The sequence below is a fragment of the Durio zibethinus genome, chromosome 8 (assembly GCF_047325235.1).
Source record: "Durio zibethinus cultivar Kanyao isolate XHJ-2024 chromosome 8, ASM4732523v1, whole genome shotgun sequence".
In the NCBI taxonomy this organism is placed as follows: domain Eukaryota; kingdom Viridiplantae; phylum Streptophyta; class Magnoliopsida; order Malvales; family Malvaceae; genus Durio; species Durio zibethinus.
The window spans coordinates 233,463-377,641 of NC_143169.1; the positions used below are offsets into that span (position 1 = coordinate 233,463).

The window sequence follows — 144,179 nt, forward strand, 5'->3', positions numbered from 1 at the left end:
TTCAATTATGAGATTAAATGAAAAAAACATTGATATTCCCTTTCTTTTTCAGTGGCTAAATTTTTTTTGACAATTAAGATAATGATGTGCCAAACAATTGCTTCCTTTTGGAAAAACCAAGTTATGACTCATCATATTCATTCTAGATAGTAAACATTAGTTTCTATAAGATTTGATCACATGTGTAAAATTCATTCATTTTTAGGAAGATAGTTGTGTAGGGCAATGTCCATTACTATATTTGAAAATTTTAAGAAATGTTCAAGACATATTTTTGAATGTCAATGCTCATTATGGGAAAATAGGTGAATACTTTGATGAGAGATCTTTTTGGGATAAAAAAATGCACAATGTAAGGGATCACTAATAGAAAAGACTTATAGACGAGAAAAATAGTTTTCAAGAATGAAAATGTTTTGAGAATGTTTGCTGTAGTTCTTAAAAAAACTTGTCATCCAATTCAAAGGCTATGCCATGAAAACTTAGGGAAGAAAGATGGTTTCAAGAATCATATTACCATAATTAAAGACATTCGGTATTGGTTCTATCCATTGCATGCATTTCATGCATTATAGGCATTACATTCATTCCATGTACAGCATTTATTGCTTATTTTCGACAAACAAAATAGGAAGATTCAGGCTTAAAGTTTTAATTGAAAAAGCTTTTTCAAGATAAGATTTTGTTGGAGATCAAATGAGGTTTTACTTAAAGGAACTTTTGTTAAAGCTTTCGAGTATTAGTTTTGAAATCCTTTAATATCATTTTCTAAAATTTTCGAGTGAATTTTCTTAAAACCTCCAAGTGATCTTCTTCAAAACCTTTGAATTAACTTTAAAATTTTTATATATTTTTGTCAAACTTCTAGGTACATGTTTAAAACTTTGGAATACTCTCTTCAATGACATCCAAGTATAACCTGTAAGACCTTCAAGCATGATTTTCGATATTTTTTTTGAAGTTTAATTTGTAAGACCTATAAACATACTTTCAAAGACCTTCAAGCATTATCTATAAGACCTCTAGGCATGATCTATAAGATCTTTAGGCATAATTTTTAATTTTTTTTTCAAATTTGATTTGTAAGACTTTTAGGCATAATCATTAAGACCTTCAGGCATAATGTAAAAGTAATTTGTAAGACCTCCGAGAAAATTTTCAAGTCCTTCAAGCATGTTCTATAAAACCTTCGTGTATGACCTATAAGACCTATGGGCATGATCTTTTAAAACCTCTAAATACCTTTTTAAAATTTTTAAAATTATGGAGCCTTTATTTCAAATGAGTATTTTTTTAAAGGTAAAAATGATTTGTAAGACCTCCGAGCATAATTTTCTATTTTTTAGGTATGATCTTTTAAAATCTTCAAGTACCTTTTTAAAATTTTTTAAGTTGTGAAACCTTTGTTTTAAAGAAGTATTAAAGTTAAAAATTATTTATAAAATCTTTGGGCATAATCTTCAAGTCCTCTAGCAAGATCTATAAGACCTATGAGTACCTTTTGTAAATTTTTAAAATTGTGGAGCCTTTATTTTAAATGAACATTTTTAAAAGTTAAAAATTATATGTAAAACCTCTAGGCATAATCTCAAAATCTTTTGGGCATGATCTATAAGACCTTTGAGCATGATCTTTTAAAACCTCTAGGCATTTTTTCTAAATTTTTAAATTTACGGAGCTTTTACTTTATATGAGCATTTTTCAAAGTTAAAAATGATTTGTAAGCCTTTTAAAGCCTTTGAGTACATTTTTAAAATTTTTAAAGTTGTGGAGTCTTTGTTCTAAATGTGCATTTCTCAATGTTAGAAATTATTTGTAAGACATTTGGGCATAATCTCCTAATTCTTTAGACATGATCTATGAAACTTTTGAGCATGATCATCAAAACATTTGGGTGTTATCTTTAAACTTTAAAGTTGTGTGCCTTTATATTAAAGGAGTCATTGATTTTTAAAGTTATATGCCTTCGTGTTGAAGGAGCCCTTAATTTTTAATAGTAGGGTGCCTCTGTTTCTTATAAGCTTTTCACATAAAAAAAAAGAGAAAAATGTTGAATTTGGCCCCATACATAATGGATATTTATATCTTTACACAATTACCACTTTACAGAAACTGTGTAAAGAAGAGCAGCTATAGACACCTTATTTAGTCTAAAACTTAAATTGATTGGTTTCTGGCCTTTTCGAACCTAATTGTAGATTTTTTTATTTTGATTTTGGTTGTTATTGTATTTTTTATTTATTGGATTTATGTTTTATATATATTTTTTTGTTTTTCATTTAAATTATACTTATGTTTATTGATTTTTTTTATTGATTTTATTTTTTATATAAAAAAGATAATTATTAAAAAAAAGGGAGGTTGAATGGTTGAAAATAAAATTGGAGAAAAGGTTAGTGATAATGTGGTGATAAAGCTGGTTTTATCATGATGGAACTTTAATTTAAACTTTTCAAGATAAATTTTATGTTTCTTTCATGATAATCCTTAGTTTTTGGAATTGGAACTGATATGAAATTCTCCCAGTTTTAGTCTTACACATAGATTTGCAATTGAAAGAACAGAGCATAGAGAAAACATAGAGAGAAATGGGAGAAATCAAAGGTAGTGGCATTGGGTAATAGAATCTTCAAGATCTTTCTAGATTTTTTTTTTAGTTATTTTGAAGATTAGGGTGGTGTAATGATTTAATTTGAGTGAAATTTAGTGAAAAAAAAAAAAAGACATTTAGGCTGTTTAAATATGTGGAAATTTTTTTTTATTTTTTCAATTTTTTTTTGAAAATTTCTCAAAACCTGGTGGAATTTTCAAGTGAACCATGAATTTTTCAGCAACATTTCAGCTAAAATCCCAATTTTCAATGATCGATTCCAAAATTTGACAACCACACCTATATTTTGGCAAAACTCTGACAAGATTCCAATGGTGAAACCCAGATCCCAAAAAAGTTTCCAATTTTTGGTCGCTAGCATTCTTACTTAAAAAGAGAGCGGAGAAAAAATAAAGGAAGAAAGAGAAAGCATAGAGGAAATTTAAAGGGAAAAATAAAATTTTATGTTTTTATGCTCGGAAACGACATCATTTTGGGCCTTTTTAACATCTAAGGATCTGTGTGTTTTATTGAGTCTTACCAAACTATTGAAAGATTTAATAGCTTTTGCTAAAATTTCATGAATAAATTTTCTAATAAAGAACTCCAATAAACTATTAGAGGATATGCATTGAAATAAAACATTGTCAAATTATTTGAGGATTTTATTGATTTTTTTAAAAAATAATTAACTTGGAAAGATAATATGTTAATAAATCTAATGATAGAGTCTCTTTAGAGTGAAATACTAGTCTTCATGAATACCTTTGAGGTGAGAAAATTTTTTTAAATTGCTACCAAACTATTGGAGTAATTTTAGAAACAATTTAAGATAATTAAATTATTTGGTAAATTACAAATATGCTTTTAAAGCTTGAAATAACATGAAATTAGCTAGTACCATCCTTTGGTAGGCGTTATGAGGGTACTATAACCTTCTTCAAGCATAACTATTCTATCAGACCTATTCTTAGTTTTGTAGACTATAATCTACCTTTTAAAGATACTGAAGTCAAGCTTAGTATGTCTTTTTAAATAAGATGAATTCAATTATATGACTAATCGCATCTAAACAAAAAAAATTAACAGTGATTCTTAAATTTAGGTTCAGCTATAGGTTTATAGATATATACGTTATGACATTTTTTTTTAAAATAATAAAATTTTTTAATATGATGGTAAAACCTTATTTTTAATTTTTTAAAATCACAAAACCTTTCTAGTATATTCGTAAGATTTTTATTTTTGTCTTTTTCAAAATTCTTTTCAAAATTGCTTTTTTTTTTTTTTTGTAAAATTTTAACCTTCAAATATGTTGATAAGGTTTTTTATTTTTCAAAAATTATTTTCTAAATTTCAAACTTTCCAATGTGTTGGTAATTTTTTTTTTTATGTTTTTTTAAAACTTATTTTTTAAACCTTCCAATATGTTGGTAAGATTTTTTTTTATTTTTTTAAAATTATTTTTAAAAAACCCTTTTATAAATAAATTATAAAAAAAAAAAACACCTAAATTTGGACTTGGTTAACTTGACTAAAAAACAGCTCGGCTGCAAACACAAGGCAAGGCTCAAGGCTTGGGGACTTGTGGCTTGGCTTGATGACTTGATGATTTAGCAAGGGCATGGGTTTTTAGGTCATTGGCATGGGTTGGGTTGAGACACGGGTCGACATGTAGACCTAGGACTCTCAAAATGGCATTGTCTCCCCTTAAGTATAAAAGCCATAATATTTTTATCTTTCACCTTTCCCTTCTTCCTCTCTCTCTTCTCTCTCGAATTCTTTCCCTTCTCGTATTTTTTTAGTTTTTGATCATTGAATTCTTCCAGCCATGCAAAAAAGTCTATCAAAAAAATTCATACACCATTGAAATCTTCAATGAAATTTGTGAATATTAGATGCAATCTTGGTTTTTTCATTGGAATCTGGAACTTTTCATCGAAATCTAGAAATTGTCACCGAAAACTTCAAAGATTGGTCGAAAAAATCAAAATTTTTCATAAAAATTTCAAAAAAATTTTAGCAACCTATTTTTGATAAACTTTGACTTCCTAAACTTGTCTACCTATGAATTTTCTCTAAAATCATGCTTAAAACCCTTTTAAACGTATGATTAAAACATTAAGCAAAACAACCTAAACTTAAACTCCCACTACCTAAAAATTTTATATTCTTGAATTCCCCTATTTGATTATTATGTTTGTGATTGTTGTGTCCTTGTTGCTTCAATTCATATGGTTTATATAGAGTCAAAGTCCTCACAAGGATAAGAATTTCAGATCAAATAGGATTGAACTTTAAAAGCTATGCATTATCACCAGAATTTTATATTGATCTTAAGACATTTATAAACTAAAATTTTATCCTCAAAGATTCTACCCTAAATTCAACTTATGAATTATCAAAACATTAACTGGGCCTTTCTCCCTTTTCTAATTTTTTTTTAGTTTTTGATTTCTTTTTATTTTCCCTTTTTATTATTTTTTATTATCCTATCATTAAACAAAGATAATATAAATAATAAATAATAAATAATAAAACAAATAAAAATATAATAAAATAAAATAATGGTAAAATACATATAAGTAATTAAAAAATGAAAATAACATAAAAAAATAGGATAATAAAAAATGAAGATAAAAGAAAGATAAATAAAAAATAATGATAAAAACAATGATAAAGATAAAATAAAAATAAAAATAAAAATGGGATAAAACAAAAATAAAAATACAAAAATTGGATAATCGAGCATGAAACGGAATTGTGTCTAATTGGTTTTAACCCTAGACTAAATGGGGTGTCTAGAGTTGTTTTTTTTTTTTTTTTTTTGTATAGTTTCTATGAAATAGGAATTGCGCAAAGATATAGACAACCATTACTTTCTAGTCCAAATTATTCAACTTTTTTTTTTTTTTGTAAAAGTCTCCTTAGATAAAATTTACATTTACACTTGTTTTTTAGCTCATTTTATTTGATTTCTCATTAATGTTCAAACAATTTTTGAATTTGTCTTCTCTAATATAGTTTAGCTTTTAGATCAAAACTCTATCAAATTTGCATTATTTTTGTTCAGTTTTTTTCATAGATTCCTAATCCATAAAGCTTTATCATAGTTGAAATCTAGTTTCAATTTCGCAACACATCATTCCAAATCAAAGTTGGAAGTCACAAATTGATGTAGGTAACAATGTAGGCCAAACGTGAAAAGTTAATGTTGGCATGGATTTTCTTTCATCTATGGTGATTTGTTTGTTCTCTTTTCACTTTAGATCCTTAGTTTTACTTGTTACCTTGGTTATATTCATTTGATACAATTTATTTCATGTTTTTAATTGTGGTTTGGATAATTTTCTTTGATAATGTTATGCTTTTCCAGATTTTGCTCTTGTTTTGATTTTAAAATTTTTTGTTGATTCATGTGACTTTCTTGCTGATTTAAGTAGTTAAATCATAGATCTACATTGTTTTATCTTAAATGAAATTCATTTTTAGTAAATAATTGTAGATTGAAATTTTCTTTTACAATATTCATGTGTTTCCAGCACATATCAGAATTGGAGTTAGTTTTTGTTCACTATTGATATATTTTCTTGCATGTTGTCTTCTGCAAATTTTATTCTTCATTTAGTTCTTCACTCTTTTACAAATTCAAGGTTAATTAGATGTCCATTATATCAGCTTAAGAGATAAACTATATTTCAATTTCCATTTTTTTCATGTTTGCCACATCTGCTTGCTAGATTTTTTTTTCTACATTCTGTTTATGTTTTCCTCTTTAGATCACATGTTTGTATAGGTAGTCTAATGGTTGTTTAAAATCCAGTTTAGGTTTAGGTAGATTTGCTTCTTTAACTTTGATAGATTGTTACAATTTTTAGCTTTCCTTTCATGTTCATGCATAGGTAGTTTTATACATTTCATGTCCCATAATAGATTTAGTAGTTGTAGGTCTTTTATTTTTACATAATGTACACACATTTCATGCTGACTTTCAACCATGCATTTTAGTGTAGTTATTACTTGTTCTTGCATTTTAGAACTAGTTATAATTTTTCATTTGCATTTTATTTGCTATTTTCCATGTTTTATTTTCTTATTTAGTTTTAGTTGATTACTTGTATTTTCTTAGTAGAATTTTAATTTTGATATATTAGGTTTTAAATAAATTTTGTTATTTTGCATATTAGTTTTTTTTACTAATTGTTAATTTTATATTAGTTAATTTTTCATGGATATTCTTTAATTAAGCCAACATTAGTAAAAGTAAGTTAATAACCAGTACTTAACTTAGAAATTTCTACCTAATCTCTGTGGGATCAACATTCCAACTAAAATGTCACTTTTTCTACTTGTTTGGCCTATATACTTGCAGTTCACCCTATCAAGTTTTTGGCACCATTGTTGAGAATTAAGATTTAAGAGTTCTAGGTTAATATTATCTTTCATCATACTCTTCTATAGATTGGTTTACCCTTAGTGTACATATCTTAGGCTAGATATTAGTATTGTCTTGATTTTGGGTGTATATATCTTATATTCCTTTATTGATCATTCTCATTATATGTACATACTTAGCTTTCCATTTTTAAAGTTTTCACTATGTATAGTGTTCTGATGGCCCATATATGCACTCAGTTAGGAATCATGAGTTAATTCCTTTGGATCTTGAGATTGAGGATATCCGTAAGAGGATTAGAAGGGAGAGACAAATAGATCATAACATCACTATGGCTAAGCAAGACACTAGAGCCCTTAGGGATTATGTTGTGTTTTATCTTCATGGTTTTTAACATAGCATTAAGATGCCAGCTTTACAAGTCAACAATTTTAAGATTAAACTTATAATTATCCAGATGATACAATAGTTGGTGTAATTCAATGGTGATTCAAGTGAAGATCTGAATGCTCATTTTTGAGGTTTTTAAAAGATTTGTGATATGTTTAAACATAATGGTATTACTGAAATGCCATTAAGTTTAGGTTATTTACATTTTCTTTTAGAGTAGAGCCAAGAGTTGGTTAGCTTCGATGCCACCAAATTCCATCTCCACTTGGGATGATTTAGTGCAAAAGTTTATGGCTAAATTTTTTTCTCTAGCCAAGATAGCTGAGCTTAGGAATGAGATCACTACATTTTCCTAGCTTGACTTAAAGACCTTGTATGAGGCATGAGAGAGATACAAAGAACTTCTAAGGTGGTGTCCACACCATGGACTACTGAAATGGCTAGAGATCCAGATTTTCTATAATGGGTTAATGCCTAACACTAGGACTCTTTTAGATGTTACATCAGAAAGTTCTTTAATGAATAAGACTTCTGACATAGCTTATAAGTTTATTGAGGATATGGCAACTAATAATTGTTAGTGATCTAATGAAAGACAACATCCTAGGAAAGATTTAGGGTTGTATAAGCTTGTGAGCTTATAGCGTTTAGTGCTAAGATAGATTCCCTAGCCAAATCTGTAGTCTTTACATTGTAAGGTTACACCCTCAAAGTCGAGTCTTAGTCATTTTGGGTTTACTTATGTTCATAGTTCCTTAGTTTTATGTAAGGTATGTAGGGTAGGTCACTTGGGAGAGTTATGTTTGAGCACCCACTTAAAGACACTTTAATTTGTAGGACAAAACCCTACACAACCTAATAAGCCCTATGTTTTCACATACAACCCAAGTTGGAAAAATAACCTAGTACAGTCTATCTAGCCTATGTAGGTACCATAATAGCCTCAAAACACTAGGCTACCTCACCTACTTGGCTTTCAACGGCCATTTTTTCAGCACCAACTACCTTCATAATACTATATACTTCCATATCCAATTATGCCACCTCCTGAAGAAAAAACCTTGGTTGAGGATCTTTAGGTTCTTTTATTAAGGCTCAAAACTCATTCATGCAGACTCAAAACACTATGTTTTAGAACCAGTCTGCATCCATAAAGAACTTAAATACCTAAATCGATTAATTAGCTACCCTTTTAAGTACTCAACCCCAGGGCACCTTATCGAGTAACACAAAGGTCAATCTTATGAGGGAAGGGAAGGATCGCTACAAGGTAATCACACTTAGGAGTATGTGGCAGTTAGCTAATGGCCAAGTCTTTATAGGTTCTTAAGATGTGGTAGATAAAAGGTCTGATGATGATAAGCCTGATAAAGACCTAATGTAAGATAGGAAGAAATGTAAAAAGAAAGATGAGGGTGTAGTACCTATTCAGATCAAGTTACCATAAACACCATCCCTTAGTGCTATATCGAGTTCATCTAGGTCTGCTCTTTCTAAAGTTAAGCCACCTATGTTTTATATTCCTTTCCCTCAGAGATTTAAAAAGTAAAAGGAAGAGAACCAATTCTCTAAATTTATTTAGGTGTTTAAGAAGTTGCATATTAATATCCCATTTATAGATGCAATTGAGTAGATGCCCATCTATGCCAATTTTATGAAAGACATTATCTTTCAAAAGAAGAGTTGAAAAATTATAAAATAGTTGTATTTACTAATGAGTGCATATTTGTGATTTAGAGAGGATTACCTACAAATTTAAAGATCTTGATAGCTTTACCATTCTATATACTATAGGTAGTATGTCTTTTGATAAAGCCTTGTGTGACCTACGTACTAGCATTAACCTGATGGATTAATCCATTTTTCAAAGATTAGGCATAGGAAAGGCTAAACCTACATCAATTACTTTAGAGTTGACATATATGTCACTAAAATACCCTAAAGGGATTTTGAAAGATGTTTTTGGTTAGGGTAGAGAAATTCATTTTACCTACTGATTTTGTAGTTCTAGCTATGGTGGTAGATTGTGAGATCCTGATTATTTTAGGAAGACCTTTTTTAGCCATTACTAAGGCTTTGATTGATGTGCAAAAAGGGGAATTGATCATGCGAGTTCAATATCAGGGGGTTTGATTTAATGTTTTTAAAGCTTTACCATTTTCTAATGATTTTGATGAGTGCTCAAGAGTGAAAGTATTTAGTGATGTGATTTATGATATTTTACACCTAAAGCATGCTATCTTGCACTTTAAGGAATCCTTTGTAGTTGATGAAGTAGAAGATATGAATTTGAGTGAGAATGAAGGTGAGATATTGATATTCTTTACTTTTTGATTTGCACCACCTTCAATGATGAGCCTTTAAATGATTATGATACTCTCCTTAGAGTGATTAGACCTTAGATCTAGATTCACATGATTATGCAACATTTCAATTTGATGATGCTTATTAGGTCTTAAAAAGTTTGAAGGTGATGGGTTAGTTAGATATGGCTCTGCCTACAGGTTAAGTCTGTTAAGGTTTACCATTTATAGCTTGGATTGAATTTAAAGGCTTTTAAATTACTCTTCACATCATTATCCATTATAGACTAATAAGATACCCTAGTATTCACCTATCATAAGCTACTAGCAGAAATGATGTAATTTAAATAGGAGTATTTCACTAGCCCATGGAGAGATATAAGATCTCATGAAATAGTAAACTTTACTTTCTTATAAAGGACAGAGCTTTGGTATGGAGCTCATGTCATAAAATGTAAATGAATGATATAAAAAAAATCTTTCTAAAAAAATGTCAAATTTATTAGGTTTGGATAACACAAATTTATCTACAAGCTTGACTCTCAACTTTCCCCAATGGGTCACCTTTCCTCAATGGGTCACCAAACTTTTATAACGTATAAATTTGTAAACTTAACCGCTAGACACAACTTTAAGAATTGCCACCAATCATTTTGTTTAGGTGTGATTGATCATCTAATTGAATCTATCCCCTTTTAAAGAGAGATATTAAGCTTTACTCAAGTTTCTTAAAATAGTAGATTCTAGTATAATGAAACTAGATAAGGTTTGAAAGTATAATTATATGTAGGTAAGGTTATAGCATCCCTACAATACCTATCCAAATAATGGTACCATTGATTTTGTGTCATCTAGCCTTGAAATATTTTAAAAGTTACCACATAATTTAATTTTGAAAATTATTTTTAAAATTACTGTAATAGTTTGATAGCAATTTAAGAGAATTTTTTCACTCTTGAAGAGGCTTCATCGTTGGATTCATTAAAATTTTTTTAAAGACTTACTATTTTTAAGATTAATAAAGCATTCTAATAGTTTGATAAGATATAATTTAAGATTTAAATCCTTTAATAATTTGATAAGATTCAAATTTTTATTTTAAGAAAAATGTCATAATGTATAGGTCATAGAACTAACACATTAGACACAAAACATTAAGTTGCCACCAATCTTTTTTTTAGGTGTGATTAGCCACCTAAATGAATCTATCCCTTCTAAGGTTATCCTAAGCTTAACTTGGGTTTTCTAAAAAAAATAGGTTCTGATCTTCTAAATAGAACTGGATTTGAGAGTTCAATTATATATAAAAAAGCTTGCAACACCCTTACAATGCCCATAAATTGGTACCAATTAATCTTAAATTATTTTTTAGGCCTTAATTCAATGGTCTCTTATTCCTAAAATTTATTTGTTTTTGTTAATTTAAATATTTTAATATTGGACATATTTTTTAGGTTTTCTTCAACACTTTGATCGATCCCTTAAAATTATTCTTCACCTTAAGAGTATTCAAGTAACAGGCCCATTTTCTTGAATAGGCTCTATTGTTAGATTGATTAAATATTTTATGGAAAAGAAGATACATATAAAATACACAATTCAAGAAATTACAATAATCAAATACGTAACTCAATAAAATAAAATAATCAAATAATCACAATTTAATCAATTATAAAATCATCATAATTTGTTTCCAGTTTTAATTTTTCAAATTAGAAATAAATAAAAATTCTCATATCGAGATCAATTTCTAAATCCTTTAACGCTTTGATCGAATTTAGAAAAAGTTCTCTTAAAAATTTCTAAGAAATTTACACTCGTGTAATTTTCTTAGAATTTCATCATCGGATGAAATTTTATTCATCCCTAATTATGTTATTTTAATTTACAAATTAATTAAACAAATATAAATATAACAATAAATAAATGATTTAAAATAAATTAATAAATAAACAATTAAAAATAAAAAAATCCAAATAGAAAATACAAAGAAAATGGGAAAAGGATTTTATGTGAAACAAGTTGGGTCTTACTTAGGCTGGCACAGGGGTTGAAGTCGAGACAAGCGTGAATCTTTGAAACTTTTTTTAAGCCATATACGATGTCATTTATGAGAGGTATATATGGCTTTTTTTGCAGTTTTCTTTACTTTTCCTCATTGTTTTTCTCTCTCTAGCTAGTCTCCTCTCTCATTTCTCTTTAGAATTATTTGAACACTGGCTAGAATGTTCAACATAATCTAGATCATGGCAAGAAAATGCAAAATCCAACAAGAAGTCATTAGAAAATTGAACCCAACCTAGAAAATCCTAAATTTTTCCAAAAAAATCCAGAAGAAAAAGAAACCAAAATTAAACCTTTTTTTTTTGTTTTCCCTAAATCTAAACCTCATTTAATTCCTAACCAGTCCTAAAGTCTAAATAATAGCTTTTCTAAAAAAAAACCAACAGGAACCAATATTGCCACTTTTTTTGGCTTATGATTTTTCATGCTTTTCTTCTAACGTTTTGATTTTTTTTTTTACTATTTCTTGATTGTTTCTGATTATTGTTTTTATTTTTTTCTTAATTCCCCTAAAGTCACAACACATTACTAGAATTTTTTTTTTGATTTTTTTTTATTTTTTGAACTTTTTTATTGATTTTTTATTATTTCTAATTGATCTTAATAGGGTTTTTTTTAGGCCTCTAACCCAAATTACAATAGGAAAATGTTTTCTTCGTTTAAGTCTCTTAATCAAATTTAAATTTGGATTTTTGATCCAAGTTTACCTATCAAATTACTACATTTCCTTTTTCAATTAAAACACTAGACTTCAAACTGAATCAAACTCTACTCCTTTTTTCTTTTAAAAAAACCATAAATCAATTAATTAGCAAAATAAATAATCCTAAACTAAACCAAATACTAAAATCTTAAAATTAAATAAGAAATACCCTGGACTAAATGAGGTGCCTGTAGCTACCTCTCTGTAAGCATTTTCTATGAAACAAGAATTGTGCAAAAACATAGACATCCATTACGTCCTGATAATTGACTCGACATTTTTTAAAAAAAAACTCTTTTAAATGGAAACTCAAACTTTTTGAATAACATAAAAGGCCCCTCTAAATAAAGGCTCAATAACTTTTGAAAAAAATATAAAAGGCTCCTCTCATCAAAGACTCAACAACTTTAAAAAAATATAAAAGGCACATTTCACAGAGGCTCAATAACTTTGAAAAATATAAAAGGCTCCTCTTAATAATGGCTCAATAACATTTGAAAAAAATATAAAATACTCATCTCAACAGAGGCTCAATAACTTTAAAAAAATATAAAAGGCTCATTTTAATAGGAGCATAACAACTTTTGAAAAAAAATATAAAATGCTCCATCAATAAAGGCTCAACAATTTTAAAAAATATAAAATACTCATTTCAATAGAGGCTCAAAAGAAGGTCAACACTTTTGAAGAATATAAAAGGCTCCCCCTAAATAAAGGCTCAATAACTTCTGAAAAATAGAAAAATATTTTCATTTTTGCATAACAAATTCAACTCGAAAGACTTACGAATCTTGTTCGAAGGACTTAAGATTATACTCGGAAGTCTTATAAATCTCGATAGAAAAATAGATTAAGCTCAAAAGACTTACAAATCTTATCAAAAGACTTAGAGACTATGCTCAGAGATCTTACAAATCTCAACAGGAAAATAAATTCAACTCAGAAGACTGACGAATCTTACTTGGAAGACTTAAAAACTATACTCTAAGGTCTTATAAATCCAATATGAAAAAAGATTCAGCTCAGAAGACTTATAAATCTTGCTCGAAGGACTTAGAGACTATACCTAAAACTTTTACAAATCTTAACACTTAAATACTACTCTAAACAGAGGCTCCACCACTTTAAAATTCTCATATTGAAATGTTCTTTTAAGCAAAGACTCAACAACTTTAAAAATGTTAAAGAGATTTTTATCTGAAAGAGATAAGGGGTTTATTCAAATATTCAAATCAAAGATTCGAGATTCTCACTAAAAGGTTCTCGAGATTTGCACAATTCTTTGAGCTTCGCATCAAGGATTCAAAAATTCATATTTGACAGTCTTAGAGATTCATATCCAAGAATCAAATATTCTCATTTGAAAAGTTTAAATCGAAAATTCAATGTCTCAAATATTCGTATAAGCGATTATCATCTTATGGTAAAAAAATCCTTTAAATAAAGGCTATGAAACTTTAAAACTAGATGAGCTTCTTAATTAAGACTTACTAACTCTTCTTAAAATCATTCTTTTTATCTAAAGGTTTCAAACTTTATCTTTACAAAGCTTTCCTTATACGAGGATCAAAATATCATCAAAAGGTCTTATTTTTTTCAAACTTTAGCTTTTTTTTTAGATTATGCTTACAGGTCTTAAAGATTATACTTGGTGGCCTTACAAATTATGCCTAGAGATCTTGGGAATTATGCTCGAAAATTTTAAAGATTATGCTCGGAGGTCTTATAAATCATACCCAGAGTTTTACAAGTCATTTTTTATCTTTGAAAAAAACTCTTTTTTAACAAAGGCTTTGAAACTTTAAAAATAATTTCTTTTGAAATAAAAACATGTCATCTTGGAAAAGGTTTCACCCCATAATCAAGGCTAAACACTTTTACAAATCTTATTTTGAAAATTTTTCTTAACCTAAAACTTATCACTTTTTCATGAAAATTTTTTCTCAATTGAAAATTAAAATCTCATACTCAAAAAATTCTCCTTAATCGAGGGTTAAAATCTTATATTTCCAAATTCTCCCTTTCAAAATCAAAACCCAAAGTCAAAACTGAATATGTAATGAATAAGATGAATGTCATGCATTTAATGCAAACAAAAGCCCATGTCATGCACCTTTAACTATGGTAAAGAAGTCATTAAGCTTTTCTCCAATTTCTTTCATTAAACTTTATAATTGGGTAACAATTTCTTTCAACAAGTTTTCATGAACAATCTTTTGCCACTTTCTTTTGAATCGAACCATTCCACTTTTCAAAACCATTTTTCGTATCTATGGATCTTCTTCAAACCTTATACCTTGACCATTCTCCTTATTTCAAAAAGTCATCTTATCATAATGATCTGAAAGTCACCTATCTTTTAATCACACTAATTCATTTCAATTCAAATGTAAACATTTTTACAACAAATGCCCTAATATGTTTATGAAAATAAAAGAAACTGCCCCATATAACTATTTCATGATCCAAAAATGCATATTCTTTTGAAAACATATAATTTAATCTCTTAGAAATTAGGTATTATTGCATAGAATGATGAAGTAAATCACAACTTGGTCATTCTAAAAGGATGAAATGGTTTGACACATTAAGGTCTCAAAGGAGATTTTACCACTAGATAAGAAAAAGTAATTAGTATTTCTTCATTTAGGCTCATCAATGAAAAATCATCTTTTAAAGCATAATCAATTTTTGCATTCTCTTAATTTCTTGATATGGTATTTTAACAAATGTCAGACTAAATGTAACAGCTTAAAATTTTTGAAAAAGAAATAAAGGCTTAAATTTCAAAACAAATCTTCAAATTGGGGTTCATTTTCTTAGACTTCTTAAAGGTTTTCATTGCTTATGGATTCTTTCAAAATCACTTTCTTTAATAACATTGCTAGAATTGTTTTCAATCTTGCTTTAGACTGCCCTTTCGAGTTTTCACGTTAGGGCTTCATTTAATTTTTTTTATTTCTTTCTTTTTTACTATTCCATCATGCATTTGAAAACTCAAAATTCATCCAAAATAAAAAACTAATAGTGATTTCTCAAAAACAAGCTCTTTAACTTAGATATCCACGTTTGATCAAAGTGGACTATTTAAAAGACTTAACGTAGGCCAGAGTTTAGGGTTTTGAAAGAAATGATAAATAGGCCCAAAAATGTGTTTAAGGGTAATCAAACCAAGGATCATGACATTATTCTTTTCATATTTTCCATCTTTTGTTTTCTTTTTTTTTTTTTTTCATGTTTCCACTTCTTAACAAATTAAGTCCAAAATTTTAGAACTTGCTTTTTGACTAAAGGCATTATTTGTTGTCTTTAATTTTGGATCAATGCATTCTCAAAAAGATCCATGTTCATGCTTGCCCCCTAGTGTGAAAGGAGATCCTTGATTAGGGCATTTTTAAAAAGAATTCAATGGGCTTAAAAAAGGTAACAAATGAATTTTTTTAAAAAAAGGAATATGAAAGATGGCCATTAATCATATAAAATATGGATACCTGTATTGAAAAGCAATTCTAGAAGAAGATTTTTCTTTGATTTTAGAATCATTCGAATATCTCATATGCATGATGTTACAATCAATTTTTTTTTATTTTTTATTTTTTTGCAACTCAAGCTCAAAGTATATCATCGAACTACATCAAATGAAGTCCCAATGTCACAATCTTCATTTTCACAACTCACACCAAGAAATAAAATTAATGCCATTTAAAAGAAAAGATACTAAAAAATTAGATAATTTGACTTTTTGGTAAATTTGCCCTAAGATGTAGGTAAAGAAAAATTGTAGGACAATGAATGAAAAAAAAAAGGAATCAAGGTGTCAAACTAGGATACTAAGGGGATATGATCCTTTTAGTAATTCTGCCCTAGGGAAAAAATTGAAGAGGTTAGGCTTTATGAATAAATACGGGCAATAATGTGTTTGGAACAGTTTTGACAGTTATCAAATTACCAAAATATAAAATCTTCAAAAAAAAAAAATTTGTATTGGCCTACAAAGATTTTGCAAATTTCATTGCTCATAGCTTTAATAAAGATCATTAACATTGAAACCCTTTGGGTCAAGTGAAAATCAAGGTTGTGAGGCTTAGGAAATCGGGCTTTAGAATGGTGCAATTCTTAATAAAATTAGAGTACGAACTAGTTATAACTGGATATGTTTATTCTTGACAATAATTACCAATTCTCTCAAGATTTTTTCACATGTAATGCAAGAATTCATATGCAGACAAAATTGAAAGCAAAACTTAGGCCTAAGCCTATGCATATGTCAAAGTAAAACTTAGAAAAAAAATTTAAAATTCTAAAATCTTCTTACAAATTGCTTGATACTTATATCCAAACTATTGTAAAGCAGTCTGCCATTGCTCTATAAGCTCCATAGTCAAATTATCATCATTAATGAGATCTTCAATCTTCTCTTTTAGTTGCCTATATTTTTTAGTTGAGTGTGAAATTACCTTTAAATGATAATCACATCTACCATTTGGATCATGGTTTCTTGCTGATGGATTTAGAGTTATTTTCAAATGCACATGGATAAGGAACTTGTGTTTTATTATTAAAGGCAAAAGGTCAAGAATTTGGATTGAATCCTTTTCTTAATTATTTCTTAATCTTTTCACTTGCTCCCTAATTGGGTAGCAAATTAAATGATAGAGGCATGGGCAATTATTTGGGGATGAAAGCCTAACTGTTGCATAGGTTGACAAGGATAAGGATTTTGAGTGAGGTTGTTTATAGAAGGGTAATACGGTGGGTACCTTAGATATGGCTAACATAAGGTAAAGCCTCTAGCCTGTTGCCCTTCATAATCACAACTTGCACATCTCTTTCCTTATTTTTTTTCACATCATCTTTTTTTACATCATTTGTACCACTTTTCTTAAATTTGCCATTTTTTATTGCATTTTCTATCATCTTCCCAAAAGTCACCATATCAGTAAAATTTTTAGTGACATACATTATGGAGCATTTGGTTCTTTCATATTTTTTTAATTCAAACACCTTAATCTTAGGTAAAATGATCATATCAGTAACAAAGCATAGTTTAACAACATTCATTGAACCATAAAAATTCATCCCCTTAATAGCTTGAAGCCTTTCTTCAATAAGATCTATTTTTTGTTGAGATCCAAAGCCTTTCTGAGTTTCTATTGTGTTTATCTTCAGCTTCTCTTATTTTTTGGATCATCTAGATTAGGAACTTGAGTTGGATCAAGAACAGTAACCATGTGAGTAGAAACAGTAGTTAAAAGCATTTGATGTTGGGCCCTTTAAAATGTTTATCTAGAATATGGGCCAAAACCAGGTAAATATAATGGATCATCAATCTTTTCAGCCACTGTTTTCCTTTTGTTCAGATTCTTTAACAATTCAGCCATATCTTCTAATTGCCCCTTCATCTTTTTTTACACCCTTTCCATCTTTGGAAGTGAAAAGATTATTTTTCTGTCATATTTCTAGCTTGATACCAAATGTTATAATACTTCAGATTATTCGAAGATTGAGCTATCCTTAAACCTTTTTACCATAATTAAGATGATGTGTTACTAGATGCTAAGATCATCCTACTTGTTAGAGATATGCTTTTATATGCTTGAATGAATAGATGAATGCATGTATTGGATGTGATATACAACAATTCAATGATGCACAAATGGATAAATAAATGTATGCACATAACAATTTAATGATGCATGGATTGACAAATGATTGCATGAATGCATGTATGAGTTAATGTTTGTCACATAATGATGCATGAATGAACAAATGATTGCCTAGGTTAACATGACTATTTTATGATGCATGAATGGATGAATACATGCATTAGATGCTAGATACATAAAAATTCAATGATGCATGGATGAATAAATGTGTTAATATTTGTAACACATAAACCTAAACTCTTTCAACTTCATTAAAAAACTTCACACAAATGAAATTACAAAAGTTACTTCATGTGTCTTAGTCTTGGGCTACATTCTAACAATGGGTTGATATGGCTCTAACCTAAGGTTGGCTTCTTAGTTTATTTTATATGCAATGTTAAATATGCACCCTAATTATGGTAAATCAATGTTCAAGAATAGCTCGACAAACTTACCACTAGTATAACATTCAAGCTTAAGTCAGACAAATGGAGCAAGAAAATGCAAGCTATATTAAGAAATTAGAGAAAGCTCAAGAAAAAATCAAAGGGGAGTTGAACAAAATCCTTGAAGCATTAGGTAAGTTGAATAAAGTAAAGACTGTGAAAAAGATGCTAGATCGAATGACTATCCGATGTAAGATATTATTGATCTTTTATATCTTTCTAGTCATGGCCCACTTCAAGCTAAGTCCAATCAAGGCACTTCATCACAACAATTCACATTTCTTACAGGGTTTATTTACATAAAAATGCCATATGCAGGACTTAAGGGTAATTTCAAAGTTTTGCTAATCTTATCTTCATTAAAAAGGCAGTAAAGGCAGTCTTGATCCCCAATTTAGATGACCTTAAAAAGAATGAGAAGTTGAAATTGAAGGCGATTAAAAGTTTGAAAGACTCTAAAGCTGATCATATAATAAACATGTTCAAGAAGAGACTATAAGCTATGGAAGGCATTAATTTTTATGCTTCTGTGGATGCCATTAAGCTTTTTTTGGTACTAGATATAGTGATACCCTAAAAGTTTAAGGTACTAGAGTTTGAAAAATATAACGGTTCAAAATGCCACATCACGCATATTATAATGTACTATCATAAGATGGTAATTTACTCCAGTAATGAGAAGTTACTCATACATATATTCTAGGACAATTTAACTGGTTCTACTGCAAGGTGGTATGCTCAGTTGGATAAGACCCACACTTGATCTTAAAAAGATTTGACCCCTTTATTCATCAACCAATATCATCATATTATAAATATAACTCTTGATCACTTTTTTTTTTACAAAGTATGAAGAAAAAGGTAAAGAAATCTTTTAAAGAATATGCCCAACGATTGAGAGATATGATTGCTTAAGTTCAACCTCTTCTGACTAAGAAAGAAATAACTGTCTTATTCGTAAGTATCTTAAAGGTATCCTATTATGAGAAGATGATAGGGAATGTAATAAAAAATTTTATTGATATGGTGATCTCAAGGGAGATTATTGAAAATGCTATTAAGAGTGACAAGCTAGAGAAAATAAAAGCCAGCAGTGCCAAAAAAGGTTAGATGCTTAAGAAAAAAGAAGCTGAAGCCCAAATGATAAGTTTTAAAGAGTAACAATTCAAAAGTTATGCTTTATATCCATCATATGTTCACCTTGCTTACTACCCAACAATCAATAATATTACACAAGTTCTTTAGTAGCTTCATTTTCCAACCATGAATAACATTTACACAAGCCCTTATCAACCAGCCTTTCAAGCACCTACATATGAGCCTAATCCTGTCAGTACACCAATTTCAAAACTTAACAATCAACCAAGTGATTTAAGAAGATCCAAGGGCAACTAAAAGAGACCTCATATTGATCCTATCTTTATAACATATACTAAGCTATTCCCAAAATTGGATAAGAATGAATTGGTATCTTTAGGTTTTTTTTTTTAGAACCATTGAAGCCACCCCATCCCAAATTTTACAATGTTAATATCACTTGTGATTACCATAATAGGAATGTGGGTCACTTTATAAAAACTTATCCTACTTTTAAGTATAAAGTACTAAGTTTGATCAGAGTAGGTTGGGTAAGCTTCAATGAATCAAAAAAACTGAATGTCAATAAAGGCCCATTACATGATCACCTAAAGGCATAATTGGGGGAAAGCTTATTTGAATTGCTTGTTATTTTAGGATTTCTTTGGAATAATGGACTTCTTTTATGTACTTGAATTTTATTTTATTTTTCATCATTTTAATAAAAGTGGCAAATATGATACATTTTTATGACACCTCTTTTTTTTATGTGAATCACTATCATAAGCTTTTACTTTTTTATATCTTTTTCTATATCTATTCTTAAATGCCAAATAATGACGGTTCAGACAATCATGCCAACAATTTAGGATTCAATTTTGAGAATATCACTCATGTTGATAAATTGAGATTGTTGATTCATTAGGATTGTTGAATAAAAGAAGATAAATTTGGCAAAAAAGTTTGCTCACTAAAAGATGAAGTTGATATAGAACTCAATCTTTATTTTTGGTCAATGAATGTTTTTCATTAAGAATATTCATATTTGAGATTAAAAATGATCATATTTCTTCTATCATTCATAAAAAGGACTAAAATTATCCCTTATTACCCCATTTGAGCTTGCTAAATTTTTTTTTAAGAAGTTTTAACCAAGGGTCTCCCCCACACTGAGGGTACAGTTTGAGAAGCTTGAAAAGTTGAGATCTTTAGTGATTTCAAAGGCAAAGTCTTTTTGTGTTTAAATCTTTTTTGAAAAAATAATGAAAAATAAAAAAAATAAAAGTGCTCTACATAGAAAGAAATGATCATTGGTTTGATTACCCTTCAAATATATTTTGGACATTTTGGGCCTATTTTATTAATTTCTTTTATAACCCCTCACCCTAGCCTACATTACATCCTTTAAAAATTCATTTTGATTGAATATGTATACTTGAATTGGAGAATCATGAATTAAACCAAGGCATGTTTGCCATTAGATTGTTTAAGATTTTAATCAAAATGTCACTAACGGATAAAAGAAAAAGAGAAATGAGAATAAAAGATGAGAAAAAGATATGCAAAAAAAAAAAAAAGGAAGACTTAAACTAAAAACTTGAAAGGACAGTTTAAGTAAAAATACAGATTCAAGAAAACAACTTCATTTGAAGATCCTAGGAATATGAATGATGATTGACTCAAAGATTAAAAATATCGTTAAAATGTGTTTTTGAGAAAGAATTATGAGTTAGAGTTAAGAATTATTTGAATAATCATTATTCTAGATTTTAATACTCCATTTTCATAGTATTTTACTTTTATTTATCTTTAATTTGTTCTTAACTAGACTTTCTTTAATGAATGCTTATTTTTTTTGTTCTTTACCAAGTTTGCATCCCTCGAATAAATTGAGAAAATATATCATATTTGTCATGAATTAGAATGACAATAAATAAATGAATGACAATGTTTGTAAAAGATTTTTTTTCATTCTTTTGAAAGAAATCCAAGATGAAATAAATGAAAAAAGCTTGAGAAAATGATTTGAAAAGGCAAATGAGGTAACCTAATGATGAACACAGTGATAAATTGATGGATAAAACCTATGAGTTAAGATCAGATGTGGAAAATAATATGGATCAGTTCATAGAATTTTTTCTAAAATGGTTAGTACAAAAAAGTTAAGAAGGAATGGTGAAGTCTTGAGAATCTTGTTACTACAATTGGAATTTCATGGCATTGATATAGTGACATCTACATTACATACATTGTGTTTACATTGTATTTAAATCCTTGCTAATTATATTTGCATTATGGTTGGGGCATGCATTTGCATCATTTGGGGAACATTTGAATCATTATATGACATTTGTATTGGCATTATTCAGTGAGAATATGGGTTGTTGCATTTGCATCATTTAGAAGGCATTTTCATTATTAACATGACATTTGTCTTTGTTGGGAGAAAATATTTGACTTTTGATTCCTCAAATGAGAAAGATCATTCATGTTGAGATTTTTTGATAAGGAAAACTTTCCAAACTTTTAAAGTTATAAAGCCTTTGTCTAAAAGAGCTTTTCGAATGATAATTTTTAAAATTTTGGATACGAAATCCTAAAATTTTTTCGAATGAGAATCTTTGAATGTGAAACCATAAAGTTTTTTAAAAATGACTTTTGAAACCTTAGATGTGAATCTTTAAAATTTTTTGAATGAGAATCTTTGAAATTTTGGATAGGAGTTCCTAAAATTTTTCAAATGTAAATCTTTGAAATTTTGGATGTGAAAACCTAAAATTTTTCAAATGAGAATCTTTGAATTCTGGAGGTAAGCCTTGAAAACTTTGATGCAAATTAGTAAAATTTTCAAATATGAAGTTTTGAATTTTGGATGTGAGTCACTAACAAAAATCCTTTAAATGTGAATATTTGAATCTTATATTACAGTTTACGAATCTTTACAATGACGAAGTTAAATTTCTTACAAATTTGAAAACCTTAAATTCTTGCAAACCTTATATTCTTGCAAATCTTAAATTCTTGCAAACCTAAAATTCTTACAAACTTGAAATCTTGAGAACTTGAAGCTCTTGCAAACTTGAAGTTCCTGCAAAACTTAGATCTTTCTGAATCTGAAAATATTACGAATATTTGAAGTCTTCCAAATGTGAATTCTTATGAATGTGAAAATTCTTATGAATTTTTGGATTCTTATGAAACTAAAATTCTTACAAATCTAGAACCTCTGTAAAACTTGAAATCTTTAAGAATTTGAAACCTCTGAAAATTTCAAAAATCTTATGAATCTGAAACCTCTATAAAACTTGGAATCTTTGTGAATTTGAAACCTCTGTGACTGGAATCTTTTTGAATCTGAAACCTCTGAGAATCTTGAATCATTTACAAACTTTTGAAATAATTGGGAAACTTAGAATTCTTGCAAACCTTTGCGAATCTTGACTTTTGGCAAAATTTGAAATTATTACGAATTTTTCACGAATCTTGGAGTATTGGAATTTTTCAATTTTTGTTATGGAACCTTGTGAATCTTTGCAATTTGTGACCCTTGATTTTCCAAATTGTGAATATTTGGATTTCAAGCTAAAATTTTTCTAGACCTAGGTGAATGGATTTTTTTGACATTTCTTATTTAAAGTTTTTAAAGTTGTTTAACCTTTGTATAGAGGAGCCTATTTCTTAATGTAAAATTATTTTAGCCTATGTATAAATGAGCCTATTTTTTAATTTTAAAGTTGTTTAGGCTCTATATAGAAGAGCTCATTTCTTATTTTAAAATTGTTTAACCTCTGTATAGAGAAGCTCATTTCTTACTTTAAATTTGTTTACCTCTGTATAAAGTAGTTTAATTTATTGAACCTCTGTTCAAAGGAGTTATTAAAGTTTTTAAGCTTTATGCCTCTAATTAGAGGAACCCTTTAAAATTTTTTAAAAATTGCATCTTTTTAAAATTGCTTGAGTTGAACCAGACTTAATGGTTGTTTATGTCTTTGCATCATTTCTATTTCACAAGAGTGTGCAAAAAGAGGCAACTATAGACACCCCATTTTATTAGGGGCGTGCATCTAAATTTTCGATTTCGATTTTGCTAAGATTGTTAAGCTTTGAGCCTAATGTATATTACTTTGATGTGGGCTTTGCCTAAACAAATATATTGTTTTATTTGTTTGTTTATTCTTTAATAAAAACTAAATAAATAAAAAAGAAAAGAAAAGAAAAGAAAATAGAATTTTTATTGGAAATCCTGAACAAGCATCGGGCAAAGAGAAATTTTTTAGATTTTTTCTCAACTTGCATGAAATAGGAAATCAAATCAATAAGGATCATAGAGCATTAAAGCTAGAGTTTCTGTTAAATTGAATTTACCTAAATTAAAAAGATTTTAAAAAATCTTTGAAAATCCTTGACAATCAATGGAAGCCTAAAATTTTTTATTAGAAAATCCCTATAAATTGTTCTAAGGCAGACAAAGAATGAGAATGGAGAAAAAGATTATACGGAAACTCTTGAGAAAAAAAAGAGAGGAAAATCATTACGAAAAAAACATATACGATTTTTTATGGTAGGTTTTTTTTTTTTTTTGGAATTCTTTGCAAAATCTAGAATTGTGAAGATTTATTTTAGTAAGTCGCGTAGCCCAGCCGCTTAGTCGAGTCGACTTTAACTATTTTTTATTTTATTTTATTTTTTATTTAATTGCTATATTTATTTATTTATTGGATTATCTATTATTATTTTAATGTATTTTTATAAAAACATATTTAAATAAAAACCTTACCAACAAATTGGAAGGCAATTACTTTTTTAAAAAAATAAAGTTTTACCAACATATTGAAAAATGTTATAACCTTTTTTTATTAAAAAAAAAAATCTTACCAACAAATTGGATGGTCAATATTTTATTTTTAAAATAAGGTTTTACCAATATATTGGAAAGCTTTATAATTTTTTTTAAACAATCAAGTTTTAAAACAATAATAAAACAATATTTCCAATCTTTTTGCATTAAATCCTACCAATGGATTAGACCATAATTTTGAACAGAAAGTCTTACCAATAAATTAAAGGATATTTTTTACTATAAATCTAATTTATAGGTATTTATTTCTGAAAGCAAAATTAAATGAATCCGATGATAAAGCCTCTTCAAAGTATGACAAATAGTTTCATTGAATACTCTTATGGTGGAAAATATTTTTAAATTATTACCAACATATTGGAGTAATTTAAGTAAAATTTTCAATATTAAATTTTTTGATAAATTTTAAATATGTTTTAAGGCTTGGATAACTTGAAATCAAATTGATACCATTTTTTAGATGAGTACTGTGAGTGTGCTATAATCTTTCTCATACATTACTATTCTTTTGGACTTAAATTTTGGTTTCATGGACTAAAATCTACTATTTAAAGATATCTAAGTTAATCTTAAGACTCTTCTTTAAATGAGACAGATTCTGTCAAATGACCAATCAAGTAACAAAAAAGATTTATGGTGATTCTTTTAGTTTATGTCTAACAATAGATTCACGAATTTATACATTATGACAAATAAATAAATAATTGAAAATAAAAAATCCAAACAAAAAATACAAGGAAAATGGGAAAAGGATTTTATGCGAAACAGGTCAAGTCTTATTTAGGCTGCCACATAGGTTGAAGTTAGGCTAGGTTCGGATCTTTGAAAATTTTTTTAAGCCCTATATGACGTCGTTTATGGGAGGTATGTACGACTTTTTTATGATTTTCTTCACTTTTATTCTGTCTCTCTCTCTAGCCAGTCTCCTCTCTGACTTCTTTTTAGAATTATTTGAACACTGACTAGAATGGTCAACATAATCCAGATCATGGTGAGAAAATGCAAAATCCAACAAGTTGCTAAAAAATTGAACCTAACCCAGAAAAACTCAAATTTTCTCAAAAAACCCCAAAGGAAAAAGAAACCAAAATTAAACCCTTTTTTTCTATAAATCTAAACCTCTTTAATTCCTAATTAATCCTAAAGTCTAAATAACAACTTTTTTAAAAAAAAGTCAATAGGAAACTAATGCTGCCATTATTTTTTGTGCTTTCCTTCTAACTTTCTAAGTTTTTATTATTTCTTGATTGTTTTTGACTATTGCTTCTCTTTTTTTCTTGATCCTCTAAAATCATAAGAACACATGGCATAATGTTTTTACTCTTTTATTTGATCTTTTTTTATTTCTTAATTTTTTTATTGATTCTTGATTGTTTCTAATTGATCCTAACGGGATTTTTTTATAAGCCTCTAATCCAAATTATAATAGAAAAATGTTTTCTTCGTTTGAGTCTCTTAATCAAATTCAACTTTGGATTTTTAATCTAAGTCCACCTTTCAAATCAATACATTCTCTTTTTTAACTAGAACACTAGACTTCAAACCGAATCAAACTCTTCCTTTAAAAAAAAAAACCACAAATCAATTAATTAACAAAATAAATAATCCTAAACTAAACAAAATACTAAAATCCTAAAATTAAATAAAAAATACCCCAAACTAAATGGGTTTTCTACAAAAAAAGATAATTAAACCTTCTAATAGTTTGATCGGATTTAATTTGAATTTAAATCTTTTAATAATTTGATAGGTTAATTTAAAAAATATTTTTATTTTAAGAAAAAGATAATTAAATCTCTCAATAGTTTGATAATATTTAATTTGAGGTTTAAATACTCAAGGATTAATTTTTAAAAAAATTATTAATTTTTCTTATAAAAGTCTCCAATAGTTTAATAGATTTCATAATTTTAAAAATATCATTTTTTTAATCCATGAAAATCTTCAATAATTTAGTAGGATTCATGAATTTAATTTTATATTTTATATTTTTAAAAAATATTCATTTAATTTAACTAAATAAAATAAAATGAAGTGAAATAAAATAAAAAAGAAAAAGGAGAAGGCTTGGCTTGTGACTAGTGTAGCAACTCAGTTCGGCTAGTTGCTCAATAAGTGATGGGTCTCGAGTAAAAAGTTATAGATATTGTCAAATTAGGTTGACGCTTAGAGAAATTAGAAATTGTCGTTAAAATCTTAAATTATCATCAGAATCTCTGTCGGGAGCTACAATGTTCACTAAAAAAGGTTACAGCAATTTGGAAATCTTGTCAAAGCTTGAAAATTTTATCGAAAAATTGTCAAGAATTGAAAAAACCCTAAAATTTGAACTTGAATTACCTAAAACTTTTTTACTCTCAAAATTTCTTCTGTGAATGTTGTATCCTGTGTAAATTAATGCTTGGGAGTCCTTATCACAATAAGATCCTAAAATATTAAACCTCTTATGATCTTCGTTACCAACCAAAATTCCTATATTAATCCTAAAATATTTATTTACAAATGCCAAAAATTAGCTTCAAGAATCCTAACCTAAATTCAACTTGTAAATTATCACTAATAATAAAATTCAACATTAGCCAAACCTTCTCTTTATTTTTTTATTTTCATTTATTTTACTTTTTATAAAAAAGCAATAGGTAAAGATAAAATAATAAAAATAAAGATGAATGAGCAGTGAAATAAAATAAAGATAAATAAAATAAAATAAATACAAAATAATGATACATAAAATAAATATAAAATAGAATAAAATAATAATAAATACAATGGTATAGAAAAAAATTAAAAAAATGGATATTTAGGCTTGAAATTAAATCTAATTCAATTGATTTAACCTCAAACCAAATTGGATTTCTACAATTCTCATCTTTTTTTTTTTTTTTGTGTTTTTGCTTTTGCTTTTGCTTTTTATTTTATATTTATATATGTTTATTGAGGTCACAAGTCTAACAAACATTCCATCCTAATCAAACTTGGCTGGTTCAATAACTGGAAAAGAACTTCATATATTAAATTCTACCATCAGCTTGCTAGTAATTCTCCTTATTCAAAGCCACATCCCAACAATATCTTTTATTCCAAAATGTTTTTATGTTTAGGGAAAACCCCATAATATGGCATCACAAAACTTAAGAACATTGGTTTGACAAATCAAGAAGATGATATGTTCTGAAATTATTGATTTGCCTGGAAAAAGATGCATGGTTATTTCTTGTATTCATTAAAAGATGTGAACAATATTAATTAATATAATTAAAATGAAATCCACATGCTGTCACCGGAATTCAATATTATAATATAATTTCTTTTTCAAATTTTATATAAACTAATATATTATGATCGTAACTAACACAAACTACAAAATCTAGCAAACTTTCTGTTCAGGAAACATAAAAGTTTTACTCAATTCTAATCATTACTTTATTTTCTTAGGAGATTGTTTGGTAATTTTTTTTGTTAATTTTTACCTCCTAAAATAAAAAGCAACATCCGTATTGAAAATTTGAGAAATAAAAATTAAATAATATTTTTTAAGAATCAAACATTAAAATATATCTTCTTTTTTGAACTTAAAATATATTATTTTATTTTGCATTGAACAAATATATTAGAATCCAATGTTGCATTTTAGTCATATATTCATTTTTCATTAGTTAGTTGTTTTGCTTTATGGCATTCGCTTTTATTTTATAACAAATTAGATTATAATTTGTGTAATGTACGAAATAATTTTATTTATTTAATATGAATATATATATACAAATTAATTTTTTTAAAATTATATTCAAATCTTTAAAACTCATAATATATATAAAATTTATATATATTGACTTGTCATTAAAAAAATAAAATTTTTGAAAACAGTAAAAAAAATTGTCATTACTTTGGATACTTTTAATTACAATAATATTTATACGCCTGTAAAATTATATTAAATAAAAATAAATTATGTCTTTTTTTAAAAAATAAAAATATATATTATTGAATGATAAATTAAATAAAAAAAAGTATTAACACATTTAAATTATTATACAAAATATGAAAAATATTAGAAATATGTGAAGAAAGAAAAAATAAACTGAAAAAATATTATTTTTCTTAAGAATGAAACTGTAATAATAATAAAAAATAAACTGAAAAAATATTATTTTTCTTAAGAATGAAATTGTAATAATAATAAAATATATTTCAAAAAAAATATATAAACAAAAAAATTGCAATAGTAATAGAATATACCTTAAAAAAAGTTATTGAAAAAATAAAAAAATTTATGTATAACATATTACATTTATAGTTTTAAATTTGTAAAAAAATTCTTCAGTAACAATTAAGATTAAATAGATAATCTTTAAATTAATTTTTTAAAATTTAAAATTGATATAATAAGTGATAAAGATAATATTAAATTTTTTGCATTTATTTGAAATATAAATTTAATAATTAGAATTCAAATGGATATAATCATTTTGATAATCTTATTATTTCAAGATTTAAGATGAAAATTTTTTGAATTTTCAAAATCTTACATAAAATTACTTGAATTTTTAATATCTTACATAAATTTTTTTAAAAGGATAATTTTTAAAATCAAGATAAAAAAGATTATTGAAAGATTTGGATAAACTTAATCTTTGTAATTTTTAAACATATTTGAAAGGTTTTGATAATTAAATAATTTTTTAAATAAGGTTATTTGGTATACAACTAAAATTATTTATTAAAAAAATAAAATCCATATTTTATATTTTTAATTTTAAAATATATATTTCTAAATTGATTTGATTTTTAATTATAATTTGAAAATTATCTAATTTGTAATTAAAAAAATTATCTTATTTTTTAAAAAACTATCAAAAAATTATCTTATTTTTTTAAAAACTATCCTATGTGTCATTTAAGAGAGTTGTCCACATATATGTCTATGTAAAAAACTTATTTGTGTATGTTGTTATATAATATATATATATATATATATAAGATTTTAAAGGAAATAAAGAAGCAATATCAAAATTTATAATTTATAACTCTCTATTAAACGAATCCTCAAAAGGGTTAGAGAGTGATTCATGTCCAATATTGTAAATTGACTATTTTACTTTTTTTAACATTATAAAATAATTATTTTATCCTTTAATCAAAATAATATAATTAAAATGTTAATAATAATATAATTAAAATGTCAATTCTATCCAATATTTTATTTTCTTAGGAGATTGATTGGTAATTATTTTTGTTACTTTTTACCTCCCAAAATAAAAAAGCAACATGCGTATTGAAAATTTGAGATAAAAAAAGCAAATAATATTTTTTAAGAATCAAACATTAAAATGTATTTTCTTCCCGAACTTAAAATATATTATTTTTTTTATTGAACAAATATATTAGAATCCTATGTTGCATTTTAGTCATATATTCATTTTTCATTAGATATTAATTCTAGCATTCGTTTTTATTTTACAGCAAATTTTAAAGGAAATAAAAAAGCAATATCAAAATTTATAATTTATAACCCTCTATCAAAAGAATCCTAGAAGGGGTTAGAGAGTGATTCATGTCCAACATTGTAAATTGACTATTTTATTCTTTTTAACATTATAAAATAATTATTTTATCTGTTAATCAAAATAATATAACTAAAATGTTAATAATAAATCTATAACTCTTTATTAACATAATATGTGAAGGGATTAGGAGTAAAACATGTCCATCATTGTACCCTTTCTACCCCTTTTTTTAATATTATTTAAATGACTCTATTAAAGATTCCCAAAGGGGTTAGAAAGTAATATATGTTTAACATTATAAAATAATCACTTTATCCTTTTCAACATTATAAAATAGCTATTTTCTCCTTTAATCAAAATAATATAATTAAAATGTTAATAATAAAAAATTAAAATATATTAAAAGTATCTCCAAAATGGATTATATTTTGACATCTGTCCAAATTGCAAAATAACCTTTTTATCTTTTCTAATATTATAAAATAACCAATTTTCCTTTAATAAAAATAAAATAACCTAAAACGTTAATAATACAAATTTAAATGACAAGTTTTTCTCTTTTCAACATTATAAAATGACTAAAATAACCTAAATTGTTACTAATAAAAATTTAAAATGATCATTTTACTCTTTTCAGTATTATAAAATAATTATTTTATCCTTTAACCAAATGATCATTTAATTATTTAAAAAAGCACCAAATGGTGCATTCGAAGAAAATAATAATAGAATAAAAAGTTATCCTACAATGAAGTGCAAGGATAAATAGTAATTAACAAACAAACAAAGCCGTAGTCATCAAGAATGCTACCACTTGTAGAAAGTCTACCGACTAAACTAATTTCACTTCAAATCAAATCTAATTAAACTTAACTTCATTCAAGTAACGCTAATTTATTACTACAATAAATTTTTTGCAAACTAATCAAATGCAACAGATTAAATCCCTATAAAAACTTAATAATCATAATATCCAAAGATTAAGTAAGCCTTCAGCCACATTATTTACCTCGGGCCGATAAGATGAAGAAACAAAAGGCAAGAGACAAAGCGATTGAGTGGTTCGTAGGGACCTGAGGATTTCACCTTCGACAAATCCATTCCACCTCATTGGAATAACAAAAAAAAAAAAAAAACTACAGAGAAAAACCCCAGAGCTCCATTCAAAAAATATTAAGTTCCAAAACTACTGTGAATGAAAAATGATTTCGCTACAGCATTTCATTTCAACTTTAGATAAAAAAAACAAACATTTTTATCTTAAAATGCCCTTTTTGTTTTTTTTTTTTTTTTTTTCTAGAGATATGCTTTTGGCTTTTAAACGTTATGGATTTTACTTCTTCCTCTTTTATTTATGAGTTAAATATTATAAATAATCAATTCACACCATGTTGATATTTCATGAATTTTTTTTAAACCATAAATTGATAGATAAAATATTTTAATAAGATAACAATTATATTAATAATGATACCAAACTATTATAATTTTTAAGTATTTGAAGTTCTAAAAATCCAACAACATAAATAAGAAAAATTCTTATTACTTCATGCTTCAAAAAATGGTTTCAATAAACTAAAATGATATATCATTTATGAAATTTTTATTTTCTTTTTGTAAATAACAAAATTTATCAATGTGAAAATTCAATGTATTTTAATATGGGTTAAATATAAAAATAGCCTTTATACTATACATTTTTTGTCAATTTGATACTTAAAAAACTAAAATTATTAGTTTGGTATTCGAACTTTTTTAAAGAAAAAAATTATCAATTTGGTACTCAAATTTTCATTTTGCCATTCATTTTAGTATTTGGAACTAATGCTATTATTTAACTAGCTCACATAGTATGAAAATCTAATAAAATACTAGCACATACCAAAAAATTCAATTGGCACCACATCATTAATTGCCATGTCAATTTAAAAAAAATTTGAAATTTTAAAAATTAAAAAAAATCTAAAAATTTTTAAATTTTGAAATATTTTAAAAATTATAAAATGAACTATTTTTAAAAATTAGAAAAAAAATTATGAAAACTTTAAAAATTTTAAAAATCTCAAAATTTACATAAAAAATCCAAAAGAATTCAAAAATTTTCTGAAAATTTCAAAAAAAAAATCACAAAACTTAAAAATTGATAATAAAAGAATCCAAAATTTTTTGAAAAATTTTCAAATTTTAAAAAATAAATTTTTTTAAAAAAATCTGATAATTTATAAGAAAAATTCTTAAAAGTTTTAAAACATTATGAAAAATTAAAAATTTTAAAAATCTAAAATATTTTTAAAAATTAAAAAATTTTCTTAAAAAATAAAAATAAATAAAAATTGTAATAAAAATCCTAAAAATTTAAAAAAAAATTGAAATTTTCATAAAATATATATATAAAAAATAAGATTATAAGATTCAAATGAAAATTTTTCATAATTTAAAAAAAAAAAGATTTTACAATTTTTTAAAATTATTATATTTTTTCAAAAAATTTTAAATTTTTTAATTTCTATTTTTTAAGTTTTAGTGAATCTTTTTTTGAATTTTAAGAAAATTTTATTTTAATTAAAATTTTCATTTTTGGATTTTTAGATTTTTTTTATTTTTATTAAAATTTTGAGTTTTTTTTGAATTTTTAAGTTTTCATATATTTTTTAAATATTTTATATTTTATATTTTTTAAAATATTCAAAAATTTTAAAAATTCTTAATTTTTTTAAATTTTTTTAGAAATTTTTTTAAATGTTGACGTGACAATTAATGATATAGTATTGATTGAATTTTTTGACACGTATTAATATCTTATTGGATATTCATATCACGTCAAAAAATTAATTGAAAGCGTTAATTTCAGTTACTAAAATAGATGAAGGAAAAGATAAACTTCAAGAGCCAAAAGATGAATTTAAATATTCACATATCAAGACCACAAAGAAAATACTTTTACAATTTTTATCCGTTCAAAACTACATCTGGTGAAAGTATAAAGGATATGATAAATGGTTACTAAGAATGCCAAATGCACAGAGGAAATTTCCATTTCACACTAAATATGTTAAATATATGAAAATGAAGTGATTATTTATTTATTTATTTATTTTTGAATAAAATTGAATTGGTCATTTTCAATTTGTCATTGTCACTAATAACATTTGCTAGACACTACGTTGAAACTTCACTAAATACAAATTGCGAGTCCCTTACATGTTGAATTTTCCTTCTTTTTCCATTTGGTTTCACATGCCTAGAAACATTTACCTAAAGCCTATTTTAGCTAACTTGATAACTACATTAACATGCATTTAAGCTTATAAATGTTTGAGATGTAGTTTGTCATGGTAGTCATCCAAAGTTAAATGAAATAAACATGTTTCTGGTGAAGTGTGTAGCAACAAAATATATGTAAGTAATTTTACATGTCTTCTATTATCAAGAAGTAGGAATTTCTAAATAAACAAATCCAAAAATGGCAGATGAGCAAAAGAAATTGGTTTGAGATACTGAGCATTTTTCATTAATCACAAGCGACGGTCGTCGATGGCAACAGCAACTACTCTTGGCTATGGAGGGTTTTGGGAAATCTAAATCAATTAAACGAAGAAAAAGGAAAAGATGCAGTAAAGTCAAATTTCATGCGGTTTGAGGCGGTGGAAATGGAGTTTTTCGAGTTTGAAGCCATGGCTTTTAGGTTTAAGTCTAGACTTTTTTGGGTTGATTTTAAAAAATTAACCTGATAAATGTGAATAATGTAAGAAAAATAATATAATATAAGATTATAAGAGACAACTTGCCGATTCTTGAATGTCTTGATAACTTGTGAAGTTCTTGTAGCCTCCTTGTTGAATAGTTGGAGTTGGGTAATTATGAGCTTTTAAACAAAAACAAAATGATTTCAAAGAGTGTTGCAAATATCATTTTTTTTAAGGTTATATTTCACCTCAACTAAATATAATATGCAAAAGAGGTGAATCAAAAGCTTCAAGATATAATAAAGTCTTATTTATTTATATTTTGCATTAGTATAAAAACCAGTAAGCTCTCATTGGTAAAAACAAAAATAATTTATTTTCAACAAGGATTTCTCCAACAAACAATACTAAATTAACTTGACTTTAATTGAGAAAGGATTGGGAAAAAGAAAAGTGTAATTATAAATTGAATTGTATGTCAAATTGTCGTAACGGTTTTAGGATCGTCAGACATAAAGTAAGTTTTAAAATAAAAAAAAAATAAAAGGGAGGAGTCACCACCAATCTTTGTTAGGGTGTGATTGATCACCCAAAAGTTTATCATTTTAATAAAACTATAAAAGTGGGTTTAAAGTTTATCAAAAAGATAAATTTCGATCTATGAAAAACCAGGTTGGGTCCGAGAGTCGGTTACATGTGGGAAGGATTAGTACCCCCACAACGCCCATAAATTGGTACCATTTGATTACGCGTTATTTTCGATGTTGGATAAAAATGGTTTTAATTTGAAATTTAACACTAATTCCCTTCATTTGAAAAAATAAAATTTTGCTAAAAAATTTTTATTTAAAAATATTGAGAAAATCTTTAAGCTAAAGAATTATCTTAAAATTCTTCAACATCTAGGCAGAATTTAAAATAACTCTTTTTGCTTAAGATTTAATACAATAATCCTTAAAATGAAATAACAATCTTTATAGAAATAATTGTTAGTGACTCTCCAACGTCTAAGCAGAGTACCAAAAATTATTTCTTTTGGAATGTTATTTTTATTTTATTTTATAATATCACAAAAAAAAAAATTTTAATATTATTTTTTTTATTATAAAATATTTTATCACCAAATAGTAAATAAAATTAAAGACAGAATAGTGTAAATAAATACTGATAATAATATACTAACGTATGTATGCTAATGAATGTCATGTAAGATGAGATGCAATTTAAAAGTTGGATTCTTAAGTATAATGAGGTCACTCCAACTCTCTAACATCTAGGCAGAGCTTAGGTATGACTTTTTATATTTAAGATCTCAATTTACTGTTATACTTTTTATTTATTAATCTTATTATTAATGCGAATTAAAAAATCATGTGAAAAGACTTAACAACGTAAAATTTCCTAAATACCCCATCATCTAGACGGCATTCGGGAACAAATTGCTTCAAATGAAATTTTCACACGTGTCATTAGGATTTTTAGGAGGTTTTGAGTAAGGGCTTGAGTAGAGGGTTTGAAGGTTTGGTTTTAAGGTTTAAAGGGTTTTAAAGTTTGAATTTTAGGATATGGAAGGTTTAGGGTTTTAATTTTAGAGTTTGAAGATTTTAGGGTTTGGGTTTTGAGGTTTGGGGTTTTGATTTAAGGGTTTGAATTTTAGGGTTTTGGATTTTAGGGTTTGGATTTTAGGGGTTTCGAATTTTAAGGGGTTTGGATTTTAAGGGGTTTCGGATTTTAGGGATTTTGGATTTTTAAGGGTTTCAGATTTTAGGATTTTGGATTTTAGGATTTTGGATTTTAGGAGATTTTGGATTTTAGGGGTTTTAAAAACCTAGGATTTTGAAAATTAAAAATTAGTGTTTAAAGTTTCATTTTTAAGAAAATATGAACATCTTAAAAATCTCTAGCATCTAGGCGGATTTTTGAAGCAAGTTCAATTTTAATGATTTTTGAAAATTAATTAAAATTTTCTTATATTTTTTTTATGAAAATTTATTAATAATAATTCCCCAACATCTAGGCGAAATTATTTTTTAAAAAAAATATTTTTATTCCTTCCAACATCTAGGCAAGAAAAATAATAAAAATTATTATTAATTTTTTAAACATTTTTAATATATATTTTTAATTATTACTTGTTTTCAATTTTATTATTATTAAAATAATTAAAAAAGTTATCCTTACAAATTTAAAACTTATCATGCATAAATATACAAAATATACTTAAAATAACAAAAATAATAATATATAAAAAAATAGAAAATTTAAAAAAAAAAAATTTTTTTTACCTGAATCGGACCGGTCAACGACGGTTCGGTTGGACCGAAAAAGATTCGATTCGACGCGAGGTTCGATTAAACCGGTTCAAACGGATTCACTGACGGTTCGTCTGAACCGATTGGAGGTTGGCTAAAGCGGGTCGACGAGTCGGTTTGTGCGGATCTCGAGTCGGGTTCGATCCATGCGCGGATCCTCTTACACTTGAAACGGCGTCGTTTTGACCTTATGCTCAAAATGACGTCGTTTTACTTTTAATGTTTTCTATAAAAGTCAATTTTTTTTCAGCTCATTTCTGTTTCAGAAGGGAAAAAAAAAGGGAGAGAGGTCCGACCGCCGAAGCACCACGTCAGCCGCCGCTTGGTCCACCGTTGCCAGTGGTCGGAAACTTCAAAAAATGACTAGGAAGCCGCTTTTGATGCAATCTTTCCAGATCCAGTCTCCTCTTCGTCGAAAACGACCCCAATTGATGTAAATCGAGGTTCAAAGTTTTATGTTCTTCTCTTTTTTTTTTGTTTGTTTTTTTGAAACAAGACTGACGTGATTTTTTTTGCTTTTGCAGAAAGCTTTGGCACTGGGTTCCTCCGTACAGGGACGACTATGTGTGTTTTTTTGTTTGTGTTTTTTTGGTTGGTATGAGTTCTGTTTGAAGTTGTTAAAAAGAGAGGTTTGGCTTGGTGTTTGAGCTTGAAACGAGAGGGTGCTGAGGGCAGTATGTCTGGAGGTTTTAAAGATCTTTCAAAGGTTTTCCAAAGGGGTTTCGAGAGAGTGTTGAAGGGAAAGAGGTTTGGCTTTTAAAAGCTTCAAATAAGGGATAAAATGGTGGTCGTAGGGGTGGTAGGGTGGCTGTCTGGTCTGGTGGCTGAACAGAGGGCTGGTAGGGTTGTAGGGTGGCTGGTTGTGGGTTGGTCAGAGGGCTGTAAGGTGGTTGGTCGGGGGCGACAGCAACGCCAGCCACCCTACTTTCTATTTTTTTCCTATTTTCTCTTTCTCTTTTTTTTAATAATTATATATTTTTAAAATTATTATTATTATTATTATTATTATTATTATTAAAATTAATAGTAGACTCGGACAAAATCGGTATCTACACAAATGAACTCATATTAATTTCTATTTATAAAGATTGAATCTTAAGGTTATGACTCTTTGATTATATTATTTTGATCAAAGATCATTTTTTTAAAATTATAAATATCTCTTTGAAAGATTATATATATATATTTATTTAAATAATCAAACTTTTCACATAAAAAAATAATTTTTCATTTTTTTAGAAATTATAACTTTTCATACAAAGGGATCAATAATAACTCTAGATAGTTTCGATTTCCAAAATGCTTTCCATAAGAGGGTAATGGACTCCTCTAAAAAGCATTTGACTCCTTTCTTCATATAGAATGTAATCAACACGTGAGCAATTGACTGCTTCATGTAGCCGTCGACTTTTTTTGAATTTTCAAGAATGTTTTACATTCGGCTTCTTATAGGGCAGTTGACTCCTCTTCAATGGCAATCAATTGCTTATAGCATAAATCAATTTTAAAAAGAGTATTAACCAATGACAATCGATTCCATTAAGGTTTAGAATTGATTCCATCCACTTTCTAAATAGAAGAGTCAATTGCTTTAGGCTTGCAATCGGCTGCTATTTATATAGAACCTATACTTAGTTTATGTTTGACAAAGCAGTCAACTCAATATCCTTAATAATAATCAATTACTCTGTTTGGAAGCTTATGGTAGTCAATTGCTCTAAGCATGATAATCGATTACTTTTTTTATAATCTTTTTATATAATTTTTTTAAGTTTAGAATCACATCTTTGATATTTAGAACTTTATCTTAAGTTATCTTATAGCTTAAGATTTCTCTTTGATTAAGTTATTTATTTAATTATATTTTCATATTTCGAAAATATTTTTAATAAATAAGAAATCCAATAAAGGCTGACAATAATTTTTGATGAAAATCTGTCATCAAAGAGTGGCAATTAGCGACGGTAGAGGTAATGAAAAAGAAGTTATTGATTTTTCTTTTGAAAGGGTAACGCTCGAGTAAAATAGTTTAGAGAAAAAAAAATTAAGTTTTTAATTTACACTCAAATGATTAGTTTGGAGAAGGAAAAAGAAAAATTCAAAGAAAAGAAAAAAAAAAAGTTAAATGAGATGACAGGTGAACATATATGTTTAACTAAAAAACTTGCAAAATTTATTATATGATGATAATGACCATTGACTAGAAAGTATTAGGGTTAGCCACTTTATACCACCTTAACTCAGTGCCTAAAATTTTAGGATCTTAAAAATAATTTCTCTTTTAAAATCTTTAATAATTGGTCTCTACTGGTAATGAAAAAGAATATATCTTTTTTAATTGAATTTTGAGATGATTATAATTAATTAAAATTTTTCATTTTTCGTCTGAGGTAGAGTCACGTGTACATACTACCTCAATTTGATAATTAAGTTTAAAACAATTCTAACTTAATAAATAAGGTTAATAAGTGCCTTAATTGAGGGAAAAACTCGTATATGAATGTAGCTTGACCAAGTGGGAACATAGGCGGTTATTATGCGCAAGATAATATTTAAAGTTCAATATATTGGATATATATTAAAAGATTTAAACATTTCTCACGATTAGTTCAAAAATTGTGCAATTTAGTCGCAAAGAGATTGGCGTTGGAAATTCAGGTAAGGATGAGGGCAGGAGGAAGCTATACGAATAATAAGGCTCCTTTTCTAACGCCTTTTACTCCTACACCTACTTGCTCACAATCAAAGGCAAAGGACCGAATCCCAATCAACTCACCCTCATGGCCTGCTCTCCGACTTTCTACTTTTCCAGGTCACTTTTAATTCAACTACTAATTGCTATAGTAAATGATAGTATTGTTTTTGTCATGTAATGTTGTGGTTTGTCAGTTTCCGGTCCAAGATTGTCTAGTGGGAGGATTGCCCTTGCTGCAGCAGAAGCTAGAGCAGGGGTATGTTGTGAAATCAGATCGGTTAATGGAGCTTCGGAGATGGCGTCAGCTTGGGATGACAAGCCCCTCGAAATACCTCGCAATGGGAAAAAGCCCTACTTCTACTTGGACGAAATGGATATCCTCACATTTCTTGATCCTCCCAACCACTTGATTCCTTTGGACCCTACCTCTTATAATCCAGCTGCTTATCTATGGTCTGCTCTGTTCTCTCTTCATTTTTTATATTTCTAATTTATTATATCTTATCTTTCGGGAATAGCTTTTCCCTTTTTTAGATAGAATTTACAATTTAGGGCTGGGCTGTTTCTTTCCTTCTTTATTACTATAATAATAATACTGAAATTTTGTTTTTGAAATCATATTCTCTTCTTCAGGAAAAAAATTGGAGACATTCCAGAGGAAAGGCGTCATCGATTGCTGCAATTGCTCAATCCCAGGTTATTTGTTATTTATTCCTCTCAACTTTTTGTAGCTTATTGATTGATTTATCTTCTAGAAAAGCAGCATTGAAAGATAGAATAGGAGAAATAGAGAAAACTGTACAAATAGTTTGAAGTGCTTCCGCTGAAATTTTTTTATTTTTTTAATTTTAGGTATGGGTTGAATTAGGAAATGTTTGATGAACTTGATGCAGGCTTATATCAAAAGCTTGGGAGATAGCTGGCGCACGATACCATGATCCTAAATTTCTGAAGGAAAGTGCTTCAAACTTTCTCTCTAATAAAGACGGGGAAATTCCCCCTCAAGTTTATAGCTGCAGAACCAGTGGAGGTAATTCGTTTGAGTTATTGCCAACAGCTTGGTATCCCTTAGTATTTTTAGTTTTAAAATATAGAAAATGCCAAGTTCCTGTTGGAGATTTGGATTCCCAAGAGACCATAGGGATCTTTCTTTATATGTAGATATAAAAAGATTTCTTTTCCAGTGCATATTGTATTTTCTGAGATCAATGCTTATTATTTTTCAATAATAACAATCAATATTCTACGTGCGACTAAAATTTTCATTTTCATATGGCACGGTATGTTTAAAACATGACTGTTACGACTTAATGTAATAATATGATCGGCATTGTGCAAGTTCCTGCATTGTCACCATCAAGTTTTTGTTGATGGTGATAAGGTAGTTAGTTTATATAGCCTAGATGAGAGCAATGGGGTGAAGGATATGTATGGAGTTTCAGGTTCTTGTGTGCCTTTTACTTGAGCTTATCCCTGTGAATGGAAGCTGATTTGTCTTATTTGCCAAAGTAGACTGTTAGAATAGAATGGAGGAATATGAGAGCTACCTAGACCTATTGTAGCCTCTCGTATTTATGCTAAGAGTTATAAGGTACAAAAGATGACATATCTTACAACATAATGCACATTACAACACTATTCATATGGAAGCAGTGTTAATTTCCAAGTCTTATTTTGCATTTCTTAATGGAGCATGCTTCAAGAGCAGCTGCAAGGTCGGAACACTTTCTAGAGAAGTCTTAATAAGCATCACTCACTGATTTTCATCCTAAAATATATAGTCTGCTTATTTATTTAATTTTATTATTTTTTAGGAGAACTTTCTTGAAGCATATTGTCTGACTTTCCAACATTTTTTTAACCTAATGAGAGTAATCTAGCAGTGAACTCCTTTTGTTCTGTGTTACCTTCTTAAGCAAACTTCTTGGTGATTAAATGGGTTTTCTGCTTCCTAAAGTGAATTCAATTACTATAAGGCTTTGAATTAACTCCACCCTTTGGTCAAGCTTTATAAGATGTCCTTTTGGGTTGCATCAGCCATAATTTAGCACTTGTTGATTTTATATTTCTTTCTTGTACTTGCAAGATATGGAGTTTATTGATTAGAAACAACCAAGATGCATGTTGCCAACTTGTCACTTTAGGGTTTTCTACAAGTGCTTAACAGTCTTCAATCATATATGAACTCTCCCATTAAGATATTAAGTAAGTCCATAGTGGAGACCAACATCCACTATTCAACCTAATGCAAGGTGCAACTGTCAATTCTATTTTCAATTCAGATTTTACCTTTCTTTTAGAAGACTACCAGAGCATTGCTTCCTTTTTCCCTTACCCTTTCTTCATTTTTCTCATATGCAAGTTTCTTTGAGAAGTTCCTTTTTTTCTCTTCTACCCTTTTTATTTCACAGTTTTACTTTCGTTTCAATTTCATGAAGTGCTATCCTCGATTCATGCATATATGCTGTTTCTGTTATATGCTAGAATGATAGCATTTTTTGTCCCCTTTTGACTTTTATATGTGTTTACTTGAAGTTCTCTTCTTTCGTATCTGTTAAAAAATAATAAAAAATGTTAATTGTAGGCTAATTTTGAAAGATTTAATAATATGATCCTCTCATCTAGGTCCATTACCTATTGCTTGGATCAATTTCTTCAAGAAGGTTAGTTCTACACTTGTATGATGAAAATCTTAAATTCGTACTAATCTTTCTTCCTTCCTCATATTTTTATACTCTCTCTGCAATTTAACTGTCTGAATTGACTGATTCTCTTCTCAGACTATATTTTGTGACAGTAATGGAAAGACATGTGGACGTTTTATTGGTAAATATGTTTATCTCAAATGAAATATCTCCCGTTATCTGAAATTCTTTTTATTCTTTTAACTTGGATGTTAAAAGGAAGTATTTGTGTCAAATCTTTAGTATTCAGAAGCTCTCATGTGGTAATTAGGAAGATATAATTAATTTAATTATTTTGGTCATCTATATATCAAGATTCATTCTCAATTGCAAATGAGGTTTTTCTTCTTTTCTAGCAAATGATCCCTCATGGGTTAATTAGGAAGGTTGAAATTTAGTATTTAACTGATTCATATTAGTAATTTCACTCTCAACTACAAAGGTTTTTGTAATGGTTTATTTTAATCAGGGTGAAGAAGATAAGTTTAGATTCTTTTCTTGATTCCTGCATTGATGGTTGAATGCTATGGTTGAACAAATAAGGCGGAACTGACCGCCAAGCCTCGCATGTGATTTTATCTCCTACCTAACATGCCAGATGTAGTCAGAAGATTTCAAATGAGAGTAAAGGATTTTTCCATTTGCCCTTTTTGCTGGGAGAAACACATTGGATAGCGGCAATATAGAAAGGGTGTTTTTAAAGAATAATTTATGTGATGGTCATTTCAAGAAACAATAGTTTGGGAGAATAGGATTCTAGAATAAACTATTTCAAGCTAAGCAAATAAAGTTTTCAAGTAGATGACATTATTTTTTTTTACTTTTGTGAAATATGTTAAATAGTTAATAAGATGTGGACTAAAGTTACTCTTAGCTACATTACCTAGCACATGGGATTGTTAAATACTTACATGCTCTGGGTCTTGTCTTCCTTTTTATGATATTTGTTACCATAATTTATGGTGAGCTTGGCTTTTCCTAATATTAGTTATGTACTTGAGGATATTGCAGCAATATAACCTAATACAATTCCTCTATGCTCTAATAATTAGGTATATCTAAAAAGTTACATTGATTTTGAATAAATAGTACTGTCAAACTAATGTATTCAAGACCTACTCATTCCCTTTTAAAAAAGTGTGCATATAGGGGTTGGATAGGCTGGTATGCAGGATAAATTTACTGAATTTATTAGATAAGCATGAGATCATGAGAATTCTAGGTGAAAGTGTAATTTCATCATAACTTCACAGTGGTTTTTGTAGCTTAAAATATCAAGGAATAATGTGAAAATATTCTTCTTGTTTGGTTGTAGTCTGTTGTTTCAATTGCCTAGTATTCATGTACAGAAATTTCTAGCAATGCATCTTTAAAATTGGGCTTCATGCATGTCAAGCAATAATTCATATATAATATAAAAGTTTACTCTACTTTTTTTTTGTGGAGGGGGGGGGGGGTGGTGGTCCGTGTAGAGGTTATTGATGTAATAATGAAAACATTGCACTTTCTTAGGTGCATCATTTGTGGCTCAGTTTGCAAATCGCTTGAGTCCCTTGTATTTTGAGGTGACTCAGCTTAAGGAAGTAATGCCAACTGAACAGCCCTGTGATTTGTCGTATGAATTCGGGGATGGGCTCTTGGATCTCCATGAATATCCAGCTGGCTTCCCAAAACCAGGTAAAGATTATTTGTTATTGCTAATTACAAGATCAATTTCAGGGTTGAATTTTGTCCTATCTTGCTAAACCATCTCCTTTGTTTGATGAAAATTTTATTTTATTTTATTTTTATTTCCCACTTGATGAGTCACTGTACATTCTGCAGTTTGTCTCAAGTGTGGAATTCATAAATGAGTATCTGATGCTCAAAAATTTTCATTCTCTGGTTTCAACATTTGATCTCTTAGACCTTTAAACATCAGTTGAGAAAATTTCTCAGACAAATGAGATTCCATTTATTTTAGAGGTGCAGATTTAATTCATATTAGTATTTGTATTTTTCCTCATAAATAGAAGCTATGAAAACACTGTATATCATCTTTTGGCATCTATATTTTTATTTTTGTGTTATGAAGGGTGACATGATCAACTGATTAATTTTATTATTATGTCTCTACTTTTGCAGTGAAACACCCATATCCTTTCAGTGATCAGGTTGTGATATACATTCGTCTTATCGGACCTGGTGTTTTGGTGGGGCAAGCGTGGCAGGAAGGAAAAAAATTAGACCAAGTGCCTAAGAAGTTATGTCGCGAGATTTTGATGGTAAAAGAATATGCTGCATCTGGAGAAAATCACTAGAGAATCCTTTTTCTTTTCCCCTCCTATTCTTGCTAGAACCGCTTAATCATGACGAGCATGTAGTTTGTTTAGGTTTTAATGAATCCATAGTAGTAGTTTCCTTGGTGATTAATGTCATCATCCAAACAACCATTGGGAAAATATTAAGCGTAGCCATCGGTCATTGTAGTTGTCTTTGCTCTTTCTTTCTTCTTCTTAGACTTCGTTGAGGTCATTTGTACTTTTAGTGTTTATAGGACTGCTTCCCTTCAAATAAAATTTTATTGCATGCCTTTTGTGTACACTCAATAATTTAAAATATAATATAGTATTACGATACGAATATGAGATGAAAATAAGATACAATTGTGATATAACTTAAAATTTTAATAATAATTATATATAACTTCAATAAAATTAAAAAATATATTTTATGACTTTGTGTGGATACAAATTGTAGTACATAATTTTTGTGTAAAATATGATATTAATACATGAATTTTAATATTTATATTATACAAATATATAAATCATAATATCTATCTTTGTATTAAAATTAAGGTTTTGGAGGATAACATACTAATTCCTTAAATTAGTCTTTTATTATTTAGATAATATTAAGAAAAAATCAATTACAAATTACAAATTATAAATTAATGCACCCAAAAGTGGCGGTGAGAGCCATAGCCTTTTCAAAATTTTTGAAAATTATTTACATATATAAGGTGTTATGTGAAATTTTTTAAAATATTTCAAAATAAATAAATGATACCTTAAAATATAATCATTTTCAATTAATTTTTATTTATAACTTATTAACTCATTGAATTTAAAAAAAAATAAAAGTATCACAAATTTTTTGAAGTTTTAACATTTAAACTTTGTATGATTTAAAAATAAAAAATTATATGAATAATGGGAAGGATCAATTTATTTCAATGTAAAACTTTAAAAAAATTTATATTTTTTGAACCACTAATTTTAGTAGATCCTAGGGGTATAAAAAAAGAAAAAAAATAGTTTAATCTTATCACTTAGATTTATTAAAATCAATATTACAAAAAATATAAAATATTTTTGTGTAAGTTGATCCCTTCTCCATGAATAATAGCTTTCAAATTTAATATTTTTGTAAGCTGTGAAATTTTTTTGTATATAAAATGAGTTACTACTTTTTTATAGTATCAATAAATAGGCTAAACATTTTTTATTTGGTATAAAATAATTCAAATTTTGCTTGGTGAAAAATTATGCACTAATCATTAAGTTAAATATTTGAGTGTAAATAAATTAAACACTTTAATAATAAAAAATAAAATAACAGAACATATAAAATTTTAAATAAAATTTGTGAAGTTCATGACTAAAAATGAGTGACATGAAGATTATGAATGAAAATCAAAACTAATACTTATACTATAATTTAAGAGTTTTGATTAAATTATTTACTTGAAAATTTTAAAAGCTTTAAAGTTACAATGTATTAAACTATTTATTAAGTACCATTAATCTAATCTATTTTAATCTTTAAAGTTTTTTACATTATTTTTATTAGAAACATCCAATATTTCATGAAAAGCTATATCTAATTAATTTGTCATATAAAAGATATTTATTTTTATTAAAAAATTCCAATATTTCATGAAAAGCTATATCTAATTGATTTGTCTTAAAAAAAATACTTAATATTAATTGAAAAGTCGACTTAACTAGTTATTTCGAATTGATAGAAAAACAAAAAACAAAGACAAATAACATTAATTGATAAAATAGACTTTTAATTAAATATTTGCTTTCACTATAATTTTATTTTTAATTATATATATAAAATATATTCACATGTGTATGTAAATGATTGTGAACTCGTATATGTACTTAGCCTCCTTTAAATAAAAATCCTAGCTCCATGACTGGCTCCTATTTAATCCCTATTTCTTCAATTGTTTTTCCTATGGAATATTTTCATAATACTCCAACTTTCACACATACACTAACATTCCCTTTCAAGTTAGAGCATATATATTAGTCGTGCACAACTTATTGCATATATAGTCAACTCGAATTCTTTAAAGTGATTTCATAAGAATATTAGTTAGTTGTTCCCCTATGTGCACATGTTTTAATGATGTTGTTCCATTTTATAGTTTTTTCTTGATGAAATGACAATCAATTTTTATATACTTGATTCTTTCATGAAATATTGGATTGGAAGCAATATGAATTGCCATCTGATTATCACACCATAATTTTGTATAAGTCCCAAATCGAAAGCCTAATCTCATCTTAAAACTAAACTATCCATAATACCTCTATTGTAGCCAAAGCCATAACTCTATACTTTACTTCTGTGCTAACTACTTGTTGCTTCTTGCTCTTGCAAGACACCAAATTACTCTCAAGAAAGATAGCATAATCAGATGTAGACTTTCTATCTATGGGAGAGCTTGACCAATCTGCATCTGTATAGGCTTGAATACCCTCATCACTAGTAGAATTGTAGCATACCCCATTTTCAGGATTTTTCAACAAATATCAAGGATGCACATCATTGTTCTCGAGTGAATATCTCTAAAAGCTACCATGAGCTGACTAACACATTCATTGGAAAAGATATATCAAGTTTTGTCATGGTCAGGTAATCTAATTTTTCCACTAGTTTCCTATAAGGTGTGGGATTGTCAAGTAAAGTGTCATCTTTTAGAGAAAGCTTGATACCTGGATCCATTAGTGTGTCACTTGGCTTGGCAGGGAACAAGCCTGCATCTCTCACAATATTTGCACATACTTTCTCTTATATACAAAGATTTCTTTTCTACACCTTACCTCTTTAATACCCAAAAAATATTTCAAATGATCAAGATCTTTGGTTTCAAACTGATACTTAAGATACATCTTAAATTTGTTAATCCTTACATTATCACTGCTAGTGATGATGATATCATCTACATATACACCTGACAATATAAAGCCAACACTCCTAGATATATAAAATATTGAATAATCCTTCTCACTTTGCCATATGTCATATTAAACAAGAGTTGCACTAAATTTACTAAACCACGCACTTGGAGATTGTTTAAAGCCATACAGAGATCTATGCAAATGGGCATACTTTCTCAAACTCCTTTTGAGCAACAAACCTTGGTGGTTGCTCCATATATACCTCATCAGCTAAGTCACTATGTGGGAAGGTATTCTTCACATCCAATTGATTAATACCTATTTATGTGTAGCAACAAAACTGAGAAATAGACAAATAAATATCGTCTTCATCACTAGTGAAAAGATATCAAAGTAATCTACTTTATATGTCTATGTATATCCATTCGCTACTAGCCTTGCCTTCAATCTAGCCAATGAATCATCAAAATTCAATTTTGTTGTGTAAACCCACTTACACCCAATAACTTGCTTCCCTTCTAGCATGGAAACCAAGTCCCATGTATGGTTGGCCTTTAGGGCCATCATCTCATTATCCATAGTTTTATGCCATTTTGAATGTACAAAAGCATCATGAAAAGTATGTGACGTAGTCATAGCATCAATTATGGCAATACAAGTCTGAATATGAGCAAAAAGTTCTTTGTACAAAGCCGTGTATAAAGGAAAATTTTTTCAAGTTGATGTACCTTTCTGTAATGCAACTAGTACATTTTTAGCATAGTGTTTTGAGGTGGATCCATCAATAGAGAGACCATTTCGATAGGAGAAGTCTCTGCAAGTGGATCTATGCAAGTTCATCGAGTATACATACAACCAAATTAAGTATTGAGGCATGCCTTGAAAAAGATGTACTGACCAACGTACTATGTATTTAATAGAGGAAAAAGTTATCTTCTTATGATGGGATAGGTGATGGATAAGATTATAAAATAGAATGAAAAGGAAATTGACTCATGAAATGCAATATCTGTTGAAATAATAAAGTGACTAGGTTTGGAAAGTAATATCGGTACCATTTCCAAACATGTGCATAACTTAGGAAGATACATTTAAGAAAACGTAAGTCTAATATAGTGCAACCCGAAAAAATGTCACGAACAAAACATGTGCACCAAACACATTAAGAAAGACTAGAAACAAGGGATAATCGAGACATAATACTTGAAGTGAAACTTTTCATTTAAAAACCGAGGATGGCAAATGATTTATAAGATAGCATGTCATGAGCATAGCTTCATTGCAGAACACCTTAGGGAATTTTATTTGAAACAAAAGAGCTCTAACCACTTCTAATAAATAATGATTCTTTCTTTCAGCAATCTTATTTTACTATGGGACATTTGAACATGAGCATGGAGGAATAATACCTTATGTATTTAGGAATTGAACTAACTTTATAGAAAAATACTCTTCCCCATTATAACTTTGAAAAATTTTAATAAACTTACCAAATTAAATCTTTATTTTTGCATGAAAGATGGTGAAGACAAAGAATAATTAAGAAATGGCTCTACAAGAAATACAACCAACAAACTTGTGAATAATCATCAACAATTGTCACAAAGTATTTATAATCAAATTTCAAAACAATAAGGCAAGGCCCATATATGTCAATGTGAATTACAGCAAAAGAAAACTTTTCTCTTTTATTAAATCAAGGTTGATAAGACACTTTATGCATTTTGACAAACTTGCACGATTTACAATCAAAACTAAAAGAAGATAAATGAGGAAACATAGCTAGTAAAATTGACATTGATGAATGGCCAAAACGATAGTGAGACTTATAAGCTAATGACGATTCTTTTTTGTATGTCATTAGTCTAGACTGTATATTATGTATGTTTTCAAGCACATAAAGGCCCTATTCAATCATTTTCCTACCAATATTTTGCTTTGTCATCAGATCTTAAAAAACACAATAAGTAAGAAAAAAAAGAGACGTTACAATTCAAATTCCTTGTAATTTGACTAACTGAAAGTAAGTTAAAAAGAGAATAAGGGACGTGATACAAAATGTAAAGGTAACATAGATATAAGCCAAACCTTGTCACTTTCCACAACCTCTATAGAGTTTCCATTAACAAAAAAAATAAATTGTTTCCCTATCATAGGAATATATGAATAAATAGTACATGTAATACCTGTAATGTGATTTGAAGCTCTTGAATCAATCACCTAAGTCTTGAAAGAGGCAATTAAGCATGCAATGGATTAACTTTGCATAAAAGTTACTATAACAATTGTGAGCCTATGATAATTTACTAAGTCATCACTTTCGATACGTTTGCTTTTTCCTTGGTCATGGCTACTTAACTTTCTTTCTTTAAAACACAACTAGTAATTTTTCAACTAAGGAACACATCCCCTAACCAACAACCAAGAACTTCATCCCTAATTCTGCAACTATAACTTATACCAGAAAGTACTTGTCTCTTTTAATCTATCATTTATGAAAAGGTCATAACCCCTTCTTTTTGTCACCTTTAAAAATAAAAGGGGTAGCCCCCTTTCAATTGATAAATGATTGAGGAAAAGGAAGGAAAGGCTTTAAGTAACCAACTTTAGGGCTAGAAAATCAAAGTTTGCAGTAACGACAGCTTGGGCGATGGTACAAGGCTTATCATAGAAGTGTGTGTAGAGAGAGAGGGACAACAATGGCTAGGGTTACATTATTGGCTTTGATATTATGTTAGAATTAGAGTTTTAGAAAAAAAATACTAATCCCTTGGATTAGCCTTCATTATATAGATAATATTAAAAAAAATGAATCAATTACAAATTAATGCCAATTAATCCTTCGTTCCTAAACTGTTTCTCCCATGGAATAATTCCATAATAATTTAATTCACACACAAACATACACTAACACTTTGATATGAAGCCTTTAAAATCCTTTTTAGCTTTTGAAAAAATTGGGTGGTTAAAATCCTTGGCATATTCATAAATTATGATCTTGGCATTAGTTGGATAAGTGCTTATTATCTAACTTTTCATCATCGAATCAAACATTGACCTTTTTGTTAATGTTGATTTTTCATAATATATCTCATCGTAGGTCATGTTAAAAACTTTCATCCTTACCTACCATTAAGTATATTTTGAATTATCAAACATAAAGGTTGTGATGTAATAATTTTCTCTATTTAAAGTTCCAACCATTTAAGTCGTCCATATGTATTACTTTGTATGGTTGAACATATGAAAATGAAAGTAAAAATAAAAAGGAAGAACAGCATTACAGTTTTAAGGTAATTTGCTTCTAAACCTCAGATACATCCATTAATTATCAAGGATTATGAAGCAATTTATTCTTTATTCTTTATTCTTTCTTTTTAAGGATTAACTATAATATTTTCATCATAATGTTCCTTAGATCAAATATTGCTTTTACAAGATTAAGCTTTTCAAGCTTTACGCCATAAACCTATCTTACTATATTCTGTAAGGGAGTTGAAACACTTTTTACTACCTTTAGCTTCTTATTTAGTTTGGAATAGATTTGAAGTACAATACATGATTGTTGGAGATGTTGTTGGGCCTTCGCTCTTCTAGATAGTTGAGCTGACAATACATTATGCAAACGTTATTCTTTATATGTTGATTGTGTAGAAAGGTATTGTTTATTCTATATAGCTTTGTGCATTTGAAGATAATAATAAATGTGATTGTGATCTTGATGCTCATATTTTTTAGCCTTAACTTCAATTAATCATGTCCCCTTCCTTGTATAAGTTGTATTTAGCTACACTTAAAGTTAATTATTAGAAAATTATACATTTTTTTAAATATCAATCTTAATGTATTTAGAAAGTTATGGATAGAGAAGTTACTTTGAGCTACTTTATCTGACTTCATGCATATTCAAGCTTAATTTGTTTATTATTGAGTTGAGTTCAAGCTTGAGTAACGAGTTAAGATGATTTCAATTATTTTATAACTAGAAAGGCTTGAAAATTTAATTAAACTTTTGTTTTAGGTCAAATTACACAATTTGCATTTGCCTTCTATTCAAAATAATAATGTAGTCTTTGTAAACTTTTTCAATCAAATTAAGTTATTACATTTTTAGTGATCTGAAATTTCAAGTTAAATATTAACTATGATAAAATTCCATTGATATGTTGGCTAACGTGTGTAAATACCATATTTAGTTCGAGGACCAAACTAGTTAGGCTTGAATTAGCTTCAAGCCAATTGTTAAATTTGAGATTTTTATTTGTACTTCTTTAATCATTTTATTATTTTTAATTTTCTATTCTATCTTTCTATTTATCTTTCATTTTCTTGTTATATATCTTTACTATTAATCTTTTTTTTATCATTATTTGTTTATTTTTTGTTTTCTTATCTTATATTTACTTTTAATTATCTAATTATCTCAAAAAAAAAATTTGAAATTAAAAGAAGAAGTTTGGTGATAGAAAAAATTTGGGTGATAATTCAAGTTGTAATAGAGTTGGAATTGGGTTGGGACTCCTAAGGATAATTTTTTTACAATAATTCAGAGTTTCAAAATTTAAGTCTTAAATGATTAGAAGTTCTTTTAATTTTCCCTATAAATAATGCTACAAGCACCACAATAGGACACATAACAATCCCAAACGAGAATTTGAGAGTAAAAAAATTTTAGGCAGTTCAAGTTCAATTTTAGGCTTTTTTCAGTTCTCGACTATTTCTCGATGAGGTTTCCAGGTTTCAGTGACATTTTCCAACAAGCATTAAAGTTCTTGATAAAGATTTTGACAATATTTCCAGATTCCAACAATGATTCTCAATTTCTCCAAGCATCAACCCGATTCGACTTGACCCAAGCATCAACCTGATTACAGCCCCAACCCGTAGCTCAAAGATCTAGCAACCTATAATTCACAAGTCTCAAGAAGAGCTATGTATCAAGTCGCTAGGCCATTATTTGTTTCTATAGCCGATGCACTATCAAGTTTGAACCGAGCCATTTATCCCTTTTTTGGGTAATTTTTATTTTTTAAAAAAATTATTTCATGTAAATTTTATTTATTCATGTTGTTTAAATTAATTTTTGTTAAAAATAATTTAATAAATCTATAAATCCTATCAAACTGTTGGAGGACTTTTGTGGGTTTAAAATGTTTTTCAAATTATGAATCCTACCAAACTATTGGAGGATTTCATAAAAAATTTAAATAAAAAATATTTTCAAGTTAATCATACCAAATTATTAGAGAATTTAAATCTCTAAATTAAGCCTTACCAAGCTATTAGAGGACTTAATGAATTTTTATGAAAACTAAAATTTTTCAATCCTATCAAATTATTGGAGGATTTAAATCTTGAATTAAATATTACTAAATTATTAAAAGATTTAATGATTGTTTTTAATATTTCATGAATAAATTTTGAATAAAAATCCCACCAAACTATTTGGGATATGCATAAAAAAAAATCTTGCCAAACTATTAAAGAATTTTATTGATTATTTTTTAAAAATAATTAATAAAATACATTAATAAATTTGATGATTGAGCCTCTTTAAAGTGAAAAACTAGTCTTCATGAATACTTTTGAGATAAGAAAATTATCTTAAATTGCTATCAAATTATTGGAGTAATTTTAAAATCAATTTTCAAAAATTAAATTATTTGGTAAAATACAAATATGTTTTAAGGTTTGGATAACACAAAATCAAGCTAGTACCATAATCTAAATGCATATTGTAAGGGTGTTACAACTTTTTTCTCGTATAACCGAACTCTTAAACCTAATTTTGATTTTATAGACTATAATCTACCTTTTAAAGATACCCGAGTCAAACTTGTGATATCTTTTTAACATTAGATAGATTCAATTAGGTGGAGAATCACACCTAAACAAAAAAGATTTGTGGTAACTTTTAAATTTAATGTCAGCAATAGGCCTATAGATTTATACGTTATGATAGTTTGATGACTCTGCTGAAAAAAAAGTTAAGAGTCACGCCAGTAAATGAATTTGTGTTATCTAAGCCTAATAATTTTTTTTTTGTTAAAAAGATTTTTTCTTTCTTTATTTATTTTTCAAACATTTATTATTTTGTCATTTATATGTATAACATGAGTTTTACATCCAAGCTCTGTCCCTTAGAAGTGAGTGAAGCACCTATACTTTGTGAAATTTCAAAGTTTTCGCATGGGCTAATGAAATATTCCTACTTAAATTAAACCATTTTCACTTATAGCTTCTAATTGGTGAAGATTTGTGTGCCTTACTAACTTATAACGGATAATGATATGAGGAGCAATTTTGAAACTTTTAAATTATGAATCCAAACCACACGTAGTAAAATATAAAAGCTAATATTAGGCTTCATCCACCGTCAACGGCCTCTACCACTTTCATTTTCTTATTTTTGTTCTTTTCTTCACCTTTTGATAGGGCTTTACTTTCTCTAAATCTTCCTATCATCGTAAGCTACCGCCATCATTCTGTCATCTTGTTCTTTTTCTCTAATTTTCCTTTTCCTCATTTATTCTTCCTTGTTTCTCACCCCAAAACCTACTTAACTCTCCCAGACCGAAACCTTATACTTACTCTTTATTTTATTTGACAAATTCTATATGTTGCCATCTTATCGCTCTTTACAAGAAAAGAAATTAAGGGTACCTCTAAATGTAACCCAGATTTTGCTCTTTATATTCAAAAATTTTTATAACTAAAATTACTTAATAATCATTTTTCTAAGTTTTCGGATATTCATATTCGATAAATTTTATAATTTATCAAAAATAGATTTTCAAAAAATTATATGACTTACCGAAAATGAATTTTTAAAAAGTTATATAATTTTCTAAAAATTGATTTTCAGAGAATGGGAGAAGGAAACTTTAAGAAAAATAACAAAAAATATTATTAGAAATTTTTATTAGTTAGTGTAAAAAAATTATAAAATATAAAGTTAATAAAAAAAGTTAATTTTATTGTTTGATCTTAGAAAAATAATAAAATCTTATAAAATCTTAATTAAGCTAAGGATAAAATAGTAAATACAATTTCTTTTTACAAATTTAAAATTCATTATTTTTTTAATAAATATTTTTCTTGATATCAATTATTAAAAATTTATAATAGCTCTAATTAAATTGAACTCTTTGATAAGTCTCTTTGTCTATTTATCACGATAATTTTTTTTAACTAGCATATTAAGTTTGATAGTTTCTTCATTATCTCTTATAACATCCAAAAATGAAATGTTTAATTAGAACCTCATGAAATTTTTTTCTTTTAATGTCAAAATAGTAAAATCAACGTCTTTTTTATTAATTTTAAAATTTATGATTTTTCAATAATAACTTTTTAAATTATACCTATTAATAAAAATTTTTAATAAATTCCTTTTTGTAAATCTTTTGAAACTTTTTGAAAATTTATATAATTTTTCGAAAAATGCATTTTCGGTAAATTATAAAATTTACTAGTCATATATATCAAAAAACTTGTGAAAAATAATAATTAAATAATTTCATTTAAAAAAATAAAAAAAATTGTAGATAGAAAAAAATTAGAGTGTATTTAAAATACCTCAAAAATTAAAATTTTTTGACAAAATTATTCCTAAAATAAGTTACCTAATTATTTCTAATAAAATTACATTTGAATCTTTTAGCTACACATTTAAACTTTTCACGATTTCAGAAAAAAATTGCACGTTCTAGATATATATTTTTGGATACTTAAGTAACTTATGAAATTGAATATATATATATATATATATATTTTTTCAAAAATACACAATCTTAAGTGTTGTTTATTTGGCATTTGCAAATGAATATTTAAAAAGTTTTAACCTTTCCAAAAATGTATATCTAAAAAGTTTTTAATTCATCAGATTTGTTTAATTGCCAAAAAGTTTTAACCGCATTTTTTAAAAGATTAAAAATATGTTGTGTATGCATTCCAAATTAGAAATGTAAATTCGATTGAGTACCTTGAGTAATTATCTTTTAAGTGTGTTTGAAATTTGGTTGTAAAGAGAAAAAAAAAAAGTGGTTGCAAATAGAATTTTCCATTTTCCATTTTTTTCCTCTCTTTTTCTTTCCTTTTTTTTTTTTAAATTTCTTCTTCCCTAAACCTTAAACTCGAAATCCCTCCCCCACACTCAAACTCAAGCTTCTATTTTACTCGAACTCAAGGCTTTTCTTTAAATTTTTTTCTGCTTTTTTGCTCACTCTGTTTTTTCTTCTCCATCTCATTTTTTTTTCTTTTTCTTTTTGCCTCTTCTGCTGGAGGCGGCTGATATGGCATTAAGAGTATTAAGCTTTTTTCAGGTTTCAAAATGTTTTTGCTTTTGGGTTATGATCTGATTTTTTTTTTTTTTTGCATGTTATATTTCTTGAAATTGAAATTTCAGAAATGGTAATTTTTTTTTGAAAAGGTGGTTTATGGTTGATGAAACTGTTCCGGCAATGCTAATTTTTAAATGGTTATGTTTAGGGTTTATGAAATTCATTGAATTGTAAGTTAAAGCTTTGTAGTTAAGTTGCTAAGTGGTGAAGCTTGGTTCCATCAATTTAACTCCAGAAGAGAGCATAATATTGTGGAAGTGGATTGTAATAAACTTTATGATAATTCTTCTAATACATGTGGAAGTAATGATGGCAAAGCAAAGTTGTTTCTACAATTGATTGTTGGAGGTTGAATGCTCAAGCGGTAATATTTGGTTTGGAACAAAGCAACCTAAGAAATTTTTGGATTATTTTTTCTTTTTGAAATCCAAAGAAGAAATAAAATAAAAAAACATATGCCCTGCATGATAAAAAATTTTGCATCATCAATTGTAATTTCTCAAATTTTCAAACAATGTTACATTATTATCTTACATCAATGTCATACACATATAGTCAACTTTCAAGTCAACGAAATTAACGGTGAAAAATAAACTTTGTTAACAATTGGATTGAAATTTGATATCTCAAGAAGGACAGAGATAAGATTTCTTTAATAAGATTTTTTAAAATTGTTGAATAGGAATTAAATTCAAAATTTCACACAAATATAATAATTAATAGCATATTTTTACATTTATTTTTTAAGATATATATATATAAACACACACGAGTGAATGATTAAAATATAGTATTTAATATTTATATTTACAATCTGATCAATCATAATGAACTTATAAGTTAGTTTTGTTTTGTTGGAATAAGAAATAAAAGAAAGAAGGCGATTTAGCCCAGGGCCAATAAACTAGGAAGCTGGGCAGTTTCAATAGCCAACAAATTCCCTTGGTCCAGGTTTAATGCTTCAAACTTCCTTTTAGCCCAAAACTATTATGTTCTTTTTATTATTTATTTATATGGCTTGAATCCACTTTATTCGCCCTGAAAGTAGGCTTGATATTTCTCTTCGAGTATATTTGATTTCACTTGGTAATTTTTATTTTTTTGTTTGTATATCTATTTCGTTGTTTCTCTTTCTTTTCTTTTATATATATATAAAATAAATTTTTATAATAATTTTGAGATTTATTATTAGAAAATTTAAATAAATTGGATTAAAATAATTTTAAAAAATTTAAAATAATAATAAAATTTTTAATTCTATCAAACAATTGAAGAATTTAAATTTTTAGTTAAATCTTATCAAATTATTAAAAAAATTTAATGACTTTTTTAAAATTTTATTAAAAGATTTTTTAAATAAAAATCTCACAAAATGATTGAGAGATATATATTAAAATAAAATTTTACCAAATGATTGAAGTATTTTGTTGATTGTTTTCAAATAATTAATTTTTTGAAAATTACATTAACGAATCTGATGATGGAAGCTCTTTTAAGTAGGACACGAGTTTTCATGAATACTCTTGAGGTGAGAAAATGATCTTAAATTATTACTAAATAATTTGAGTAATTTTAAAATTAATTTTTATTATTAAATTTATTTGGTAAGATTTCAAACATATTTTAAGACTTGGATAACACAAAATCAAACATGTATCATCTTTCTATGGACGTTATGAAAGTACTATTATTACGTGCCAAGACTTAAGCTCTAGGCTCGTGCGGTTTCAGGACCTAAGCGTACACTCATCCGACGTTCCAGATCAGTTTACCTGTCACGGTTCATACCCTTGTGAAGTATTGTTCGCTCTGGTCCTCCTAACCTCAAGGTTTTACTTTACAAAAAGCACCTCTCAAGGAAGGAGTAGTGTAAACCTTTATATCCCAAGACCAACTTTAGTATTCAACTGATGTGAGATTATTGGCTTCACTTCAGGACCGTGACATTCTCTCCCACTTCAACGAGGGCCCATTGTCCTCGATGGCACATCGCTAGTACCCTCAAAGCTGGCTCTGATACTACTTGTCACGTGTCGAGATTTAAGCTCCAGGCTTGTGTGGCTCCAAGACGCGAGCGTGCACTCATTCAATATTTCAGATCAACCTACCTGTCACAATTCACATCCTTGTGAAGTATTATCCGCTCTAGTCTCTCTAGACCCACGAATTTATCATACAAAAAATCTCACAATGAGGGAGTGGTGTAAACCCTTATATCCTAAGATCAACTTTAATACTTAATCAATGTGAGATTCTTGACTTCACTTCAGGACCGTAATACCATAACTTTCCTCACACATAATCATACTTTCAGATTTAATTTTAGTTTTATAAACTAAAATCTACATTTTAAAGATATCTAAATTTGATAAATAGACATCCATAAAAATTAACTCATCGATTGCCCGAATAGTACTATAAGAATCAGTATTGAACATCCCTTTTGTAATTGTACACGTGCCTATAATAATAACATATTTAGGTTTGACATTTGTTCATATAATCTCACTAAAAAAGAAGCCATTTTCATTGTTACTATTCCACCTATTAAAATTAGGTTCGTTTGTCTGGGACTTGATCTTGAGATCAGCCCATAATGATCAAAGTCGAATCATAAGCCTTTATTAAGATTTCTTTTTAAAATAAAATAAATTTAATTAAGTAATTAATCATATCTAAATAAAAAAAATTAATAACGATTTTTTTAAGTCATATCTAACGATAGACTCAATGATATATATGCTATGACAACTAGCATTTGATCCAATTTCGATTTTTGAAAAAACTTGATTCAATATTAAATTAAAAAAATACACTTATTGGATTGCAACGAATTGAAATCCTTCAAATATAAGATTGCTTTATGATACATCCCTCCATTGACATTTTTCTTTAAAAATTTATTTATCAATCTTTTGATATAAAATTTATCTAATTAAAAAAATAAAAAACAAAAAAAATGAAAGGTAAAAAAAAAAATGCTAAGTATGCACATTTGCTGATTTTTTAAAAAATAATTTAATTTAAAAAACAGAACAAAAACAAAAGAAGAAAAAAAAAACGAAAAGTTAAAAATATGAAAGAAACTAAGTTGTCATGCTACACTTACAATGATTAACATTTTAAATAAAAAAATTTTAATCACGAATTCTGAAAAGCAAAAATTTTAAAAACTAAAAACAAAATAAAATCAAATCCAAATGTAATACGTCCACTAATGTTCTATTCTTTAAAAATTAAAAAAATTAAAAAAAAAGAAAAATATATGTTTTTAATAATAATATAAAATAGATCGCATTTTAAAAATATTTTAAAATATATAAAAGAATTTTGTTAAATATAAAAAAATAAAAAATAAAAAAAATCAAATGACTTACAAATAAAATTCACTTCATATGAAGTGGATTTCAAAAAAATTATTATTATATATTTAAAAAATAAAAAAATAATGTACCCTTAAAATCATGTGAATTTCACACAATTTTAAATTTCAAAAGAAAATTTATTAATTTAAAAAAAAAAAGAAAAAAGAGAAAAACAAAATAAAGGTTAAAAAGAAAAATAATAAAATTTGATATAAATAGATCTGAAAAAATAATTATTTTGTAAAATATTTAATGATATTTCGGTAATTTTTTTTAAAAAAAAAAAATAAATAAAATAAAGCTAAAGCGCGAGTTGAGCAAAAATTTAATTATAGGGGAGGTCTCGACGTGGCTAACACATTTCACCTTTAAAATTATATAAAAAATATATATATAGTAGGGCTTTTCTCTGATTTACTTTTCCTACAGGATTGTCGCACGTTGGAATGGAAATAACAAAATATGGAATGAATGTAAATTGATAAATAAAAGTAAATAAATAAATAAATGTTTAATTTAGCGAATGAGTTAAGAGCATAGGTTTCAAAACCAAAAATAATAATAATAAAAAAAAAATTCAAGATAGATCATATGAATTTAAGAAAATCCGAAGACCATTTGTTTGTTGAGTTTCTCACAGAAATTAAAATTACAAATATAAAAATCCCTGCCTCCGAACCGAAAAAAAAAAAAAAAAAAGGGGTACCCGTCTCTCCAAAGGCATTTCTATCTTTATTTTATTTTGCAGATAGCTAGCTGATGGAGCTTTGCTTTTGCCTATCGTATTTGATACCAATCAATTTAATCAATCTTCATATTCATATTGTTGTTGTTTTGGTCGTGAACCCACATTAACCTTGGATGCGCCTCCAAACTCTTCCATGAGGCGCTCGATAGTCTTCCTTGATGTAACCTTATCAATCTCAAACGCTCTCATCTCTTCCCCCAGTCCTGCATCACCCTCAAGGAAGGTTAAAAATATATACCAAAAAATATTACTAAATCCAGAATGATTTAATTCTTTCTAGGTTATGCCTGAAGAAACAATTATCGCTCAATTATATAATCAAATATTAAAAAACAAAAAAAAAAAAATGAAGATTGGCAGTGGAAAGAAAAGCAACTGATTATTGCATCAGAGTAATTGCTTATCCAGGCAGATAATGAATTATCCATCCTAGAATTATCAACCCCAAATTTTGAAAAAATAGATTTGACTGTTTGAATACATCTTGCAGTGGACAAAAGACAAAATTCTAGTGTACCAATGCTAGAAACTCACTTAAAAGAGTTGAATTTTCAAATAAAACTGTAGGAGGAAGCCTCCCAAAAGAATATCAATAGAGAATAAATGAAAATGAATTAGAATGACTATCATAGCAACACACGATCAAATAAGATCTAGAACTTAACATTCATATTTTCTTCTAAAAGAAAAAATAAATACTTGGACATGCAAGATGAGCTTTGAGAGATCTTTATACACTCATTTCTTTCTTGTAATCTTCTTTTGACGTGGGGAATCATCTAAAGGTTTTAAGATTAGTTTTGAGTTTAGGGAATTGCTCGCGTGCACGGTCTGCGCAAAGCCCAGTTAACCTAGTGGAGTTTTAGCCAAATCGCTGACTACGGTTAAGGGAAGATCAAACTACCATACATGGACCGTTTACTTCTTGCTTCACTCATTTGTTCTATTTTAGCTATGTCCATTACCATACTCAACTTAAGCTTTGATGTTTCAGTCTTAATTTATAATCTCATTAAGTGTTGTTATTCACCCCTATAGCATTGCCACATTGGAACCAACACTCTAAAAGTTTAAAAATTTATAATCTCATTAAGTGTTATTCACCCCTACAGCATTGCCACGTTGGAAACAACACTCTAAAAGTTTAAATCAAACTAGTCAAGTACAAGAACATTAAGATCAACAATCATCTGAATTCACTTGATAATCTAGCATCTACTATGTGTTAAGGTGTTGCAGAATGCTAACATAGCTAATTGAGGGATTAGCTCAAGATTTTATTTTGATACTGTGTTGTAATGGAGCTTAATTGTAATATTTTATAGATCTAGGATTACACTTGGAATTCTAAATTTACATTAGGGAGGGTTTTAGTCCAGTTTTCCTTATCCTACTAATTTTTTTTAGGTCAAGTTTATTAGTTTTCTATTAAGAGTCTTTTCTTTAGAGTCCTACTTGAGATAGAAATTCTAGTTCTTTTAGAATTAGGGTTGGTAGTATCCTATATAAAATAAATGTACTCTTTATTTTGAAGACAGATTATGATAAGAGATTTTTCATCATTGTTGCTATTGCGATTGAGTGATGCAATCAAACTTAGGTGTGAAGACAAGATGTAATTCTTAGCTTTTCTTTCTTTTTGCTTGTGTGATGCAATTAAGTAACCCTAGGTGTGTCAACGAGAAAAGGCAAACCACCCAACTGACACCAGGTTATTACTTTTAATACCCAACCTCAACCCCAACCACAACCCTATATATACATATATCTTGATAACCTGCATTTGACCCAACCTATTTTAATATTCTTTTAGTATAATTTTCATGAAAATTTATTTTTTTAATATAAATCACAACTTAATAACATAAAAATTCATTATATCAGTAAATTAATCTCTTAAATAGCACAATAAATACAAATTTATTGATATAATACAAATATATATAGAAGATTAAATAATAAAATATATTATTTTTATCTAGCTTGAGATGAGGTGGGGCATCCTAAATCCATACCTAGCCCGACTTTTTTAATCATAAAACCCGAACCCCCCATCTGACCCCTAAATTTTTAACAAAAAACCATCCCCTATTGGGTTGGTTTGTGATGGAAACCATTCAAACTTTTTTGCCATCCCTAGACATGAAGCTTGGGATTTATCTTTTTGATTTTCTATTTTTTATTTAATTTTCCCTATTTTCCTAAGAATTTCAGATTACTATTATTATAAATCCTCTCCTCCAAGCTGGTCAATGTGAGGTCATGTTACTGTGTCGTCTAAAATGATTGAAGCATCATTTTGAAGATATTTCAACTGTTTTATCTGCAAGTAGGTTGCTAGTCCACATATTAGACTTCTTAAGGAGATAGAACTAAGAATACACCAATCAATAATTCATTCCACAGTGATCAATAAAAAAGTGAATTTATTTATATGTGAGTTGTTATGCTAATAGTGTTGTGAAAGTTCATTTGAATATGTAATTATTTTGCAGTAAAACTGACCTGGCTGATGAAGAACTTTGAGAGGCAGTTGAGAAGCATTCGAATTGAAGAAGAAAAGTAAATTCTTCATGAGCTCCACAGATTCAGTTGAGACTAGTATCTCTCTCTAAATAACATAAGCTACAGTAAGTAATGCCACTTTCCTCAAAACTAAACATGGAGAGTTCCGTGAATGAATTTTCAGATCAAGATTTAAAGGGCAAAAAGAGTAGGCATGAAACCCAAAATTTTTACATGTTATTATCATCATAAATATTGTTTCTGCATGCAAACACAAATTTGCACCATCTAATCTGAAAAGAATTCCCAACTACCAGAAGATCTTTATCAAATGCCGGATGAAGGATAAATTTGTGAAGTTAGCAACTGTATCTGATTACTTTTCAAAGATAAACTGACAATGACATGGCCTAAAATGAAAAAGCTAAAATACTAAAAGAGCCACTGAATTTTTCCACTTTATTTAGGTAAGCCCCTATACTTACCCAAATAAGCCCTTATTCTTTAATTTGTATCCAAATATGCCCTTATTTCAAACAAAAGATTGAGTTATGTAAGAGCTTATTTGGATACAAATTATAGTTTAAGGGTTTATTTGGGTGCAATGTAAAGGCTAAGGGCTTATTTAGGGGCAATAAAGCACAAGGGCTTCTCTAAATAAAGAGATAAAGTCCATGACTTTTTTATTATTTTAGCCAAATGAAAAAGGTGATTCATAAACATAGTAGGTGATTTTTTTTTTTTTTAATTTTGCTAATGGTAGTGTTTAGGTCTCTTTGAGCAATCCATTAATTTCCAAAGTAAGCCTAACCTCTCCCCCTCCACCCAAAATGAGTATTCTCACAAATCAAGATAAATCCTAGGAATCCCCAAAGAAAACTGCATGGAAAACAATGAAACCTCTATTCTGATATGACTTACTATACTTTGAAAATTATAAGTTGACAAGTCCTTAACAAATGAACAATAAGGAAGCTACACTTATATTATTTAGAAATAGAAGATTAGAACAACAATTCAGTCAGGCATTACCTGACCTGATGAAAATACTACCTGGCCAATATAATTAATTAAATATATTATGCATATGAATCACTCCAGAACTTTGAACTTCTCCGATAGATCATAATACTCAGAAACATCACTCTCAAATTCATAACTATAGGTTAAAATTTCCCAATTTCAAATCATATAATGATAGCTAGTCTATACAACAACTCTCTAGAAAAAAATAATAAATAAAATATTTTACAAGAATCCAAACCTTGAAATTCTTCTGATGATCATAATATCCTGAAACAATCATGAGCAGACGAAGTTTCTCCATTTCTGATAAATCATGGCAAAAAATTAGAAAAAGAAAACGAAGGGAAAATATAGATGCTTAAATAATTTTGTCAAAAGGAGTCTGAGAAAGAATCAACAATGATGAGTGTGCTCAGAGGTTTAGTTAGGAGCATGCTATTAAACCAAGAATCCTTGAATTAAAGATCCTTGAGTTCCCACACAGTCAGCAAAGCAGTAAAGATTGTATCACAAAATCTATCGTGTACCCTATGTGAATAGAAAATGTAAATTAATATTGAATTCATATTTAATAACTCACGCTGAAAATGTTTTATTTCCCGAGTTGAGGCATCACCATGTGCAAGAAGCTGCTCCACTGAAATACCAATAGAACTCATTCCAACTTGTGAAACCACTAACCTTGAACCAGCATTGTCTAGCTTACCTGGTTTACTAACTCTAAGTTAGTGGAATGCAATTGAATGGGCAACACAGGACAAATGTCCATGTATCCACATGGAATGTATTCTCAAGAAACATTATATATAACTAGGAAAAGCCAATCATAGAACTAAATTCACTTGTATAACTGCATGTGCACTGTAAAAACAGATATACTTGCATCATGGAAGTTAGTATCTTAAAAACAGATAATCACTTAAATACTCCTTGCATATAGGGTTAGCGGACCTACCACATAGCATGTACTTCGCGTGTATGGATAACAGCCCTATAGCATGGCTTGGACATCATACTTACTGTATAACAAGCCTGTCAAGGAGGAGACCACAAACAGGGGCAATGCCTGCTCTGATGCCTTGTTATGGGAGGGAATAAAGGGGAGAAAACTAGGGAATCTACCAACATGGTAGTCTTCTATGTATTTACATTAAAATATATATTTTTGAAATAATTTACATTAAAATAATAAGTACAAAAGGACCTAAAAAATACATAAGAGACTAACACATTGGTAGATTCCCTTGTTTTTTCCAATCTCTTCTCTCCCACAACAGATTCTTCACCAAAAAAGATGTCTTTTTGGCTCAAGGGAAAGTGTCATTGGTGGTTACTAGGTCATTAGTACAATACTTAATTAGTTTAATTCAGTTTCGGAGTATTGAGGTATTTTGACAATTTTGTTAACTGGAATTAGTGGGCCATAGTAGTGGTCTAGCAGTCCCTTAGGTCTTATTTTCAGGTTCACTGAAGTTTTTGTGTCCAAATTTGAAATCTAATGATCTTAGGAATCCTAATCCAAGTAGAAGAAATTAGCTTTTCTTTGTTTTTATCTCCGTGAATTGTCATACATAATGTAGTTGATTTTCATAAAGACTTAAGTTATTAAGAATTAATGGGATTTTGTGATTGAGTGTTTGCTCTCCTCTTTTTTCATCTTTCTCTCTCTACTCTTACAATGCCAGAGTCAGCATTAATCGCATCACAGGTCCAAACATCTATAATCTTGTTTTCTTCTACTTTTGCTGCTACCTAAAATTTAGAGCAACCTTTCTCTTTGATTCAAGCCCTCCTTTTAGATTAATTCTCAGTTGAATCAAACACTACTTTATTCCTAAACCCTATCCAAATCCGAAGTAGTTAGACTTCCTTAAATTTGTATACATCATATAATACTTCTTGATAACTTGATGTAGTTATTTTATCCAATGGTCCAAAAGGGTACCAACATTAACAAAGATAAAAGTTCCAGATAGTTTTGATATTTAAATTTCTCTCAATCTTTTGATTGTCTTTATCATTCTTATTTCCAAATTCATGAGAGTGTAATATAGGATTATTTCATTTTTACTTTTAAATATAGGCTTAACAGCTTACAGAAACGCCTGCTTTTTGTCAGTGGGCATTTTCCAAGCTAGATAGATAGATAGATAGATAGATAAATAGATAGATAGATAGATAGATAGAGTATTTTTAGGTTTGATCACATAGGCAAAACTCATTTGAAGAACACTTGATAAAATCAAACCTAAACTTTAACCAAACAGAAATAAAGCTGACCTACTTATTTTTTCAATCCTACCAGAGTCCTATAAATCAATAAATCTTCTAATTCTGGTAGCCTGGCTATTAAATAGTCCTAGTATACCTCATAAAATAAAAGTCCCAATACATGATATCTTCTTCTTCACTGAGGTAAAAACTGTTCAGAAACTTAAGCTTTAGGATGACTCCATTAGTGTACCCTTAGAAGATTAGCTCTCTGTATTATTGGTACTAGAAACTGATGACGAATATTTAGAGTCCACAAGAAAACTTCATGGAATTCAAATAACTATATTCAAGTGCAAGCGCATACCTACTCTTGTCCACTTCTTGAAATCTCTTCCCAAAATATCAGATACTCTCAGCTCAGAAATATCATATAGTTTATATCGCACTGCAAATCATGAAGTGTAGATCCAAAGATTAGCCTACAAGAGTAAAGAGAACCTTAATTGGGAGGGAGAGTGGAACATTTTTATTTTTTTGTTGAGAGAGAGAGAGAAAGAGTACATGGACAAACTGAGGAGAGAAGAACTTACATATCTGGTACAGGCCATTGCATCCAAAACGACCAGCGCCATTGACCAACAATGTAGCCATGTATTTATCCTTGGTGGTAGAATGAGGACTTGATAGATTTCCAGTGTCTAACAGGATGCCAGCTAACTGCACATAGGGTTGAAAGGTAATATAATTGAATTTTCAGCTTCTCATAATTTGATTTTGTTTGATGACATTTTCATTTTCAGCCCTTAATGTCATTTCATTGAATCACCTGTAACAACTAGACACCAAATTAAGAAAATCACTTAGGCTTCATTTATTTTTTGCTACTTGGGTTTTGATTTTGGAAGCAAAAAAGTAAAATTGTGTTTGGACTTTGGACACAGAAGCAAACAACATTTTTTGAGCATCAAAAACTAAAAGTTCCATTTTCAGGGATAACACAGTGCATAGTTTTTTTCTCGTAAGGAACAACCATTCACTCATTTAACTGCTAAGAAGAATTTTTTCTCTTTCAACTGGGAACTGCTTATCTTTGTTGCTCTATATAAGTAGCAGTTGGTCCCAGAAAAGGATCAGATAGGCTTGATGCCAGATTTGATTTTAGGGTTGATTCAGCATAAAGATTAATTACTTTGACTAGCTGTTCTCTCTTTCCTTAGTAGAAAGTGGGAATGAGCAGCAAAGCGAACCGAGTCAGGCCCACTTGGGCCAAACCCTTCCTTTCTCTTTTAAGGGGATATTTTCTCTTGGACACAGGCCTTAGAGCGAAAATTTATCACACTCGAGCTTACCCCTGCTCTAAATCCTCATTGAGAGAACATGCTTTAAACTTTGCTAATGTACAAACATACCTAAACTAGATTTAGTCGACAAGGCCTGATCATGAATGAAGATTTTGCTTTTCATTATTTGCTTTTATTTTATCGCAACTTTGAAGGGAGTAAAAGAAAAAAAAAAACAAAAAATAGCAAAAGAAATAATCAAATGGGGCCTTAGTTTATCCAATAACATCTATTCTAGTATCACTGCATACACTAGTATCCCCAGCCATCGTCAAAAAGACCACTAGTGCCTGAAGCGAACATATCATCACCACCAATTTTGGAATAAAATCATATCCCCATAATATTAACACTGCCACTATCCTTCACAGATATAACCATCACTATTGCAGGAACACAATTATCAAGATAATCACTTTGCCTCCAGCACTGCAATTATTGTATATATAAACATTGCAAAGATGTTTTCTCCATCATCTTTTTTTAAGCTCTTATACAAGAATTTCAACTCAATGTATGATTACTTATATTGTAAATTATATTTGTTATTCATACTTAAGCTGCTATAGTGATCAAATCATTTAATTGCATTTTAGCTCAATAATCTCAGGGTTCATCAAGAAATTTCAGTTCTAGCAATTTAGCTCTTAAAATTTTGACTTATTATTTTAACTTTCAAGTTTTAGTTTTATCAAAAGTAATCAGAAATTAAATATTTATGGCTAAATATGTTAACCACAAATAATAGGCAACCTTTTATTTAATTGCTTGCAAAATGCAAGTGAATGCTCCGTTTGTATGTGCTAGTTGTTATAGTGATCAAATAATTTAGTTGCATTTTAGCTCAATAATCTCAGAGTTCATCAAGAAATTTCAGTAGGTCTTAAAATTTTGATTTACTATTTTAACTTTCCAGTTTTTGTTTTATCAAAAAGCAACTCAGAAATTAAATATTTACTACTAAATATGTTAACCATAAATAATAGGCAATCTTTTATTTAATTGCTTGCAAAGTGCAAGTGAATGCTCTATTTGTATTTGCTCGTTGCTTTAACAGTAGTATCACTCTTGACTAATTTAAAAGATAAATAGGAAAATATTAGTTAATACTAGAATATAGCAAACCATAAAGACAAAGAGAGGAAAATAGAGTAAAAATTTAGAAAATTCATGAGCAATAGTAATATGTACCAAAAGTCGGCTGAATCCTTGCCCTGCCAAAATCTCAGGCGAGGTCATTGCATACTTTTCAGCAATAAGTGTACAAGATGAGCACTCCTGCATACATGCATGCATGAAACAACAAGATCCCCATATTATTTTATAACAACAAAATAGTTTTAAAAGTAAAAACAAAGAAACTTTAAATGAATACAAACATGACAAATTACAAAAACCAACTTCTTAGGTGTAGTTCTGAAAAGTTTATGTTCTTAATTAATGTTTTTCTAACCGCAACGAATGTGTTTGATAGCATGTTTTTGCTTTAAAAGGAAAAACGAAATTGAATCAAGACCTTCTACTCTTCTGTTTTGGAAAATGAAATGTCCACTCTTGAACCATTCGAAAGAGACTAAACAATGATTGAATATGAACAGTGTTGTTCTTATCGATACATTTCTTGTATAACACTAAATACTTATGTTAAATAAAGTATACAATTATATAATAATACATAAATATAAGAGAATAGAAAATATGCAAAATACATTTTTTAACCAATATAATTATGTAAATTTAAATACAGCATAAAAATAAAAAATGGATATATATTAACTAATATAATATAAAATTATTTAAAAATAAATAACTAAATACATAATGGCTACTTATAAAGTTTCTAAAATTGAAAAATCAAAATAATGTTATAAGCTATAGCTGATTCATTACAAATACATGAATGAACAATACATAATATTTTTTAAAAATTACATTAAACTATTTCATTTATCTTTACAATTATTTTATTGCTAATTGCTATGCTCTGTTATAACACAATTTTTGTTCCAAAAAAATAAAATGATTTCCTAGATATATTTCTTTAGTTTTCTAATTTATAAATTTATGAAAAACTTTCAATAACAACTTTGTTCTTTACTAATGATATTAAACAAAGCAAAAAAGGGGAAAAAGAAAGTTGAACATAGAAAACTGGTGACCTATTAAAAGATCCTTTTTTTGTCCTTATTTATATCTAATTCTCTTTTAGCATGATGCCACATGTGCCGATGATGCATGTTGAACATTGGTGATTGAATAAAAGTGCATTTTTTACAGGATGCATTTGGATGACAATATTTTAGCCAGGACAGTAAACTGCAAAATTTATTGACAAATCTCTCATGAAGAGAGTTAACCAAGCAAACTATTGGAAACTTGGGTCGAACGATTGGATAAATAAGCTCCAATGGCACCATGCTTTCTGTGACATAAAATAAGCACAATAGAATAGCATTCAAGTATAGAAGAATCTTCCTAACACTAATTTCAAGATGAAAGGGAAAGAAAAAGAAAATAGAATCCTTCTCACTTAAAAACACAATGGACTCAAATGGTAACACTATGCCAGGTGCAGGTTTAAATAAACATTGACAACATGATGAAACAACAAAAACAAGATCATAACAAATAACAGGTGATATTAACAATATTTTTAATTGGATTTACGTGCAAAAGATAGCTTTATAAACATCGGCTTTAAGGCCTCCTGTGAATAAAATATTGTTTGAATGCATGCTACCTCAATGACACTAGAGTAACTATACTAGATATTCGATAAATCTAGTAGCACATAGGAGCTCTTGACGCTAGGTTTTAAAAAATATATATATCATTGTCATCAGCTTTAAATTTCTAGAATTGTTACTTCTAAAAAAACCTCAATAACTCTATTCATGGAAAAATCATACAACACCATTTAAGAATTTCAATTAAATAATAATGCAAAAAATAAAACAATGCACAACAATCTAAACGTATCCAGCCAACTCCCTATTCAGAGAAATGATTAATGCACCGGCATCACTCTTTGCAATTGCTCCACATGTCTTAGAAATATTATTTATTTTCGTTCCTTTTTGCTTTTGCTTTTTCTTTCTCTTTTTATTTTTCATTTTATATTTATATCTGTTTCTTAAGATCACAGGTCACAATTCCATCCTAATCAAACTTGGCTGGTTTGATAACCAGAAAAGAACTTTGTATATTATCAGCTTGCTAGTAATTCTTCTTATTCAAAGCCACATCCCAGGAATATCTTTTATTCCAAAATGTTTTTATGTTTAGGGGAAACCCCCATAGAATGACATCACGAAACTCGAGAACATTGGCATGACAAATCAAGCAAATGAAAGAGCATCAGTACTTGTTCCATGAAAGTGATCCTGATGAAAATATGAATAGAAAATAATTAAATAAATCAAATAACACAATGTAAAGTCTCATGTCATACCTGCCCCACAGTAACTTTCTTAACCCAAGGGTACACACGTTCACTCTGTAAATAAAAGTGAATCTCTGTTATGCTTTTTTTCATATTCACAAAAGAAAGGCATGAAATGTTAGCTATAATGAGTTGTCTATGTACCTGTCTGCAATTAAAGATTTCGATTACTGATTCTTTTAGTGCCTGTACAAGGAAGCTAATACATCATTTCTGATGGTCAACAGGTAAAAGTGAGTTCTTGGTAGAAATATTACCTCCTGTTTTGCTGGGAGCTTGGGACCATTTAACAGAACTAGCTTAAGACTCCCAAACAAGTCATAATATGATAGATCAATCTACCAATAATTTCACCGTCAAGAAACAGAAATGCTCAGTCAAATCTCAGAATTGAACTTTAATCATAGTTGAAAATTTCTACAAAATATGGTAGTTATGACATGATCCATAGATGAATGAATAGAACCATATACTCAGATTTTTGAACCTATGTATTTAATAGCTGTTAGCACTTGTAACAAATGTTTTATGTATTTTTGGGCCAGTCATAGGATTTACGTACACCAAATATTATATAAGATATTTTATTCAACTGAGTAGATTAAATGTTAAGAATTGATCAAGTTTAATAAGATCTTCTAAAAGCCAATTGCATACATCAAAAAAGTAACTCTTACAAAATTCAAAGCATATCAAGGTTAATGTAGGAGTTTCATAAGTCGAATTGAACATACTTCATCAATAAAGATTAAGAATGACTGATCGATTTGACAAGAATCCAACAACCATTTTAATTCAGCATGTGAATTCAGCTCTGTCCTCTTCATGTTGATGACAGGAACAGTGCATAATTCGTGACTTTCAAGCATTTCATTCAAGTAGAAGGCATACATGATTGTCGAAGCAACAGATCCAACATCTGAAAATTGAAAAATATGATATTAGAATTGTGAGCTCATTACAAATCATTCGCATCTTGGTTGCCAAACATATTCAGAACCCAAACATCTTTATCATAATAATATCTGACTTTTCCATTTCTTTACTTCGACAAAGATTTTATTCTTAGACTTGTAAGATAAATTTATCTGTTTTAGTTTTTAAGAGAATTAAATGGTATCAAGACTAAAGGATTGTCATGTATCATGGAGTCCCAGTTGAGTGTGATTTCCTAAATTCTATGAACATAAAATAAGTACCTAAATGGGAATGAAAAGAAGTGTATTCATAACGGATGCTTTACATATTTGGCAAATTATAAGGTTTAGGTTAAATCTATAATAGTGGTTGTATAATCTTGAAAAGTTTGCATTATTTATGAATTAAATGCTGCTAGCAAATCTGCACCAAAAAAAAAAAAACAAAAACTGGCAAACTGAAAAGAATTTCAGGATATTCATGGCAAGAAGCAGAATAGGATTGTGCGGTCAACTTTTCTTCTCATTCCAAAGATTTTGAAGTTCTTGATACTGAAAATATTAAGCCTCCTTATGAATTTGAAAAAATATTTTTGCAACATTAATACTAATAAAAGTAATTCATTAATTAATTCTCAAAGAAACTTGAGACCTACAAATACGGGTAAAGAATAGAAACCGCGTGAAATGCAGTTGCAAGAACAATTACGCAAAAAAAAAAGTTTGGGCCTAAGCTTATATTACATGATCACTTATTGCTTCATGCACATAATCGAGCATTAGGCTTAGGCTTCACAAAATCAAACAAGCAGTAAAATTGCTTCAATCTAGAAATTGGTTAGAAGCAAATGAAGTGGAAAAAGTTATAGGCATAGATAAAAGAAATGAGACATTAAGACTTGAGGACTCTTTTAATTATTGTGATAAGAGAAGACCAAGGAGAATTACCAGAGATATCTTGCCCAATAACAGTATGAAGGAATCTTCCTGGAACACCAGCATCGACCTCATCCCTTTTTGATTTGAGAAATAAATTAAGACTGTTAATGCTTTCACAGGATTCTACAATTTCCATTCGTGGTGAATGTCCATTGTAAAATGAAGCTGCAGACTGAGGAAGTGGAATTTTTGACAAGCTTGTTTTTATTTTGTTAACCTTATATGATTTTTCACGTGCAGTTCTCATCAGAGAAGGAACAGAATGATGAAGTGGGTCTTTGATTGAATCACTTGAATTACCCAAATGAAAGCTTGACTCTGACTGAATGTTTGGGAAGACATTTGACCAACTCTCATATGATGCTGGGTTAAATGGTTCAAGAATGAGATCTAAGACTGAATCATCTGATGGTGATTCCATGAACTTCTCAAATATATCCAAATCAAGGTTTTTGTGCCTTGAGTCACCAATATCTGATTTAGACCAAGAAATCTTCTGGATGCCAGAAATACCTCCCAAGTCAAAGTTAGAAGATTCAACCACCAAAGCACCATCTTTTACTAGCGGACCATTGAAGTAAGGATTCTCTCGGGTACGAATATATAGTTCCTGTAACATAGAAGAAATAATTAGGATTTGGAACATGGAAGAAATCTACAAGGGAAAAAGAAAACAGCAGTTAAGGAGAAGTTTGAATCTTTAATGTCATAAACATTGAAGGCGTGAGACTCATGACATGAAAGCTAAGAAACTAGTCTAAGATCTCACTTTGACATAATCTACATTAAATTTCTAGTTTTAATGTGTTACCAAAGATAATAATCTAAGATGAGAGTCAACCAAAGGTTCTAGTGCAGGACTTTATCTAAGAGTCTATTGTAAAGTTTTGAGCAACATAATTACCTTCTTGACTAACATTTTCAAGTAGAAGAGAAGGAAGAAGTAATAACCACTCTGGATCGTACTAAAAGCAAAAGACCATCACCATTATCCTCATTATTAATCCAATGCCACACCTAATAGCAATTTTACTAATCTGCATGTGAAGGAAATTTTGGAAAGAGGCCTGTATCAAAAGGTGGATGTAAGGAAAAAAAAAAAAAGGAAGAGGAGATAGGAGGTTGGAATGAGTGGCAAACAAGATCAAAAGGGTTAGATGGTTAGTTACTTTTCATTGTTGTAGTTTTCTCGCTATAATGAAGAACTATCTTTTGTATTACTTAACTGTTAAGGATACTTAAGGAGGTACTCAAGCAATCATGCGTAGAACCTTCTAAGTTGTCAACATATTACTAGCAGTACACAGAATACCAAATTGAGTTACAGATCAACTTGCACAGAGTTTCAACAAATGGTTATGATGGATGTCGAAACTGATATTCTGGTAATAAGGGTTCTACCATGGCAAGACATCCAACAGGAGAAGAACCATAAATACATGTATCAACCAAGACAGAAAGGATTAAAAATCAACATATTACCAACAGTATACAGAATGCCACATGGAATTATAGATTAACTTGCACTGAGGTGCAACAAATGGATTAGGAGTTATGATGGATGTTGAAACCAATTTTCCAAAATGAATTATAAAGAGATAATGCCATTCAGAGGAGCTCCCAGGTTTAATTTAAGATTGGAGAAAAAAAGGTTTAAAATTTACCATTTTACACATGACACCAGAAAAGTTTTAAATTAAAATGCTGAATCTAAAGACCTAAAACTGACACAATGGAGAAAGTGCAGCTCATATGCTTAATTGTCATAGAAGAGAATAAGTGTTTGAAATTAACATGCCTTAAAAAAGCAACAATCGGATCTGATGTAATAAAATGATAAAACCAAATGATCTGTTAGAAATATGTATTGCCATGTATCTAGATGAGAAACAGACAGGTTGTTAATGATTAAATCACCAATGCTTTGTTTCTTTCTAACCCCATGTGCATCTTGCATTCATGGATGTATACAATTTCTCATTTTCTATAATAGTAATTTTGTGGGCGAACATCCCATCCCCTAATCTGCTCAGTTCCATGCTAATCCTTCTAAACTCTACACTTTTACACTTTGAAATGATAGTAATGCTAGGCAAGAAAGACGTTTCTTAAATCCATGTAAATGATAGTAGCCAACTGCTCGTAATAGCAGAAGGAAATGTGAAAAGTGAAACATGGAAGGGCTTGAACCGAAGATCTTGAAAGTGGGTTTATATATTTATATATATATATATACACACTCTCACACACACATATATATATGCTCCTCCTACTCCCTTCAAGTCCCTTTTCCATCCTTCTCCATGTTAAGATTAATCATGTACCTTACTCTGTAAATAATAATTGATTAACATAGCCTGCTTGTCATCACTCATCATTTTCGTTATAATCTTAGCATGACTACTTCAGTAACCCCTGTGCCATTGCCTGAACAATAACGTGATCCAAGGTATGTATAGACTAATTCACCTCAGTCAAAAACTACAGTGTTAGTTTTCTTCAACATATGGAACTCCAAGGCATGCCCATTTAGAGAATGGGTTTCCTTCTGACTGAAACATGTATAATAAAATACATAGAGTGTAACTAAAACTACATTTGTTTAGGCTCTTCAAATGGAGATTATCTCTAATAAATTGAAATTGCACCATCTCTAATCCTTTGATTAAGAGAGTTGTAAATCATAAGGTGTATAAATCTGTATATCATGTCAGTAAAAACCCCACAACTTTTTGCAATCACTAGGTTACACTTACACCATCATATTATATTACGATTATTCTTATCCAAAAATGCTAAAAACCCAAAATAAAAACAAAGAGAACAAACCTGAGAAAGTGGTTGGGGAGAGCTCATGTTGAAGAAGAATATGAAGCGTAGAAATGGAGGAGGGGAAGGGGCATGAAGCGTAGAAATGGAGGAGGGGAAGGGGCCTTGCGATTTGAGCAAGGACTGAAAGGGCGGCAGATTCGGAGAGACAAACATATTGAGACGACGACATTTTCAGATTCTTTGTGGTCTCCGCCATGCCCATTACGTTTACACACCCACACCAACTCAAATATTGTTTAAAAACCATCGCCTATTCGCTCCTTCTGCATGCGTCAAACAGAGTCAGCCCTTCACCTTGTTAAATTCAAAATAATAAAAATACTCAGTTATTGGTCTTCAGTTTTCAGCCGGATGACCTGGTGGGCGACACTCTACAGATTAACCCCAATTCAAAGATGGGCTTTTATGTTTTAAGTCCTAAAAGACATGACCACCCACTCAAAAACGCTTCGAGAAATATCCGGCTCCATCTTCAAACCCCTGCTACTTTAGCTATAGGAGGTTTCATCTATAATTATTATAATAATTAATTAATTAATTAAAATTTAAAATTATATATAAAATCTACATTTAAAAATAATACACTATTATATAATTCTTTATTATAATAAAAAATTATAAATAATATACTCCCTTTCACTTGTTTTGCCTTCTTGATTTATCCTCAAAGCTATAGTTTGGATGTCTTTGCTTTGTTGTATTTTTTATGGTTAAATACTTAATTAAAAATTTAATATTTTTATATTTTTTTAATTAAAGATATCACGTTCAATTTGATTCAATTTAGAATCAAAAAATTTTTAAATATGTTCAATTAAGGATTTAATTACCACTAAGTTATACACGCTGTTAAATCCACTATCTGTTAAATTTGCCGTTAAATCCAACCTGATAAAAACACAAAATACCGAAATCAAATTAAAAACAAGAGAAAAACACGTAATATCTAAAACCAAATTAGTTTAAAACAAAAAGTCTAAAACCAAATGAGTTCTTCAACCATTTTGTTTCTTCGTTGTCGTTGCTTTCGTCATGGAGGAAGGATTTGATGGGGCATTTGCCATTATTATCCTTGTTTTGGTTCTTAGTGGCTTTACCAATGTCAACTCTTAGCCAATGGAAAGTGCATAAAATGTAGTTCCTGAAGTCCAAGTGGGGTGAAACCTTTCCACGCCAAACTCTATATCTATTTCCCAGGATAATCACCCATAGCTGGCAAATGTATCACCATTATTGTAGTAGTTGTTTATCCATAGTACATTTCCTATGTTGGTGTCGACTGCATAAATGGATCCATTAGGGGTTATGGACCCTACGGTAAGAATGCTATTGGCCACTGTAACGGGCGCCTGGGCAGTGCCATTACTGGGATTTGCTGTGGACCACACAATTTCTCCTGTTTTTGCATTCAAAGCTCCTTGCTCCTGCAGCCGTTGTTTGGTTAGATGGTGCGAGCATGAAGCTTTGGCGGTCGTTGTTAGCGATGTTGGTGTAAATTATTCTCCCATCTGTGGATGCACCCCATTATTGTCTAAGAGGAAAGAAAGAAATTACTCATCAAGGAGGCTATGAAAAAAGAAGAAAGGCCTAGCTAATTGGACGGCTGAAATTGATTTGAACTCAAAATGGACTGACGAAATTGCTATGCTTTCCATGCTGTTAGGGCAGCCTAAAAAGAGGAATTTGGAGGTTGGGTTGATGAGTTTGAACTCATCTACTATCGCTATAGCTAGAAAGATGTGTCCCCCTGTGCCACCAGCAGCAAATGCCACGTGAAGGCTCTCCAGGGCCTTGTTGGCGGTGCTGCTGCTAGTGGTTTGATCATCTCTTGATTGGCTAGTGAGAAGCAGTAGAGCCGACAACTAGCGGTTGAGGGAAAGACCCCTATTCCGCTAGAAAGAGGGAGAAAAGAAGAAAAAAGAAAGAAAAGAAAGGAAGGAGAAGGAGAGAGAGAGAAGAAAGAAGTAAGAAAACCAAAAGTCTTAATAATTTTGTGGCAAAAGTATAATTTTGCCTTTATTTTTATGCTAATTAATATCGGAACTGAAGTCGTCAGTTATCAGAACTTTGGCACTACTATCTGTTATTGTCTAAAAATGGTATTAGAGCTAAAGCTTGCCAAGATAGCGAGAAGAAAATATGTTTCTAATTCTTGATTATTGAAGTTGGATAGGAAAAACTAAAAGAGAGTCTTACTTTCATGGATTTATCAACTATCAGTAATTTTAGTTCTCAATCATCTTTTTTTTAGATCTTCTTTTAGTTTGTCTTCTCTTCATTCTCCTGTATTTAAAGAGTCTTTCTCTTCTAAGTTAAAGTTCTTATATGAAGTAGATTATATCCTAGAAGAAAAGAAAACCCAACAAACAGTTTTTTTCCTTGTAAATCCTTATACAGTTTTCTCAAACTCTTCCCCTTCTTTTACTAGATTTTTAAAAATTCTTTTAAAACCAAAATACCAAACTCCAAAAGATTATGTTCAAGTCACAAACTTTGATCAATGTATTCTTCTAACAGGACCTCAAGAGTACTTTGTTACTTTTCAGATCCCTGAAGAATTTCTTCAAAAGTGGTCAGAACAAGGATACACTCATATCTACTTTGATGCTATCAGAATAGCCTTAACCTTTCACGGCAGAAATGATATTCTTGTATGTACCAGAATGACCTTATTAGACACAAGATTCAAATAATACAAGCATTCAGTCCTTGGTATAGTTTAAACGACATTCAATGCAGAAACTGTATTCTTCACAGTCTTTCCAAATTATAATATGTCTCTTCATGATCCAACACTGTTAGATGCTTTAAAAGTTCAAGTTCAAATCGTAGGCCCAGAGATGAAAGGACTCCAGGCAACCCTTCACTACCAGATGGCATATAGAGTTCAAGATCATGCCATTAACTTGCCTTTTTCACACTCTGGTAATGTTATCTTTATCAAAACGGAAGCAGTAGACAGGACTCCTAGACATGTTCACATTCTAAAGCAGATCTCAAATAAAGAACTTGCCACCATTTTCCCAAAAACATGGACGACAAGTTATCAAAATATTAGAAAGCAAGATGAATCAATTCAACACTTTGATCCAAACTACAAGACAAATCAGGATGGTACTATCACAATTAAGTTTGATCATAGCAAAGGAAAGGATGTTCCTCCTCAATAATCTTTTCAACACAATTCATGATGCAAAATGTCAAGCTAATCTCCTTGATATTCCAATCATACACTTTCAATCTAATGGAACTCCTGTATATGCATACAGATCTCTACAAAGACATTGTTATTGGGACATAAATTGTAAATGTAAAAAATGTCAGATAGACGCATATAGAAGCTTCCTAGATAATGATGATGATATTTCAAAGAAGCAAAAGAAGAAAAAATCTTCTCAGCAAAAGCTCAAAGAAAGATATGGGAATGGAAACCCTAAAGTTGATCTCCTTAGTGAACTTTCAGGAAAGTTTGACTACTATGTCATCTATCCTAAGAAAAAAAAACTACTCCCTCAAACTTGCCTAAACCAAACCACATAAAAATCAGATTCCACCTAACCTTTACCTTAAAATTCCATGATGCAACCAAACTACCCAAGTTCAGATTTCAATCATTTCTAAGAGTTTCATAAAAACCAATACAAACACATTCCAAAAATCTCAACCCCTACTGACAGAGATGAATATGGGAACCAAAAATGTGTTTCTCATGCTGAAGCAGTTTTAAACTGACAGACTAAAAATTATCTCCAGCAAAATGCATACCTGTATAGAATTGAACATAAGTTGGATCAAGTCAGTCATCACTTTGATCAGAGCCTTGTTAATCTTCAAAATATTATTCTTGAAATTCAATCAAAGATAATAATTTTAGATAAAAAAAAACTCAGATATATGGCTGAAACCAACACTGGATTACTTATGCTTTTACTGAACGAGAGAAAGAAATGAAGAGCTTAAAGATTTAATTTGCAGACCTTCAAAATCAGTTTTGACAGAAACAACAACAACAACAACGCCTCTAGCTACAACATCTTCACACAACTCAACATTGACACGCATGACACCCCTTACCAAGCCTATACCCTTTCTTCTTTTCAACTATACAATCTTTCAACCTCACTTCCAAAACTTTTCTTCACACCATTTCAGTATAAACCTCCCTCAACATCCATACCAACATCCTCACAACCAACACAATACTTTACCCTTATATGACCAAGCAAAATAACCTCCCTTTGGCACAAGTAAAAAATGGATTCACAGATTTCGAGAAAAATAACTAGTTAATCTGAAACCAAAAAGAGTTATAGAATAACCACCTTCTTAACCTCTAAAACTAAAACCAAGCTCAAGTTCTACACCTTAAAACCCTACACCCCAACCAGACCAATAACTTGTACAACTCATGATCTCTCATACATAAACCCTTCCAGAAATACTTCATCAAATGGCACAAGACAATCTCTTTCAATTTTTCGTTGAAGATATTTTTTCTTTTACTTTTGAGATTGAATCCCATATGGAAACTATCAAATCAGATGATTCAAATAAGGAAACATTCTCCCAGATTTTAATGACAAAACTAACAATTGAAGTTTCAGATGATACTCCAAAAGTCCACAACCCTAATGCAATGGACACTGAACAACACCCTCTTCCACAATAATCACAAGTTCCTCCTTCGACATCAAAATTTTCAATCTTTTTCATTGATGATATTCCTTCTTCAAAATAGCCCTCAAGGTTCCAAGAGTTCTTAGCATGGGGACTAGTTGAATTAAACTCCCATCTCAATGTTACAATGAACACAGTATTGATCAGATTTGTTTTCAAGCTAGTTGGAACTCTGAAAAATTTTTGGGACAACATCGGTGAATATAAACAACTCTAGTTTCTTTAATGCCCAACCATCATAGAAGCTGTATCTCAATCTACAGTAATCTTTTGTGACAAAAAAACTCACAGATTGGAAAAGATCAGAGAATAATTCTTCAAGCTAAAATGCTATTCCCTCCATCGAAAAGACCTTGACAGACACTATCAATAATTCTCTCAGTATTTCTAGATACTTAGTGGATTTGATGATGTTAACTTAAAGTAAGCTTTTTTTAACTCTGTTCCAAAAGAACTTGCACAACAAATAAAGACACAGTTAAACCTCAGATCTCTTGATGTTAAAAACATGACCCTTAGAGATATTTACAAGATGATGTTGAAAGCATTTGATAAAATTTACAAAAAGCACAGATACATCAAAACCTTGGTTAACAATTCTAAGAAGTTAGAGAAATCATGCTCTTACTCCTCCTCAGGCCTTCAGATCAAATATTCTTTCAAAGATCCCATATGTTTTTGCAACAACAAAAAAAAAAACACTTTAGAAGATTCAGACCTTCAATTTTCTCCAGATCCAGAAATAAAAAGTTGTTCAGATATGTCGATAAGCCCAAAAGATTCTAAAGATTCAAGTTTACAAAAAAAAGAAAGATCCAAAGATCAAAAGTTTAAAATATTTTTTTTGTGAAAAATTAAGATATTTCGTAAAAAATTACCCAAAATCAAACAAAAAATCAATCAAGATAATCCAAGACATTGCTAATATCTCTAGTATCAATCTCTCATATGATGATTTAGAATCAATCTTCATTCTTGATGATGAGCAGAATGAAAGATCCTTCATATAGCAGGTCTATTCAGAGAAGCATTGGTTCTCTTATGGTATTTTTGTCAACTCTACACCATTGACATTGAGTTTAACTCTTTTGAACTCAATTTTTCCACTGTCACTTTTGCCAATAATGATTCTTTTTATGAAGCTGATATCCATTTAAAATTTTCTTGAAGTGGTTTAAACCCTTTCACACTTGGTATTCTACCACCAAACACCTTCCTCAACATTATCATGTTATCTTCCTTTTTCACTACCCTTGTGAACTCTATGATAAATTTGCCCTCTTCTAACCCCATTCTGACCTGTATGTGTATAATCCATACTCTTTGTATAAATTTATTTTCTTATATGCTTATGAGTACAAGCTTCTGTTAAAAAAAACTTTATAAAATCAACAACATCCAAATCCCTGTAGAACTTCCCCCTTTTAAGAAAAAACCATAGTGGTGGTACCTTTCAAAATACATCTACGAATGACACAATCACCAGGCACATTAGACCCCTAAACCATCCTACAACACTTGGTGGAGTGATTTATCCCAAAGACTTGTTAATTTTGATCTTCACATTCTTTCAGAACTAGTTAAACTTTCAACAAACCCTTACTGACAGAATGAAGAAGATCTCTCTAGACTTCGAGCAAGATTTGAACACAGGGTCTACAATCACCTATTTCAATGTTGTGATTCCAATCTTAATGATTTTGAACAAAAATTATTCCAGTGGGTAGATGATTGTCTCGTTCTTCAGTATCTTAAAAATTTTTCAGAATAATGATGATGCTCACTCATGGTGCTTAAAGATAAAAAATTCTCTGTTTCAGTCCAATTATGTATAATTACATGTGATAATTTTCAGTTTCTCTAAAAGACTCTAAAAGTTGATAATGATGCCTCCACATCAAGATAACTTTATGTCAAGTCAAGTCATCTTTATGTCTAGTCTACCTTTAGTCGAGTCATGATAACTTTATGTCATGAGTCATCTTTACTTTATGTCAAAATAGTGATAAGTCATGGTGATAAGTCATCTTACTTTAGTTTTATGTCAAGTCATTTGTAAAGTTATAATCATGCTTTGTCCTAGCTTTATCCTATTAGATTGCTATTTTTTTTACTTTTTCCACGTATAAATTGTAAGGTCCTTCTTTAGGAAGGAACAAGTCTTAAAGTCTTGAACAAGTTAACTTTCCTTAAGTTTTCTCTTGTAAGAAATCCTCTTTTATAAAAATATGTTTGGCTAAAAACCTCTCTTCTCTTTTGGTAAATCTTTCTCCCTTCTTCCATAGTTAAAGTTTTTAGTTTCATGTTCTCTTCAAGCTATTCTATAGTTTACAGTGATTCAAGTTGAGTATGCTCTATAGTTGCTATAATATTATAGATCCTTTACATCAAAAATTCTTGTTAAGCTGTTAAACAAATCATTGATCCTTTCTCTTAGCCAAAGAAAAGTTATATTGAACCAAGATCATACTAATAGTAAGTTAGTATAGTAAAAGACATATCTCCATAAAAGTTAAGCCACCAGTTCGACATTAAGCCAAGAGAGTGCCAGAGTCTTAAACACCGACTAGAATACCTTGATTATATGTCTGATCTATGGAATGCTTATGTATGGTATTATCTTGATAAGTTAATCGATCTGTACACTGTTAAAAATATTATCGAATAGTATTGTCATGACTCTATCACCCGGAGAGCCCGAAACTGGAGCTGTCAGTTACTAGAGCCTTGGCACTACTACCTGTCACTGTCTCAGAAATAGTATCACACTTTCATTATGAAAATTTGTTTTTAACTAAATCAAAACGTTTAATTTTATATTGAATCAAATTAAAAATAATATTTTTAATTGAGAAAACTTTCAAACATTAAATCTTAAACTAAATATTTAGCTTATTTTTCGTTATTGAGTATAATTCTTGATACTTAGAAGAAGAAAAAGTCCACTATATTACAAATTTTTATTAATTGTTACTATAGGAATAAATTATTATATTAAAGGAAATGACAAGTTTTAAATTTATAAAAAAATGAAGTTATTTTTACTTTTTGACATTAATAACTAAGGTTGTGTTAAAAAAAAAAAGGAAATAAGTTTTCTTTTTCTCCCAGTTAGCGACAAGCAACTTCCCACTCACATTCCCAACTTTTCTCATATTTTTTTATTTTTAATTTCCACAAAGAAAAATACTGTCTCAACACAAATCAAATAAACAAAAAAAATAATTCTCTTTAATTTCTATCTTTGTCTAAAATGTTTGTTTTCTTTCCAAAATGTTGGAATCTAAAAGTAAGTTCGAATCCATAAGGGAATGGGTTGTTGTATATATATATATATTGAAAAAATTGTGTGTTTCTTTTGTTAGAATCTTAGTTTTTTTTTTGTTTGTTCCGAACAAAATGGTATTTGGCTTAGTGGTATTATGGGTTTATTGCTTACAATTGACTAAACCTAACATGAAAACCAGTATTAAAATCTTTCACACTAGGTAAATCATTTATCGTTTTCATTTTTTCTTCTTCTGTTGCTTTATTTGTGTTATTAAAAATATTGTATTCATTTATATCATTATAATAAATTATAAATATTTTGTTTTGATTCTTACAAAAAGGTATTCAAAAGTAATGAAATTTGTCCGTTGTTAATTTGGTTGCTAAAAGCTTGAAAATGAGAAAATAATGAGAAATTTTTAATAATTCTATTAGAATTTTGCTTTTGTCTTGTGTGTTTGATAAATTTATAGGGCTTCAAAGAATCATTCTATTACTATTGGTTTTGGATCGTAAATGATTTGATTATTTGTGTTTTTAGCTGTTGTTTTCTATTAGATAAGGCAAATACCTCCACCACTTGTGTTGAGGAATAAAAGACAAGGGTAGCGCTAATGAGAGCATATGGTCAAGAACTACTAGATTTCTTTAATGAAGTGCAAAGGCAATATCGACAAATTAGGAATTTATTTCTCCAATAAACTCTAGACTTTTAATGGATGTAATATTGGATTTGATTAGGAATAACTTTTAGTTCAATAAATATTTTTTTGTTAACAATTGTTATTTTGTAAATAATCTTTATTACATTCATGCATTCCTACGTTCATTCTCATGCATAATTAGATGGTTTCATAGACATCACTTTAAATATGTACCCCAATTATGATAAATCAAGGTTTAAAGATAGCTTGTATAACTTACCACTAGTATAACACCTAAGCTCGTGTCAGATGAATGAAGCAAGAAAATGTAAGCCGTATTGAGAAGTTAAAGAAGGTTCAAGAAGAAATCAAAGGAGAGTTGAGCAAAATCCTCAAAACACTAAGCAAGTTGAATAAAGAGAAAGCTATAAAAGAATATGCTAGCCCTAATGACCATCTATTGTAAGATGTTATTAACCCTCTATATCCTCTTGGTTATGGCTCATATTAGGCCCAGTCCACTCAAGGCACTTCACCATAACAATTCATATTCTTTGTAGGGAATACTTACTTAAAAATGCCATCTACACCAAATGAAAGAAATGTTTAAAGCTATATTCCATCTTGTATTCATTGAAAATGTAGTAGAATCAGTCCAAATCTCTAACTTAGATGACCTAAAAAAGAAGGAAAAGCTAAAATTGAAAGCAATTGAAAGTTTAAAGGACTCAACAGTCGAATAGAAAATGAATTTGTTAAAAGAGAATGATAAAAAATGTAAAAAAAAATGCAAAAAAAAAAAGAAAAAAGTGAAATGAAATGAAATGAAAAAAAAGAATAAAAAATAAATTAATGGGGTAAAATATCAAGGTAATCTACATAGAAAAAATGATCATTGGTTTGATTAGCCTTCAAATATATTTTAGGCCTATTTTATCCATTGATGGATCGATGGAAAAGGAAATAAAAAAAAAAAAGATAAGAGATGAAATATGAGAGATGTGAAAAAAAAAGTAAAAAAAAAGGAAAAAAAAAGAGAAAAAAGAAAAAATTAAACTGAAAATCCAAAAAGGTGGTTTAAGTAAAAATGGAGACTTAAAAAAATGGCCTCATTTAAGGATCACAATGATATGGATAATATTTGGTTCAAAGATAAAAAAAATCAATGGAATATTATTTTTAGAAAGAATTCTAAATTAGAGTTAAAAATTATCTGAATCATCATTATTCAAAATGTTGATATCCTATTTGAGTAGTTACATCATTTTGCTTTCTTTCATCATCGATTTGTTCTTAACCAAATTTCCTTTTGATAATGAATACCCATTTTTCTTGTTCTTTACCAAGTGTGCATCCCCTAAATGAATTGAAAAAATGTATCATATTTGTCATAAATTAACATGATGATAAATAAGTGAATGATAATGCTCATAAAAGATTCTTTAATTCCTTTGAAAGAAATCCAAGATGATTAAAGTGAAAGAAACCATAAAAGATGATTTGAAAAGGGTAAATAATATGACCAAATGATGAATATAGTGATAGATTAGTCAACATAACCTAAGAGTTGTGACTAGATGAGAAAAATAATATGCATCAGTTGACAGAATTTGTTCTGAGATTGTTAGTACTGAAAAGCTAAAAAAAAATATATGAGATGATGAAATCTTGAGAACCTTATTACCATAATTGAAATGGCATTGATTTAGTGACATCTGCATTACATGGATTGTTGTTTGAATAAGTAAATGTACATAATCTGGAGAATATTTGAATATTTGATAATTGCATTTGTATCATGGTTGGGGCATGCATTTACATCATGTAGAGTACATATGAATCATAGTATAGCATTTGCATTATTATTTAGGACATGCATTTACATCATTTAGTGAGAATCTGAATTGTTGCATTTGCGTAATTTATGAGGCATTTGCATTATTATCATGACATTTATCGCATACAAGAATTTGACTTTAGCAGGAGAAAATGTTTTACTTTTGAATCCTCAAATGAAGATCTTTCATAATGAGATTTTTTTTTAGATGAGGAAAACATTCCAAATGTTTAAAGTTATAGAGCCTTTATTTAAAAGAGCATTTTTTTTTCAAAAATAATCACGATTTATAAGACTTCTAAGCATAATCAATAAAGTTATTCAAATCAGAGGCTTTGAAAATTTGGATGTGAAATCCTAAAATTTTTTTAATGAGAATTTTTGAAATTTTGGATGTCAAATACTAAAATTTTTTTTAATGTGAATCCCTAAGTTTTCGAATGAAAATCTTTAACTTTTGGTTGTAAATCTCTAAAATTTTCGAACGAGAATCTTTGAATTTTGGCTGTATGCTTTGAAATCTTTGATATGAATCCATATGAAAATTTAAATTTTAGATGTGAATCACTAACAAAAATCTTTTGAATGCGAATCTTTGAATCTGGTATGTGAATTTTGAAATTTTGGATATAAATCCCTAAATTTTTCAAATGAAAATCTTTAACTTTTTTGGTGTGAATCTCTAAAATTTTGAATGAGAATATTTGAATTCTAGTTGTAAGCCTTGAAATCTTTTATGTGAATTCCTGAATTTTTTGAATATGAAACTTTAAATTTTGGATGTGAATCACTAATAAAATTTTTTTGAATGTGAATATTTGAATCTTGTATGTGAATTATAGTCTATGAATATTTACAATAACGAAGATAAAATTCTTGTGAACCTGAAATTCTTACGAATCTGAAAGTCTTACAAATCTTTAAATTCTTGTGAATTTTAAATTCTTATGAATCTTTGAATTATGGTGAATCTAAAAATTTTTGTGAATCTGAAACTTGTGCAAATCAAAATCTGTGTGAAACTTGAAATTTTTGTGGATCTAAAACCTTTGAAAATCTTGAAATTTTTTCAAATCTTGGAACTTTTTGCGAATATTGAAATCTTGCAAAATTTTAAAATTTTGTGAACATTTAAATTTAATGACAATTTGTTGAATTTTCAAATTATGAATCTTTAGATTTCAAGTTTAAAATTTTCAGTTTTTCTGGACCTAAATAAAATGGATGTCTTTTGATCTTTGTACAATTCGTGTTTCACTGAAAATACACAAAGAAGGGCAGCTATAAACACCCTATTTTGTCTAGAAAAATTGTCTGAAATTGAATTAGGCCAAATTGGGAAGTTTTAGGCCCAATAGGATAAAAGCCCAAAATTTTTAATTTTGAGTTGTAATTTGATTTCAATCTTGATTTTGATTTTGATTTTAATTTAGATATAGATTTTTTTAATTTAGTTTTTATTTTAATTTTGTGATCTATTGTGGTAAAAAAAAAAGTTAAAGTCAAGGTAAAAAAAAGAGAAAAAGTCAGAAAACCCAAAAATGAAAAACTGTGAGATTTTGTTTGAGATTCAATCTTAGATTCAATTGTGAGTTTAATGGTTTAGTAAATGTCTTAGGGCTTAATTCATGCAAAATAAAATCACATTGAAATCATAGATTTGGTGGTATTGATATTTTGCAAATTGAGAAAGCATGAATCCTTATATAAACAATTCAAATCTGTGATTAAAAAAAAGGACAGTAAGCACACATAGAAAAAAATTGAGCAAGTCTCACTAACCAGTAACCAATTCCTAGCTAGCTTATTATTTGCCTGAAACCACTCATTAGCCATTCCGAACAAATTCCTCAAATGTCAATGAGCCATACCAACACAAGTCCAAAAAAGAAACAAACCAATAGTCAAAAAATTCACAAGCCAACAATTATAATCTCACAACCCACAGAAGCCATACATAAACAGCTGACTCCACAATGACTCAATTGCCAATAACATACAGATAAAAAAAAAACCACCATTGATCCAGTAGAAATCAACAGGTGACAAAGCACGAAAAACAATAACCCATAATTCATTTAATGGAGTAAATTTCAAAAGTAAAGATACACAGAAAAAAAAATGGTGAAAAAGTCACCATTATCGATGATAGGAGCATTTATGACTTCGGTGTTCGATGACGATTGGTGTGATTCTGGGAGATCGGAACTCATGAGTAGGAAAAGCATAATGAGTGCAACAACATACTAAAAATTTACAAAGATCAAATGATGGGAGATAGGCTGAAACGGTGGTGGAAAGTCATGGTTTCAACTTCAGATCTAGGCCATTAGAGGAGGATTTTCAACAATCTAACCCAAATCCAATATGATGAGGCCAAAAAAAAGGTTTGTGGGAAGTTTTGGCTTGAATGATGGCTAATGGATGGCTGATAAACTATGGTGTGTGACGGTAATGAAGCCATGTCGATTTCTATGTTGGTTTAAAAATTCAACTAGATTCATTCATTGCTAAAGAAAGGTTAGATATTGTGTTTCTAGAGAGAGAAATTACAAATTGAAAAATGAATGAAAAACTAAATAGGGGATATTTAAGCTAAAGATAACATGACATAATTTAGGGCACTAAGGAATCAGGTTCATTTAACCCATTTTGAGACCCACTTTTTGGTGGCCCTGTTTAGGTTCGGCTTAATTGTGATAATACATCCTAACCTATGTGAAGAAAACTTAAGCCCAAATCATCCACCCTTCATTTTAAACCCGAATCAAAATTTAGATTAGGCCATTTCAAGCTTTAATTTTTTGGACTACAACTTGGAGTTAGTTTAATAATCGGTACAATTTTTTTTTTGTTTTCAGCTCTTATTTATTTTATGTTATTATGTATTATTTATTTTGATTATAGATGTTTTAAAATATAAAAATAATAATTTTTTTTGAAAATTAATCTATGATGTCCTATCAAATTATTAAAGGATTTTTATGAATTTCTTAAAAAATATTTTTGATTATGAATCTTACCAAACTATTGGAGGATGTTATTCAATTAAAAAATAATTTTTTAATCTTACCAAATTATTGGATGATTTAAATCTTGAATTAAGTCTTATCAAATTATTGAAAGATTTGATGAATTTTTATAAAAAATAATAATAAAATTTTCAATCTTACCAAACTATTAGAGGATTTAAATCTTAAATTAAATCTTATCAAATTATTAGAAGACTTAGTGAGTATCTTAAAGTAAATTTAATAAATTATTTTTCAAATAAAATCTCACCTAACTATTAGGAAATCTGCATTGAAGTAAAGTCTTACTAAGCTATTGAAAGATTTTACTGATTGTTTCCTAAATATGTTAATAAATCCAATGACAAAACCTCTTCAAAGTTGGACACAAGTCTCCATGAATACTTCTAAGGTGAAAAAATTATCTTAAATTACTACCAAACTATTTGAGTAATTTTGAGGTCAATTTTCAATAATTAAATTATTTAGTAAACTATAAAGATGTTTTAAGACTTGGATAACTCGAAATCAAACTGGTATCATCCTTTTAAGTAGGTGTTGTGAAGGTACTATAACATTCCTTATGCATAACCACACTCCCGAACCTGATTTGGTTTCGTGTACTAGAATCTATCATTTAAAAATACTTAAGGCAAGCTTAGGACTCATTTTTAAAATGGGACAAATTTAGTTAAGTGGTCAATCACACCTACACAAAAAAAAGATTGGTAACGACTCCTTAAAATTGATGTCTAGCATAGATTCATGGATCTATATGTTATGACAAGTCTTTTAAAGTTCTGAAGTGATCTAGGTGGTCCTCTGGACCAGCGGCCCAATCATAGGTTCTTTTAGGAAGTTTTATGGAAGCTAGGATATTGGCTTATTTGATAAACGGAGTTAGAAAATTATGGTTGTTTTCTAGCCATTGGAAGTATTTGTTCTTTTTCTTTTTTTAAGGTAGCAAGCTCTTTACGCACGTCAGCCACTTGTAAGACCAGTTCATTCTCAAGGTTATGGTTGGTAGGAGTTTAGTTTTGTGTGGTGAGGTTGTTAAGGTATATACTGTCTTGGATGTGTTGGGGGGTAGCTTTCTTTGGGTTAAGTAGAGTTTTGTGGTGGTTTTCAAAAAGAAGAAAAACTTTCTCCTTGGTGGGTTTTTCCTGTGGGGGTTATTGGGTAGTCTACTGATATTATTGAAGTGCCTTTGCTGGGTGGCAACTTGGGCATTCAGTAGTTGGATTTGGTTCATCGGTGTTTGGTAAAATTCTAATGGGGGTTGTTGCATGTTGGTTTGGTACATAGGGATTTGTAGGGGTGGTAATGTAACTTGCATATTTGATGTTGCAAGAGGAATATTTTGCTAATTAATGGCATTAATGGGTTGTGAAGACTAGACTTGTACATGAGGTGGTTGGAAAGATGGGTTTGAGGTTCTAATAGCATTGGTGTGGACCAATGCTAAGGCTAATGTCATATTTAAAGATAAAACTGCAATTAGGTTTTCATAGTATCCTAGAGGTTGTGCAATCCATGCATTTAATGATAGTGATTAGTGGGGAATGGAGAAATGGGGTCATACCTTGGATTCCATAACAAAATGTTTGGTGATAGGATCTGTAAAGGGTTGGTAGCATGGTTGTTGCATCAAAAACAGCTACAAGTTAGGTAGTTGGATTTATGGTAGGTGTTGCTGTTCTAAAACAGTAGGGATGGTGAAACATGGTTGTCGTTTCCCATAGACGATGCCAATTATTAATGGTGTTTTTGGGTGTCTTAGCTGGATAAAAGCTTATTCAAGGTCAAAGGTTATGGAACCTGCGCCTTAGATAGAAAGCATAATCAAAGGGCACTAGAGTTGGTTTTCATAATGCGTTTTGACGTTCAAGTCAGTGACGTGTTTAGAGTTTTAGAAGGAAGAAGGTAAAGTGTGCTAAAAAAGCTATGATGGAGGGAAAATGTTTAAGCTTTAAGTCTTATGCTCCTAGACATCCTCCTTACCTTATATATAAGATGAAAGACGACGATTTGATCGAAATAGTTGATAGTAAGTTTATGTGAAGCTCGAGAAAGGTCCACGTGAGTGGTTGCAAACTACATTTAATGATTCTAGACAAGTGTAGGTTGTTTTTAATAATGCTAAACAAGTTGGAGGCCAGGAAACTGCATTTAATAATCCCAAGTAAACGTGGACTGCATTTAATTATCCTAGACAAGTTGAAGGCCAAGTGTTTAACTTTAAAGTGATGCCTTGATAAGACGACAATGGAGCTATTGGGCAAGTCATTCTTTCGCAAACGGTGAGCCAGTTCTATGGTAAGTGACGTAGGAACTGAATGTGTACTGACCGGATGTCCAAGAGAACTAAACTTGTTGACCATGCAAATAGGTATAACAATTAGTAAAAATCAAAGCGCTTTGATGGCTGGAAGAAATGCAGTTGACAATGTCATGATGGCTCAAGAGTCGGTCGAAAGGTATCATACGAAAACACTTTCCCCCATTTGTGCTCTAAAAATCGATATTTGTAACGCTTTTGATTCCCTAAATTGGAACTTCTTGTTCTTTATGCTTGAAGCTTTGGGATTTCCTAACCTATTTCTTAATTGGATCAAAGTGTGCGTTACTACACCTAAATTTTCCTTAGCTATTAATAGAAGGCTATTTGGTTATTTTTCTGGCACTAAAGGAGTACTTCAAGAAGATCCTTTATAACCATATCTCTTTGTGATTGCTATGGAGGTACTATATTCTTTATTAAACAAAGCTGCTTCCAAGGGAGTATTCTCTTATCACCCTCGATGGCTTACCCATTTATGTTTTGCTGATGGTCTCATTGTCTTCACCAAAAGTAATCCTGCTTCTATTGCAATTTATAGCATTTTGGAAAATTTCTGTAATGTATCTGGATTGCAACTCAATAGTTCAAAGAACGAAATCTGTTGTTCCAGAATATTTAATAATGATCTCCGTCTCATTCATCTCTCCACTGAGTTTAAAATTGGTGTTTTACCAATAACGTACCTGAGTGTTCCACTTACTTCACGTAAGCTATCTACAAAGGATTGTGCACCTTTCATAGACAAAATCACTTGTAGAATCAAAAGCTAGGCCGCTAAAAATTTATCATATGCTGGTAGACTGCAATTGATCAAATCTGTGCTTTTCAGTATATAGAACTTTTGGTGTATGAATTTTATCCTTCCCTAAAAGGTCATTAAGAAAGTAACTCAGCTCTGTACCGTTTTCTCTTTCTAGAGAGGTAAGGTAGCTAAAGCTGAAGGAGCTCTAGTAAACTAGCATTGCATATGTCATCCCAATTCTGAGGGTGGCCTTGGAATAAAGGATTTAAAATCTCGGAACCAAGCTTGCATTTTAAGGGATTTATGGGTCTCCTCTCCTAATCCGACTCTTTATGGATATAGCCTTGGTGAAAAAATATCTATTAAAAGGTAACGGTATTTGGCAAGTTTCTCCTTCATAGAGCAGCAGTTGGAGTTGGAAGAAATTACTAAAATTGTGAAGTATTGCATTAACTTTCATGCAAGATGGAAGGCAGATATGGTTGAACTCAGTTGATACATATTTTGTTAAAAAAAAAAAAAATTAAGAGAATAAAAATAATATAATAAAATTTTGGCTTTGAGATGTAAAAAATTTTTTATTAAAAATAATTATGTTTCTAAAATACAATAAAGTATTAAACTCTTCAGTAAAAAGTAATAAAATAGTTATATTAAAATATCTATTTATAATGAATGAATATATATAAATTTTTATTTAAATGGTTATGATCTTTTGTATAATTATGACATTTATAAATAATAATTTATTTATATTTAAATAGTTATAACAATTTATCATATGATAATTATTTTTATTCAAATAAAATTATTTAAAATATAAATAAAATTAATATAAAAATTAATTTTATTTATCAATAATTAAATCTTTTTATCTAATGTATGATGCAACACATTTTAAACTGCTAACATATTTTACTGCAAGTACATGAATGAAATTAGACACAAACAAGAGAAGGATGATTGGCAGGGGATTCTTTGGTTTAAATACCATATCCCCAGACATGCTCTTATTTCAAACATGGCCATCCTCGACAAACTACGTACCGAACAAAGATTACGCAATTGGGGCATCCATATTAATCCAACTGCTTGTTTTGACACCAGGAAGTTGAATCCAAATCACTAACCGAATTTCGTTACAAGTGTTACAGCTATGAGGGATCCAAAGGAAGTGATTAACTGACATTATGATTTTTTTTTTTTTGGATCAAAACTAGATCAAAAGGTAAATCTTTTTTGGTTACTATTTTTAAACTTGCTTGGAAAGCCGTTATTTATGGAGTCTGGATGGATAAAAATAAGAGTATTAATTTGTAAAGCAAATTGATAGTATTACAACCATCTTATAATTCATCAAGGATGTTGTCCGCTGCAGGCTTCACAGAATTCAACACCTAGTTGATAATTCTGTTAATCAATCTCTTTCTAGTAATTGGAATCTTGACGAGTCGATGCATGATTGACTCATCTCATCTTCATTTTTTCTTAGAAGCTATGTTTGTATAAACTAAATTCTTTGTACTGCTTTTGGATGAATAAAATCACATTCATTTATCTAAAAAACTAGCAAGATGTAGAAATTATACTTAAATTTTATCATTCTAATATGTAATTTGATTTTGACATAAACAAGGTAAAAGAATATATTATAAAAAGTTTATTTCTATGTATGTACTATATGATTGTAAAAATTTAAATGAATCGAGAAGAACAAGAAAATAATCTTATTAAAGATGTAGTTTATTTACAATAAAATGTTAAGTTTTTAAAAGAAAATTTTGATAAATTTGATAATTTATTTATAAAAAAATGTGTGTTTTCCTCATAGATTGATTGAATAACAAATGTTACTCACAAGAAATTGTATTTTTTGAAGAAAATAATTATACATGATATATGTTATTTATACTTGTAAAACTTATTATTTTTTAGTCAATTAATCTTTGTAAATTTATTTATTTATGGTAAAAAAATTTTTCTTTTTCCCATAGATATAGGTATTTAAAGCTAAATCATGTACAATAAATTATTTTTAAAATTATTTTTAAAATTTTTTTCATAATTATAACACAAATAAAAATACTTAAAAAAACTTAAAAATTAGAAAATAATATAAAAAAATAAAAATACTATTAAGTCATGAACTAACACAGTTCAACTTTTCATGGGTGATGCCAAGTACCGACTCGTATTAGTGTCTATCATGAATCATGCTAAGCCAAAATTTTGAAAATATGAATACCACGGCTCATAGTTAAATCGTGTTTGACACGGCCTACTACCATGCCGTACCAAATATTAAGCCCGGCCCCATCCATGCAAATGGCAAATGCAATTGCAAAGCTGGTTCTTGAAACTGCCAGGCTGGCAACCGTTAGAAATTGAGAATCCAACGTCAGGATCCGCTGGCCTTTATTCTTTGATACCCAATATCTCTCTTTTCTTTCTCAGTCTGCTCTTTGGTCACTGAAAAAAAAAAAAAAAAAAAAAAAGCTTCCAAAAACACCCCGTGTAACACTCTTGCTCTTGTCTTGTGGTGTTCATTGCATTGAGAAGCTTCGTGAGTTTGGCTTAGATTCAACCCACATTGTCTTCGGTTGGTACTTTATGCTTTGTTTCTGCTTTCTTTTTTTTCTTTTTTTTTTTAACTTGCTTATTTGGGTTTTTGGTTTTCTCATCTCTAGATCTGGGGTAAGTTGTTTTCTTTTTTTTTTTTTTTTTTTTCTGAATTGTGGGTTTTCATCGATGGTTCTGTTACGTACATTGTGTGTTCTGCTGTTTGGGTGCTGAGAAAATCTGGATACTAGGAATATAATTGAATCTAGGATTCATTCATGGTCTGGAAGAGATTGGTTTACTACATTTTGAGTGGCTCTTTTCTTCTACGCCGCAATTTTCTGTTTGATGGCTAAGAAAGAATGTAAACAAAAAACAATGACTCTTGAAAGAAAATTTCTATTAGTAATTCTTTATTTAGTATTTTAGAATTTTGAGCATTTTCATTAATTAGTGGATCCTCCCTATGGAATCTGATTCCTACGTTTATTCACGAAACGTGTTTGGAAATTGGATTTGGGTAAATGTGAATTTTAACTTGCCTATAACTTATGGGAAGAATATATTCCATAGAATGAACTTTTGATAGACTGAGATATATAGAATTTTGTGTCATCCTCTTTCTTTTTGTTGATTCTTTGAACAAAATTCAATCATTTATTAACCCTTTGCTAAACCGTGGTTTCTTTATGCAGTTGCCGAGATGGTTGCAAAGGAATTCACTGTTGATTTGAATAAACCCCTTGTCTTCCAGGTACCAAAATCATAAGTTTAATTTTGGTTTTATCTTTTGGGACAAGCATGTGTAGTTGACAGCTATGTTGTAATTGGTTTTTGCTTCATGTATTTAGTTTCTTACAAGATTAAAAGGGTGTGAGATTCTGATCTTTTTGAATATTTTATTGTTTACCAGATCCTGTATTTCTGTTATTTATTTCCTTGAGTTGATTTCTTGGTGGTGTCAATTATGCTAACTTCTTTACAACTTCTTGTTCTGTTTCACTCCTTGACTTTCCTTGGCTACTCGCTTTTGCTTCCTTGTTCCATTTTAAATCCTCTTTAGCAATCTTAGGCATCACGGAGATCCTATTGAGAAAATTAGGGGTCGGTATATCTAACTTCAATCATAGATTATATAATTTGACTGTGTAAGGATCTATGACAGGTTGGTCACCTTGGAGAAACTTATCAGGAGTGGGTTCACCAGCCTATTGCGAGCAAGGAAGGTCCTCGATTTTTTGAGAGTGATTTTTGGGAGGTATTTACAAACATTTTGAAATATTTTAATTAGGCATTACTCAGGCAGTTTGTCATAAGAACATGCTAATGCTTCTTGGACTTGTTTTACTGAAACAGTTCTTTACCCGCACTGTCTGGTGGGCAATTCCAACCATATGGCTGCCAGTCATATGCTGGTGCATCACAATGTCTCTACATATGGGGCACACACTTCCCCAAATAGCTTTAATGGTTGGTTTTGGTATTTTTGTGTGGACATTTCTGGAATACACTTTGCACCGTTTCCTTTTCCACATTGAAACAAAGAGTTATTGGTTAGTTTTTTCTCTTCTGTGCTCATGCCTCTTATACACACACATACATACACGCACACACTCTACCAATATTTTGCTTTTGTATTAGGACTTTTAATCAGTTTTCTGTGTATGTTAGCTTTCAGAGTGTGCTAGATGTAATAATTCATTGAGAACTTTGGTATAGGGGAAACACTATACACTATCTTCTTCATGGCTGCCACCACAAGCACCCTATGGATGGCCTACGACTTGTTTTTCCACCTGCTGCAACTGCTGTACTATGCATACCAGTATGTATATTTTGCTTCAATTCTTAGTCCTTCATATATTACATGATGCTTGCCAGGTCTCCATTCAAATAGATGACTTCAGGGCTGCGACAATAGTTTATGTGTATAATGACCTTTTGCAGTTGGTAATTTCATTTCCTGTTATTCCTGATACTGTCATCTAAAATCCTTTGAAACCTCAAACTCTGAACTGTGAAAGTTCAGATCAAAAGCATTTTTGTTGCGTGTCTAAAGTCAAGTATTTTTGAATTATTCTAATTCCTTACTTTCCACTTACTGTTTATTTTCACTGTCTCTTTACCAGTTTTGGAACCTGGTTAAACTTTTAGCCACTCCCTCTACTACTCCTGCTTTGTTCGGAGGTGGTTTGCTTGGGTATGTTATGTACGATGTCACCCACTACTACCTACACCATGGTCAGCCCACCAAACAAGTTCCTAAATGCCTTAAGGTAAGATACTTGTGCTTTAACTAGTTGCAGGTAACACCAGTTTAACACTTCTCATCATCTAGAGTAGATTCTCATTATAAATTTTCAGTTCCACTGACTTAGTAAAAGCAGAATTTAAGCCTCATCGATAATAATAGCAAGATATCTAAACCTCAAAAGTTCATTGTCTTTAGCAAAGCAGCATTGTGTGAGTGTTCTGTGGCTTGATTTGACCATTTTTATTGCAGAAATATCACTTGAACCATCACTTTAGGATTCAAAATAAGGGCTTTGGGATCACTTCAGCGTTTTGGGACAGAGTTTTTGGAACCCTTCCTCAAACGAAAGCAGCTGAGAAGACCAGATAATTTAGTTGGCAAGAACAGCAAACATTGATTGGTTACAACCTGTGAGGTCCAGGTCCGGATTGAGGGTTTAAACAATTTTTTCTTGTGCTTCCATTTATTCTGTAGCATGTTGCTCTAGTCTGGATGAAGTCTTGTGGGGTTGGCATCTCATCTCATGGATGGTATCCTATCTCTATACATTGAGTTGTTTGTGTAAATGAATTAATTGAGTAGTGTTCCCATTGTATTCAATTGTTTATGGACCGTAGCTTCAACAAAACAAAACCTCTTTCTTTATTTCACTTTGAATTTTCCAATTATTTTGTAGGAAAATGATTGTGCTTTTAAAAAATCATTGCTATTACACTTCTTATAGGGTACTGGTCGCTGCGAAATGATTTGGCAAGAGGTTTTTTAGTTTTTTTTTTTTTTGGGTTATATTCATGATTGACCAAAAGAGGCATGTATGGTTTGGTCGAACAGATTTTACCGGTGGAGTGGCCTTTTTAATTAAAATAGTGAAGTAAGACTGTAAGATTGACACTTTAATTAAATAGTTAGAGGAGGGTTTTTTTTTTTTTTTCGATTATTATCTAATAAATTGGCTTTCGAATGAAAAGGCTATATAAGCTTTGATACCTTTTTCATGTCTCTAACTATCTAATTGTTAAATATGTCGGCTTTGTAATTTAATGATAGTTTTTATTTAACAATTAAATGGAAAAAGTGTTTTTTTTAATTAATATGATAATTTTTTCATATTTTGTCTTTTTATTTAAGCTAATTTATAAAAAGGAAAAAATATTTTATATTTATTGTGCACAAACTTAATTATATATATAATAAATATGTTAATTTTTCATATTTTACTTTTTATTTAATATCAATTTATTAAAAAATAATTAATATTTACATATTTACATTGAAATTAATATAAATAGAAAACATTTGATATTTAATGAGTACTAACAGACATTTATTGTTCAATATTCAATTATATACTATATTATTTTTTGGCCAAACAATACTATTAAATTCTCTTTAGCCTTATTGGTACGGGCACTAAAGCTATGTATGGTCCATGGTGGATTCTTAATGGATTAAGGAAGGTAATATAATCTGAATTCGGTGGATTCTGGCTCAACTTGATTTTTTAGAGTAGTTTTTTTTTTTTTTTTTTAAATCGAGTATCGGGTCGGATCGAATTCGATAATATAAGAAAAAAATTTGGGTCGGATTTTAGGCAAACTTGATCCTATTCAATCCGATACATATAAAAAATTATTTTTTAATTATTTATATAATTTTATATTTATATATATTTATATATATTTATATTTATATTAAAAAATAATATTTTATTAATTTTGGGTTGGGTCGGGTATAGTTTTATTCAATAACAAGTCGGGTTGAGTTTAGGTATAAAAAAATAAAAAATTATCGAATTGGGTTAGGTTCGAGTTTTATATATATATAATCGGATCGGGTTTGGGGCGAGCAAAACCCACCCCGACCCGACCCGTTGCCATCACTAGACATTGCAAAATGGTCAAACAGTCGCTACTCAAGTCAAGTAACTAAAAAGCTAAGAGCATGTTTGGTCAGGCAAATGGCATGGTTTATGAAACATGAAAATGACATAGTAACATGGAAAATTTTGTCTAATCTGTTTGATGCATTTGAGCCATTGATGAAGGGGCTTAAGCCATTCAAAGAAAATCTTGAGTTGTAGTTCACTTAGGATGTTAAGGGTGATTTTTTTACTCAAATGGAGGATTTTACAATGGAGTTCTGATTGACACATTAAATTTAATGGCAATGGTGTAAACTTGACAAAGGTCCCACAAAAGGATAAAGACATTGTATAGGCAATCAAGGTGAAATATTTGAAACAAGTGGAGAAAATGGTGTTATGAGTATAGGCAAATTGGTTTAAGTTTATGGTCAACATGAGCTTTTATGAAAATAGATTAAAATTTGTAAATGAGTTCTTTTACTCTGTTGTCAATGGTCTTTTTTACAATTTTTTGCTAGATATCTAGAGGGAGATTTCTTACCTGAAAGTCTGAGATGAAAGATGAATGATGAAAAGAGGATGAGGGATTTATCATTGCAATGATTGGAATGATCTTCAAAGTATAAGGAGGAGAATGTATGGATAACATGTCTGGAAGAACATTATCTTTTCCTTTTATATGTTTTGTACTGAATGAGTACTTTAAAAACCATTGCGAAAGTCTTAGCAACTATGCATTTGGCATATATTTTTCCTTAAAATTTTATCATTTGATAGAATGCTTCAGTTTATGAGATTCTCTGTGATATTTTCTGCCATATGGGAAAATCTTCTATCTCTTTGAAAGATTTTCATCTGGGAAGTCTTCAAGTGCCTATGCAATATGAGGCTACACAATGTACTGGCCATCTTTTAAATGCTTGTTTAGAAAATCAATTTCTATTGCATCAATAATCATTTTTTTTAAGCATTATTTCATACTATTGCATAATTTTTTGGAACTTGTCTAGTAATTGTGCATAAGTTATCACATTTAGAGAAAAAATGAGGATATCATCAACGTAAATAGTGCACTTTTAAGGATTGGAGAAAATATTTTTTTGTCATCGCTTTTTGAAATAATGATGGAGTTATTTTCAAACCAAAGAGTAAAACTGTCCATTGAAAATATTATGATGGATGTAAAACATTGTTTTGTATTTGTCTTGTAGATGTATACCTAATTGCCAAAATCTTTTCTTGAGATCAAACTTTGATAATACTTTTTTACCTATGCCAATTTGTGAACAATAATTTCTTGTTGGGAAGAGGAAACTTATCATTTATAAAAAAAAAAAATTAAGAGGCTTGTAATTGATAACTAGTTTTAATTTTGCTTGAATTTGTTATGATATTTTGTTCACATAGAATGCTTCACTTGCCCATGGTGAAAAAGTTAGTTCAATCAAGCCTTGAGCTTGGAGTTGCAAACATTCATCAATAGCTAACTTGAGGTGATCTGTATTCATGCCTAAATGATTAGCTTTTGTAGGATTGACATCTTCATTCTTTTTTAAAGGAAAAGTAATGAAGAATTCAGGTTTTTGCCACAATGGATTCTTACATTTTTGAAGAAATTTTGAGTAAGAGTTTGCACATGAGATTTGGACTATTTTTTGCTTGATTTCTAGAATAAATCTATTTGGATTGTCATGGTGAAAAGGTTGGGAATGTGTTTCCAAAACTAAAAATAACTTTCAAACTTGCTATCTTTTCACTAAGCTTTAAACTTAGAATACTGGTAATAACATCAAAACTAATAACTAAGTCTTTTTGTGAAAGTGGTGATCCTAAAATTCTTTGGATGATTTGACAACCTGAAAAAATTTCAAAGGTGACAGGTTTGTTGATAAAATCTATGGATAAAACATTTTCATCAATAGTTTTGAAGAAAGTTTTTTATTTTTTCTAAAAGGATTTGGGTAGGACAATGGGATTAGCAATAGTTTGAGCTACACCAGTGTCAAAGAAAGTAGTAACTCTTATGGGATAAGAGTGTTTATGAGTTAAGATCTGGACTAAGGCTAAAGGTGTTTTTGGAGGCTGAATAGTTTGGATTCTTTGAAGTTCTTGGATGGACATATACTCAAAGTATTGATCATCATCATTTGAGTAATTATTTGAGTTTATGTCTGAACTATTATCAATATATTGCTTGATCATAAATAATGACTAAGGAGTATGTTTATCATCAATAGAGAATACTGATTCGAGATCATCATTCGAAAGATTAATATTTGAGATATTTGCAATATCCTGTATCATCTTCACAGACTTCTTTTCAAACTTTGGGTAGTTTTTTGCAAAATGGCTTAGTTTTTCATAAAAAAACATTGGTTGTATTTTTTCATCGGGTCTTTTTTCTTTCTGTTGAACTTGAATCTTTGAATTCTTTTAAACTTTATGAAGAGTTTCTTATATCTAGAAATATGAGAGTTTTTAAGGTGTCTGGACATATTGAACTTTCTGAAATGTTTCTTTTTCTTCTGGTGGCAAATACATAGGGAGTCTTTTGAAGAACATTTGATATGTAAACCAGTTGAAGAATAAGAACATGGTCTATAAATTTTCTAGAGTTGTTCACCAAGTATGCAATGTACTTATGCTTTTTACAAATCTTGTCAAGGGCTCTCATTATAACCTTGTAGATATCACCAAGGTTCATGTTTTTTAAATCAAGAGACTTGAGATTAACCTGAGTCCTTATCTATTGGGCAAGTTATTCTAGAATTGAATTGAAAAAACGTTGCTTCAATTAACATCATCGAATCCCCTAAGTAGATAGAAATACTAAGAAAACTATTGTTAGTGTTTTTTAAGATCATTTGGATGGAATGAACAACATTTTAACTTTAAAAATTGCTTTATGATCTTATCCATTCGATGAGCTTTTTACTCATAAAATATTATTGAAAATTGATATACAGCTTCTGTAATTGTAAGGCATTAGAGAAATTGTAATTGCCTGTATTTACCAATATTATTTTAAAAGTTTTTGAGGGTTCCAACCAATTTGGAAACAAATCTTATTAAAATTATTTGCATTGTGATGTTAGGATTGGAGTTCAATTTAACTAATCTCCATGCTAGGAATTTTTGGAATCTTGAGTGCCATTTGATAGGAAGAATGCCATTAATTATGAACATTGAGAATCTCGATAAGAATAAGAAGTTATAAGCTTGAGGAGGAGTTTGTTGTTAATCACTCTTCATTGGTTTTGTGTTGTGAACTTTTGGATTATCATATGAAACTTTAATTTTTGATTTTGTCATAAAGATCTATGGGAAAATACTTTCAGTATTTGCCTCAACTGATGCAATTGAAAATATTTCATCAAAATCTACCATTGAAGGGTTTGATACATTTTTAGTAGGAAAGATATCTTTAATTGAAAATTGAGGAAAATTTTCTTATGCCATCTACTTAAGCATGTCAAGGAAGATGTTTGGAGTGGAAGAAATCATTAGTTGTGAAGGGGATTTGGAGGAATCACTGGGTGTGGTTTTAGAAGTGAGGGTAAAGGAGGTTGCAATAATGGTTATTGTTGATTTTGGTTTTGGGGGTTGAGGAAGTGGTGTTCTGCTATCCTTTAAGTTTCTATTCCATTGGCTATTTTTATTTGAATCTATTTATCTATTTTTTAATAGTGCCAAAGGGAAGTTGTTCTAAAGGAAGAGTGTAGAATGATTGTTCTAAGAAGGGTGTGAAGAATGGTTTTATCTGAGAGTATGAGGTTTGAGAGTATGAAGTTATGGTTATGGATGCAGGTGTGAATATTGGTGTGGTTGGATTAGGTTAATATTGGAATGAGGTGAAGAATGGTTTTAAAGGTGAATGTGGGGTGTATGCTTGGTAAAAAGTATCATACATTCTGGTTTTGATTCTAGAGATTTGCAAGTTGAATCTTGAGACTTTTCATTTCTTTTTGTCTTTCAACAAAAGTATAAGTGTAACCATTATTACTTTTAACTAGTTGTCTAATTTCTTAATCTACAGTAATCATTCCTACCTAGATGTCAAGAATAATATTATGGAGATTGATGAGATTCTAGTGAAAATGTTGGTTCACTTAGTCTAACGTGTTCTCTATCTCGTGTAAGGCTACATTCTGGAGAATAAAAATTTTTATTTGCCAATTCAAGGCTCTTTTGCTAAAAAGATTCTTTTTTGGTTTCCATATTCATCTCTATTAGTGGGGTTTGGGATTTTTAGAATGTGTCTATACTATTTTTTTGTAAATTCTTGGAGAGGATGAAATTTTACATCATAATAATAATCTACTAGTTGCATCATGCAAATCTGAAAGAAAAGTTGACTATTCTCTGGCTGAGTTTTCTTTAGTTAGGGAGTAGCATACCAAGGTAAGGGTTTTCTTAGTTTAGGTTTTGGTTTTTTAGGTTTTTGGTTTGAACAATTTGGCTAATAGATGTTTGGCTTCTTGTGTTTGGGATAAATTACATAATAATCAAATTTTCTCAACGGTTCTCCAAGGAAATCTACTTCAGGGTCTTTATTTTCAAATCTTTTTTTCAATTTTTGTTGGGAAGATTTACGTCTTAGTTTCATTTCATCATTATTATACAAACTTCTATGTTTTTCATTCAAGCATTTTTTGTAACTACGATCAATGTCTTAATTGCAATGTCTTTTTGGAGATTTGTATGTATATATAAGTAATCCATCAAGCTTAAATTGCATAATAGCTACATTTGGCTCCAGTTGACATGGTTGCATCATGAATTGTATAGGGAAGACAAAGATTGGAGTAAGGGTTTCTTTTTACTTGTTGTGGTCAAATCTTATTGTAATTATGCCATTTGGGTTTGTGGTGTAGGAATGATCAAAGTGTTAGATTGGTTCATTATGGTTCAAAAGCTTTTGGTAACTTATTGTCCATCGCTGAGAAAGTAAGGCAACAAGTTTTTCATTTGAGATCTGTTTTAGAATGTGAATGCATCTGGGATTCTTATTAGTAGCTTCTAGCTTTACAAACATTGCATCATTAGTGTTAGGCAAAGGGGAGTTTATGGCGTGATCTTAGATTCTGTAAGCCATCTAATAGTGAATAGTTACCTAAAATCCTTTCATCTGAGTTCCAATAATCTGAACTTGAACTTTTAAAGCATCAATAAGAGTTGGATCATGTAGAGACATGTTGTAGTTAGGAAACATTATGAAAAAAATAGTTCCATCATTGAGAGTCATCTCAACTATGTCAAGTATTACATATTTGTAGTCTTTGAACCTTGTATCCAATAAAGCCATTCTATTACAAACATGAATACCATTACACCTATGAAAGCTTATTGCTATTTTGATAACCCCAAAGTGAATGTGTATGTATCCTTGTTCTATCCACTATTTTGAAAATTTTGAAAAAATCTAAAGAGTAAGAAAGTGCTCTTAAGATCCTATTGGGACAATATAGTAATCAAACTTGGAAGCTTGAATATATTCTGTTAGAGCTTGGGATTTTTGTTTGAAAAGAGTTTTTAGTAATCTAACTAAGGGAGTATGAGATCTAAAAAAAAAGCATTATAGGGATTTACAATGGAAAGTTCTGTTTCTTGGACTTTTTTATTTTTTTGGGATATAATTAATTTCATAAAAAAAATCTAATTTAGAAGAAAAAGATTTTATAAGTACAAAAAAAGGTGAAGAAAAAAAAGATTTAGAGGTTGAAGGTTGAAAATGACTAGAATTTGACATATTCATGATAAATAAGTCATTGGCTATCCAATTCCACCCAATCTAGTAATAGATTAGTTACTTAACTCTATATGCTTCTAGAGATGTTGAAGTTTTGATACCATTCATGAGGATTTCAGAGCTATCAACGAACAATAAGGTGTTAAGCTTAAAATAAAATGGTAATTACAAGAAATAATCATTAAATGTCGATTTCCTTTAATGAAGGAATCGCCGTTCCATCATTACACAATTTTAAAAATAAAATATCCAAACACATTATCACTTTTTATAATTAAGTGTGATTGATCATTTAAAAATACTTATCATTTTAATTAAATCTCAAAATTAATTAAATTTGTAAATAAAATAAATTTATTATGTGAAAACTAAAATTTGAATTTGAAACTAAAGTTATGTATAAAAAGGTGTTAATACCTTCAGGCTTGAGAGGATGTTGGGTTTACGTTTTCTTAAATTTCGAGAGCAAAAGAAATTTAGGAAAGAGTAATATTGAAAGAAAATGTATGATTTATGGATTTTGTTGACTTAGAAAATATAAAATTTTTATATTTCATTCGTAGAAATGTAAAATTAACTAATAAAATCTTTACCATTTTATTCTTAATAATAAGTGATATTCATAATACTGATATATGAATAACATGTGACATGTGAATAACAAATTATCTTTGTTGAAACTAAATAATTTTGAAAAATAATTTTTTATATTTTTAACAAAAAAAATCTTACAATTTTAATTACTATCCTAAATTTATTGTTCCTATGAAAACAAAATACATGGATCGACCTTAAAAAGATATGAAGTAACTATATTTTAGATTCTACATGTAATAATATTAAATAAAGAAATTTTATGTTTTATTTTTTTTCATATTTTCAACAAATAGTGGATTTTTTATTTTAAAAAAAATCACTTTTTCAAAAAATCACTTTTTTATCTTAGAAACATTGTTTTTATTTAATTTTGAAAACTATGTTTTTCATATTTTTAATATTTTTAGCAAAAATTGTATTTTTATTCTAGAAAGGTTGTTTATTGAATTCTAAAAACTATATTTTTTTATGTTTTCAACAAAGATTACTTTTTTTGTTTTAGAAACGTTATTTTTATTAAATGCTAAAAAATATAATTTTTCATATTTTCAATACAAATTACGTTTTTATCTTATAAATATCGTCTTTTCAATAAAAATTACATTTTCTATCTTAGAAAAGTCGTTGTTGTTGAATTTTGAAAAATAATTTTTTTATGTTTACAACAAATATTGTATTTTTTATCTTAAAAATGTTGTCTTTGTCAAAATTTGAAAATTTTTAAATATTTTTAACAAAAATCACATTTTTTATATTAAAAATATCTTTTTTGTTAAATTATAAAAAATAATTTTTTTCATCTTTTCAACAAAAATCTTATTTTTAATCATAATTTTTGTGAAGATTTCAATAATATTGTGTTAAAAACGTAATTTTTGTTTAAAATATATTAAGAGAAAATTTATTTCATAATATTTTATAAAAAATCACGACATTTTAAAGGTAAAAACGTTGTTGCTATAATCTCAAAATACAATCAAGTAAAGGTAAATAGAGAAAATTTTCACTTTCGTTCCAAAATTTAAAAAAACTTATGGGAAATGAAAGTATTTTATTCTCCTACTTTCCCACTTTTTGACACTATTGGTAATTTTAAAAAATCTCAATAATTACATTTCCGTAAACAAAACAAAAGAATCAAATTACAAAACATAAGATTTTGGGAAGAAAAATTAGTTTCTCTAGAACCAAACGTGCTTTCATAGTGTAAGGTAAAAACAATAAGAATTAAACACGTATGATCTTTTCAATCTTATAAAATGATCTTAATTTTGACATCTAAAAATAATCTCCTTAATTCATTGTATTGTTATAAAATCTCTTTTTTTCATTTTTTAATAAATCATTTTGTTAAATAATAGATATATAAAGTTTTTTTTAATTAAAACTAAAGTTAAACAACAATTAGATTCAACCTCTTGATTAAACTGGCAATTGTTCATTCTCCTTATTATCTTTCATGCTTTTACAAGTTTTTTTCTCTCATGACGACTCACTATTTACTTTTCATGCCTAGTAAAATAGCCCCATTTTTCATATAGCTTTGATGTTTTATTTCTCAATTAAAGACAAAAGGCCCATGGCTTTTAATTGGTAAAAACTGCATGGGGCTAAATCTCATGTTCTCAACAATCTCCCCCTCCAGCCCTATTAAGAGGAGATCCATCACCATAAGAGTCTCATTTGGAACTTACCTTGCCAAGGAATCCATTTTGATGAAGTTATTACAGAGCTCAAGTTTTTTCTTGAAAAGTGTCTTAGTCAACATATTTACTGCATTCTTATTAGTATGGATTTTCTTCAACTGCATATGTTACTCCTTAATCATCAAATATAGCCAGTGATATCTAATATTAATGTGCTTTATTCTAGCATGGTACATGGCATTCTTACTTAAATCTACAGCACTCCAAATATTACAAAACACCACATACTCTTTGTGATTTAACCCTAATTAAAAAAAAAAACGTTTCATTCAAAGCATTTTTTTAATCTACTTCAATTATTACAATATATTTAGCCTCTATAGTTGACAAGGTAACATTCTTCTGTAACTTAAACTGCTAAGATATAGCTCTTTCAATAAAAGTGAACACATACCCATCAGATTTTCTACCATCTAGATTACTTCCATATCAAAATCAATAAATCCTTCTAAAACTAGTTGTGTAGTTCAATAACTTAAGCACATTTTTGAAATACCTCTCAAATATTTGAAAATCCATTTCATTGCTTCCTTGTGAACTTTCCCCATATAAAAAGAAATTTGCTCACTACATCAATTGTATGAGTAATGTTAGGTCATGTGTAAACCAGAAGATACATCAAAGAGCTAACTACAAAAGAATAAAAAATAGTAGACATAGCTAATTGGTTTTTCTTAGTCACTGGATAAGATTTCTTACTTAAATGAAAATGGTTGACAAGTGGAGTGCTAACTGATTTAGCATGCTGTATGTTGAATCTACTAAGCACTCGTTTAACATACCTTTTTTAGTGACAACCATAGCTTTCCAGCTCTTCTATCCCATGTAATATCTATACCAAAAATCTGCTTTGTTAGACCTAAATCCTTTATGTTAAATAACTTAGATAATTGTTCATTCAACTTGTGAACCATATTAACATTTTATCACGTAATCAACATATCATTAACATATAATAAAAGAATAATGAAATTACCATAAGGGAATTTTTTGACTTATACATAAGGATCCATTGCTTTTCTTTTGTAGCTATAACTTACCATAAAAAAATAAACTTTTTGTACTATTGCCACAGAGCTTGTTTCAAACTTTTTATACAGAGATTGTTATGCTTTTAAAGTCTCTTCCAAGTACAATCATGCTTGTTTCTTTAAAGCTCCAAGCTTTGTTTTTTATTTCCATACCCTTATTTAGCTAGTTTCTTTTTCTTTCTTTATTTTTTGTGTTATACCTTTTCATTATCAAAGTTAATTTGCAAATTTGTGATCAAGTTGAGTAAACAGTAGCTATTAAATCTTTTACAATCCTAACTTTCATTTTCCACGTTGGGATTGGTACATGCTCTAAAAGATCTTAAGCCATAAGGAATAATGGGAAAGCAAAATCTTTAACAATTACATAATTTGATAATTATAGAAATGAAGAAAATGAGAGAATGAAATAGGTAGAAACCTCATACCCTAGTCCCTACCTAGTTTTCTATGATAAATTTCAATTTTAATGATGCAAACATCATTATTTTTTTATCTATCCTTTTCTTTATGTTTACTTATATTCTTTTTCAATTTATAACTGTCTACAGTACTTTGTCAAACTGTCTAAAAAAAAAAAAAAAGAAATATGTGTAAACGCCTAATGTAACAAAGATTTAGATGGAAACCAAAGAATTCAAGTGGAAAATAGAGTCAATGTAATAAAGTAAAAAGGGATTAAAAAGACCATAAAAAGTGTTAGGCCTGAAGTGACAAACACAACAATGCAAAAGTAATATATTGTAATAAACTCATAATAACATATAACAATCAATAATCCAAAATGCAAGAAAAATAAAGCATACCAAGATTTATATGCAAAATCCTCCAGTGTAAAGAATAAAAATTACGGACCATCAAAAAAATCTCCATTATCAAATAATAGATATACAAAGTTTTCCTCTAACTAAAACTAAAGCTAATCAACAACTAAAGAGATAATTGGAGAAATCTCACCAAATAGGTGACTTAACAAAGATATCATAGATTTGTTCCTAAGGAGTTTCAAACCTGATCTTCATTGTTCAAAATGTAGAATATTGAATCATAAACCTACAAACAAAATTTTAGCTTAATTGGATCAAAGATCGACATCCGTTCAACCAACTCTCCATTCTTATTTTTTCTCTATATTTTTTTAGCTTTTTTTCTTTTTTCTTTTTTGGTTTGTGGTGCACTCCAATTTTTCACACAAAAAACATAGCCCTTTTTTCTTTTATTACATACGGCTCTCTTAAGGTAGCCTAAAACATAAGGTCCATGGCCTTTGAATGGTCAAATAACACATAAAATGGGGTTAGACCCCATATTCCTAACAATCTTCTTCTAAGCCTTATTAGAAGGAAATTTATCACCATAGTAGTTTCTTTTGGACTTTACCTTGGTCAAGGAACCCATTCTAGCCAAGTTACTATAAAGTTCAAGCTTTTCCTTTGAAAGTGTCTTAGTTAACATATCTGCTGCATTCTCATTAGTATGGATTTTTTTCAACTGCATTTATTGTTTCTCAATCAATATATCATCAATATATAGTAACAGAATAATGAAGTTACCATTAAAAAATTTTTTGACATACACACAAGGATCTGTTATTGTTCATTTATAGCTATGACTTATCATAAAAGAATCAAACTTTTATACCATTGTTGCGAAGCTTATTTCAAGCTATACAATCTTTTTTTTTTTTAGTTTGCAAACTAAGTGTTCTTTCTCTTTCACTTTAAAACCTTTAGGTTGATCTATATAAATATTTTTCTACAAGTCATCATGCAATAATGCAGTTTTAACATCAAGTTACTCAAGCTCAAGATTTAAAGTAGCTATTAATCCTAGTATCACTTGAATGAAACTCATCTTTATAATTGGAAAAAAGAGCTTATCAAAATCGATGCCAGATTTATGAGAAAAACCTTTTACCACTAATCGAGCTTTATATATCACTAGCTTATCACCATCTTTTTTCAACTTGAACACTCATTTATTTTTCAACACCTTCTTTCCTTTCGAAAGTTTAATAAGATCATATGTACCATTTTTTTGTAATGACTCAATCTTTTCTTTCATTACTTTTAACTAGTGCTCTTTATCCGAAATAATTTGCATATCTTAAAAGCTCTTTAGCTCCTCCTTACTAGTAACAAAAATAAAATCTCAACTTAAATATATAGTGGATGGCCTATACTTCTAGTAGATCTCTCAGGCTAAGACTCTACATTGCTTGATTTCAAAGATAACTTCCCCTACTCAGCATTCTTAGATAAAAAAGATTGCTTTCCTATTTAAAACTAATTGTATTTGGCTCATCATTAATTGTGGCTAGCTCATTTATATCCCCAAGTTCTATCTTTTGTTCATTTTCACTATCTATGGCTCTTTCTTGTAGAGCCCTTATCGGTGTTGAAATATCACACTTAACAATAACTCATGTAGCCTTTTCATTTTTTTCAAGTTTTTTATGGTTTTTTTTTTTATAAAAAATCACATCTCTATTTCTGACTTTTTTTATTGGATCTCATACCCTATAGCCAAAATTTTCATCATCATATCCTACAAACACATACTGTGTGGCTTTACTATTAAGTTTTAACCTTTGTTTTTTTAGCACATGCATGAATACTTTACACCCAAAAACTTTCAAGTGAGAGTATGAAACATCTTTCTCTGTCTACACTCTTTTTGAAATGTCAAAGCCTAAAGGAACTGATGGTGATCTATTAAGTAAATAACAAGCTGTGTTGACTGCTTCACCCTAGAATGGCTTTAGTAATTTTGTCATCCCTGATATACATCTGACTTTTTCTATAATGGCGCAGTTCATCCTTTCAGCTACACCATTATGGTGCGATGTTCCAAGTTCTGTCATCTCATGCATGATCCCATGTTTTGAATAATATTCTTCAAAGTCTTTGGATGTGTATTCTCCATCATTATTAGTATGAAAACACTTCAAGGGCAACCTTGTCATCCTTTCCACCATAACATAAAATTTTTGAAAATACTGTAGTATTTAGCTTTTATTTTTTAACATATACACCCAAATCTTATGTAAAGCATCATTAATAAATGTAACAAAATATCTACTACCACCTATTAACCTAACCTCACTAGGACTACATATGTCAGAGTGAATCAATTCCAATATGTTTTCTTTTTTCTAAGCATGCTTGCAAAAAAAAAAAAAAAAACTTTATGATGATTGCTAACCAAACAATGATCACATTAATCAAGAGACATACTTTTGGTCAAGGTAATGAAAAACTGTCTTACCAAAGCTTGTAATCCCTTCTTGCTAATGCGTGTCAGCCTCTTATGCCATAAGTTTGTTAAAACATCATCTTCAACGGCATTTATATGGTGGCTATTCAATTGCATCCATGTCTTGTACATTGTGAAGCATAGTTTTCTTCTTGTAACTATCATAGATCCTTTAAAAAGCTTTCACTACTCATTCTTTTATCGACTCTCATATCTCTCTTTATCAAAGATATTATTAGCAAGCAAGTTCATTTTCATATCCAGAATGTGTCTAACATCCTTCAAAGTTAACATGTTGCTCGTACTAGTTTGTACAACAATATCACCAATCCCAACAATATGTGATACATTCTTATTTTTTGTCTTGGTGTAATTAAAGTCTTCTACTTTGTAAATTATAAACTTTCTCTTAGGAACACAATAATATACCGCTTCTATGTCAACTATCCACTCAATATTGGGATCACCAATATGATTATAATTATCATGTGTATAAATCAAAGTAACTGAATTACTATTTGAATTCACTATTGCAATATTGTCATCATCTAAACTCTTGTCTTTCTTCTCTTTCCACTATTGCTTCAAGATTTTACAGTATTACTTTATATGACCTGTTTTACCATAATGAAAGCACTTTACTTTATCTTTGGACTTGGATTTATGTTTAGACTTTTTACGAGCTTTTGATTTTTGACCTCTGTTAATGTTTCTACCCCTATTATCTGTGATAAGAGTTTGATTCCCAAGGTATAAATCTTTTCACCTTTTTTTTTCATTAAGCATACTATCACTTGTCATCTTCAAGTCACATTGTAATAAAAAACTAAATTAAGAACAGTCATAACTGAAGTATTCTAGCTATTTGGCAATAACAATGCCTTTATTTCATCATCTATCTTAAGCTCTATAATAGTCATCTGATTAAATATATTTTAAAAATCACTTAAGTGCTTTGTAATCAATCGTCCATCTCTGTACGGTAAAGTTACCAGTATATATTTTTCTCTCATATAATGCTGCCAATTGTTCTCAAACAATATGGCTATCTATCTCTTGCGTTATATGATGGAACACGTTGATACCAACCCATTTTCTAATTGTAGCCAACATCTTTCTACCTAACTTCTTCTAGCTTTCATCTTTCATACCCACTGGTTTAGCTGAATCACCCAATATCAGCTCATATAAATCTTTGTAGTATAAATGATCTTTCACCATTAGCTTTTAAATTGAATAATTTAATACTGTTAATTTTATCATGAAACTTGTATACCTTTCATGATCTCAAATAGAATTTACTTCTATCTTGAGTTGCTTTTGTATTAATGTCTCAAAATAACTCTTGCTCTTATACCACTTGTTAGGCTGAAAGTGACAAATACAATAACATAGAAGCAATATATCGTAATAAACCTATAGCAATAGACAACAATCAATAATCCAAAACGTAGAAAAAATAAAAGCACACTAAGATTTATGTGAATTACCTTTCAGTGTAGAGGAAAAAAACCATGGACCAGTAGAAAAATCTTTACTATCAAATAATAGATATACAAAGTTCTCATCTAACTAAAACTAAAGCTAATCCATAACTAGAGAGACAATTGAAGAAATCTCATAACTCAACAAATACACCTTAGATTTGTTTCTAAAGAGTTTCAAACCCGATCTTCACCATTCAAAATGTAGAATACTAAATCATGAACTTGCTAACAAAATTTTAACTCAATCGAACGATAGATCGACTCTGTTAAACCAACTTTCCCTTCTCTTTTTTTATTTTTTTTAGCTTTTTTTTTTTTAAGTTTGCAGTGCACTCCAATTTTTCATGCCAAAAACACAGTATTTTTTTCTTTTATTACATAGGGCTCTCCTAAAGTAACCTAAAACATAAGGCTTATAGCCTTTGAATGATCAAATAACACATGGAATAAAGTTGGATCCCACATTCCTAACAAAAGGATCATAAAAGATTATAGCTTAAGGATAAAGAATATCATAAAGTTAGACAAGTCATTAATTTTTTTTTATTCTCTCATAAAGAATCAATTATTCTACACATTGTAGATGTAAATTGAGATTCATCACCATAGCAGTTAGTACAAAGCTCAAGTTTTTCCTTGAAAAATGGCTTAGTCAACATATCTGCTACATTCTTATCAGTATAGATTTTTTTCAACTGCATATGCTGCTCCTCAATCACCAAATGTAACCAGTGATATCTAACATTATGTACTTTATTCTAGCATGATACATGACATTCTTAATTAAATCTAAAAGCACTCTAACTATTACAAAATACCATATACTCTTTCTGATTTAACTCTAATTCAAAAAGAAAACGTTTATCCCAAAGTATTTTTTTATCTACTGTAGTTATTACAATATATTTAGCCTTTATAGTTGATAAGGTAACATTCTTCTATAACTTAGATTGTTAAGATATAGCTCTTTTAACAAAAGTGAACAAATACCCAACATATTTTCTATCATCAAGATCACTTGCGATATCAACATCAGTAAATCCTTTTAAAACTAGTTGTGTAGTTTAATAACTCAAGCATATTTTTGAAGTACTTTTCAAATATTTGAAATTCCATTTCATTGCTTCGTTGTGAACTTTTCCCATATAGAAAGAAATTTGCTTATTACACCAATTGCATGAGCAATGTTAGGTCATGTGTAAACCATATGATACATCAAAGAGCTAACTATAAAAGAATAAAAATTACTAAACATAGCTAGCTGATTTTTCTTAGTCACTAGATAAGATTTCTTACTTAAAAGAAAATAGTTGGCAAGTGGAGTGCTAACTAATTTAGCATGTTGTTTGTTGAATCTACTAAGCATTTGTTCAACATACTTTTTTGTGATAACTATAGCTTTCTAGCTTTTTTATCCCATGTGATATCCATACCAAGAATCTGCTTTGCTAGACCTAAATCTTTTATGTTAAATGAATTAGATAATTGTTCTTTCAACTTGTGAACCATATCAGCGTCTTATCACATAATCAAAATATCATCAACATATAATAAAAGAATAATGAAGTTATCATAAGGAAATTTTTTGACATATACATAAGGATCCATTGTTTTTCTTTTGTAACTATGGCTCATCATAAAAAAATAAATTTTTTGTACTATTGCCACAAAGTTTATTTTAAGCCATGCAAGCTTTTCTTCAATTTGTAAACTAGATGCTTTTTCTCTTTGATGATATAAATCTCCTCTTACAAGTCACCATGCAAAAATGCAATCTTGACATCAAGTTATTCAAGCTTAAGATTCAAATTAACTGCTAATCTTAGTACCACTTGAATCGAGGTCATTTTTACAACTAGATAGAAGATCTCATCAAAATCGATGCTAAGTTTTTGAAAAAAATCTTTTAACACCAATTGAGCTTTATACTTCACTAGCTTGTCACCATCATTTTTTAACTTAAGAACCATTTATTTTTCAACCTATTTTTCCATTTTAGAAGACTATAAGGTCATATTTGCTATTTTTTTTCAATAACTTAATTTCTTCTTTCATTTCATTTAACCAATGTTCTCTAGCTAAAGTAGTCTGCATATTTTGGAAGCTCTCTAGCTTTCTCTCATTGTTAATTAAAAAAAAAATGAACTTGGATACCTAGTGAACGGTCAATGTTTTTTGGTATATCTTCTACGCTGAGACTTTACATTACCTAATGTCAAAGGTAGGTCCTTTTGCCCAACACTTTTTAGTGGAAAAGACTGCTCACATTGCTTAACATTTTTTGGTGAAGAGAACTGCTCACTATTCAAAACTAGTTGTATTTAGTCTATCACTAATTGTAGCTAGCTCATTCATATCCCCAAGTTTTTTTTTTTTACTCATTTCCACTATTTGTGGCTCTTTAAGCTGAAACCCCTGTTGGTGTTAAAAAATCACACTCAATAATAACTCATGTAGTCTTCTCATTTTTCTTAAGGTCCGTCATGATTTCTTTTTTATAGAAAACAATATCTCTGCTTTTGATTTTTTTTCACTAGATCTCATACCTTATAGCCAAATTCCCTATCATCATATCTTACAAACACACATTGTGTGGCAATACTGTCAAGCTTTAACCTCTATTTTTTTGTTATATGCATAAATGCTTGACACCCGAAAACCTTCAAGTAAGAGTATTAAGCATCTTTTTTTGTCTACACTATTTCTGAAATCTTAAAACCTAAAAGAATTAATTGTGATCTATTAAGCAAATAACAAGCTATGTTGATTGCTTCACTCTAAAATGGCTTTGATAATTTTGCCATCCTTAACATACATTTGACTTTCTCTATAATGCTACAGTTAATCTTTTCAGCTATACCATTATGCTGCTGTGTTTCAGGTTCTATCATCTCATACCTAATCTCATGTTTTAGACAGTATTTTTCAAAGTTTTTAAAAGTGTATTCTCTACCATTATCAATCCAAATACACTTTAAGGACAACCCTATCATTTTTTTCACCATGGCATAAAATTTTTGAAAATAGTATAGTACCTGACTTTTGTTTTTCAATATATACACCTAAATCTTATATAAAGTATCATCAATAAAAGTACCGAAATACTTGCTACCCCCTAGTGCTCAAATTAATGGGACCATATACATTAGAATGAATCAATTTTAATTTTTTTTCCTCCGAGAACATTGATGAAAGAAAACTCTATGATGCTTACTATGCAAACAATGATCACATGAATCAAGAGACATACTTTTAGTTAAGAAAATGAAAGATTGCATTGCCAAAACCTATAACCCTTTCTTGCTTATGTGTGCTAGCCTTTTGTGCCACAAATTTGTTGAAACATCATCCTCAATGACATTTATCTAATTGTCATTCAATTTGTAGACACCGATTTTATCCGGGTCTACTTTAATAATAATATTAATAATAATATATATAAATAATTATTAATTATATAAAATATAAAAATATAAAAAAATAAAAAGATAAAAAAAGACACATAAAAGTCAAACAAGAAAATAAAAAACAGGCTGTAGGGTGGCTGGCACCCGACCAGCCACCCGACCAGCCACCCTACAACCATATCTACTAGTCCTATCTACCAGCCCTATCTACCAGCCCCGACCAGCCATCTAACAGCCCTATCTACCACCCCTACACTCACCAACCTACAATCACCTCACTAGATCCCCTTTTAAATTTGAAAAAAAAACTGGCTAAAAAAAAACTCTCGAATCCCTTCAACCTCTCCGAAAACCTCCCTCAAAACACCCAAAAAATACCCAAAAACAGAAACAGAAACGCAAAAAAAGAAACACAGAAACAGAAACAAAAAAAAAGTCAAACAGTCCTCATCGTAGGGAGGAACCTTAGCGCCAAAAAGCCCTATAAACAAGCAAAGAAATCATCAGTTTAAGCCGTCTAAAAAAAAAAAAAGAGAAAGAGAAAGGAAACAGAAAGCTTCAAGCCCCGATCTACGTCGATCGGGGCTGTTTTTGGTAAAATGGATGCCGGATCTGGAAAAAGGGCGTCGAGAGGAAGTTCTGGTGACTTTCTGGCATTTTTAGTTTATCGAAAACCACTAACAGCGACGGTTGACGGCGAACCGCATGACGGTCGATGCAGTGGTCCGACAACCGGACGGTGGCCGGCCGAACTCTCCCTCCAAGCTCTCTCCGTTTTTTTTTCTGGAAACAGAACCAAATGAGCAAAAAAAAAATTTTCAGTTATTTATAGAAGACATTAAGAGCAAAACGACGTCGTTTTGGGCATAGGACCAAAACGACGCCGTTTCAAGAGTAGAAGATCCACGCATGGACTGAACCCGACCTGAGATCCGCGCGACCCGAACCGTCTACCCGCATCAGTCAACCTCTAACCGGTTCAGACGAACCGCCAGCCAATCGGTCAAACCGTTCTTGAACCGAACCCAGCGCCGGTTCGAACCATTCCTGAACCGAACCGTGGTCCAGCCGAACCGGTCATTCAACGGTCCGGTTCAGGTAAAAAATTTTTTTTTTGAATTTTTGAATTTTTTTTATATATTATTTTATTGTTATTTTAAGTATATTTTTATATTTATGCATGATAAATTTTTAAATTTGTTAGAATAAATGTTTAATTGTTTTAATAATAAAAAAATAATAATATAAAATATATTAAAATGCTTTAAAAAATAATAATAATAATTTTCCCTACCTATATGTTGGAGGGAATAAAAAATATTTTTCTAAAACAATAATTTCGCCTAGATGTTGGGGAATTATTATTAATAAATTTTCATAAAAAAAATAAATATAAGAAAATTTTAAATTAATTTTCAAAAATCATTAAAATTGAACTTGCTTCGAAAATCCGCTTAGATGTGGGGATTTTTAAAGATGTTCGTATTTTCTTAAAAATGAAACCTTAAACACTAATTCTTAATTTTCAAAATCATAGGTTTCTAAAACCCCTAAAAATCCAAAATCTCCCAAAATCCAAAATCCGTGAAATCCAAAGTCCTAAAAAAATCCTAAGGACACGTATGAAAATTTTATTTGAAGCAATTTGTTCCCGAGTACTGCCTAGATGATGGGGTATTTAGGAAATTTGACTTCGTGAAGTCTTTTCACACGATTTCTTAAATCGCATTAATGATAAGATTAATAAATAAAAAGCATAACGGTAAATTGGGATCCTAAATATAAACAGTCGCACCTAAGCTCTACCTAGATGTTGGAGAGTCGGGGGGGTCTCATTATATTTAAGAATCCAACTCTTAAATTGCATCTCATTTTACATGACACTTATTAGCATGATATACGTTAGCATGTTATTATCAGTGTTTACTTGTACTATTCTGTCTTTAATTTTTTTTATTTACTACTTAGTGATAAAATATCTTATAATAAAAAAAGAATAATACTAAAAAAAAATCTTTTTGTGATATTACGAAATAAAATAAAAATAACATTCCAAAAAAAAAATTCTTGGTACTCTGCCTAGATGTTGGAGAGTCACCAACGATTTTCTATAAAGAGCGTTATTTCATCTTAAGGATTATTGTGTTAAATCTTAAGCGAAAAGAATTATTTCAAATTCTGCCTAGATGTTGGAGAATTTCAGGATAATTCTTTAACTTAAAGATTTTCTCAATATTCCTAAATAAAAATTTTAGCAATAAATATTTTTTTAATGAAGGGAATTAATGTTAAATTTCAAATTAAAATCATTTTTATCTAACGTCGAAAATAGCGCATAATTAAATGGTACCAATTTATGGGCGTTGTGGGGGTGCTAATCCTTCCCCACGCGTAACCTACTCCCAGACCCAACCTGATTTTTCGCAGACCGAAATTTATCTTTTTGATAGACTTTAAACTCGTTTTTATAGTTTCATTAAAAAGATAAAATTTTGGGTGGCCAATCACACCCTAACAAAGCTTGATGGCGACTCTCTCTTTTTTTTTTATTTTTTTCAATTTTAAAACAACTCGTTTTTATGTCTGGCGGTCCCAAAACCGTTATGACAGCTTGGCGACTCCACTAGGGACGTATTCGAGAGTCAGGCCAAAATTTTAATTATGCGCTATTGATGATGGTTGGATTTAATTGATTTTATTTAGTATTTAATTTAATTTCTTTTATTTTATTTGTCGAAAACATTCGAGTTAATAAACAAAATAAATTGTATGATAGTTATTAATTTATTTTGATTTTGTGGTTATGATTTATTCATATTATTTTAATTAATACATTATCTTGCACACACTTTGCATATTCACTCGCATGCATGAGTTCTATACCCGGGCTCCATCCCTTTTAAGAGGAAGTGAAATAGCTACGCTCTCGTGAGGTGATAACCTCCGTATTTGCTAGCAAAACACTTCCACTCAGATTGAATCCTTTCCGTTAATAACCCACAATGGGCGAGGATTGGGGAACCTTATTAGTCTGTAATGGACGATGATGTAAGGAATAGTCTGGGAACCTTTAGACATATAAATCCTAACCTAGCATATCGTGAGCCATAGGAAGCCTGCCTAGGATAAAGCTATGCCGCCTTTTAGAAAATTACCAAAAATTAGGACATTATACGGTTATTTCTCTTACTTGTTTGTTTTGAATTCTTGAGTCATTTTATTTTATTAATTTTTTTTCTTTCTTTCTTTGTGTGTATTATATTTGAATATGTGGTATTTATTTTAGGTCAATCATTAAAAAAAAAGGGCAAAAGAACATTTTTAAGGATTAAAATTTTTTCTTAAATTTTTTGTTTATTGGCCCAATCAAAAAATCAATTTTCATGTCTTAGTTATTTTGTTTTTCCTTTTTTTATTTTTTTTATTTTGTTTCATCTTTTGCATTTCATACATCATAAAAAAATAATATATGTATCACATCCCATATACATCATAAAAGGTAGTATCAGTTTCACTAGGTTGGCATAATACAAGCATTGCATTCTATGTAACATACACTTGATAGGTTCATGCATTCCATACAAGTATGTTGTATTAGTCATAAGAATACATCTCACCATTCATGTAAATATGTCATTGCATTTCATGCATATAGATTCATAAGGTCGTATGGAACATACATTGCATTTCATATCCCACCATTCTTGTAACATAACATTGCATTTTTTGCACACGTATTCATGGTTGACGAAAATTTTTATTTGGGTCTTTGTACATATAAAAATTCATTGTCATAAGTATAAATGCATTTCATGACATTCTCATATTCATGTATTCATAAACATACTTTGTGTGTCTTTGTTTTTTTGTGATATTCATTCAATAAGGGTAATAGTCTAGAATTTTTTTATCTAAGTTCTGGATAAAATGTCTGTCTTGGTGGGGTTCAGAGTGACGAGAATGGAAGATCAATTGAAAGCAAAGATTAGTGCTTTGGAGTTGAATCAAGAGGAATTATGGCTTGAGCTTCGAGAGATGAAACAACAGATGGCTCAATTGATAGAAATGATTAGAGGAAGTGATGGAGTTGAGTTTGTTCCTCCTCAAAGACCATTGTCGTTACCGTCAAGTCAAGGTCAATTAGCTCCCGTTAGTTCCAACACTCTGCCAAAGTATGCTAAAGCATTGGGTGATTTGAATAGTGATCAAAGTTTGGGCTAACTTAAGAGAAGAATTGGTGAATTAGCCACGCAAATAACTGAGCTCAAAAGTTTGATTTCCAATAAGGAGTCACCTGGCTTCAAACAACCATCTATCTCTAGTCTTAACCCATACCTAAATCCTCCTTATGACCATTTTCAACCTCATTTCCAAGCACCTAGGATTAGACCCTCAATTTTCATGCAACCACCAAGAATTTCACACCTGAACCGATATCCACCATCTCATGTTTCACAATCGTTTGCTCAGCATGCTATCCCGTCACTACCTTTTAAACCTAATCTTCGATCCAGAGTTTCTCAATTTACCTCGAGACCAACTATACCAACACCTTTTCAACAAAATAAACCAACTATAGGACAGAAAAACTCTAGTAACACCAAAGGAAAAGCCCCTATTAATCTAATACCCATGTCTTACACAGAGTTATACTCGCTACTCTTAGAGAACTACCTCATTGCCCCTATCCCTACTGAACCTCGTAAACCACCTTTCCCTAAATGGTATAACTCTAATGCCCAATGTGAATACCATTTTGGTGTTGTGGGTCATTTTCTGAAAGATTGCACAGCTTTGAAACATAGGATGCAAGGATTGATGAAAGCCGGATATCTGAGTTTTGATGCCAAAATGAAGCCAGTTATTCACAAGAACCCTTCTTTGATCCATGTCAAAATGGTAGGCAGTGCTGAAGATAACAGTAAAGTTGGTCAGAATGATGAATAAAAAGCTTTTTAAGCAAAGAGTTATCCTCCCTAGTAATCATAGTCAACTATTTTTTAGGAAAGATAAAGAGAAATGGGAATATGTTTGGCACTTTTTGGCTCCAGTCCTAGAATGGTTCATGATGTGTAAACTTGATGCTTTTGAAAATGAATGAAAACTTCTTTTAACTTAGATTTTCTATGAATTGATGCATCTGTTTATTTTATTAAAGAATGATGGTTGCAAGTATGTTTTCACCAATTTTTAAGATAGAAGGGATATATCTAGACGACCTATTTTGAATATAGGATGAAATTCAAATTTCCCCTCACCAAAATAACAAAATTTGACTTGTATATCATGCATCATTTGCTTGAATTCGTTGTTTTTCATGCCAGCTAAGGATAAGGAATGATAATTGTAAATATACTTGTCATAACCTTCGAAGTAATTTTTTTTTTTTTTTTAGAATTCATGCCATGCATTTCTGACTTCTGGTAATTAATAAAAGGTTCAAGGATAACTATTTTAGGAAACAAGGTCAGTTGAGTCTGCACACTTATAGCACTCGAGCCAGTACCATAATCATGGAAAATGAAGGTGCCAGTCAAATGGACAGAGTAGAAAAGGCCCAAGGAGAGATTGGTGAAATAGTTACGAGAATGCAACAAAACCTGAATAGACAACTGGCAGAATTAAAATAGATGATAGTGGAATTGACAAAAGAAAAAGAAGTTGTTGAGACGTAGAGGATAAGGGAGGAAATAGCTATTGAGACACTATTGTATCCATCTGGGTTCACATATGTTCAAGACCTTCATGTGTCACAAGCGCCTCTAACAACTGATCAACCTTATGTTGGCCATTTTGCCAAGTTACCATCAGTTCAGACAAATGTCAATCCTGGGCATACTCCTCACGACTTCACTACTATGCCCAATGTGGATGATCATAAAGAATTGAAGAAATTAAAAAAGGGTGTCAGATCTATCAGAAGATATAGTGACAAAAGATAGGTATGATCTATTGGAAGATAGATTGAAAGCAATTGAAAGCCATGATGTGTACGGAAATGTTGGCGCCAGTGAACTTAGTCTAGTACCTGATCTTGTTATTCCATCAAAATTCAAAGCCCCAAGTTTTGAGAAGTATGATGGAACGAAATGCCCTTTAATACACATTACCATGTACTGTCAAAAGATGACAGGTTACACTCATGATGATAAATTGTTGATCCATTACTTTCAAGATAGTCTTACTGGACCTGCAGCAAAGTGGTATACTCAGTTAGATCGAAATAAGATTCACTCTTTGAATGAATTGGCTAGGACTTTCCTAGCACAATACAAGCATGTTGAAGATATGATGCCAGATAGGTTGTCCTTGCAGAACATGAATAAGAGATCAACTGAAACATTCAAAGAATATGCACATAGATGGAGAGATATAGCAGCTCAAGTACAACCACCCTTATCAGAGAAAGAAATTACTGTTCTGTTTGTCAATTCTTTGGACACTCCTTATTATGAAAGAATGATTGGAAATCTCTCCAAAAATTTTTCGAACATGGTGATTTCTGGTGAAATTATAGAAAATACAATTAAGAGTGGCAAGATTAAGTTAAAAGATGTGACAGATGTTGAAAAAAAAAGTACATCAAAACAAAATAAAAAGGAGGTGCAAGCAGTCACACTAGAGGGACATCTACCTAATAGCTTTATCCCGTACAATCCTTATCTTACTTATCAACCCCATCACCTTACCATAAGCCATATCTCTCAAAACCCATATCTTTGCCAACCAAGCCAGCATTTGAGCTTTCCAGCAAACTCTCATCCTTAAATGGTCATTCATGATCTTGTTCCCACATTTGAATCCACCACTCGACCAATAAAAAATCGAAAGAGACCAAGGAATGATCAAGAGAAATTACCCATCCCTATTTCTCACCTTTTGCCTTTGCTAATAGAAGGTCGATATCTCACTCTTGTGCCTTTGAAAATAACACCAAATCCATCAGCAATGAGTTACAATCCCAATGATAAATGTGATTACCATATGGGGGCAATTGGTCACTCAACTAAAAAATACAGACAGTTGGAAGAAAAGGTTGAAGATCTTATCAAGAATGGTATTTTGACTCCGGAGGTAATAGAACAATGAAAGTTGTTGACTCCATTCAATTGTTAAATGTGAGAAGTTGAGATGAAGAGAGAGGTGTCAAGTTTTGAAAATCAGGATATGATGATTTTTTTTTACTATGTATGTCGGACATGTGCATTGTGTCTCTAGGAGTTATTTAACTTATTTTGGAAAAATTGAATACTTTGGATCTTTTTCATGAAATTTTCTCTTTATGCATTTGTTTGGATAAAAGTCCCACATAAGTAATTTTCAAAAAAAAAAAAAAAACAAAAAAAAACAAAAAAAAAAAGTTTTATTTTGTAATAAAGATGGAAGAACTCTTAAAGGAAATGGTGATTACTGTTAGGAAAAAGCTCATCAAATACCTCCACACCTTTTCAAATACTTTCATGTCCTTAATCACTTAAATGATTAGACTCATCAACCACAACTTTTCAGGAAATGTGAGTTTGAGTTCAGACCTTAAAGGGTCGATAATCTTTTTCTTGGCAAAAAACAAAAAAGATTAATTTTGAAAGATTGTTTTGAATTTCAAAAATCAGATATTCTTTCAAATTTTCCAATTGATAGTCCAATGTGTGTCAAAATTTTACTATGACCATAGATACAAAAACACTTGAGCCTTTTTCCTAAATAACCTTTGTTCCATGTCTTAAGGCACATAAAAAAAAAATCATTTTTTGCCTAAGACAATTTATTTCATACCTTTATACCTTTTCTCTTCTTTTTCACCAAAAAAATGTGAAAAAAATTTTAGAGCCCAAAGAGCCTTTTTGAGCTATGCGATCAATCCTATACGACTTAATTGTCGTTAGAACCTTGAGTAAAAAAGGATGGGGCATAAAAAATAAAAAAAATAAAAAAAGAAAAAAAAACAAAAGGGACATATTCAATGATTTGCTCTTCTACCCAAGTGATCATGTTTGAAATGATGAATGGTCATCTTTCTCTATCCTTCTCGTACATAAAAATTATCCATTTGCTACCCATTTGAGCCTATTAAATTTTTTGTTCCAAAATAAACCTTAGCCAAGGATCATTTTCTACATTAGGGGGCAAAGCTGGGATACATTCAAGATTAATTTCAAGAAAAATATCCGATATTGAAAGCGTCTAACATGCCCTTCGGAGGTGAAAGTCTGGGATAAAAAGTGAACAAGGCTTCGATTGAAATTTCAAGATTCAAGAAAGTGAATAGCCAAAGATAAAGTTAAGTATTTCTAAGGCAAAACAAAAAAAAAAACCTTAGAGATAAGAATATGAAGCTTCACTTAGAATTCAAAAAATAAAAATAAAAAAAAGAAGAAAAAATATATATACCTTGAAAATGAGAATTCAAGGCAAAAAAAAAGGGTGCGTGAAGTTGCTGAAATTAAAGCCAAATGTTTCAAAAAAAAAGGGGGCAAAAGAAGAAAGTCAGAGAGTGCTCATCAGGATCCTTGGCCTAATCACCCTGAATAATATATTTGAGCCTATTTATCCATTTTTTTCAGAACCCTTAACCTTGGCCTATATTACACACCTTGAAAAGCCCATTTTGATCAAATATGGATACTTAGACTGAAAAGCAATATCCTTAAATTTGTATATACTTGTTGAATTCTTCATTGATAAAAAATATATATATATAACTCTAAGGTGAAAACCCCAAAAGGGCAGTTTAGAGCTAAATTTATTTTTTGAGGCCCTAAAATGAATTTCAGAGTTTCAAGGTTCTATCCGAAATAAAAAGTTTCGATATAAAACCTTTTGAAAGACCAGTACCCATTAAAGACCTTTCTTAAAAACAAAAAAAAGCCTTATCTTCTTCTCAAATCTTGTTTGAAGAGTAATGACTAGTTTTGACTCACATTGGAGTATCACATTTTCAATAAAAAAAAGTGTTTTTTTTTTTAAATTATCTCTTTTGGGAACCCGAGAGAAATCCTTGCAACCTTCGCCGAGCTTTACATGAGATATGCCACTAGTGAAAAAATTGAATTGTCAATTACCTCACCTATGAGCCTTTTAAATAGTAATCATCAATTTTCAAGAGTTTCAAAAGTCTTGAGTTTTAAAACTTTTCATTCAACTGTAAAGATACTTTTTGTGGGGTAATTTTTGATCACTTTTGAAAAATTTCAAGATTATTGGAGCATTTTGCACATAATACTGAGATCATTTTTTGGGTGAAAGAAAAACAATGAAAATTTAAACAAATTTTTTTTTTTTTAAAAAGACAAACAAAATTTTTCACAAAAAAAAGTGGGGCAAGAAGAGTTTTTGCATTTGCATCATGGTATCTGCATCACAAGAAAGACATTCGTATTTGCATCACTTGTATAAGACATTTGCATTCACGTCATAAGAAGAATTTGCATTTGCATCATGGCATCTGCATCTTAAGAAAAGGTATTTGTAGGGGCATCTACATGAAAAGACATTGTCATTTGCATTGTGAAAAAGTCAAATGTATCAAGCATTTGCATTCTTACGTTGGCATTAACATTTGCATCAGCATCATTTGATGAGAATAGACATTTGTATCATGTTTACATTTATCAACTTTGTAAATATTAAAAAACAAAAAAAGGGGGCATGTTTTTAAAATTTTAAAGTATCTGTTTAAGAGAAACCATTCTCAATCAAAATTTTAAAGCCTCTGTTTAAGAGGAACCAATTTCAATCAAGATTTTAAAGCCTCTGTTTAAAGGGAACCTTTCTCAGAAAAGACCTTTAGAGTTTCAAAAATATCTGATCAGTGCAAAAGTCATGTTCCAAAAGATTATCAAATTTTAAAGTTTCATTACCTCTGATTATGAGGAACATTCAAAGATTTTTAGATTTGTAAGACCTCCGAGCATAATCTCTAGAAGCTTTTGTGCACGATTTTCAAGATTAAAAGATTTTCAAATTTTAAAGTTTTTATTGACTCTGATTATAAGGAGCATTCAAAGATTTTAAGATTCTGTAAGACCTCCGGGCATGATTTTTAAGACCTCCAGGCATAAATTCGATTCGTGATGTTATCCTGATCAATTCTATAATTTTGACTTGTGGTGTTATCCCAGTCAATTCTGTAAGACCTACGAGCATGATTTTTAAAACCTTCGAGCATGATTTCTAAGACCTCCGAGCATAAATTTGATTCGCGGTGTTATCTCGATCAATTCTATGATTTTAACTTGTTATCCCAGTCAATTCTGTAAGACCTCCGGACATGATTTTTAAGACCTCCGAATAATTCTGTAAGACCTCCGGGTATGATTTTAAGACCTTCGGACAATTCTGTAAGACCTCTGGGTATGATTTTTAAGACCTCCGGATAATTCTGTAAGACCTCCGGGTATGATTTTAAGACCTCCGGATAATTTTGTAAGACCTTCGGGTATGATTTTTAAGACCTTCAGGTAATTCTATAAGATCTTTGGGTATGATTTTAAGACCTCCGAGCATGATTCTGTAAGACCTTCGGGCATTATTTTTAAGACCTCCGGGCATAAATTTGATTCGCGATGTTATCCCGATCGATTCTTTATCTTTTAACTTGAGGTGTTATTCCAATCGATTCTGTAAGACCTTCGGGCATGATTTCTAAGACCTCCGGACATAATTTCGATTCGTGATGTTATCCCGATTGATTCTTTATTTTTGACTTGTGGTGTTATCCCAGTCAATTCTATAAGACCTCCGAGCATGATTTCTAAGACCTCCGAGCATAAATTTGATTCGCGGTGTTATCTCGATCAATTTTATGATTTTAACTTGTTATCCCAGTCAATTTTGTAAGACCTTCGGACATGATTTTTAAGACCTCCGGATAATTCTGTAAGACCTCCGGGTATGATTTTAAGACCTCCGAACAATTCTGTAAGACCTCCGGGTATGATTTTTAAGACCTCTGAATAATTCTGTAAGACCTCCGGGTATGATTTTAAGACCTTCGGATAATTTTGTAAGACCTCCGGGCATGATTTTTACGACCTTCAGATAATTCTGTAAGATTTTCGGATATGATTTTAAGACCTTCGGGTATGATTTCTAAGACCTCCGGGCATAAATTTGATTCACGGTGTTATCCCGATCGATTCTTTATCTTTTGACTTGAGGTGTTATTCCAATCGATTCTGTAAGACCTCCGAGCATGATTCTGTAAGACCTCCGGACATGATTCTGTAAGACCTCCGGGCATGATTTTTAAGACCTCCGGGCATAATTTTGATTCACGATGTTATCCCGATCGATTCTTTATTTTTGACTTGTGGTGTTATCTCAATCAATTCTGTAAGATCTCTGGGCATGATTTATAAGACCTCCGGGCATAAAATTGATTCGCGATGTTATCTTGATTGATTCATTATTTTTTGACTTGCGACGTCAAGCTTTTCCAAGATGAGAATTTTAAAGTTGTGGAGCCTCTGTTGAGAGGAGCTTTTCCAAGAAAAAATTTTAAAGTTGTTGAGCTTCTGTTGAGAGGAGCTTTTCCTAGATGAGAATTTTAAAGTTGTGGAGCCTCTGTTGAGAGGAGCTTTTTCAGATGAGATTTTAAAGTTGTTGAGTCTCTGCTGAGAGGAGCTTTTCCAAGAAAAAAATGATTCATACAAAATCGTTGTCTTTATCTTTGCACTATTTCTTATTCTTAGTAATGTACAAAGAGGGGCAGCCGTAGACACCGATTTTGTCCGAGTCTACTTTAATAATAATATATAAAAATAATTATTAGTTATATAAAATATAAAAAAATAAAAAGATAAAAAAAAACACAAAAATGTCAAACAAGAAAATAAAAAACAGGCTGTAGGGTGGCTGGCACTCAACCAGCCACCCTACAACCATATCTACCAGTCCTATCTACCAGCCCTATCTACCAGGCCCGACCAGCCATCTACCAGCCTTATCTACCACCCCCACACTCACCAACCTATAATCACCCTACTAGATCCCCTTTTAAATTTGAAAAAAAAGCTGGCTAAAAAAAAACTCTTGAATCCCTTCAACCTCTTCGAAAACCTCCTTCAAAACACCCCAAAAATACCCAAAAACAGAAACCCAAAAAATAGAAACAGAAACGCAAAAAAAAAAACACAGAAACAGAAACAAAAAAAAAAGTCAAATAGTCCTCCCTGTAGGGAGGAACCTCAATGCCAGAAAGCCCTGTAAACAAGCAAAGAAATCATCAGTTTAAGCCGTCTAAAAAAAAAAAAGAGAAAGAGAAAGGAAACCGAAAGCTTCAAGCCCCGATCTACACCGATCGGGGTTATTTTTGGTAAAACGGACGTCGGATCTAAAAAAAGGGCATCGAGAGGAAGTTCTGATGACTTTCTGGCATTTTTAGCTTACCGAAAACCACCAACAGCGACGGCCGACGGCGAGCTGCATGGCGCCCGACGCGGTGGTCCGACAACCGGACGGTGGCTAGCCGAACTCTCCCTCCAAGCTCTCTCTCTCTCTCTCTCCACTTTTTTTTTTCTGGAAACAGAACCAAATGAGCAAAAAAAAATTTTCAGTTATTTATAGAAGACATTAAGAGCAAAATGACGTCGTTTTGGGCATAGGACCAAAACAACGCCGTTTCAAGAGTAGAGGATCCGCGCATGGACCGAACCCGACTTGAGATCCGCGCGACCCGAACCGTCTACCCGCCTCAGTCAACCTCCAGTCGATTCAGACGAACCGCCAGCCAACCGGTCGAACCGTTCCTAAACCGAATCGAGCGCCGGTTCGAACCATTCCTGAACCGAAACGTGGTCCAGTCGAACCGGTCGTTGACCGAACCGTTGACCGGTCTGGTTCAGGTAAAAAATTTTTTTTGAATTTTTGAATTTTTTTTATATATTATTTTATTGTTATTTTAAGTATATTTTTATATTTATGCATGATAAATTTTTAAATTTGTTAGAATAAATGTTTAATTGTTTCAATAATAATAAAATAATAATATAAAATATATTTAAATGCTTTAAAAAATAATAATAATAATTTTTCTTGCCTATATGTTGGAGGGAATAAAAAATATTTTTCTAAAACAATAATTCCGCCTAGATGTTGGGGAATTATTATTAATAAATTTTCATTAAAAAAATAAATATAAGAAATTTTTAAATTAATTTTCAAAAATCATTAAAATTGAACTTGCTTCGAAAATCCGCTTAGATGTTGGGGATTTTTAAAGATGTTCGTATTTTCTTAAAAATGAAACCTTAAACACTAATTCTTAATTTTCAAAATCATAGGTTTCTAAAACCCCTAAAAATCCAAAATCTCCCAAAATCCAAAATCCTTGAAATCCAAAGTCCTAAAAAAATCCTAAGGACATGTATGAAAATTTTATTTGAAGCAATTTGTTCCCGAGTACTGCCTAGATGATGGGATATTTAGGAAATTTTACTTCGTGAAGTCTTTTCACACGATTTCTTAAATCGCATTAATGATAAGATTAATAAATAAAAAGCATAACGGTAAATTGGAATCCTAAATATAAACAGTCGCAGCTAAGCTCTACCTAGATGTTGGAGAGTCGGGGTGGTCTCATTATATTTAAGAATCCAACTCTTAAATTGCATCTCATTTTACATGACACTTATTAGCATGATATACGTTAGCATGTTATTATTAGTATTTACTTGTACTATTCTATCTTTAATTTTTTTATTTACTACTTAGTGATAAAATATCTTATAATAAAAAAAGAATAATACTAAAAAAAAAAATCTTTTTGTGATATTACGAAATAAAATAAAAATAACATTCCAAAAAAAATAATTTTTGGTACTCTGCCTAGATGTTGGAGAGTCACCAACGATTTTTTATAAAGAGCGTTATTTCATCTTAAGGATTATTGTGTTAAATTTTAAGCGAAAAGAGTTATTTCAAATTCTGCCTAGATGTTGGAGAATTTCAGGATAATTCTTTAACTTAAAGATTTTCTTAATATTCCTAAATAAAAATTTTAGCAATAAATATTTTTTTAATGAAGGGAATTAATGTTAAATTTCAAATTAAAACCATTTTTATCTAACGTCGAAAATAGCGCATAATTAAATGGTACCAATTTATGGGCATTGTGGGGGTGCTAATCCTTCCCCACGCGTAACCGACTTCCGGACCCAACCTGATTTTTCGCAGACCGAAATTTATCTTTTTGATAGACTTTAAACTCGTTTTTATAGTTTTATTAAAAAGATAAACTTTTGGGTGGCCAATCACACCTTAACAAAGCTTGGTGGCGACTCCCTCTTTTTTTTATTTTTCTCAATTTTAAAACAACTCGTTTTTATGTCTGGCGGTCCCAAAACCGTTACGATACAATTGCATCCATATCTTGTACATATGTAGCATAGTTTTTCTCTTGCAACTATCATAGATCCTTTGAGAAGCTTTCACTATGATTATTTTGTCGACTCTAATATCCTTTCTTATCAAGGACATTAATCGTAAGTAAGTTCATTCTCATGTTTGAAATGTGTTTAACATCCTTTAAAGTCAACATATAACATGTATTAGTTCGTACGATAATATCACCAATCCTAATGATTTATGACATATTTTTGTTTCCTATCTTGCTGCATCCAAAGTCTTTTACTTTAGAAGTTGTAAATAACTCAATCTTATGAACATAATGATATGCTGCTCTTATGTCAACTACCACTTAATATTAGAATCACCAACATGATTACAATCATTATGTGTACAAATTAAAGTAATTGAATCATTATATGAATTTACCACTCTAACATTGCCCTCATTTAAACTCTTGTCTTTTTTATCTTTTCATTATTGCTTTAAAATTTTATAGTTTTTCTTTATATGACTGGGTTTACCACAATGTTTAGACTTACTAGGGCCTTTTGAATTTTAACCTTTGTTGATGTTTCTACCCCTATTATCTATAACAAGAGCTTGATTCTTAAAGTCTGAATTTTTTACCTTGCTTTTTTATTAAGCATATTGTCTTTTACTATCTCCAACGTCACATTGTAGTCATGAACTGAATTAAGAACAACCATAACTAAAAGTATTCAATTGTTTGGCAATGAACTCAAAAGAAACAACGCCTTCATTTCATCATTCATTTTAAGTTTCATAGTGGTCATCCGATTGAATATATCTTGAATTACTCAAATGCTTAAGCTTTTTAATAAGCATAACTTTATTCATGCATGTCTTCTTTTCACACAATGCTGCTAATTTTTTTCTAAATAATATGGGTATTTATCTTCTATACTACATGATGGAACATGCTAATGTGAACTTATTTTCTAATTGTGGTCATCGTCTTTTTATTTAGTTTCTTTCAGTTTTTATCTTTCATATCTGTTAATTTAACTAAATCATTCAATACTAGCTTATACAAATTTTAAAATATAAATGATCCTTTATTATTGGCTTTTAAATTAAATAATTTGATACTATTAATTTTATTATAAAACCTGTATCACCCTTCATGATCTCAAACATAATTTACTTTTTTCTTGGGTTGCTACTATAATAATGTCTAAAAAATAACTAGTGCTTTGATAGCTCTTGTTGGGCCTGAAACAACAAACATAATAATGCAGAAGCAATATATTGCAATAAACTCACAACAAATAGATAACCATCAATAATCAACGACGTAGGAAAAGTAAAGCAAACTAAGATTTACATGAAAAACCTTCTAGTGTAGAGAGATAAACCACAAACCACTAAAAAAATCTTTACTATCAAATAATGGGTATACAATGCTCTCTTTTAGTTAGAACTAGAGTTAAACAACAATTAGAGAGATAATTAGATGATCTCACTAAATAGGTAACTTAATAAATACATTTTGAATTTATTTCTAAGTAGCTTCAAACTCGATCTCCATCATTCAAAATATAGAGCACTAAATTATGAACGTGTGGACAAAATTTCAACTCAATCAAACTATAGATTAACCTCCATCCAACCTCTTAATCAAACTAATAGCTTTCTTTTATCTTTATTATCTCTCAGGCTTTGGTAATTTTTTTCTCCTGATACCTCATTCTCTACTTTTTACACCTAATAGAATAGCCCCACTTTTCATAGGACTTTGGGGGGAGGGGGGTTTATTTCTCAATTAAATACAAAAGGCCCATAGCCTTTAATTGGTAAAAATCGTATGGAGTTAGACCCATGTTTTCAACATTAATTTGGAAAATTTTCAACACTTTTCTAAAATTATTTAGTAATTTTCTAATGATCCGGCTAGGTAGTCATAGATTGTTATGCTTTTAAAGTCTCTTCCAAGTAGAATCATGCTTGTTTCTTTAAAGCTCCAAGCTCTGTTTTTTATTTCCTTACCCCCACTTAGCTAGTTTTTTTTTTTTCTTTATTTTTCATGTTAGACCTTTTCATTATCAAAGTTAATTTGTAAATTTGTGATCAAGTTGAGTAAACAATAGCTATTAAAACTTCTACAATCCTGACTTTCATTTTCCACGTTGGGATTGATACATGCTCTAAAAGATCTTGAGCTATAAGGAATAATGGGAAAGCAAAATCTCTAATAATTGCAAAATTTAATAATCATAGAAATGAAGAAAATGAGAGAATGAAATAGATAAAAACCCCTTACCCTAGTCTTTGCCTGGTTTTCTCTGATAAATTTCAATTTTGATGATGTAAACATCACTATTTTTTTATCTATCCTTTTCGTTATGTTTACCTATATTCTTTTTCAATTTATACTTGTCTAAAGTACTCTATCAAATTATCCAAAAAAAATGTGTAAACGCCTGATGTAACAAAGATTTAGATGGGAACCAAAGAATATAAGTGGAAAACAGAATCAATGTAATAAAGTAAAAAAGGGATTAAAAAGACCATAAAAAGTGTTGGGCCTAAAGTGACAAACACAACAATGCAAAAATAGTATATATTGCTATAAAATCACAGTAATAGAAAAATCAATAATCCAAAATACAAGAAAAATAAAACACACCAAGATTTATATGCAAAACCATCTAGTGTAAAGGAAAAAATCACAAACCACAAAAAAAAACTCAATTATCAAATAATAGATGTACAAAGTTCTCTTTTAACAAAAACTAGAGATAATCAACAATTAGAGAGACAATTAGAGAAATATCACCAAATAGGTGACTCAACAAATACACCATAGATTTTTTTCTAAAGAGTTTCAAACCCGATCTTTACTGTTCAAAATATAGAATACTGAATTATAAACCTGCTGATAAAACTTCAGCTTAATCGGATCAAAAATCGATATCCGTTCAACCAACTCTTCCTTCTTATTTTTTCTCTATATTTTTCTAGCTTTTTTCTTTTTTAGTTTGCAACACACTCCAATTTTTGACACAAAAAATGCAGCCCTTTTTTTTTTTATTACATACAACTCTCTTGAGGTAGCCTAAAATACAAGGCTTATGGCCTCTGAATGGTCAAATAACACATGGAATGGGGCTAGAACCCACTTCCTCATAATCTCCTATTTCAGCCCTATTATTAGGAGATTCATCACCATAGCAGTCTCATTTGGACCTTACCTTGACCAAGAAACCCATTATAGTTAAGTTACTATAGAGCTCAAGCTTTTTCTTGATAAGTGTCTTAGTTAACATATCTGTTGCATTCCTATCAGTATAAATTTTTTTCAACTGCATCTGTTGTTCCTCAATCAATATATCATCAATATATAGTAACAGAATAATGAAGTTACTATTAGAAAAATTTCTGACATATACACAAAGATTCGTTGTTGTTCATTTATAGCTGTGGCTCATCATAAAAGAATTAAATTTTTTATACCACTATCACAAAGCTTGGTTCAAGCCATACAAGCTTTTTTTTTTAGTTTGCAAACTAAGTGTTCTTTTCTTTTTACTTTAAAACCCTTAGGCTAATCCATCAAGTTTTTCTACAAGTCATCATGCAAAAATGTAGTCTTAACATCAAGTTGCTCAAGCTCAAGATTCAAACTAGCTGTTAATCCTAGTACCACTAGAATGAAACTCATCTTTATAACTGAAAAGAATATCTTATCAAAATCGATGCCAGATTTATGAGAGAAACTTTTCACCATCAATCGAGCTTTATATCTCACTAATTTGTCACCATTTTTTTTTAAATTGAACACCTATTTATTTTTCAACGACCTTTTTCTTTTCGAAAGTTTAACAAGATCATATGTATCATTTTTTTATAATGACTCAACCTCTTTTTTTTATTACTTTTAACTAATGCTCTTTATCCGAAATAGTATGTACATCTTAAAAGCTCTTTAGCTCCTTTCACTATTAACTAAAATAAAATATGAACTTAGATATATGATGGATGGCCTATGCTCTCGAGTAAGTCTCTTAGGTTGAGACTCTATACTACCTAATTCCAAAGGTAGCTTTCTCTGTTCAATATTTTCGGGTAAAGAAGATTACTCCCCTACTCAAAACTAATTGCATCTGACTCATCACTAACTGTGGTTAGCTCATTTGTATCCTCAAATCTTGTCTCTTGTTCATTTTCACCATCTATGGCTCTTTCTTATGAAACCCTTGTCGGTGTTAAAACATCATACTTTATAGTAACCCATGTAGTCTTTTCATTTTTTAAAGTTTTTTTATGGTTTTTTTTTATGGAAAATCACATCTCTACTTCTGATTGTTTTTTCTTTATTGGGTCTTATACCTTATAGCCAAAATTTTCATCATCATATCCTATAAACATACACTGTGTGACTTTATTGTCAAGTTTTGACCTTTGCTTTTTTGGCACATGCATGAATGCTTTACACCTGAAAACTTTCAAATGAGAGTATGAAACATCTTTCCCTGTCTATACTCTTTCTGAAATATCAAAGCCCAAAGAAACTGATGGTGATCTATTAAGCAAATAACTAGTTGTGTTGACTGCTTCACCTTATAATGGCTTTGGTAATTTTGTTGTCTTCAACATACATCTAATTTTTTTCATAATGGTGCGGTTCATCCTTTCAGCTATACCATTATGGTGCAACGTTCTAGGTTCTGTTATCTCATACATGATCTCATACTTTGAACAATATTTTTTTAAGTTTTTGGATGTGTATTCTCCATCATTATTAGTACAAATACATTTCAAGGGTAACCCTATCATCATTTCCATCATAGTATAAAATTTTTGAAAATACTGTAGTACTTAGCTTTTATTTTTCAGCATATACACCCAAGTATTGCATAAAGCATCATTAATTAAAGTAACAAAATATCGACTGCCACCTATTGGCCTAACTTCAATGGGACTACATATGTCAAAGTGAATCAATTCCAATATGTTTTTTTTTTCTAAGAATGCTTGTAAAAAAAAACTCTATAATGCTTGCCAAACAAACAAAATTCACAAGAATCGAGAGACATACCTTTGGTCAAGGTAATAAAAGACTATCTTGCCAAAACTTGTAACCCCTTCTTACTCATGTGTGTTAGTCTCTTATGCCATAAATTTGCAAAAGCATCATCTTTAACAGCATTTATCTGGTTGCTGTTCAATTACATCCATGTCTTGTACATTGTGGAGCATAGTTTTGTTTTTACAACTACCATAAATCCTTTGAGAAGCTTCCACTACCAATTCTTTTGTTGAATCTCATATCCCTCTTTATCAAGGACATTAATAGCAAGCAAATTCATTCTCATATCCAGAATGTGTCTAACATCTTTCAAAGTTAACATGTAGCCTATATTAGTTTGTACAACAATATCACCAATACCAACAATCTACGATACATTATTATTTTCCATCTTGATGTAACCAAAGTGTTCTACTTTGTAAGTTGTAAACAACTTTATTTTAAGAACACAATAATATACCGCTCCTATGTCAACTATCCACTCAATACCGGGATCATCAATATGATTACAATTACCATATGTACAAATCAAAGTAACTGAATTACTATTTGAATTCACTATTGCAACATTGTCATCATCTAAAACTCCTGTCTTTCTCTTTTTTTCACTCTTGCTTCAAGATTTTACAGTATCATTTTATATGACCTGCTTTACCACAATGAACGCACTTTACTTTATCTCTGGACTTGGATTTATATTTAGACTTTTTACGACCTTTTGAGTTCTGACCTTTGTCAATGTTTTTACCCCTATTATCTGCGATAAGAGTTTGATTCCCAAGGTCTAAATTTTTTCGTCTTGCTTTTTCATTAAGTATACTGTCATTTACTATCTCCAATATCATCTTGTAATCAAGAACTGAATTAAGAACAGTCATAACTGAAGTATTCTAGCTATTTGGCAATAACAATGCCTTCATTTCATCATCTATTTTAAGCTCCATAATAGTCATATGATTAAATATATCTTAAAAATCACTCAAGTGCTTTGTAATTGATTGTCCATCCATGTATGATAAAGTTGCAAGCTTTTTAACAAACATAACTTTATTCATGCATGTTTTTCTCTCATACATTGTTGCCAATTTTTTTCAAACAGTGTGACCATCTATCTCTTGTGCTACATGATGGAACATATTGATATCAATTCATTTTCTAATTGTAGCCAGCGTTTTTGTACCTAACTTCTTTCAATTTTCATCTTTTGTACCTATTGGTTTAGTCGAATCACCTAATATCGGCTCATATAAATCTTTGCAGTATAAATGATCTTTCATCATTAGTTTCCAAATTGAATAATTTGATACTGTCAATTTTATCATGGAACTTATATACCATTCATGATCTCAAATAGAATTTACTTATGTCTTGGGTTGCTTCTATATCAATGTCTCAAAATAACTCTTGCTCTGATATCACTTGTTGGGCTAAAAGTGACAAACACAACAACACATAAGCAATATATCGCAATAAACTTACAATAATAGACAACAATCAATAATCGAAAACGTAGAAAAAATAAAGCACATTAAGATTTACGTGAAAAATCTTCTAGTGTAGAGAAAAAAGACTACGGACAAACAAAAAAATCTTTACTATCAAATAATAGATATATAAAGTTCTCCTCTAGCTAAAACTAGAGCTAATCAACAATTAGAAAAATAATTGAAGAAATCTCATCAATAAATAAATATACCATAGATTTGTTCCTAGAAAGTCTTAAACCCAATCTCCATCGTTCAGAATGTAAATACTTAATGATAAACCTGGTAACAAAATTTTAGCTCAATCGAACCACAAATCGACTCTGTTCAACCAAATTTTTCTTTTTTTTTTTTTTTTGCTTTTTTCAACTTTTTTTCTTTTTTCTTTTTTCTTTTTCAGTTTGTAGTGCACTCCAACTTTTCATGCCAAAAACATAGTCTTTTTTTCTTTTATTACATAGGACTCTCTTAAAGCAGCCTAAAACACAAGGCCCGTAACCTTTGAATGATCAAATAACACATGGAATAAAGTTGGATCTCACATTCCTAACAAGAAAATCATACAAGATCATAGCTTGAGGATAAAGAATATCATAAAGTTAGACAAGTCATTAATTTTTTCTTTTTTTTTTTTTTTTATTCTCTCCTAACGAATCAATTATTCTACACATTGTAGATGTAAATCGGGTTTCAATGGAATCAAAATCCGAAGTCAATGTCCTAATCGGTGAAGCTGGATGAAAATTTTCAAAATTATACTATTTTATGTTATTTTCTTTCTCAACTAATCAAAGCGCTAACCAAGACAACATGGAAACAATTTTAAATTGAAAAGACAAGACGTCACAGTTCTAGTGTAGCTACAAGCCTTAAAGACGATACATATGTATATATATAAATATATATATATATAGATATATGTATGTATGCATGTATGTATTATATATATCATTATATATCCGACAAAAGCAAATCAATATTGGAGTAGAAATATTTAAGGATAAAAGTGAAAACAAGCTATCTGGTATTAATTAATTAATTTGTCTAAAATCCAGCTTCAACCGGAAGAGGTGGAATGCTCTGCTCATGCCTGAAGAAGTTATCAGGGTCAACTTTGGTTTTCACCTTCACCAATCTGTTGAAGTTATCCTTGAAGTATCTGACTCCCCAACCGCTGGCCTCGATGAAACTTGTGTTGATATTCTTGTTCAAGCCCAAATCAAGGTCCCTGTAATTCACGTATGCGGCTCTTGGAAACATTGAAACGTAAGGGGCCATGTAACTGTATAGCCTTCGAATCCAATCGATATGCTTCGTTGCATTGTTATCCCCATCTTGCCATAGAGTTAAGTACTGGATTTTGAATTTGGTACCTTTTCGGTGAGGAAAAGGAATTTCGGATTCAGAAATCTTGCTCATCATTCCACCATAAGGATTCCAAATCATCAGTGGACTGTCTTCCTGAAGTAGTCTTTCCCACAGCCCCTCCAGCGCTGTTTCTGGTATAGCTTCTTTCACAAAGTCTGATTTGGCTTTAAAATAGTTCTTGAAAGAAGACTTACCCTGAAGTAGAATCTCAGGAGGTGTGTTACTCGGGTACCCTGCAATGTAAAGCACGGACTTGATCCAGCTAGTTTCAGTACAGTCTTTTCGTGTCAAACCCAATTCAGGGAAGCTTTGTTCCATTACTTGGAGGAGCCTTTCAGCATCACCAAGAAACAGAGCATTGTAGGATGTTGTCACTGTTTTCTCAACCTTTTTTCCAGCGTTTGCCACTTGAATGATGACTCTAATGAAAAGATCCTCATCGATCTTGTCTGCAACCTTTTGCCATCTATAAAGGGTCTTTGTAGCATCCTGTTCTAGAGACTTGGTGACAGTGAAAACTGTCACAGTAACTGGGACTGGAACCAGCTTTATCTTCCATTGAAGGATAATGCCAAAGCTTGCACCTCCACCTCCTCTAATTGCCCAGAAAAGATCTTCTCCCATGGCTTCTCGGTCAAGAACTCTTCCATTAACATCGACAATTCGAGCATCAATGACATTATCAGCACCAAGGCCATATTTTCTCATCATGGAACCATATGCACCTCCTGTGATATGCCCACCAATGCCTAGGCTAGTGCAAAGACCTGCAGGGAAGCCATGAGTCTTGCTTTTTTCAGCAATTCTATAATAAACTTCACCAATAGTGGCACCAGCTTCAATCCAAGCACTGTTGTCCTCGATGTCAACTTTGATTGAACGCAGCCTGGAAAGGTCAACAATAATGAAAGGTGATTCAATTCCGGATACATAGGAGAGTCCTTCGTAGTCATGGCCTCCACTGCGGACTCTGAGGTGAATTCCAAGCTCCTTGGAACAAATGACAGCAGCTTGCACATGGGATTCATACAATGGTGTGATGATAAAGTGAGGCTTCGGCATTGAAGGTACCAAGTACCTGAGGTTTTGTGCTGTGGATTGCAGGACAGAAGAAAATGAAGAATTGTTTGGGGTAAAGAAAGCGGTGGAGAGGGGAATGGGCATCTCGGAATTGGCATTAAAGCATTGGATAAATTTTTCTTCAAACAAACTTGAAGTTGGCCTTTTAGACCTGGAGATGGAAGCTGTTGCTGTTTTTGAAGATGACAGCAAGACTAAAAGTAATGAAAAAATGGAAATTATGCGCGAAAATGCCATTGTTTTAATTTCTTGTTCTGTTCCTAATTTGCTTTGCTTCTGCTCAAGAAGGTGAGCCTTAGAGGAACTCTTATAGATGAGGAACCGTCAGTTTTAATCGATCTAGACGCGTAAATGAGCTAATGCTAATGTCGTAATCAGTTTTTGGTTAAAGAAGTGAACACCATTAATTTTTAGTGCAAAGTTATTGCCAATTACTTATCTAATTTCTGTTTAAGTGCACGCTGTGTGGATTGTAATGTAGCAAATTTCACAAATTTTGAACCCAGAACATATCTCAGTTATTTTATATAATTATTTTAAAAAAATAATATCCAATTTAAAATTTAAATCTTAATATTTACATTTTTTTTTCTTACTCTGGCTTCTTATATAAAAAAAAGTTCAAAACTTTTTGAAAATGCTAAATAATCATAAAATAAGAGATATCTTGTCCAAACCGAAGTATGGCCTACGCCAAATCCATGCGTAAAGGCTCAAATAACAAAAAATTGCATCCTAAGAAACTGCTATTTTTATTTGTCCAATCTCCTTTGAGCTAGATTTATAGGTATATACGTTATCTGTTTATTACTGTCATTCTAAATCTACTTGACTTAGGCCATAGGTGATAATCGAAATGGACACATTGCGTGCTTAAATTAGACCATTTAATTTCCAAAATTTTAATTAAATAACGATAAAATAAATCTCATATCAATTAAACTGAAGTAATCTTAAACATATAAATATAACAAGTCATTTCCTCCACTATCTATTTATTTTAAGTTTGGATGATCTACCTTAAAATTTAATATATTCCATATTCAAATCCTTTTCATCAACTTAATAGTAGCAGCAGCATACTTTTTGTCAAAATTTAGGAACAGTGAGTTCCATGTTAAGAATATTTAATTGCTGAATATGAGAGGTGACAGCCTTGAAGTCCCCTGCCCCCATGCCATGATCTCAGTCTCAGGTATTTATTTCCAACCCTAAATCATTATTAAAATGCAAAACGTGGAGAAAAGAATATTACTGGTTGTTGTTCAAACATGAAAGAGTTAAAGTGGAAATTTGTTGATAATGAGTGCATTTTGGTTCTTAACTATAAGCCAAAAAACAAAAAAAAAAAACAAAAAAAAAGAAGAAAAAAAGAAAGAAAAGTAAAGATGATGATGTTGACTTTGAGCCTCATTCATCATCCAATTTGTAAAAATAATTTTTTACTAATTTAATAAATTAAATCAATGACAATCTTATATACATACATATATTATGTATTATATATAATATTATGAATAGATGGGAAAGATGGCCTTTATGTTTAAAATGCAATGACCCATGAAAAGAAGCAAAGGGAACGGATTAAGGATTGCAATTGGCAATGTGGCATTCATTTGTTAATTCTAGTAAGAAAAGGAAAATCATATTAAACAAAAAGAAATTAATAAGACAGTCATTAAAAAATCACACTACTTTTCTACTTCCTTATAAAATTACTATGTCCCTTCACATGCTTAATTAATGACATTTAATTACTAATATTCAATCATAAACAATTCTCTTATGAATTTTGAAATCTTTTTATGAATTTTTTAACTTTTTTTGTATACTTTTTAAATTTTAATAACGAAAATTTGAATTTATTTGTGAATGTTTGAATTTTTTTTGTAAATCTTTGAATTTATTTATGAATTTTTAATTTTATTTGTGAATTTTAGCAAATGCACTTTTACAAGAACAATGACATTGGAACTCTATTTTTTAATTTTAATCCATCTTTTAACTTTCAATCTTTATATATTTCAATTATTTAAAAAATATATTATTCTCAAATTCATAATTTAAAAAAAAAATTATCATGTATGACATTTGAGCAAATGTTTAATGACTAATATAATATAATTTGCAAGGATAAAGTACTAGTGAAACGGACATGAGATTATCAAGAACAGAAAAATGATATTTCAGCATCACCTACCCATATGGCCTTTGCCTATTTTTTTTAATATAAGATTATAAAAAATCTAATGACTAAAATTAAAAATTTAATATTTTATAAACAGATTACATTCAATCAACCTATTCCTCTTAACTCTCAACTCCTCTCAACATTTCAGCACCTTTGTTTTTCGTGTGTGTGCAGGCAGGGACGACGTAATGGTGCCGGTTACAGCGCAAGCTAAAAATAAATAATACATGCTGGCCGAAACAACGCCATAATATGATTGTTGCAAGCGATGAACACACCAACAACAAAAACAAAGAGGTTTCATTTTCAACTTCTACAACGTAAGAGTAAAAGCTTTCAGAGTAAGTAAATTGGCCTACAATTTCATTTACCTCACCCCAGCGCATGACCTGCTCCTTTTGAAATTGTGTGTAATCTAATAATGGAGCATTAATTCGATACTCCACGAAACCAGCCAGCATGATCTGTTGTTGTTTGTGTAGCACATTCCAGAACAATCACTGGTCAGTCTTCCTCTGGAATGGATCTAATTATTATCCTCTATATTTGCATCCTATTATTTGGGTATTTATCAATTAAAAAATTCAAGCCTCGCCAATATTATAAATCAATTTATTGCCACCAGGATTTCATCCTTCAATGTTTCTTTAAATTGTACCTTCCACTTTGGATAACAATAAACCATTTTAATTGAGTGGACGGTTGTTGCGTCTTTGCACCAATATTTTTTTTTTTAATATTTGAAGTTATTAAAAAAATTATATTTTAATTATTAAAATTTTAAATTAAAAATTTAATATTATATCAATAAATAACGTAACTTTACAGTGTTCCTTCATTTCTAATTGAAAATTAATATTAAATATACTAACAATAAATTAATAACAAGGATTGCACGATGTTTTGTTTCACTCTAATCTTCATTAATCACTTTTAGAAGAGCAGTTAAGGCTCAACTAGCTACTTTTATTAAGAATGCTCAAGTACAAAGACTTAAAGAATGTTTGTCCAATACTGATGATTTACAATTATTTATATTATCTCATGGAGTTCCAACAAAATTAAATTAATTGTTGAGGAAATCAATAGGATGAGAAAATAAGTGAGGGTCGTCGAGATCCACATAATGCAATTTATCTTAAGAGAGTGTTAGATATGAAATAATTCGGTTGAGCACTCAATAACTTTATCATCTTAGTTAGTGGAAATTTTAGAAATTTTATATAATAGTAATATCAATTCGCTAAAGTGACAAAATAATTGTCTCGAAAAGTGATTTGATTTTTAATTTAAAAAATGAGACAATTTTATCACCATGGAAATGTAATTTTTAATATTATTTTTTGATTAATTTACTTTATGAAAAAAATAATTAATATTATTCTAAGAAATTGACAACTAAAAATTTTTTAAAAATTATTTTTTAATTATTTATTCTAAAAAAGTTTTATATTATAAATTTATATTGACTAAAAAAATAATAAAGTTATTAAATAATTTTTAAAAAATTATTTTTATCAAAATTGATTTATACTTTGTAGTTTTTTATGAAATAACATTTAATTATTTTATGGTTGATTTAATAAGTATTAAATATTTATTTTTTAAAAATTATTTTGGATATTTTGTACTATATGATTTATTATTTCATATAATATCAAATATGGTGATTTATAGCATTATATTAAATATGATAATTTAAAATTATTGATGATTAAATTACCTTAATAATCAAATTATCTTGATGATTTTATCAACATAATAATTAAATCACATTGACAAATTTAAAAATAATACCAAATACTACTTGAAAAAAAAGAATTCATATTATTATTTTATGTTTACGACAATCCTGACACAAAGGAAAAGTCTAAATGGTGAATAATTAATATATTCGAAGCAGCATAAAAAAATATTTTTTTTTGTCAAATTGAATGCCTAATAAATAAATCTCACATCAATTAAATTTTGAGATATTTTGATTATATAAACATAAAGAAATAATTTCATCAAATGCTAATTGATTTTAGATTAAATATCTGTTTTAACATTTAACATAGTTTTAGAAAATGGTACCATCACACTTTCATCAATTATACGTTTTTTATATTTTAAATATATAAATATAATAAAAAGTCAATCAACCTATTTGGTTTTACGGTAGGTGCTATTACTAAAATTTAACATGCCCATCGTTCCTTTTTGCATTGTTTCAAAGCCACACATTGTACCTCTTGGAATATTCTTTATTTTTTATGTTTCATATTTATTTTTAATAATCTAAAAATAAAAATTTATCCATCTTATAAGTAAACTTTTAACAAATAATATTAAAGATGTTAAAAACAAAACATTTTTTTTTTATCTTTACATCTAATAAATGTAAGCATTCAATTTGAAATGAAAGGACAGCAATGTGATTTTGAAACACATAAAAATTCAGTTAAACCTGCAAAATTAATCTCACCTATATATACTTAGCGACTTTCAAGTTTATTCCTATTTAAGTTTTAATCATTAGAAATAGATATGAGATGGAATTGTTATTTTTAGTAAATAAATTAAGGTGCAAAGAACAGTAAAATTGAAGAGCCAATTATTTGATGCCACGTCTAAAAAGCATGTTGTTACTTGAACAAAATATATTTCCGCACTCCAAAGTCCAAATTTCCGCTTGCACGCCAACCAATTCAATTAGTTACGTTCACAATGATTACAAACTGATGCTTAGCTGCTAAAGCAAACAAAATGCTTATATCAAATTCTGTGACTACATCTCATTTTAATTTGCTTTCAAGGTTTCCATGCAATTCTATTTCTTCAAATGCAAATAATTGCATACAATAAGCATATAAATATTTATTTATATATATATTCATATATTTGGTAGATAAATGACTATATAAGATGCCGGTGGATTTAAAATTATTTTTATATCTGTTTATAATATATATAAAAAATTATTGATAAATTTATTAATTTCTTTAAAGTAAAAGATGTTCAAGGAAAATTTTGAGGGCATTTAGAATAAATTTTTTTAAATTTTTTAATTTTTGAGGTATCCTTAAAAAAAAAAAAAAATGTAAGAGAGCTCAAAAGAAAAATTTTTTTCCAAATTTTTTTTTAAAATTTTAAAAATGTTAATGAACACACCAAAAGCTACATCCCCGCTGATAAAAAGATGCTTGAACTAAGAAAAACATATGCAGATTATTGGCAGTTTCCAACTTTATTCATTGCAAAATATATAAATTAGCTTAATAGTTTAATGCAGGCCCTTGTAATTACTGTTATTTTTTGTATTTGACAAGACACTACTCTCTGTATCGTCGATCGTTATGTAATTTTAGTGAAAGGTAGAAGCAAAGCAATGCAATTTGATGCTTCTTCTTCTTATTTGTCCTCCGTCACTGTAACATGAGAAATAAGCTTTTTCTTCATTCCGTACGAAGTTGTGAGGACCGCTTTAAGTCTTTACACGAGCGATTCTCTTGGCATTATTCCACTAGTTTTTCAAGCCTCAGATGTGGCATTTTTCTCATATTATTGGATCAATACAATTAATTGTAAATCTGGAATTGAGCAGCAAAAACCAAATGATCTCTCCCTCTCTTCTCACTCAAATCTCAAGTGTTTTACCTCAAATTTGAAGTGTGAATCTAGATAAAGAAGTAAAGAAAATATACTGAAAAGATAAACTCAATTAACCACAAAATCAAAGCAAAAGATCAATATAACAGTAAAAAAACTCAGATCTGAAAAAGTAGAAACCGAAATTGAAATTGAAATTCAACATTACAATGAAGTCAATTACTGTAAATTGTAAAGAAAACTGAAAGAACATGAAACTAAAGTGTTTAAGAAAAGTAAATGAGTGAAAAAATGCAAGAAAAAACTATCCAAACAGTCCACATTTTATGAACTAGAAATAAACTGCCTAGATCTAAAAATGAAAGAAAATTGCAAAAATGAATAAAAACCTCTTCAATGAATCCGCATCTTGTCCTCCTATTTATT

At 29.6% G+C, this 144,179-nt stretch overlaps 3 protein-coding genes, 1 non-coding gene and 1 pseudogene across 11 annotated transcripts; 2 read left to right on the plus strand and 3 right to left on the minus strand.

The window, feature by feature from the left end:
* Positions 1-7,699: 7,699 nt before the first annotated feature.
* LOC149516944 (small nucleolar RNA R71) lies at positions 7,700-7,806 on the minus strand. Its single transcript, XR_016344355.1, has one exon. It is a non-coding gene; the product is annotated as a small nucleolar RNA R71 (small nucleolar RNA).
* Positions 7,807-38,510: 30,704 nt separating this feature from the next.
* Positions 38,511-43,940, plus strand: LOC111278842 (WD repeat protein). Of its 2 annotated transcripts, XM_022865518.2 has the most exons (8): positions 38,518-38,792; positions 38,870-39,128; positions 39,309-39,371; positions 39,569-39,705; positions 41,301-41,338; positions 41,456-41,501; positions 42,872-43,036; positions 43,484-43,940. In XM_022865518.2, the coding sequence occupies exons 1-8, from the start codon at positions 38,645-38,647 to the stop codon at positions 43,657-43,659; spliced, it is 1,032 nt and encodes a 343-aa protein (XP_022721253.2). In that variant the 5' UTR covers positions 38,518-38,644; the 3' UTR covers positions 43,660-43,940. The 2 variants fall into 2 exon arrangements, with proteins under 2 accessions (XP_022721254.2, XP_022721253.2); XM_022865519.2 differs by lacking the exons at positions 41,301-41,338; positions 41,456-41,501 and having other exon boundaries at positions 38,511-38,792.
* A 14,847-nt stretch (positions 43,941-58,787) lies between these two features.
* Positions 58,788-74,686, minus strand: LOC111278844 (uncharacterized). Of its 5 annotated transcripts, XM_022865522.2 has the most exons (14): positions 74,566-74,686; positions 74,207-74,472; positions 71,387-71,987; positions 70,256-70,440; positions 69,779-69,859; positions 69,666-69,707; positions 69,531-69,575; positions 67,271-67,357; positions 65,330-65,456; positions 65,104-65,184; positions 63,106-63,231; positions 62,764-62,828; positions 61,500-61,605; positions 58,788-59,197 (listed from the first exon to the last, which is right to left on the minus strand). In XM_022865522.2, the coding sequence occupies exons 2-14, from the start codon at positions 74,360-74,362 to the stop codon at positions 59,052-59,054; spliced, it is 1,848 nt and encodes a 615-aa protein (XP_022721257.2). In that variant the 5' UTR covers positions 74,363-74,472; positions 74,566-74,686; the 3' UTR covers positions 58,788-59,051. The 5 variants fall into 5 exon arrangements, with proteins under 5 accessions (XP_022721257.2, XP_022721256.2, XP_089620567.1 ...); XM_022865521.2 differs by having other exon boundaries at positions 74,207-74,686; XM_089764441.1 differs by lacking the exons at positions 74,207-74,472; positions 74,566-74,686 and adding an exon at positions 72,282-72,299.
* Positions 74,687-92,968: 18,282 nt separating this feature from the next.
* On the plus strand, positions 92,969-96,313 carry LOC111278543 (dihydroceramide fatty acyl 2-hydroxylase FAH1-like). Of its 2 annotated transcripts, none has more exons than XM_022865143.2 (7): positions 92,969-93,330; positions 93,986-94,044; positions 94,456-94,548; positions 94,647-94,843; positions 95,010-95,115; positions 95,420-95,566; positions 95,794-96,313. In XM_022865143.2, the coding sequence occupies exons 2-7, from the start codon at positions 93,994-93,996 to the stop codon at positions 95,911-95,913; spliced, it is 714 nt and encodes a 237-aa protein (XP_022720878.2). In that variant the 5' UTR covers positions 92,969-93,330; positions 93,986-93,993; the 3' UTR covers positions 95,914-96,313. The 2 variants fall into 2 exon arrangements, with proteins under 2 accessions (XP_022720878.2, XP_022720879.2); XM_022865144.2 differs by lacking the exon at positions 92,969-93,330 and adding an exon at positions 93,367-93,425.
* A 40,129-nt stretch (positions 96,314-136,442) lies between these two features.
* LOC111278566 (monolignol oxidoreductase AtBBE-like 13 pseudogene) lies at positions 136,443-138,258 on the minus strand (annotated as a pseudogene). The gene has a single exon (XR_016343900.1). The product of XR_016343900.1 is annotated as a monolignol oxidoreductase AtBBE-like 13 pseudogene (transcript).
* Between the last annotated feature and the right edge of the window lie 5,921 nt (positions 138,259-144,179).

Coding starts and splice junctions, on each gene's coding strand:
- LOC111278543 (XM_022865143.2), top strand. CDS start 93,994: ATGGTTGCAAAGGAATTCACTGTTGATTTGAATAAACCCCTTGTCTTC. Junction 94,844..95,009: donor ATTGAAACAAAGAGTTATTG/GTTAGTTTTTTC, acceptor ACTTTGGTATAG/GGGAAACACTATACACTATC. Junction 95,116..95,419: donor CTGCTGTACTATGCATACCA/GTATGTATATTT, acceptor TCTCTTTACCAG/TTTTGGAACCTGGTTAAACT.
- LOC111278842 (XM_022865518.2), top strand. CDS start 38,645: ATGAGGGCAGGAGGAAGCTATACGAATAATAAGGCTCCTTTTCTAACG. Junction 39,372..39,568: donor CTGCAATTGCTCAATCCCAG/GTTATTTGTTAT, acceptor AACTTGATGCAG/GCTTATATCAAAAGCTTGGG. Junction 39,706..41,300: donor TAGCTGCAGAACCAGTGGAG/GTAATTCGTTTG, acceptor CCTCTCATCTAG/GTCCATTACCTATTGCTTGG.
- LOC111278844 (XM_022865522.2), bottom strand. CDS start 74,362: ATGTTTGTCTCTCCGAATCTGCCGCCCTTTCAGTCCTTGCTCAAATCG. Junction 62,829..63,105: donor GGAAATAAAACATTTTCAGC/GTGAGTTATTAA, acceptor ATGATTTATCAG/AAATGGAGAAACTTCGTCTG. Junction 61,606..62,763: donor ATCATCAGAAGAATTTCAAG/GTTTGGATTCTT, acceptor TATGTTATTTAG/AGAGAGATACTAGTCTCAAC.